Below are 124,155 nucleotides of genomic sequence, written 5' to 3'. Positions count from 1 at the left end.
TTTTTTTTTTTGAGAGTGCATGCAAGCAGAGGAGAGGGGCAGAGAGAGACAGACAGAGAGAATACCAAGCAGGCTCCAGGCTCAGCACAGAGGCAGAAGCAGGACTCGATCCCACATCCCTGGGATCATGACCTGAGCTGAAATCAAGAGTTGGACGCTCAACTGATCGAGTCACCCAGGTCCCCTAGATTACTTTATAAAATAAACTTAAATGAATGAACAAATAAATAAATGTTAAAAAACAAGGGGTGCCTGAGTGCCTCAGTCAGTTAAGTGTCCAACTTCAGCTCAGGTAATGATCTCGCAGTTCATGAGTTTGAGCCCTGCATGGGGCTCTGTGCTGACAGCTCAGAGCCTGGAGCCTGCTTCAGATTCTGTGCCTCCCTCTCTCTGCCCCTTCACTGCTCATGCTCTGTCTTGGTCTCTCAAAAAGGAATAAACGTGAAAACAAACAAACAAACCAAATAGTAAGAATGGTTGGAAGGAGAGCATACAAGCTTCTGTAGATATATATTATAAAGCTCTAATAATTTAACAGGTTATTGGCAAGGAAGGATGTATAAAGTCATTCTTTGTGCATTACTGCAAGTGGTGGTGTGAACCGGTATATGAAGAATGTACATACCTTTTGAATGCTAATTCTCAATGTTTAGCTAACAAATAACACTCATAGACATACAAAATAATGTACAAGAATATTCACTGCAGCATTGCTGACAATGTGCTAGAAAGAATGTAAAAGTCTATCGGGAAGGGAGTGGGTAAAGAAATTACAGCACAGCTGGTAGTCAAAAAGTATGAGACAGCTCCACCTCTAAGGATATGAAACAAACAGATATATTAACAAACAGTGCAGGCTAAAGAACAGTAGTTCTTTACCATTTCTTTACCTACCTAACAGTAGGCTACCATTTACGTATGTTTGTAGGGATGTACTGAATGTATGGATACCTCTAGAAGAATTCACAAAAAAAGGGTAAATACTAACTGCTTCAGCAGAAAAAAAAATGAGTGACTCAGTACGAAGAGAAGACTTACTTTTCACCGCAAATCTTTTTGATATCTTTCAGATTTTATACTACATAATACATTACCTACTCCGAAAGGTAATTTTTAAAAAGTCAATCAAGTAAAATACTCAAGTATAAAACAGTCGACACTGGCCTTAATGGAGAACTGTCCTAGTTTCTTGGGACATTAATTAAACTGACCCTTGGCCCAGCAAATAGGAAGAAATGAAAATCAGACCTAGGTATAGGATGTCAAAGAGAAAAACTAATCTTCAAGTTCTTTATTACATCTGACAGTCTGCCTAAACCGGTTAGAATTATTTTCCGGGGAGGCAAGAGTTCCCTTTGTGTATACTATACCATTGGTAACCACTGTTATTTTTGGTCCATTAAAACTGCTGAATGATTTGACAAATTATATTAATAAATAAATAAATGATTAAATAAATAAATAAATAAATAAATAAATAAAAACTGCTGAAGATTGCTCAGGCCGTGGCTATTAGTAAGTTTACAACAGTAGGTTTTACCAAGGAATTAGCACTGTATTGGCCTATTAGACTAACAATGCAAAAAAAGAACATACATTAATGAGGCTTCTAATTAGAAGAATAAGAACTGTGTTAGAAGTTACTTTACTACAATCAGCAACTATAATTAAAAAAGAAATCAGTAAGCACTCAAATAACTGGTGAATACAGAAATGAACTATAGCGAGGTGCTGTGATACTGGGCTACCCAAGACAGCTATTACTTCTGATTTTATGGAATGTACAGAACAATCTAATGGTGAAATAGACATTATACAAATAAGTAATTAAAGTTGTGATAAATCCTATAAAAGAGACGTGTAGAGTATGTTGAGTTCCCTACACAAATCTAGGATGATCGGAAGAGATTTCTCCACAAAAGTGATATTTAAGCATATTCTGAAGAATTCAGGAGCTGCCTTCCCGGCAGAAGAGTTAGCTACAGCATCTACAAAGGCTTTGGGTCAGCTTTGAACCTTTAAGGAATGGGGGGAGGGGGGCGGCAGAGGGGACCAGTAAGCCAGACCATTCTTAACAAAAAACCACAAAGAAACTATGCTGGAGAAGTAGGCAAGGCAAGATCACAACTTGTTAAATGAAGATTGAAGGCCTTAAAGGGAAAACAGAAGTTTTCAGGTAAGTGACTTGACTAAATTTGTTTTATATTTGAATTATCTTTATAATAATATAAAGATAGCTGCTGTGAGAAGATTAGATGAGGATGCACTGCTTAGGTTATATACATACATAGTAAAAGTATAAAGAAATGCAAGGAAACAATAAATTCAACTGGCGATTACCCACAATGGAGGCTGGTAGAAGGAAGATGCAATAGGTAAGGAAACACAAAAGACCCCAACTTTACTGGTAATATTTTATTTCCTAAGCTGCAAGGTGATTAGGCATTTATTGTAGTATTACTTATTACATCTTCTGTATTAAGTATCTCATATTACCAACCCCCTTTAAAAACAAGAGTGAATGAGAAAAGACCATTTAATTGATTCTAACAGTCTTAGGACAAGGTGGCCTGCCTACACTAGGATGGGGAGACTAAAGGTAGAGAGAAATCGAAAGGGCTTAGCCTCAGTAAGTTGTTGATAGAGCCATTTAATGAAATTGTACAGTGAAGAAGGTCTAGGTTTGGAGCCAAGATCAAGAGGTCAGTCTGGGCAACTCAATTCAAAGTACCTCTGAGATGGGGCGCCTGGGTGGCTCAGTGGGTTGGGCCTCTGACTTCCGCTCAGGTCATGATCTCACAGTTTGTGGGTTCGAGCCCCGCGTTGGACTCTGTGCTGACAGCTAGCTCAGAGCCTGGAGCCTGTCTTCGGATTCTGTGTCTCCCTCTCTTTCTGTCCCTCTCCTGCTCACGCTGTCTCTCTCTCTCTCTCTCTCTCAAAAATAAATAAAACATAAAAAAATTCAAAGTACCTCTGAGAGTGGTTAAGTGGAGACATTGAATAGGCAGCCGGGATCAGAAAATAAGTTTGAACTACAGACAAAAATTTGGGAGTGTTCAAAATATATACAGTAACTGAAGCCACAGAATGGATTAGATTAGAGGATCAAGATTTGAGAGACACCACAATTAAAGATCTGGTAAAAGAGGATGGGGGGGGGCGGAACCTGAATAGCCCGAGAGCAAGGAGGGAAAATTAGAACCCAGGAGAAAAGAGTACTTCAGGAAGGACGTTTCTAAATCCAAATAAACACCTATTCTGAAATGGGCAATTAGGAATCTGACGTCCAAGAACGAGTCAAAGGGAATTAACTTCTTAAAAATAGAAGTCCAGATCTACGTATTCTGAACATTCCCAAAAGGAATGTTATTACGATGTTAAGTAATAATAAATTCAGTCAAAACGGATATATCATACAAAGATGTAGGTGAAAACAATCTTTGTAACTAGCTTTGTAAGCTTGAATAGAGTTTAGAGATTTGAGGGTAATGAGGATATGTTAAGTTTATTTCATTTCTATAGAAGAAAAAAATTAAAAACTTACTCCAAAATCCTATGCATTTCTTTTGTCTCAAAGATTTTAGATAATTTCCAAATTGCTAAACCTTTCAGTACGTTAAACTCAAAATGCTCAAAATGTAAACATTTGGAGAGCAAAACCCACACAGTATTTACCTTCAGCACCTACTTCAGTGCCTAACATAAATACCTGAATGAAAAAAAAAAAGTTCATTAAATGAATGAGTGGCCACTTCTGTCCAAATTGTGCTGGTGCTTCATGCAATGCAGTTTCAAAAAAATAAGCTTTAACTGAGGGATCTACTCATTCCACACAACACTTCTTTTCTTCAGAAATAAAATGCTGTCTGCAAAGAGATCTCATCCTTGTCTTGGGGGGAAAGAACCCTCTTTGGGCAACACATTACACATACAGGTCTAAATATCAAACTTGAGGGCTGTCAACTCCTGCGGTGTTTGCAAAACTCAAGAATGTACTACCACCATATGCCAGCCAGTACTGCCTATCTGGTCATTCATTCTAAGAGCTGTAGAAAACAGCAATGCTCAGACTTACAATAGATCCTTACTTCCACAAAAACTAAACTCCTCAGTTGCAGTAGTATGTCTAAAAACTGTTGGCACTTAGCTTATATTGACAGTTCAGAAGTGTTTTTGGAGTGTTAAGTTTCAGGTTAACGATATTAGCTTATATGTATTCTCAAAGAAATGGTCTACAAAAAAAATGTAATCCCATTTTTCTTTGCCTAAATTTTTAAAATTTTTAACATGTTTATTTACTTTTGACAGAGTCAGGTGAGAATGAGCGTCAGGAGGAGAGGGGAAGAGAGAGAGGGAGACACAGAACCCGAAGCAGGCTCCAGGCTCGGAGCTGTCAGCACAGATCCCAACGTGGGGCTCAAACCCATGAACTGTGAGATTATAACCTGAGCCAAAGTAGGACACTCAAAACAACTGAGCCATCCAGGAGCCCCTCTTTGCCTAAATTACTATCAGATAGATATTTCTGACAGGAACCACACATTTCTATGCTACAAGAAAACCATCAATTAATAAAAATAAATACATTTGCAAGTTAAAAAAGAAAGCACCCATTCAGAAATAAGTGTACTCCCAGTGGCACTAACTATTCAAACTAATAATAATTTTAAAAAGGGGGGAACACCTCTTATTTATTTTGAAATGTGAACAAACTTCAAATCAAAAATCCCAGCTTTTTGGAACTCATCTCTTTGTATTGAATTAGGCATGGAACAAACGATGCATTTATTAAAAGAATGATACTCTGGATTTTAATGGTGTATTTTGTATTCTAGGATCCTAATTACTGAGCTGACAGGGGAGCCTGGAGCTAAAGAGGGTGTGTGGCAAATCAGAGGCAGACCCTCTAACCCTTCCCTTTAGCTAATTTATACAAATAATTAAAAGAAGAACAAAAAAAATCATTAAGGGAGAACAGTATTTAAGTCAAATTGTTATGATGAAGATATGCTAACTTCTTAAACCCTTTGGACTGAAGGCTAAAAGTCAATTCTACCTTCGCGAACTGAACAGAAAGGTACTGGGTCCTCTGCTCCTTTTTCAGAGAACTGTGGTCTAGCACAGGTGGAAAAATCAATTCTGAAGTCACACATCTAAAGAAGCTAAAAACGTTGACTTTTAGAAAGGATGTTTGTGATGCTTTGGAAAACAGCAGAACAGTTTAAGACAAGTAGTATATCATATTAAACCACTACAAATCAGGACAAATGAAAAAGAGAGAACTTCCATATAGCTCCTATGTATTCTCTTCAAAACGTCCTTTGCTTACAACAGTCTGCTCAGAAAGATCTGGCCAACACAAAGATGCAGATTTGTTTACCACAGCTTATTACATTTTACCCAGAAGAGTCAGTTCATGTTTCTTTAATTCTCCCATTATACAGCACTTAGGAAACCTAAAGCAACTGTAATATACTATGCTAAATTCCAAAAAATAAAACCAACAAAACTCCAGGAAATGTAACCACAATTCACGGTGTATTCAGTCAGGAGCTCTAAAATTGAATTTATTTTTCTGCATTCTTTTTCAAAAATGTTTTATTTACTTATTTTTAATTTTTCTGCATTCTTAATCTAAATAATACCTAAACTCTCTTTAGGGGGTAAAGGATTTGATCCCTAAAATACCCGATTAGTCCCCTTTTCTACAGATATGTGATGCATTGGAGATACACTATTCTCCATTTATTAGGAATTAAAATCCCTTTCATTTATACAGCTCGACTTTTATAGCGCTTTCACATATACTCACTTGAAAGTATACACAACACGAACGTATAATAATTTTAGACTACTCGAGCACAAGATAACGCTAATCCAGAACTTATTCTAACTCGATTCCACAAATTACAGCCTTCAGGCTAACAAAATAAAGTGGGAGCACAATGAAATCTGTACCACCGCAGGTTCTCAATCAACAAATACTCCTTCAAAAGATAATCCAAACTCGCCCGTTTCGCAAAGAAAAAGTAATCCCACTCTTTGAAACAATCGCAGGGGAAGGGGGAGAAAAACGCAAATTCTAAACCACACATTCAAGTAAATCCTTTCAACTCAAAGCTCCAAACGCAGCCACCAACCAACCACACAATTGGCCACAATCACAGCTTTAGCGCCTTCTCTTAATTTTGAATCTGGAGATCGAAGGGAAAACAAAACAGTCGTCCAAACTTGCTCGAAGTGGACAACAATCATTTTAAGCAAAGGAAACACGTTAATCAAGGGGCGACCGAGCCATTTCCCCCCGCCCCCCGTTTCCCTCCTTCCAGCCCTCGAACTAAATCCTGTCTGAAACACTCACTGATGGGAAGCAGGAGTCCCGGCAGCGGTGTTAGCGGAAAGAGTCAAACGAACCGCACGCCGCCCGGGGAGATGTCAGGCACCGAGCGTCGGGAGACAAAGACCAGCCCGCGGAGCGTCCGGGCGGCGAGGGGCGGCCCCGGCGCGGCCCTGCGCCCCTAACCGCCCCGAGGAGTTGCGAGCACCGCCGAGCGCCGCCCAAGTGCGCGCCCGGGGTCCTCCGGGCTCCCAGCCCGCCCGACGCGGCCGCCGCCGCCCAGACCCATCCCCGGGCAGTTTCCCTCCCAATTTGGGAACCGCGCGCCCAGGGACAAAGAGGGAGGGCGCGACGGGGGCAGCGGCGGGCGCGGGGCGGCCGCCCCTCCGGGATCGGCGGGAAGTCTTGGCACCACCCTCTCCCGCCGCCCCCCACCCGCCGCGCTCTTCCCGGGACCCCTGTCCCCCGCGTCCCCCCGCCCCTTCTCCGGCCTCCCCGTAAGTTCTCCCGCCCTCCCCGGGCCCCGCCCCTTGCCCGCTTCTCAGCCGGCCCTGCGGCTGCCCCTCACCGGGCGGCGTGTTCCTCCGGGGCCGCCTCCTCCGCCGGGCCTCGGCCCGTCCCGCCGGCCGCCGCCTCATGTGCCCCGCGTCGCCATCGTCTTCGCCGCCACCCGCGCCTCTCCTCCAACTCTCGCCGCCGCCGCTGCCGCCGCCCTCGCCCTCGCCTCTGTCTCCAGCCGAGGCCGAACCCGCTCCCGCCGCCGCCGCCCGGACCCGCGGGGAGGCGCCTGCGCACTACGCGCCGCGGTGGGGGCGGGGGCGTCCCGCCGGCCTGGGAGCAGGGGGCGCGCGGCACGTGGCGCTCGGGTGGGAGGGGGCTGCCCGAAGCGCGCGGGCGGCGGCGCGAGCGTCCCAACTTTCTGCGGTCGGGGCCCTCGCGCGCTCCCGGGCGGTCCCGGAGGTGCAGAGCGTGTGGGTGCCACCCGCGTGGAGTGTGGACGCGGGTGGACGCAGACCTCGCCTCCCGCACAATTCATTCCTCCCACTTGGTTCTCGGGACGGCAGTGTCCCGCGCGCAGTGCCTCTCTTTGGGCGGGCCGCGAACCGCGCGGTGCGGACACGCCTTACCAGGGCATCTTAGGTTGGTCCTGCGAGCCGGAGAGTTGTCTTGCGTGCGCTCCGCCGAGGCCTGGGTCCAGTGTGACACTTCAGGATGCTGATGCCCTGTTCTAGGTTCTGCTCCTCTGGGCCCTCGTCGGGTTAACCGTCCTAGCTCTGCGTCGTGGCTTTTACTGGCGCTCTAGATGCTTTTGAAGTCCTGGGCTTCTCGAATTAGCAAGACTCTAATAGGCCATTTCCTCTTAACCCCTTGCATCCCAGCAGGATCCCATTCAAAGGACTTTCGGAAGATTTGCTTGGCAATCTCCAATCTTCAACTATCTCGAAGGAATCTGGAAATTCACATACCTTAAGCACAGCGTGAGTCCATCCGTGACCACAGAGGCGTACTAAGGAGATGGGATAGTACTTAACTTTGTACAGTGTTTGACAACTCCTGTACGCCTGAATTATCTCCTTTGACCATCACTATGCAAAGGGATAGGCTTCCATTTTACCCTTTCAGCCGGAGAGGGAATTAAGCTCTAACAAATGAGGTGACTTGTTACAGGTCATCCCTCAAGCCAAGCTGGAACTAATGGCTAGTCCAGAGGGCCGGGCATCAGGCCCACTGATAAAAGTTTTGTTTGGCCAGCACGTTTTCTGGAAGTATGAATTCATTGCCAAAATTTTTAAATCCAGATTTTTGGCTTCCCTCTAAATATTGGGGTGGGGGGGACGTATGCTTCCTTTGAGCCTCTAGGTGCATCCGGCTGCTACTTCTGAGTAATATTTGTTTATTCCAACTTAACTGCTTGAGTCCATTTCATTACCTACTTGGCCTCTGTATTTAAGTTCTCCTCCCCACCCCGCCCTCCACCACCACTTGCCATGCCCCTTCATTACCGCATTACCTCTACAAATGTATTTAAAACGACAAGTGTAGGGGCGCCTGGGTGGCTTAGTCGGTTAAGCGTCCGACTTTCACTTAGGTCATGATCTCGCGGTTCGTGGGTTCGAGTCCCGCGTCTGGCTCTGTGCTGACTGCCTTCTCAGAGCCTGGAGCCTGTTTCAATCTGTGACTCCCTCTCTCTCTGACCCTCCCCTGCTCACGCTGTCTCTCTCTCTCTCCTGGAAATAAAACATTAAAAAAAATAAAAATAAAAAAATAAAACGACAAGTGTAAAGACCCTGTAAATATATGAAAATATGATCAAAGAACATGTCAAACCGAACGCAAGAGACATCACTGTATAAGATGATTGAAATATTAAAACTAACATCCTGCTAGTGCAACCTATACATTAGTACAGATCGCTTTGGAAAATGGCAATTATCTGCTAAAGCTGAACATAAGAATACACTATGATTTTGCAATTCCATGGAGTTCCCACATTGGATACAAATGTTTGCCAAGATGCATGTATTAAAGTATTCATAGCACTGTTTGTAATAGCCAAAACCTGGAAACCACCCCAAATGTCCGCCAACTGTACAAAGGATGGATAAAATGTTATATTCACACAATGATCCCTTATGCGGCGATAAGAATGAACATCTACAATCACACACAAGACAGAGGAATCCCATAAAACTTTTCACTTATATAAAGTTCAAAAACAGCCAAAAGCATTCTGTGCTGTTAGGAGTAAGGATAGTGGTTACCTTGGTGGAAGGATAGGCACTGGGAGCATGAGAAGGCTTCTGGGGGACTGGTCTTGTTCTATTCTTGATCAGGATGTTGAATATACAAAAGTGTTCAGTTGCCACATCTGAGCGGTACACATTTGATCGTGCACTTCTGTGTGGCATATTAAGATTTCAATAAAAACCTTTAAAGTGGTATTGAAACATGGGGCCCCTGGGTGGCTCAGTCAGTTAAACGTCCAACTCTTGATTTTGGATGAGATCATGATCTCACCTTTTGTGAGACTGAGCCTCAAGTCAGGCTCTGGGCCTACAGCCTGGAACCTGCTTGGGATTCTCTCTCTCCCTCTCTCTTCACTCCTTCCTCCCTCTCTCCCTCTCCCCTCACCTCTCTCTCTCTCTCTCTCTCTCTCTCTCTCAAATAAATAAACATAAAAAACATTTATACATTTATAAAGTGTGTTAAAACATTTGATTACAGGGGCACCTTGGTGGCTCAGCCAGTTAAGTATCCAACTCTTGATTTTGGCTCAGATCACAACCTCTTGGTTTGTGAGTTTGAGCCCTGCGTCAGGCTCTCTGCTGGCAGTGCAGAGCCTGTGTGAAATTCTGTCCACTTCTCCCCTCCTCGCTCTCTCTCTCAAAATAAATGAATGAACATTTTTTAAAAATGTGTATATGTATATAGTGTATATAAAATAATGTATAAATAATATATACTAAGTGTTCATTAGGTATCATTATCCTATAAATTAGTGGATGAAACTGCTGAGGAAGGCTTCCCATCTTTTACCATTGCCCATTCTTCGTGGAGATGTGGAGCAATACACTTTCTATATTTGTCACCTTACTACCAAGCCTGTAGCCCTGTGTCTTCTGGTAGAGAAACCTTTTTTTTTTTTTAATGTTTATTTTTGAGAGAGACAGAGGGAGGGAGAGGGGCAGAGAGAGAGACACACACACAGAATCTGAAGCAGGCTCCAGGCTCTGAGCTGTCAGCACAGAGCCCGACTCAGGGCTCAAACCCACAAACTGTGAGATCATGACCTGAACTGAAGTCAGACACCCAACCAACTGAGACACCCAGGTGCCCTGAGAAACCTTTTAAAGATGGGAATAATGAGACCTAAGGAAGCTAAGCTGTTTTACCTCTGGATAGTTAGGAAAAAAACATAAAATAAAATTCTTTCTTTTCTGTTCCATCATGTTGCCAACTAGTAACATCTTTTTTTTTTTTTTAAATGTTTTTTTATTTATTTCTAGGAGAGAGAGAGCGTGAGCAGGGGAGGGTCAGAGAGAGAGGGAGTCGTAGACTGAAACAGGCTCCAGGCTCTGAGCTGGCAGTCAGCACAGAGCCCGACGCGGGGCTCGAACCCACGAACCGCGAGTACATGACCTAAGCGAAAGTCGGACGCTTAACCGACTAAGCCACCCAGGCGCCCCACTAGTAACATCTTTTAATTCAGTTACAGGTGGGAAACTGAGGCCAGAAGCCTAAGCCAAAGTGATGTGGTTTGAAGTGTTGGGATTTGGAGCTGATGGCCAAGAAAGAATTCTTGAGAGGTCCTTGGTGCAAACAGGTGGTTGTATTAAAGCACAGGACAGGACCCTGAGCAGAAAGAGCTGCACTGGGGTTGTGACGGGTAACTGATTAATTCCCTTCAGGTTGGGAGGCAGTTATGGACAGAGTAACTCTCTAAGGTATTCTGGAAACAAGGTTTCCAGGACCTTGAGGTGCTAGCTGCTGTTAGGAAAAGGTCATTTATGATTATTTCTTAAAACCTGTCATGAGCCCTTTCAGATATATATCAGCGGGGGCGCCTGGGTGGCTCAGTGGTTGGGTGTCAGACTTCAGCTCAGGTCATGATCTTGCGGTTCATGGGTTCAGGCCCCGCGTTGGGCTCTGTGCTGACAGCTAGCTCAGAGCCTGGAGCCTGCTTAAGATACTGTGTCTCCCTCTCTCTCTGACCCTCCCCTGCTCACGCTGTCTCTCTCTCTCTCTGAAATAAATAAAACATTTAAAAAATTAAAAAAAGATGTATATCACTGGTCCATAAGGTTGGAGTATAATTGCCAACATGTATTTTGGTGACAGGAGTGGAGGAGTAGAGATGAAGGAAGTTTCCAAAAGAATTTTTAATTTCTTTTTTAATGTTTAATTATTTTTCAGACACACATACACACAGTGAGAGCAGGGGAGGGGCAGAGAGAGAGGGAGACACAGAATCTGAAGCAGGCTCCTGGCTCGGAGCTGTCAGCCCAGAGCCCGAGGTGGGGCTGGAACTCATAAAACCAAGATCATGACCTGAACCAAAGTGGGGTGCTTAACTGACTGAGCCACCCGGTTACCCAGTTACCCGCCGAAGGAATTTTATACATTAAACTAGATCTACAGGGTCCTGGGAGGGTCAGGACAATGTTAAGCTAAGATTCCCTTTTGCCCTTAGCAAAATGTCATCATCGAGGCAGCTGAGCTCCTAGAGGAAGGTCACTGACTGTTTCAAGGACTTGCCAAAGGTCTGTAGGCAGTAAGGAAATTTAATTTTTCATTTGTCTTTGTTTCCCACATCAAGAGGATCTCTGATCCAGAGAGTCACCAGGGTCTAGAGCAAACCAGGACAGCTTTTAGAATGTGAGTTTCCTGAGGGCAGGACGACTGCCTCTCAGTTTCTGGAGCTGAGCTCAGCACATAGTAGGTGCTTAGCAAGTATATGCAGAGTGAAGGGTGAGTGATTGAAAGCTTGCAATGGCTAGCACAAAAAGACAGGCTACTGGAAGGAAGGGGAAAAAAGCCTCAAGCTTCAAACAGGGAAATGGGTCTGTTTTCCAAGCCTCTGGCAGAGAGGAATGGAGCAGAGTGCTGTGAGAACCGCATCATTTTTTATTCACATGGGGCCCAGGCAGGAAAGGATCAAAACCCAGTCTGAGAACTTGAGAGTCACCCTGGGGCTCTGTGGTTTGGGAACTGCGGGGTCAACTTGAAGACTGCAGTGTGTCACTATTTCCATTACACATTTTTCAGGGTCCCCACTTGGCCAGTGAACTCAGAGTAGATTCTTGTGTCCTGGGGGGTGGGAGCAAAGGCTCAGAGAGGTAGGATTTTGTTAAGCTTAAGGTTGTTTTTCTCTCAAGCAAAGCATTAAGACCTAGGGAGTTCCTGGAGAAATGTTTTACCCTGCCAGCCTCAAGCGATTTGTCAATGGGCTGCGGTTATAAGGAAATTTAATTTTATCTGCAGTTTCTTTCTGCCTTTGTGACTCCCACCACCAGTTCCCTGAGCCCAGTTAGCAGTTCCTGTGTATTAATGCAGAATTTTAAAGTAAGGTCAATTTACTTGCAAATGAATGAAGGATAAGTGAAATGTGTGCCGAGTTGGGGAAGGGGGAGGGGGCAGGTGGGAGAAGTCCAGTTCTGGGACCATCCACCAGGCAAGGACTTTTGGATGCACCTCAAATGCAGTGTGCTGGCTCAGGAACTAGTCTGTCAGTGACAAGCAGTGGGGTAGGTGCACAGTCTTTGAATTTCTGGAAGTTCGCTCTGCTCAGCTGTTTGCACTTGTTTACTCGTGTTTCTAAGATGGTGTGAGAATATGATGGTGAAATGTACATGGGGGGACACCTGGGTGGCACAGTAGTTTGAGTGTCCGACTTCGGCTCAGATCATAGTCTCTCTGTTCGTCAGTTCAAGGCCCGCATTGGGCTTGCTGCTGTCAGTGCAGAGCACATCTTGGATTCTCTGTCGCCCTCTCTCTCAAAAATAAACATTAAAAAAAGAGAGAGAAATGGGGGTGCCTGGGTAGCTCAGTCCGTTAGGCGTCCGACTTCAGCTCAGGTCATGATCCCGCGCAGTCTGTGAGTTCAAGCCCTGCATCGGGCTCTGTGCTGACAGCTCAAGCCAGGAGCCTGTTTCGGATTCTGTGCCTCCTTCTCTCTCTGCCCCTGCCCCACTCACGCTCTTTCTCTTTCTGTCTCTCAAAAATGAATAAATGTTAAAAAAAATTAAAAGAGAAATGTACATGAAGTCACATTATTCCTTGATATGTTAGTTTTCCACTGTAAAGTGGTCTATAGTGGCTATAAGGAAATTTATAACATTATTGGTTGTATGGCTCAGTTATTTACTTGCTCTCTGAGCCATGGTTTCTTGGTCTGTTAAATGAAGATGAGATCCATCTGTTGGGTTATTGTGAGGATTAAGTGAAACATGTAAAATGCCTAAATCTTGTAGGCTCCAAAAGGCATTAGTTCCTTCCCATAGTGTTCTTTAGAGGAAGCCAGGTAATTTGGGTATTCAAAAGCACACAACATAAGGATTTTAGCAAAACGTTTCACTCTCTGGGGCATCCATTTGTCATCTGAGACAGGTGTGTATTCATACACAGCTCAAAATTGGTCCTTCACAGGATGTGATTCTATGTTAGCCTCACTACAGTCAGATGCAGGCTTCCAATCGCTATCGCCACCCTCTTGGAAGCTTGTTAAGATTTTTTTAAAAAATATTTTTATTTATTTCTAGGAGAGAGAGAGAGAGAGACAGCATGAGCAGGGGAGGGTCAGAGAGAGAGGGAGATACAGACTCTGAAATAGGCTCCAGGCTCTGAGCTGGCAGTCAGCACAGAGCCTAATGCGGGGCTCGAACCCACGAACCGCGAGATCATGACCTAAGCAAAAGCTGGACGCTTAACCAACTAAGCCACCCAGGTGCCCCAAGATTTTATTTTACCTTTCTAAGAAAACATTTTATTTATTTATTTATTTATTTATTTATTTATTTATTTATTTAGAGAAGAGAGCACACATGCAGGTGAGGGGCAGAAAGAGAATCCCAAGCAGGCTCTAGGTTCAGCGTGTGGAGCCTGATCCGGGCTCCATCTCAGGACCGTGAGATCATAACCTGAGCGGAAATCAAGTTGGAGGCTTAACGGACTGAGCCACCCAGATGCCCCTATTTTACCTTTTTAAGTAGGCTCCACGCCCAACATGGGGATTGAACCCAAGACCCTGACCCAGCCACCCAGGAGCTCCCCAGAGCTTTTAAATATGGACATAGTCTCCCCAGGAAGATAAGTGATACCAATGGCACTTTCCTGGCCCCAGGCCTGTGACTCTTGGGGTCCTTGGAATCTAGTGCCTGCCTTCAGTGAGGGGATGTCCTACCCTCCCTACCCCGGGCACTTTCTAGAGGCTGCGTCAGTCTAGCCATGTTGTCTGGAAACTTCCACTGCTCCAGCCTGTTCCTGTTCCCCCCAGTCTTTGCACCTCAAGTCCCTGAGACACTACTATATATGGCCTAGTGTTTTCTCTCCTGTGATTCCTCCAGCCCTTCAGCCTGGGTCCTCCCCATTCCAAGCCCAACTCAGATCTTCCATTCCTTGTCCAGTTCCTTCTTAAGCATCCCCTCCCTCACAGCACTCCTTAGCTCAAGGCAAAAGAGCTGCTGGCCCTCTTTTCCCTGTCGGGTCCCTCAGCTCCCTGAGGCTATATATAGCACAGCTGTGCCTCAGACTGTATAGCGCTTCAAGTCCTAGCCACCTCTCCTCCTAACAGGATAGGGAGACCGAGCCCAAAGCTTCTCGTTAGGGTGAGGAAGCCAGAGAAAGGAGACTGGAGAGGGACAGGGGTGTGCTGAATTTGGACCACCCAGAACGTGGTAACCTTTCCATCTGTTGTCAGAGACTTTCCACTTCTCCCCCAGCCTCTACCCCTCTACCTGCTTCTTGACACTTGCTCATTTTGGAGGAGAGGGGCAGGCAGTATGGAGGAAAATTCTAACAATTATCTTATTTAACTCTTACACTGATCCTATGCGTAGATGGTACCTCTGTTTTACAGACTCAAAAGAGGTTGAGTGGTATAAGACCAAGTATTGAGAGAATGCTCATGCAGCTAAGTGACCCCACGTCTGACTCTGTCCTACACTCCAGATCCATAAAGTCTGTCTGCATCACTCAGAGACCCCTCTAAATTATTATGTCTAGGGGTGTGATGTGACCTGGAAGGGAAAAAAAAAGGTTTACTAGGTAAATTACTATGTAGAAATGCTTAAATAGAAATAATTATTGAAGACTTGGCCCACTGACAAAAATGTTATCTTAATTTATCTTATCTGTTTACTGAAGCAGGGCTCTACAGAAATCTCTTCCTTGAAGTTTCAGTTACTGTGTGTTCTCAGAAGTAAAAAGCAATTTTATTTCTTTTATTTCAAGACTTTGCCTCCACTTTATAGTCCTCTGATTAGTCCAGAGCAGTGAGATTTGATTTTAGGAACAGTTACAATCTGGTTCTTTTTTTTCTGTCACTTATTGTAACCTGGAACAAGACATTTAACCCAAGCCTCAGTTTTTCACCTGCGAAATGGGAATAATACCTTACAGAGTTGTGAGGATGAAATAAAATAACCTCTTAAAGCAATTAGCACACTTCTTGCCCCATAGGTGCTCAGAAAACCATAGCAACTATGTGTATTATTATTGTCTCAATTCTGGGCTGAGATGCTGTAGAAGGATCAACAGAATCCCAACAAGGGAGAACTTTTCAATGAAATTGAACTTTGCCCTCTACAGCTTGGCCCCTGTTCTACAAAGGGCTTAGAGTCGATCCTGATCCTTGCTCTGTGTCATCCAGGCATTTCCAACCGCCTGCCTCTGGCCTACACCATCCATCTCTTGAGAATTCAGGCCACCGCTGGGACCAGGAGAGGCAGCCCGGGAGAGTGCGTGTGAATGACTGGGAGGAGAGTTCCCATGGACGCTGGGGATACATGAAGGCCCTGGGGAGCTGCTGTGACCCTGGGTCTCTCCCTAGAGCAGTGAGTGCTGGAGAGAGAAAGGAAAGACAGCAGCTGCTGGACAGACTTCCAGTGCTGTAAAGCCCCTTTAGGAGAGGCACATGGGGCTGAGTATCTGGGGAAGGAACAAAGCCCTGAGATGGAGTGGGACTCTCCACAGAGTACTCCAACTTTTTGCTCGTGCTTAGCAAGAAGGTACTTTCCTCCTCCTCTCCGAACCCAGGATGCTGAGGTTGTTTGGCGTTCCTAAGCTTCAGACTCAATGGAGAGGGCTTCTGCTTGGCCACCCCCTGGGAAATAGACCAGAAGTACAAACTCTGGAGCCAGTGAGACCTAGATTGAGATGCCGACGCTGCCACTTCCCAGCTGTGCACCCTGGATCTCATTTAGCCTTTCTGAAGTTCCATTCCTTCCTTACTGTATGGAATAGTTGAAAGGTCCAAAATGCAAATACCTCAAACAGAATAGGTGATTATTCTGGCCACTTGTCACCTCTGTCCCTAGTGAACATCACCCCCCTCCCCACACCCCTCCCTTACCGCCTGCAGTACAAAGATCCCTGGAGATGCAAGGTAGTCCTAGTGGTTACAAACTGGATGAATCTCCCTGGTCGAGAAAGCATCCTTGAAAAGGATCAAGACCAAGACCAGAGGGCCCGCTTCCCACAATTGGGCATTTTATTTACAGGCGACCAGGCGACATTGTTCAGGAGTGTTTGAAGCAGTAGAGCTTGGGGGAGAAGCCAGGGTCTCTACCCTTCCTTGCCTGGGTGTTTCGATCTCAGGTCTCTGTATCAAGTCCCTGTCTGATCCAGCCCCTTACATCCACAGACTGAATCTAGTTAAGGGCTCCCGCCGTGTGATCTTTCCTTACTTTCCAGCGCTTGGAGCTCTGGCCTGCAACTCAGCAAATGGGGGGTTAAGGCTGATGCCCTGGCCTATCTCCTCCCCTCTCCATTCTGGACTTCAAAGTCCACAGAAAGCTTGCTTCCCTGACCCCACAGTGGCAGCTCCATCATCATCAGCTCCTGGCCAGTTCAACACAGCACATGCTGAACTCTGGCCGGGCTGCTCGCACTCTACTTCCTAGCCATCTCCTAGGGTAAGCACCAGCATGCTGAGAAAGTGTGCGGCCAACAGTCCTTGCTCCTCCAGAAGAGAGGCACCTAGAGGTCGCTGCATGCAGGGGGTCTGTCTCACAGGTTAGACCTAGAAGGTGCCCTGCAGGGAGGAGCCCTGGTCTAAGGACCAGGACTCTGGGACTCTGTCTAGTTTGTATTAGAGCAGATGTTTACTAGGGTTTAGCAAGTAGAGCAATAGGGGTCACAAGCCCAGGGAGGGAGCCAGGGGCTTGGCAATCGGAGAAACCTGGCAAGAGATGGAAACGGGAGCAGTTCAGGGACCAGAATTAGTTCTCTTAGTATTAATGTCCACAATCTATGCTAAATTATTCACAAATCAATGTCCAATTATTTCAGTTTTTGGCTCTGGTGACTCGGTAACCAGTGCCTGAACAGTCTGGGATGATTTGGCCTTCTGGGGCCAGACCTGCTCTGTGGGATCTGTAGCTCCCTGAGGAGCAACCATCACAAATTCAAGGCCAAGGCCACTGGGGGTCCCAAGGCTCAAGGTCTGTTCCTCTCACCCTCATCTGTGGACTTTTCCAGCTGCTTTTCTTGACCCAAGGATCACATTGGGATACAGATGGAAGGAGTGGGAAGCAGGGAAAACAGTGAAGTCAGAATGAGCGGGGGAAGAGGCAAACATCAGGAAGAAGAGATGGAGAAATGGTGGTAGCGGTCCAGCCATAGGAGACAGGACACTCGGGACATCTTCTCAAGTAGGGGCTGTGTTGGGCATGGTAAGAGAGGTTCTTAGCAGGCAACTCCCTCATTTCTCCCCCAGACTGCAGAGAATTGGGAGTTCTTATTGTGGGGTGCCTCCTTCTAGGACTGGGCTGAAGCCTCAGAGCCCCAGCTACTAACATCTGGGGCCAGGATCATGTCTGCTAACAAAGGCTGGTGGGTGCCACCTGAAGGCGAGGACAGTGTGTCTGAGAAGTTCCTGAGGAAGACCAGGGAATCTCCGCTGGTGCCTATAGGTGAGTGGGAGCAGGGAACGAGGGGCCTTCTCTCAGGGAAGGTCCCCAGTCCTTTCAAATGAAAGGACCTGAAGCAGAGGACTCAAGTGTCCTGCCCATGGAACAGTCAACAGCTAGGAGAGGAGCGAACCGGCCGCAAAGGTGCCAAGGGAAGAAGGGCCACGCCTGACAAGGAGTCTGGACGGGTGGAGGTGGTGGCCAACTGACAGCCTGGGGTGCGGGGACACGTGGGGCATCAACACCTACATCACGACGGGAGAGAGCAGTTCGGGGGCGCCCAGGGCTTCCTTTCTCAAGGCTCTGGGAGAAGAGAAAAGTAGCTGCAGGAGCCAGCAGTCGTTGGAGGAGGGTCCGGAGCAGAGCAAATGGGGGTGGGGGCGGGGGCCCATGTCGGGCTGTTCGCATGGAGAGGGCTCGCTGGAGGTAGGCAGCCACTCTGAAAACGCCGTTGAGAGGAAGCAACTCCGTACTCTGTCAGTAGTCCCCCATCTCCCACCATGAAGCGGCACAGAAGTAGGGGTTCGTCCAGATGCCCAGCCTGCCCAGCCTGAGGAGGGTCTCACCAGGGGAGCCAACTGATCGGTGACTGAGGCCCAAAGGTCCTGTTCTCTGCCTACAGGTGTGGGGGGCTGCCTGGCAGTGGCAGCATACCGGATTTATCGGCTGAAGGCTCGTGGTTCCACCAAGATGTCCATACACCTGATTCACACCCGAGTGGCAGCGCAGGCCTGTGCCGTGGGTGCGGTCATGCTAGGTGAGGGGCTGGTGGGGACCGCAGAACGAGAACACAGCTAACGAGGCAAAGTCCGGCTGTGACCCTTGACAGTTAAGGGACCACAATTTTAGTCCCCGTTGCCTATGCCGGGCTCCACAGCAAGCCCTGGGTGAAGCCCTCAAACCAAGCCATTTTCAGGGTTCCCTGCTTAGCCTCCTGTCCCCGGCCTGCAGGGATGGGGCACAGTTGGTTTCGTGGCAGCTTGTCCTAGAGAGGAGAGAACATGTGCTGAATTTCCCCTCCTCTCTGGGCCAAGGGGCAGACAGCTACTTACTAGCTGTGTGACCGTGGACAGGCCCCTTTCTCTGAGCTTCGGTTTCCCCGTGTGCAACACGACGGTAAGCACCCTGGCTTGGCGACCTCGCGGGCTGCTGTGGGGTTTCTCAGAGAGGGAATCCTCGCGGAAGGGCTCCGCGGGGAAACCGGACCCTTAGGGGAACGGCTGCAGTCAGACTCCCAGGAGGGCCAGACGCTGGGGGCAGGGATCAGTGTGACAGGCTGTCTTCCCTTCTCCTTCCTGCAGGTGCTGTGTACACGATGTACAGAGACTATATCAAGAGAACGGCACAGGATGCTGGGGAGAAGTAGGATTCCTGCCGGGCCCGGGGGCAGCGAGAGCCTCTTCCGTCAATCCCTGGTACGTTCCTAATAAAGCCATTTTGAGGAAAATGAAGTCTCTTCTTCACACAGGGGAGAGCAGAGTTAGGGACCGGTAGTGGTGTGTGTGTGTGTGTGTGTGTGTGTGTATGCTTGTGTGGGCACGTGCACATGTGTGCACAGGCTTAGAGAAAGGGCTGGAAATCAGAGTTCTGGCCCCCCAGCTCCAGGGGCAATGGCCTCCAATCCCAGAAGCCCAACACTTCCCAAGCCACCCCAGGTGGTACCCACCCAGGGGCAGCAAGGTAGAGAGGACCGGGTGGCAGGTGCAGGGTACGGCCGGCGAGAAGGTGGCCTTGATGGTCACAGAGGACTGGACTAAGAGGCAGGCGTCCCTCCCACCACAGGCCGCTGCCCTGGGGACCCAGGCAGGAAGACTGCAGCTGGGAGAAGAGAGCGGGAAGCCTCACGGGAGACGACATATATTCATTCAGAACCCAAGTGCCAGGACCAGACTGTGCTGGAGGAAAGGGGGCGACGGGTAGGGATGAAAGGAACAGAGCAAGGCAGAGGTCAGAATGTTCTGTTCACTAAAAATCCGTGTCTAAGGTCAAACTTGTAAAAAAAAAAAAAAAAAAATCCATGTAAATCCTGAAGACAGGGCCCCTTGGGGTTAAACACTTTGTCCCCTTCTTCTTCTCTGAGCCCGAGCTCCTCTCTGTTCCCTGGGAATGGAGCCAGGCAGAGGCCGCAGAGGAACCAGGAGGCCAAATACTCCTCCCTCACTGGGACTCTGGGTTGGAGGCTCTGGGGTTGTTAAAAATGGTCACGGCAGCTCCCAGAAGCTCTCTGGCAACACGGAGTCCAGGTCGCACCAGGTCCCAGCTTCCAAGTCCACGGTACGGCCCACTGCAGGGAGCGGGGGCTGCCGGGAGTCCCGACACTCACATAGGGTAATTGAGCACAACATCCTGCTTGGCGAGTTCCAGCAACATGGGGTCATCGAAGAACTTGCTGATGCTCACATCCTCACTCAATCCCTGCAGAGAGTGGGGACAGATGCAAGAAACAGCCCTATGTGGTAGCCGACTGAGCTAGAGGCCGCCCGACGCCTGTGCTGGGGTGGGAGGCTGGTGGGGTGAAGCTGTGGACCAGCTATTTCAGGGGTCAGCGCTGGGAAAAGAAGCTGCTTCCTTCCTGGGTCCCGGGTTTGGTGGCCCGAGGCCTGGACAGACTGCCCCTCTCTACACTGTACGGTAAACTATTCTCAGTCTTTGGGAGAAAGGTCCCAAAGGAAGAAATGAAGAGAGATCTAACTCCTGCCAAGAGCCCTGGGAACTGAGGGCTGGCAATGGGCCACAGGGACACATACCTTCCTGCGACGGGTTTTGATCATGAATTCCCGGGCCAGGTGAGGAGCTGGCTGTGGCTCCAGGGGGCGGATGACTATGCTCTTGTCCAGAGGATCACCGGGTACAATCTGAAAGGCAAAGTGGTTTCCAATGGTCCAGAATTTTTCTCTAGGATGTTGGAAATCTCACTTGGGATCAGGACGGGGAACAGACCAGAGAAGACTGGCCTTGAACAGGCGGGAGGCCACACTGGCCAGCCTGCACCATTTTCTCACCTGCCAATGGTGGAAGACAGACAAGGAAAAGGCCTGCCCCTGGGTGTGAGTCCGTAGATCGGTCTCAAAGCCAAAAGAGTCAATGGCGGGGATGAAAGCCTTGATGGTATAGAGAGGGGAGCCTGGGATGGGTGCATCCTGAGTCACATGCCCCCTGCGACAGAAAAACAAAGGGTGAGTCCCTCGTCCTACATAGACCAAAAGCGGAGAAGGAATCTGGCCCCAAATATACCACAACACAGAGCTACCATCAAAGAAATAACCACAATCGTGCTACAGTGGGCAGAAAAGGCTTACAGGCCTCAGTGTCATTTCCTACGGCAATCAAAGGGGTAGTGACCGCTACACAGAGAGTGGAAACACTGGAGGGACAAGGTCCTACAGACATCCCCCCCACGGACACACTTCAGTACCTTCCCTGGAGAGTTCTCCAAGGAGAGGGGGCCCAGAAGAAATTTCAAATTTGTATCTGCAGTGAACCAGGGGTCTGCCTCGGTCCTTTCCTACCTCCTTCTAAAAACCCAGCTCATCAGGTTCTAGGAGCAGAGACCGTATAGGAGGCCCGCCCCCTCCCCCACGGAGACCCCGTGCTTCTTGCTGTGCTCCTGCTCTCTGTGCCCTCCCTAACGTGCCCACGGCTCACCTGCGCCTGGCCAGGACGGTGTACACAGCAGAGACACAATCCGCAGGGGCCTGGACCTCCACGAAGTAGTAAGGCTCCATCAGACGAGGAGTGGCCTGCAACAGGGCAAGAAGAAAGGCTTCCTTAGCTTGGGCGAGGCTGAGGCCTGAGGACCTGGATGGAGAAAAAGGCTGCAAGGACTGCAGTCTTGAGGCCCGCGAAGCTGGAGTCTCCCTGTAATGCCCAGGAACAAGTCAGCCCCGCTCACGTACCATGAGGAAGGCAGAATAGACGACTCTCCTGGCCGTAGGGATGATCTGGCCGCCGCCCCGGTGCAAGGGTTCCTGGGCAACCACTGCATCCAGGATCTTAAACTTGACATTTCGAATCACTGAAAAGGAGATGGATCTGGTGATCAAGGAGTGGCGCCGGTGCTAGTCAAGGGCCCAGGGGCAGGGCAGCACAGAGCCTCTAGCAGCATGGTGGCTGTCTTGAGGCCACACCCACAGAAGATGTGGAATGAAATCACCCTGCAGATGGGTATCCTATCTCATAGGATACCAAGCCTGCAGCAGAGGACACAGTTAGGCACCCCATTCCTTGTGTTTGTTCCAGGCCCGTGCTCAGGCATCATAAAGCTTCCCCAGAAGTTTATGTGCTTATTTTTTTTTTTGGTAAATTTTAATTGGAGGTAAATTCTAGGAATTGCACCTCCCTTCCCACTAAATCCAATCTGGTCTACAAATCACTCCGATCCCATCTTCCTCTTTATACCTCTCCTCAAGCACATTCCTTCTCAGGACTGAGAAGCAAAGGTCAGCCTAGAAATGACTTCACTTCTGGGATGTCCCAGGCAATAGCACTCGGTGGGGGAGGGAGGAGAGGAGAGGAAAGGAGAGAGAAAAGGAAGCTGACTTAGGACACGGAATGGCCCCATGTGGCCCAAACTGCTTGTCCTGGTGGGTCCCTTACGTGAGCCCGCCCCACCTTGTGTGTCTGGGCACAGGGACCCTAGAGGGCTGAAGAGGGGCAGGCTGAGGCACTGGCAGAACTTACACTCATCGCAGAGGGGGCCCTCCCTGGTTCCCCACTGGAAACCTTGAACGATGCTGTCCTTCACTGAGCCGAGAAGAGCCTTGTCCACCTGCACAAAACATGAGGGCCCGTGAGGAGTGACCCTGGCCAACAACCAGAGTTTAGAGGGCAGAGAAGGTAGGTACACTGGTAAGAAGATTCACCAGCAGACACAAAATATTTCTGGGAAAAGAAGTCCCCCTTGTAGTTTCTCCCACTCCACAGCAGGGAAACCACCGCGCGGCCCATTAGGTCTGCTGTACCTCAGAGGGCAGGGTATCGTCTACCAGGATGTTGGGGCCGGTGGCATCGGGGCCAAAAGCCCAGATAGAACGTGCAGCCAGCAGATCCCAATCGTACTTGGTCTGGAAGAATTCTCCCAGTTTCTTCCTAGGGGAAGGAGGAGGAAATGGGAGTTATCTGGCAGCCCTGCAATTTCTGCCTCCTGGGGTCACAGGTCCTGCCTTCCCGGGGGACAGTTCGCCTCCCAGAAGGATACGTGGTAACAGAGATGGGGGAGGTGAGCCATGGCGCCTCATCTCCCTTCAGGCTTGAAACCAGAGCCACATTCTCACCTGTTCCACGTGATCTGGACTACCTCATTCTCTATGTCCTCGGCGAGGCCCTTCTCAAGAGGCTCAGCAATCATGGTGATCTTATTCCTAGTCAGAAAGGAAATGAGTAATGAGGAGGACCAGCAGGACTCGGAGAAGGGTCATTCCTGAAAAAAGTGAGGAGGCAGTAACATCAGTAAAAGCCAGAGCGGCAAACTAGAGAGAAAGGGTTCATCTTCTGTCTTCCTTCATTTGAATCTACCACTCTGTAAAAAAGTAAGGTCTCGGGGCACCTGGCTGGCTCAGTCAGAGAGTATACAGATCTTGATTTTAGGGTTGTGAGTTCGAGCCCCACGTTGGGTGCAGAGAATACTTAAAAATAAAATCTTTAAGAAACCTCCACAACAATAGTGGAGCTCCTGGTAGGGCAAAACTGTAAGATAATCATATTATATGGAGAGAAGCGGCAATCAGGATACTCATCCTTGGGGAACCAATGGCAAAGAATTTCACACCATCAAGTCTACAGGTATGAGATGAGGGATGAGAGCACTGGATAAAAGTCAAGCACCCAGGGGCGCCTGGGTGGCTCAGTCAGTTAAGTGTCTGACTCTTGGTTTCAGCTCAAGTCATGATCTCCCAGTTTGTGAGTTCGAGCCCCGCGTCAGGCTCTGTGCTGACAGCTCAGAGCCTGGAGCCTGCTTCAGATTCTGTGTCTCCCTCTCTCTGCCCCACCCCTGCTCACACTCTGACTCTCTCTCTCTGGCAAAAGTAAATAAACATTAAAAAAACAAAAACAACACTGTAGCATCCAAAGCCCCCGTCCTGAGACTTAAGGAGTCTCTATTTCCACAGTGTTTGCGGTTGGGGTGGTGTTGGGGGGAGGAGAGAGTGTCCCCTGTCAGTCCCAGGGTCACTCTGACACCCAGCTCACTTCTTATTGGGTGTTTCAGCAAAGCACTTGAGGGAAGATGTCTCCACCACCGTCTCACAAAACGTGACCACAGGATCAGCCACCTGGGAAACAGGATGAATTGTTAGGTAGGGTCTAATTTTGTTGGAAGGACAACCTTCTGCCCGAGGGAATTCTGAGGTTCCCTTGGCACTACCTCTGAGACAACCCTGTCTTAATCCGCATCAGCAACGAGTACAACAGTGGGCAAAAAGTCCATACCCAGCACAAAGGAGCCTGAGAAAACTTAGTGGAGCATGGGGTTTCCGTTCCCAAGCCAAGATTAAGTGGGAGCCAAACCTGGGCCTAAATTTTTGTCCCCCAAGGTAGCTTTCAAGGTCCGTTCAGCCATCCCACAATCCCTCACTAAGCACCTCTCGTGGCTCTGTCTTGTCACAGCAAGCATTAGGGACTGGCGGGGTCCTATTCTGCACTCAACGCCTGGCTCTGGGGAGCAGAGCTCCTCCCTGAAGCTCCCACATGGCCGGCCACCAGGAACTCGGTATCTTCTAGAACACCAGTCCTGGTCGCATCAGGAGGAGGGTCTAAGAAGGGTACTTGAAGGCGCTCTCTCCCCCCACCACAGGGGCTGGGAGAAAACATGTACCAGCTAGGAGGCTGTGTCCATGCACTGGGCACTTTAATCGAGGCCACATCACAACCTGATGACAAATCCAGGGGAACCTGTCCTCACTCTCTCCCTGAAACCACCTGCTGAGCCTTGATCACCAAAGATGGGTTAACTGTGTAACTGTTTTCGTAACAAAAGACCAAGAATTGCTTTGGTTTGGGAGTCTGGACTCTAACATATGACACTGAGAATAACCCTGCAGAAAGGGGCAGACCAGATCTCAAATACCTTCCCAGATAGGGAGCAACAGGCCATGCTTTTCCCAAACAAGCCTCCTCCCTGTAGGGCCCCCCTCTTCCTTTAGGCTTTCCAGGGGAATCAAGGGTTTGGCTGCTTATAAAATCAGTCTGGAGCCGTTGAGTCTAGCTCCTGGCCAGGCAGGTGCTCAAGAAAGAGGATGCTGATTTACCTTGATATCGATCTCTGAGTACATCTTCCGTAAATCGTGCATCACGCAGTCTAGGTAGAGCTCGCCAGTCCCTAGAATCACATGCTCCCCGGACTCTTCCACCTGAAACACAACAGGCCTGGTGCTCACAGCCTGGACCTCTTGTGCCAGCAACAACAGCTAAAGACAGAATCAATGCTAGAGCCCAGGAGGAGGTGCCCAAACCCACGAGTAGAATCAGCCACTCCTCGGTATCAGTCCCAGCCCCTTCAAGAAGGATCAGTGGGGAACGGCGACCTACGGGTAAATTCTCAGGACATCTGGCCCATTCAGCACAGTACTGCTGGGCATAAGGTCACCAATTTAATTCCCGGCATAGCTGTTTAGAGAAAACCCTGCCCTAAGTCTATGGACATAAGCTGACCCTTTAGCCCTGGCCAGCTACTCAAAAAAGCATGCTAGCAGGCTCAAGAATGTAGAAGGATCGGAATGATCACTTTTCCTTCTACATGTTCTGGAAAATCACTTCAAAGTATACTGTCTAAGACACATCTCTTTCCCATCTAAAAATAGTGTGGAATATGAACACAGGCGTGTCCACTCACACACCCCCTCCTGCCCAAAACATGTCTTGCTTTCAAATGACAGTAACAGACAGAGAATACTTGCTTCTGACATAGGCTGCTGGAAGCAGCAGATCAGAGACACCTGGTGGACGCAAAGCAGTGGGCAGCACAGACTTGTCACGGAGGGCACAAAGGGCCTGGCAGCCATTGGGAGACCTTGAGCATACCTTGGTGGTGAGGGATGGATAGCTCTTGTTGACCTTGCGCAGACCGTCCAGCATCTTGGGCAGTTCTGAGGGGTTGACTGGTTCCACAGCAATCTTGATAACAGATGTGGTGTTGAACTTCAAGGGCCGGAAGATCTGAGCCTGAGATTCAAAATGCAGAGAAGTGAGGGCACATGGCCTGAGTTGGCACGAAGGTGCAGCGGTCAGAGAGGACGAGACCATTCCCCAACCAGGAGCCAGGGTGCTGCTTGGAGGCAGCCTGAAGGGCCATTTATTCCCATGTGATTGGCAGAACAAAGAGTGGGGAAGAGATAAAGCAACGGCTCCTAATTCCTAGCAACTGAGTGGTGCACAGGGAGAATCGAGTTGAGTCGGATCTAGAAGTTTCAGCCTGTGTTCAGGTCCGAACCAGGAAGTGACAATGACTCCGGGTTAGTACCCTCTGAGTTCCTGTGTGGCGTGGTTCCGTGGGACCCTCTAGCTTAGACTAATCCAGCTGCCTTTTCAGAAACTCTACCTCTTCATTGCCTCGGGGTTCAGTTATAGTAGCTGTCTTCACAATTGGCTGATCAACACCTTCAATCAGAACCCAGTTGCCAGCAGGAACACGGTTCACCTCAATGTGGTACCTGCGGCAACAGATAAGTGAAATGAGAAGGGGTGCCAGGCACTGAGCAGGGGCGGGGGTGAACCAAACATACATTCCATCAGGGGAGGTGTACAACAATCAACCATGTTACCTCACACCTCTGAATAATGAGGTGCCCCAACAGTGGGGGCCCAATGCCCCATGCAGTTGAAACTCCACATATATGTTCTGACTCCCCCCAAAACTTAACTACTAAAAACCTACTGTGGGCTGGGGGCCCTACCGATAACACAGACAATTAACACACTTTGTGTGTTATGTGTATTCTATACTGCACTCTTACAAAAAAAAATAAGCCAAAGGAAAGAAAGTGTTAAGAAAGTCATAAAGAAGAGAAAATACATTAACAGAACAATAGTATTTTTATTGGGGAAAAAAAACCCACATTAAAGTGGACTCATGTAGTTCAAACCTGTGTTGTTCAAGAGTCAACCGGAGTTACAAATGGATTAGTGCATGGAAGAAAGCACATGGTATTTTAGGAGGACAAAACAGGAAAACCTAATTCCAGGTGGATACCACTGGTAAGCAAGGCCCTGCCCAAGAGGTAGAAAGTAAGGAGATGCCAAGATGCCACAGAAGACACTGCAACTCTCCTAGACCATTCATCTTCCACCTTCTAGGAAATGGGTGGATTTGGAGATAGAAAGGGGCCATCAGCAAGTTACAACAGGCACGTCAGAACAGGACTGCCTTACCTCTGCTTGCTAGCTAAGCAGCTGAACTTAAGAATCCACAAGCAACCCAGAGGCCCAAGCTAAGTCTGATTTTGCAGATAAGGCAGCTACAAGGGATCTAGCAAAACCTATCTTGGTCAAAGTATATAGTCTATGGAGGATGGGAGACAATTTCTTTTGGGAAGAAACATAAAGGTTATGACTTAGGAACATAGAAGAGGAAGAGTGTATTAAAAAGAGTAAAAATAGAAATCTTGCTACAGAAGTTTATAAAAGCCGTTCAAAATACGAAAGCAAGGCTCTTGGCATTATCCCAACAGTAGCTGCCTTTTGGCCCTAGCAACTCCGGATAGTTAGAGAAGTACACAGACACGAGGGAGGGTCAGCTGATGCCCTGTGACAATGGGCCATGTAGCTGCTGTGACAAGGCCGAGGCATGCCTCTAGAGGCTACTGTAGATGGTACCTGGCCACAGAGATCCAAAGACGGCCCACGGTGCATATCTGGGAGTCCTCCTCATCCTCCAGGGTATAGTTCTCCCCCAGCACCTTCACAGGCTGCCCGGCATGGATGGTGCCACTCAGCACCCGGCCAAAGGCATGAAACTGAACTCCATCGTCTGTGCTGTACATCTTGGTGGTGTGGCACATCAGGGGACCCTGGAGGTGGAGACAGAGGGCAGGCTAAACCACACATATTCCCAGGCTAAATACCCCTGTCTCTACCTCCCTGGACAGAGACATGGGCTCTGTGAAGAGGCTGCCCATACCTAGAGGAAGATGTGTCAATCTCCTGGGAAAATTCCAAACCATGTCCCACCCCGATTAGTTAGTTGATGTCATAGGCACACCAAAGCAAACCAGGTTTGGGATGGCAGATTGGCACTGTTAACTTGCAAGATTACAAGAAGACTTGTTTGCCCCACATTCCCTCCAAAGATGTCACACAATTCTCAGATGGTCGTTCATGCTGAGAAATTAGACTAAGAACAGCTGGGAAAGACTGATTTCTTTTTAATTAATTAATTATTTTAAAAGGAAGTTGCGGAGGCCCAACAGGGAGCCTGAACTCATGACCTTGAGATCGACAGTCACATGCTCTACTGACTGATGGCCAGGCATCCCTGGGAAAAGTTTTTTTAAAAAATACATTTAAAAAAATTTTAGTTATATTTGAGAGAGAGAGAGAGAGAGGGAGGGAGGGAGGGAGGGAGGGAAACTGAAGCAGGCTCTGAGGCCCAAACCCACAAACCATGAGATCATGTCCTGAGCCAAAGCGGGATGCTTAACCGACTGGACCACCCAGGTGCCCCTGGTAAAGACTTTTGTAAGGCCCCCAGCTGACAAGGTCAGCTACCTTTTGTTGAGTGTTTACTATCTATCAGACACCGTGTTGAACACAACCGTAATACTTCCTTACTCTTATTTAATTCTTATAACAGTTGCATACATACTATTATCCTCATTTCATCGACCAAGACTCTTGGAAAGGTAGGATAATTTTCCCAAGATCAGACCACCAGAAGTGGTAACCCCAGGTTTTGAATTCAGGCCTGACTTTGCTCATGGGGAGTGGCAAGCAAGGATGGAAAGAAGGCATTATTCCTATGACCAGAAAACAGCATTCTCAACAGGAGGGGGGAAAACCCAGAGAAATAGGGGCTTTCCCTTACGTCAGGATCACAGTCGCTCATGGCCTCGCCGAGATCAGAATCTACCCCACCGGTGTAGGTGTGCTCAATCTTGGGCTTGGCGCCCACCTTTGGAGAGGGGATGTGCTGCACACACATGTCCACAAAGCCTGTTGAGGGAGAAGAGGAAGCCATTACACTCTCATGGGGGGAAGTGACGGTGAGTTATGGATCCACTGGTGATGGCCAGAAAGCTAAAAGCAAGGGGACTGATTTTCAGCTCTTTAGCTAGGGCACCATGAGCCCAGCGGGAAATATCATCTTGTTTTCTGGGAGTATGCTCTAAAAGCAAGCAAGAAGCAGGGCTCAATGGTTCCTTGAACTCAGGTGACAAAAATTTTCAAGCGTCTGTATCAATCCATTATCTTTCATTGAATATAAGTAAGATATATTCACTAAGTAAGTACCCCAGCTCTTTTGATCTCCTCAGAACAATCCGTGAGTTGACTCTTTCCCTTTGGGAAATACTGCATAAGTTTCTGTTCAATATACTACCCATCCGTTGTTTTTTGTTTATTTTTGAGAGAGAGAGAAAGAGAGAGACAGCAAGCAGGGGAGAGGCAGAGAGAAAGGGAGCCATAAAATCTGAAGCAGGCTCCAGGTTCCGAGCTATCAGTACAGAGGACAATGAAGGGCTCAAGCCCATGAACCACGAGATCATGACCTGAGCCGAAGTCAGACGCTCAACTGACTGAGCCACCCCAGTGCCCACGTCATCCTGTTTTTCTAACAGCCAATAAGCCATGATAGAGGAAACATCTATTAGCACCTTGGGGAGGGCAGATCTGTTTTCAGTTGGTATCTCCTTGGTCAGACTGATGGCCAATCCATAATGAACTACTAGAATCATGCACTTTGTGGATTCAGGCACCTAGTAACTACCAGACTCAGAATAAAGAGATTGCTGGGGTGCCTGGGTGGCTCAGTTGGTTAAAGTGTCCGACATTGACTCAGGTCATGATCTCACAGCTCATGAGTTTGAGCGCTGTGTCGGGCTCTGTGCTGACAGCTCAGAGCCTGGAGCCTGTTTCAGATTCTGTGTCCCTCTACCCACCCCACCCCCCACGCCCCTCTCCTGCTCATGCTCTGTCTCTCTCTCAAGAATAAACAAACATTTAAAAAATTATAAAAAAAAAAAGAGAAAAAGAAATTGCTCAGGGGGCCTTCAGCCATTCACCTTTACCACCTCCCTTATTTTAGAGATGAGAAATTCGAGTCACAGAAGAATCAGGTGGCTGGCCCACGGTTTCACCACATCGAAGGGCCAGGGCTGCAACAGGAACAAGACTCAGGTCTTTCTCAATAGGTCCAGGGCTCATTCTACTATATCACCTGCCTTTTGTGCCACTCAAACAGAGGACCTAGGAGCTCAGGAGAAGAGAAATCTGAAGCTGGTGCTTTTCCCAGTATTTCCCATCACTTATGAGTCTACCTTCCTGCCTGCCCCCTGGTGAAAATACTAGAACCTCAGAATCTGCTTCAACACCTCCTCTATTTGCATGCTCCTCCTGGTAGGGAAATATAATTGTTTTTGTTTCCCAAGATAGAGTTCTTGGTACCATCCACTAAAGAAAACCCCAGGAAGAAAATGCAGGGGCTGTACATCCTGGCTTGCAGTTTATTCAAAAAAGCCTCACCTCTCTGAACATCACCGTGGAATGAGGAGAAGGCCCTCACAATACGTGTGGCCGAACATGATGACAGTGACGGGAAGGGGGGCATGAGCTCTTCTGTTACCTGTGAACTCGCCAAAGAATTTTTTGCAGACCAGCCTGAGCAGGGGGCGGATATTCAGCTTAAGCTCTTCTTTGGTTAGGTGAATGCCAAGCTCGTCCAGGGTCCTGGGGAGGCTGGTGTCCACATCACCCACAACCTGTGTCGGCACCAAATACCACATCAGCTGTAATGACGGCCCCAGCGTGCTACCTGCTATAGAGGGCAAGGGAAGGCCAAAGGGCAATTTGAAGGGTCACTGCACCAAGTTCTCTTCTACAGGGAGAGCTCTTGGCAAGGACGGCCATTTGGTTCGAGAGAAATCTTTGGTACAAACTCTTCAAACCAACCCTGGGGGAAAAGGGCTTGTTGATTAAATAAACCCGGCCCTCTCAGACGGACCTTCAGTGCTGCCCCCTGGTGTCTGAAAAGCAGCATCTCATCCCACCCAGAAACTCCCTTACTCTTCCCTATTTAGAGACTTCTCAGATTCAGAGGATCACTGACTGTGCTGGAAGGAACCAAAAAAGGTCACCTAGCAGTCCATCTGCTGGTAGGGCAGGGCCAAGCTACATCATTCTCAGCAGACTCAAGGTCTCTAATGAGACAGATTCTATAAATTTCTTTTATTAATCCATTCCAGGCTGACACAAGATACGAAATATTTTTCAGCACTAATAAATTTTAATCATGTTATTTTGTCTTGTGGCTATGTTTTAGTCTTTTGTCAGCTGGAATGGCCACACACATTTTGTGTATATGTGTGTGTTCACTGTGCACAGTGCTTACTAAACACTTGAATGTTTTATAACCATCTTGAAAAAAAAAGGTCTGTGAAAACTCCTGCACAATGTTACCCCTTTACTTCTGCCTTTTAAGCAGCAAAAATTCATGCAAACTCAATGTTATACTCTTTTCTTTGGAGAATCCCACATGTTTAACTCATCCTTACCACTGTCTGATACGTCCTTTTTTTTTTTTTCACCAAATAAGTTATATGCCCAACATGGGGCTTGAACTCATGACCTGGAGATTGAGAGGGGCATGCTCTGCTGACTGAGCCAGCCAGGTACCCCATGATGCATCCTTTTTGACTGACAAACATCACATATATACACACACCCAGAAAAGTCATTAAAAAACTCATACAGCCATTCTTTTTAATGGCTGCAAAATACTTCATTTGAGATGTACCATAATTCATTTAATGAGATTTAATCAGATTCTCACTGATAAACATTTAACTTATTTCCAGTTTGTTTCCTCTGTTATAAATTATGTTTACGCATATTACACATAATATACATAAACCTGGAGGACTTTCCCAATTATATCGGGAAATCAAATCTCCACAACTGAAATTATTAGTTCTCAAGTATCACATTTTAATAGTCAAAATCTTCACACAAAATTTCTCCACCGCCTTTTCCTTCTTATCTTCCCTTCCTTCACTCTGGATTCAACAGCATTTGCAGGACCAGAGATCTAGAAGACTGGTGAACAACTAGAGTAACACAACACTGAGCAGGTTTAGGGGCAGAGGGGAAGCCTGAGTTCACCAACTTTTCCCTCTGTGTTTAGAAGGGCAGACCTGAACCAGGCGCCTGACATTTCTCACCTGAGCGAGGATCTTATACAGAGGCTCCAAGATAAACTCCACAAAGCTCCTCTGGGAGCTGCTGGTTGGGGCCTTTTTTGTGAACTTTCGTCTAAAGAGGGGGGAAAAAAAAAGTTATGGGTGACCCAGCAGGGGAAGGCTGTGTCCCTGACCCCAAGAGTGAATTTCCTCAGTTCTGAATCTGAGCAGGATCAAGAGGAAGGAATGTGTATGCGATCACAACATTTCCAAAGAGAGATTCCCAAGAGGGCATATGGTTATGACTTGTGCGTGCCTGAGCTGAGCTGTGAAGGCCTCAAGAGAAACAGGCTCATCCTGTTAAGAGTTCATGAAGCCAAACCACATAGAGGAGGAAAGGTGATCATTCACGTTTAATAAAAAAGTAGGCTTTGGGGCACCTGCGTGGCTGTGTCAGATGAGTGTCTGACTTCGGCTCAGGTCATGATCTCACGGTTTTTGAGTTTGAGCCCCGCGTCGGGCCCCCTGCTGTCGGCCTGTCAGCGCAGAGCCCACTTGGGATCTTCTGTCCCCCTCTCTCTGCTCCTCCCCTGCTTGCACTACACCCCATCCTTCCCAAAAAGTAGGTTTTCATCTTAGGAACTCTTTCTCTGTCCTCACTTCCTGGGAAAATGGATGCCCCTCTAGAGAGTCATTTCCCCACTCTACTCACGTTTTGGGGTTGAAGTAGATGTCACCCCAGAGTCTTTTAGCAAACTCCTGGTAATTAATGTCACCTGTAAGAGAAGCCATATAATTATAATCTACCTAACAAAGTATTGTTTGAAAGTCTGTTCCAGATGTCTAAGTGGTTTATAGCTGAGGAATTCTAGCACATTCCTTCCAAAGTTCCAGACATTTCCTTGTACCCAGGCAGGCAGACAAGGATACTGAGGCAGAGACGAGGACAGGACTGGCCCGGATTTGACATGCTACGCTGGAGCCAAAATGAGGACCCAGGTAGCTCCACGTCTAGCAAGCAAAGAACCAAGCTAGGAACAGGGATATGGTTTAGACTCTTCCCTTCGATAAAACAGGACCAACCACCCATTCGCTATGTTGTCTGCACCGAAACACCGTTCCTTCCAGAGGAAGCTTAATGGCTCCCTCGTTCTTCCCTGACCCACAGAAGCCCTCCGCTGCCAGCGTGGGCAGTCCCCCAGCTGCAATGCCATGCTACAGCTGCGACTAGCCCCTCTGGAAGGCAGACATCTAGTCGTCTGGAGAGAACACTCCAAAGCCAACCTTTGTCGCATCTTTTACCAATTAATATCTTTAGTTTGACTGTAACCCTTAATCCTGGTCAGGCTGAGCCAAGCAGTGGTGGCTTTTAGAATTCAAGATCTTCTCAATCTTCTCAAGAGCTCCTGTTACAGTCAATTTGATCACGTTACCAACTATCTCATGAGTATTTCTATCTCGACGTCAGACTGTTCTCTCACTCAAGATGGCATAAAGGATATTCATCACTTTCCCCCTAAAGCCATGTTCTCCCTTCAGACCATCCTCTCTTTTACTGAGGCTACTGCTGGCATTTCATACAAGCTCAAAACCTTTTTCTTTCCTACTTTGTTAATTACCAAAGTCTTCCCTTCTTTCCCTCATTAGTTAGTGACACTCTCTCCTCTGAACCACTGTGTCTTTTACACGCCTCTATTACTTTACTTAATATATGGTACAGCATACCCACTGGATTATTGTCTGAGTGCTCATAAGAACTAGGCCTAGATTGCCAAAGAAGTTTAATAAACGCTCAGTGGAAGAAAGGGTGAACATCTCTCTAATCCATCTCCTTTTCAATCTCACAGCTAACAGGAACCCAATATTAACAATCCTGTAAGGAATGCTGGTGAAAATGTCTAACCAGGTGTTCCTTCCTGCACCCTCTCTTCTCTCTGGCCTAAATTCCATCAGCTTTGCACATGTCAGCCTACCCCAATCTTCAACAGCTCCCACCTGCCCACAGGATGAAGTAAAAATTCCTTAACCTGGCATTCCAAACCTTCCTCAATGTGGTCCCAACCCAGCTTGGCCACAGTTTTACTTCAATTCTCCCCTTTGGTGAAACAGTCCACCAGCATGAAATAGGCCAGGGGTCCGAACCACCTGCCTCTGTGCCTCCTCTTTCAATGCTGCAAATCTAGAATTCCCAGCTCTCTACTCTCCTCCTGCCCACCAAGTCCCATCTCCTCCTGCTCAAACTGATGCCATACATTGTTGTTCAGCACTGTACGTTTCTGTCTACCCCCCGGACAGAGTTCCTGGAAGTCAGAGATTGTTCCCCATGCGTTGTCGGATTCTTAGTCAAGAGAACGTGGCACCAACTGTGCCAGTATGGGTTCTGTAACCCTTGGCATAGTTTCCCCATATGTGAAACGAAGGGGAAGGACTCAATGATCTCTGATATTCTTTTCAGAGATGACTTTCTTCTAAAAGTCCCATGCGTGGCTTTTCTCCCCTCCCCTCCTTTTTAAAAATATAAATATATAGAGAGAATGCAAGTGGAGGAGATGGGGACAGGGAGAGAGAACCCTAAACAGGCTCCATGCTCAGTGCAGAGCCAGATGCAGGGCTTGATCCCATGACCCTGGGATCATGACCTGAGTCAGACACTCAACCACCTGAGCCACCCAGGTGCCCCCATACATGGTTTTTCAGGAGGAGGATGTTGGGAGCCTAGAGCTGGCTCCTCTGTAAATCACAGTGGGTTCCAAGGGTAGGTAATACTTCTTCCTGAGGCTCAGGGCCATTTTCAATCAGAAACTGAATCATTAATATACTGTAATTACAGAAATGGTCTTGGATTTTGCTTTACCTGCTGATACAAAGAATACTCAGAGACCTATAAACCAGAACTCTGCTGGGGCGCCTGGGTGGCTCAGTCAGTTGGGCGGCCGACTTCGGCTCAGGTCATGATCTTGTGTCCGTAGGTTCAAGCCCCGCGTCAGGCTCTTTGCTGACAGCTCAGAGCCTGGAGCCTGCTTCGGATTCTGTGATTCCCTCTCTCTCTGCCCCTCCCCTGCTCAAGCTCTATCTCAAAAATAAACATTAAAAAAAAAAAAAAAAACACCAAAAAACCAGAACCCTGCTAAGTTTTGTTATCTATCTACTTCCCCCTTTTCAAAAGAGCCATCTAGAAACAACGAAATGTATGTCTAATGATAAGAAAGTAGGTAAATTACAGTACATCTATACAGTGGAGCAAAGTTACAGAAATAATTTGTAGAAATAAATTTTAATGAAATAATTTGGTAAATTCTTGTGATCCAATGCTGAGTAAAAATTTATCTTATTATTTATCTTATTATTTGTTTTACACATTATGACTCTATAAAATGTGATCTCATTTATGCAGAACACTAAACACAGAAAGAACTATAAAATGTTTGCAGTGATTATGGTAATCAGGTTATCGGTGAGTTTTGCTTTCTTGATGAGATTTTACTGTACTTTCCACTTCTCTACAATGAGGATGTGGTAGATATGTATGTAGTTAAAAACCAAACAAGTTGTATTTGCCCATTTCTTTCATGAGAGCGGGACCGCTGAGTGGTGAGAACAGAAACACTGGCGCTCCAGCGCCTATCAGCTGTGAGACGCTAACAGGGCCTCTCCTCAGCTCTCAAAACAGGGTGATAATGACCCCCTCAAAAGGACGCTCAGGACATGGTTGTTACTGGAATCTGAGGGATCTGGGAGGCGCAGAGGTGGAGAGTGCCTGAGACAGCTGGCCCCAGGGCTCTGTAGCAAGGCTCCGGGGACATGCAAAACCACGCAGCTGGGCATCCCGGCCAACTGCAAATCCAACACGAGCTGTCGAGTAGGCCCACAAAATACCCAGGGGCCTGCATACGGCTGGGAAGACAGCTGGAAGCACCACTAGGGAGCGAGATTCTATCTCTGAGGAAGACGTCTGAAAGGGCTTTGTGGGCACAGAGAATTACTTTTGGGCTCTATCTGTCTCATGCTAGGAAAGATTCTTATTCCTAAAATGGGATCCCTCTTCACCCGTTTCTTCCACAGTCACCTTATTCTTCTATTCTTTAGAGGCCACTTGGCCCAAAGAAAGGGTTTAGGGGCCAAAAAGAGCCCCAAATGTGAAAATAATAGGTGATGAAATGCTCCCCCAAAACAGGGGACTCTGGCACGAAGCCAATTCTGAACCCTGCAGCAGGAAAGGCACCCGCGACTCTGGGGAAGCTGGGAGACAGCCCACCAGCCAGAGCTTACCGAAGGTGTCAGCATAGATCTTGGCAAAGGAGCCCAGCGTGAAGCAGATGCTGTACTGGGAGCTGGAGAAGCAGACGTTGCCCAGGAGCGGGGACAGGATCAGGTTCTCGTCAGTGGAATACATGCTGCAACAGAAACAGCCGTGAGCGCAGAGCCGGGCTGTGCAGCAACACCCACATAATGATCAGGGTGAAGGGAGGGTGCAGGCCCATCGCCCTTCCCCAGCCCTTGTTCTCAGAAGGGGCTTGCATAACACACTCAACCCTGCCAGCGGCCTGGCCCAAGAAAGTGACACGACGGAGCTGTCCCCTAACGTCCAGTAACAAGCTGATTTCCTGGTGCGGGGAACTTCATGCACGATCCTGGAGAAGTTAACTGCACCAGACAGACGGGGAAACTTGGAGGTCAGAGACTGAAGCTCTTGAAGTACAGGAAAGAAATCGAATGTGAAAGTGGAGTACATTTTAAAGAGATCTCAATTTCAAAAACAGACATAAATACCAGAAGTGGATAAAAAACAAAAGAAAAAAATAAGGACAACTTTGCTCCCCACTCTCATCCCCAGGTCCTCTTTGTTTTGTTTTGCTTGGCTTTGTTATACAAATTCATGTTAAAACGTTGTCTTAAAGGCCATGTGGAAGCCACAGCATCCCGAGTTCACTAAAGTTTCACAGGAAACCAGCTGTACACAGGAATCCGATCCATAATCCTTGCCTCACTGACAGCTTGTTTTATGTAATTTCTTAATTCAGAGGTGAAAGCACTGGCTCATACAGAGCAGCCTCCACCTCAGTCCACCTGTTCCCCAGAGGCAACTGCTTTCAACTCTGTTAAAGCTGCTTTCAGAGCAACATTCTCATATTCCTTTTTTTTTTATTTCTAGGAGAGAGAGAGAGAGAGAGAGAGAGACAGTGTGAGCAGGGGAGGGTCAGAGAGAGAGGGAGTCACAGACTGAAACAGGCTCCAGGCTCTGAGCTGGCAGTCAGCACAGAGCCCGACGCGGGGCTCGAACCCACGAACCGCGAGATCATGACCTAAGCGAAAGTCAGACGCTTAACCGACTAAGCCACCCAGGCGCCCCCAACATCCTCATATTCCTGAATAGTATGTTCCTGTTGCTGTTTCTTGTTTAGAGGTGGAGATCAGACTTCCTAGTTTGGTGATGAGGATTTAGCCCCACCCTCCACTGTTAAGGGAATACACACAGAAGTTTATCATTTCATCTTTCGGGCTCCTGATGTGATATTAGTTTCCCGCCATTCCCTGCCCTTCTGGAGCCAGGGAGAAGAGATCACTCTCTCATTAGGACAGCCTCGTCCTGGGCCCTTAGCGGGGCGACAATAAGTCACCCAGTCCTTCTGTCAGCCTGCAGATACGATTATCTTTATGATATATTTAACCGATTCCTCAAAGTCACCTTGATACTGTATGTGAGGTCTCCCAGTCATCACTCATTAATATAAGCCTGGAATCTATCTTGCTGAAAAGCAACTATGTCCACAAAAACAACAGCCAATAGTTCCTTCACTTACTGAATCTGTGTTAATAAGCTAACACCAACTAACTTCATTCACCGGACAGGTACCATATGCTGAGCACTATGCTAAGCGTGTTATATCAAATATCTATCTGCTTTCTTCTTCTTTTTTTTAATGTTTATTTATTTTTGGGAGACAGAGAAACAGAGCATGAGCAGGGAAGGGGCAGAGAGAGAGAGAGAGAGAGACTAAGAGAGAGACACACACACACAGAATCTGAAAGCAGGCTCTGAGCTGTCAGCACAGAGCCTAATGCTGGGCTCAAACTCACAACCTGTGAGATCATGACCTGAGCCAAAGTCAGACACTCAACCAACTGAGCCACCCAGGCGCCCTAAGTATCTATCTCATTTCTTATAATATCCCATTAGGTAAACGTTATTATCATTCCCTTTTTACAGCGGCAGAAGCTGAGGCTCTCCAAGTATCACTTCCCCAGGTTCACACACTTGGTATGGGGTGAAGGTGAGACCAATTCTAAGTCCCAGGTACTAAGCACAACACAGAAGTGAAGGGGTGTCTTAGGCTGTACAGCCGGTGAAGGCACAGGGTCAGTGAGGTTGAGGCTGCGGGGTTAAACCCTATAGAGCCCTGGAATGTGCCCCTAGTTTTGTCCAAAAAGCTTATTACGTACTCTGAGAAATCAGGGTTGTCCCCCAGAGGTGTTCAAGGCTAAGATTTATCAGAAACAGAGTTCCTGAGAACAGCAAGTCCACACCTGGGGACCTATAACTTATTTTTTTTTAAGTTTATTTATTTATTTTGAGAAAAACAGAGAGTGCGAGTGGGAGAGGTGCAGAGAGAGGGGGAGACAGAGAATCCCAAGAGGGCTCCGAGCTGTCAGTGTGGAGCCTGACATGGGGCTCAAACTCATGGAACTGTGGGATCATGACCTGAGCTGAACCCGGGAGTGGGACGCTGAACTGAGCGCCCCACACGCCCGGGGCCTGTACCTTATTAGTCCGTTGACCTCATCTACGATGTGGCGCAGCTTATAATAAGCATCAGTCGGGGGCAGCTTCAGCTCCAGGATCAGCCGGTCAATCTTGTTGATGCACACGGTGACCGCCAGCCTCTCCTGTACCGCGTGCTTGATCAGCCGCTCTGTATTCAGCATCACCTGCGAGACACAAGACCCAGAAAGTAGTGGTAAGAGCAAAAAGGGCAGAGAAGTCCAGAGTAAAGCCAAAGAAAGTACTATTTGAAAATACAAAGTATGTGGAAAAGAGGACCTGGGGAAATAGACTCTTGGGTGTAGGCAGAGGGTGTCTTGCCCAAAGGCTGATTCAGGAACTTAAAGAGGGCAACCGGCAGGACTGAGGAACGATTAGACACCCTGATGATGCCGGGAACCAGGTTCCTCAGGGCTGGAGAAGGAACAGGAGCAGGCTTAGGAAGCAGCTGTGGTGCTGAATGGAATGGTGGGCATTGGGATGAACGTACAATTTCTTTTTTTTTTTTTATCGTTAATCACATTTAATATATATACGTAGACATAGTTGCGGCACCTGGGTGGCTCAGTCAGTTGAGCGTCTGACTCGATTTCGGCTCAGGTCATGATCTAACTTTGTGAGATCGAGACCCTGGATTTCTCACTTTCCCTCTCTGCCCCTCCCCTGCTCATACATGTGCTCTTTCTCTCAAAATAAACAAATAAAAACGGAAAAAAAGAAAGAAAGAAAGAGAGAGAGAGAGAGAGAGAGAGAGAGAGAAAGAAAGAAAGAAAGAAAGAAAGAAAGAAAGAAAGAAAGAAAGAAAAAAAGAAAAGAAAAGAAAGAGTTATAGATGTGTGTGGGTATGTATGATCTGTGTTCACTGAAAAGATTTAGAAGTAATAGGCCCCAGGAGCAGTGAACACACCATGACGTTTGTTTCTTTCTTTCTTGTTTTCTTTTTAATGTTTTATTTATTTCTGAGAGAGAGAGAGAGACAGCATGAGCGGGGGGGTGGGGGGGTGGTCAGAGAGAGAGGGAGACACAGAATCCGAAACAAGCTCCAGGCTCTGAGCTAGCTGTCAGCACAGAGCCCGACACGGGGCTTGAACCCACGAACCGTGAGATCATGACCTGAGCCAAAGTCGGGCGCTTAACCGACTGAGCCACCCAGGTGCCCTAAATCTGTATTTATTTTTGAGAGAGAGAGAGAGAGCAAGTGGAAGAGGGACAGAGAGAGGGAGACACAGAATCTGAAGCAGACTCCAGGCTCTGAGCTGTTAGCACAGAGCCCGATGTGGGGCTCAAACTTGTAAACCGTGAGATCATGACCTGAGCCAAAGTTGGACACTCAACCATCTGAGCTACCCAGGCACCCCTCTATTGTATTTTTTGGTTGGAATTTCATTGTCAAAAAGGGCTTTCCTTTCTCCCCCATTTGCTTATTTATTGTCAGTATGGATACATGGATTTTTATCTCATTCAGTGGGTTATAATTCATTATTATCCTTATATATTTTGATGCTCTATCCCAGATTTGGTTAGGTAGAGCTCCTTTGCTCTTTTGATATGTCCCATCTTCTTTGAAGTACTTTCTTACTTTCAGGAACAAAAAGACCTTCTGGACTCATTTTGTGCTTTACCTGCTCCAATCCTGGAATCAGCTATTTCTTCAAGGAGCTCTGGCTCCTTGTAGTGGGAACTGGTATTTAGAAACAAACGTCAAAGGGGCACCTGGGTGGCTCAGTCGGTTAAGCGTCCAACTTTGGCTCAGGTCATGATCTCACGGTTTACAAGTTTGAGCCCCACATCGGGCTCTGTGCTAACAGCTCAGAGTCTGGAGTCTGCTTCAGATTCCGTGTCTCCCTCTCTCTCTGTCCCTCTTCCACTTGCATTCTCTCTCTCTCTCAAAAATAAATACAGATTTAGGGCACCTGGGTGGCTCAGTCGGTTAAGCGCCCGACTTTGGCTCAGGTCATGATCTCACGGTTCGTGGGTTCAAGCCCCGTGTCGGGCTCTGTGCTGACAGCTAGCTCAGAGCCTGGAGCCTGTTTTGGATTCTGTGTCTCTCTCTCTCTCTCTCTGACCCTCCCCTGTTCATACTGTCTCTCTCTCTCAGAAATAAATAAAACATTAAAAAACATGTAAATAAATAAATAAATGCAGATTAAAAAAACACACACAATAGGAATAGTAAGAGTTAGAAAATCGCCATTTGCAACTACTGTGAAAATAAATTAGAAACGATCAATGGAGGATAAAACTTGGGGTGCCTGGCTGGCTCAGTCAGTAGAGCACGCAACTCTTGATCTCAGGATCATGACTTTGAGTTCCACGTTGGGCACAGAGCTTACATTAAAAAAACAAAAAGGGAAAAATAATAGATTATAAAACTAGTAGGCTAGTTTGAAAAGGAGCAGAACGTATATAGACACTCAAGGTATCTCTCCAAAAATTATTTATTACCAAAGGGGAAAACAGTAACTTTACACAGGAGAAAACCGGTGAACCCACCTTAACCAAGCGATCAAAGTTAGCATCACCAATAAGGGGATAAGGTAACACCACGGGCTTCCTAACGTGATGGACTAAGAACACAACTATGTTTGCACTCTGGCCACAGAAAACCCGAATGCGATCATGAGCAAATATTTAACGAACCCAAATGGAGAGACACACTACCAAACAAGTATAATTTATACTCTTCAAAAATGCCGTTATAGGGGTGCCTGGGTGGCTCGGTCGGTTAAGCGTCCGACTTCAGCTCCGGTCATGATCTCACGGTTCATGGGTTCGAGCCCTGCGTCAGGTTCTGTGCTAACAGCTCAGAGCCTGGAGCCTGCTTCAGATTCTGTGTCTCCCCCTCTCTCTGTCCCTCCCCTGCTCACACTGTCTCTCTCTCTCAGAAATAAATACGACATTAAAAAAAATTAAGAAATCAAAAACGCCGTTATGAAAAGCCAAGAAAGCCTATCAAACAGTTCCAGTCGAATGATTCCAATTAAGAGACTAAAGAGATGTGAGGACTGAATGAATGCTAGGCAGCACCCCAGGAGAGAAAAATTGGGCCATTTAGTAAAATTCAGTAAAGGCCTGGAGAAAAAGATCTGTAAAACAATATTATATCAGTATTACATTCCCTGATTTGGGCAACTGTATTTTGGTCATGTAAGTGAATGTTCTTGTTCTTAGGTAACATGCTGAAATATTGTACTTTCAAATAATTCAAAGGGAAATACACACACGTGTGTATCCATCTACAGAGAAAGAATTACAAAGCAAATGAAGGTGCACTCCTTGTACTGTTCTTCCAAATTTCAATAAATCTGAAAGTACATATTCCAAAATGAAGTCAAATAGAAAAAGAAAAAAAAAATCAACTCTGGCTCCCTCTGCTTGGCAACCTCACCAATGACGACATGAAGAAGGTTAGTTAGCCAACTTACCTAATCTCTCAATTTAGAAATCTACAAAATGCCTTGGGTCTTTTAATTCCAAATTCTATCTTAGAAAAACTCATCAGGGCGCCTAGGGGGCTCAGTCAGCTAAGCGTCCAACTTTGGCGCGGGTCATGATCGCCCCACACTGGGTTCTGTGCTGACAGGTCAGCGCCTGCAGCTGGGTCGGATCCTGTGTCTGCATCTCTCTGACCCTCCCCCACTCATGCTTACATGCTCTCTTTCTCTCTCTCTCAAAAATAAACGTAAAAATTGTTTTAAAAACCTCATCAATATTTAAAATCCATTTATGTGAATATACTCTCCACCCTCTTTTAATTACATTTGTCATTTTATTTTGGATCCTATCACTTTGACCTTCACTGGACAGGGAGTGAGGGACTCGTACTGAGAAGTAATCGTGACCTTCATAGGCTGCCTTAATTTCAGAGCAAATGTGAGCCTTAATCCTGCAGACTTTCATCTTCTCTGGCTCCCAGCTCACTCAGCGCACAAGGCACTGTGTGGGGCAAACCTAACAGGGAAGAGGGATAAGAGGAAAGAGGCAGACTCACCCCTTCAGCAGCATCGATGAAGAGGACAACTCCATCTGAGATGCGCAAGCCAGCCGTGACCTCATCAGAGAAATTCACGTGTCCTGAAAGGCAAATACCAGTAAGTCACTTGCATGGTGACAGGATGGGGCAAATTAACTTGTAGGTGGTCTAAGGGAACACTGCAAAGCATGTGAACCTCCAAACATCCCTTTCCCTTCTCCCCACAGCCCCTGCAGTGCATAAAATTCTACCATAGTCACATGCTTGCATTACACTTTTATAGAGGAGGCCCCCAAACACAAAAAGCAGGAAGTGTTTTTCCTAGGAGGGCGGCAACCTTGACGGCCACACACCAGCTAGGTCTCATCAGCAGTCAGCAGAGCTCTGGGAGGCACAAGATAATTCAGAGGCCGGAGAAGAGGGCCTGGTGCCCAGGAGACAAGCCAAGGTGCTGCTGGTCGGGGACAGGGACAGGGGCTGAGAGGTATCAGGGTACTGGGCATCCGAGGGTGAGAAGAAGGTCAACTTGTCAAAACTCCAATTTTTTATTTAAACCTCTGCCTCGAGTTGGTCCTTTCCATAAGATAAAGACAGAGTCTGCCACAGGGCAAGGTACGCTGCCCCTACGGTGACCTATATGTCCACCACCACTTGGTGCACTGACCCCACAGTTTCCTTCAAAAGACTGAGTGTCCAAGGCCAGAGCCACATCTGACTCACCTTCATTATCAAGCATCTAGCACGGGGCCTGACACAGGCTGGAATGAGTCAATGAATGAGATTCCCTAATATTTAAATATTTTAGAGCAGAGCAAAGAGAGGAGCGAAATAGAAGGCCTGGTGCACAGTGTCTGCTAATTAACCAGTCAGAAGCAGAGGAGACAGTGAAAAGGAAATCATCTCAATGAAAGGAGAAGAGAAGGGAAAGTAAACACGAAGATGAAAGGCACTGTTCTGTTCTATTCTGGAAGGAGTGAGAGCACAAAAAACAAGGAGAGCAAGGTTCTGATAGTAAAAGGAATGTCCCACCTGGAGTGTCCATGATATTGAAGAGGTAAGATTTTCCTTTGGTATCTGGCAAGACCACCGTCACTGGAGTGCTTTTGATGCCAACACCTCTCTGAAATCACGAGGAAGAGAGGTCACCGGGATTTCTTCGTATGCAAGAGGGGTTCCTTCTGCTCCAGAGCTTTGCTGGTTGCTAATAAGTTACACTGATGTCTCTCCTTGAGTGTGATTTTTATTTAGGCCTCTAATCAGAATGACCCTGAAGATGAACTATCTTCGTGTTGAACATTATTTTGGCAAGGATTTGGTTCAAATACAAAAAAATTAAAAATAGGCATGCATTTTTTAAGCACCCTAGTCTTGATCTCGACTCAGGTCACGACCTCACAGTTTGTGCGTTTGAGGCCCATGTGCGGCTCTGCGCTGACAAACCGCTTGGGTTCCTGTCTCTATCTCTGTCTCTCCCCCTTCCCCCATTTTCTGTTTTTTGGTCTCTCTCTCAAAATAAACTTAAAAAAAAAGAACAAGAATTAAATCTTTTTTTTTTTTTAATATTTTTATTTATTTCTAGGAGAGAGAGAGAGAGAGAGAGAGAGAGAGAGAGAGACAGCGTGAGCAGGGGAGGATCAGAGAGAGAGGGAGACACAGCCTATGAAATAGGCTCCAGGCTCTGAGCTGGCAGTCAGCACAGAGCCCGACGCGGCGCTCAAACCCACGAACCGCGAGATCATGACCTAAGCGAAAGTCGGACACTTAACCGACTAAGCCACCTAGGCGCCCCGAATTAAATCTTTAAAAAAAAATTTTTTTTAACATTTATTCATTTTTGAGAGACAGAGTGTAAGTGGGGAAGAGGCAGAGAGAGAGGGAGACAAAGATCTGAAGCAGGCTCCAGGCTCCAAGCTGTCAGCAGAGCCCAACACGGGGCTTGAACTCAAGAACCATGAGATCATGACCTGAGCTGAAGTTGGACACTTAACTGACTGAGCCACCCAGGTACCTTTAAATCTTAACAGAGAATCCAGCTTACTATGATCTGATTTTTATACACTGTTAACAAAAATAATAACTAAAGCATTACATAAGTAAAAAGAAACATCCTGCCGCATTTTAGGGTTTTAAAAAAATCAGACCCTCGCTGCCCCCATGCCACATGTGTAAAAGCCTGTGACAAAGAGGGGGGGAGGTGGGCAAAAAAAGAAGTTCTGAAGTTTAATCTTGACTGCAGCCACCCTGAAGGAGCTGAAGTCACGGGTGCTGCCAATCCGGAGCAGTTTCTTCAAGAGAACCAAAGTGAATGGCAGAGCTGGGAATCCTGGGGGAGGGGTTGTAACTGTTGAAAGGAGGAAGAGCAAGGTTACTGTCATTTCTGTGGTGCCTTTTCCAAAGGGTATTTGAAATATCTCAGCAAAAAATACTTGAAGAAAGTGGGGCGCCAGGGTGGCTCAGTTGGCTGAGCGTCGGACTTCAGCTCAGGTCAGGGTCTCTCAGTTTGTGGGTTTGAGCCCCACATCCAGCTCGTTGATGTTGGCACAGAGCCCGTTTCAGATCCTCTGCCTTCCTCTCTCTGCCGCTCCCCAGCTTGTGCTCTCATGCACACTCTCTCAAAAGTAAACAGTAAACAAATTTTTTTTAATTCGAAGAATAATCTATGTGATTGTGTGTAGTTACTCACAGGAAAGAGAGTTATGAACTGTGTTACTTCTGGATCAACCAGGATTAAAAAGAGGAAGATTAAAATGCGTTTATCTGGAATATTTTCTTTAAGTTTGTGAATAAAGCTTGGGAATCAAAAAAATATATATAAGTTATAACAAGAAACAAATATTTAAAAAGCTCTAATCATACATGTTAAAAAAACAACACAAGCTAACATCTGTTAATTACCTATCATAAACCTGCACTGTTCAAAGTTCCTTTAGTAAACCACACTTAGTCACTTGAGCTCTCCATGTGGTCATTTAAGAAAGAGAAACCAAAATGAAGGAGAGGAAGGAGAGGGGTCAGAGAGCAGAGGAAAGATCCAGATAGAAAAAAGAAAGAACTACCAGCTGGAATGGGAAAGCCAGCAATGTATACTCGCTGCTTTACACAGACCGGAAGCATAAACACAGAGGTACCCACTCTCAACGGGAAGCCACTCCTAGAAAGAGACCATCCTATGGACAGAATTTTCTTAAGGATTTTGAGGATGATGTCATTTACAAAATCCCATTGCGTTTCTATAGAACTTATTGTAGAGATGTAGGTATCACCTCTTAGGATTTGCCCTACTAGGCCAAATTAAAAGGAAGGGTCGGAAGGTCCCCCCACCGACCCTAAAGCCTGCCTGTCCAGCTCTTTTTCAAGTAATAGATCAGGAGACGACTGACTGGGAGAAGCAGTAAGATGAAGAGGTGTGAGGTGGGAGTGAGAGAAACGGTACAGTACAGAGCTGAGAGTCAGCATAAAGGCTCCCCCGCAGAACTCCTGAAGGGTGTGGTGTGGGCACCATCTGATTTCCCCAGGAACACTTACCTCCTGCTCTGTGAAGAGGATGTCAGTGTAGCACAGCTGAAAACAAACGAAGCACCGTTACCACCTGACTTCAGACTCCTCTCCCACCCAAGCCATCCATCACTTTCCCCTACCAGCTCCCAACTCAAGGATGCATCAGAAGGATGCATGGAAGACAGATGCAGATCTTACAGAAATTCCAAACAATGAGACCAGTGCCCTTTCAGATGGAAGATGCTCCTGAATGGATTTTTCTGGGGGGGGGGGGGTTAGGGTGGTCACCAAGGACCAGGTATGACTGGAGAGTTAAATTTTATCAAATACACTGAATTCTAAAGTGGTGAAGGGAGACACATCCGGCCCTTATGAAACCCCTCGCACGTCAAAACACTCAATCTAGCAGACGCAGAACATTTATTGCACTGAGACTTGCAGCCACACTTGGCCTCGTTCACAGGCATTTAAATTTATCATGAAAACAACAAGGTCCAATTGTATTATATTTATAGAGTAGACTATTTATACTATGACAGGAAAGAACAGGCTATAAAAGTCAGGATATATCAGAACACAGAAAAGATCCCAAGTGCAGAACAGATCATCCAAAAATACTGCAGGTTAATATTCTCTATGCTCTTGAGAAAGTTAAAATTACTTTCTTAAAGGCTATGAATAGAGATTACAATTATAAAGCAGCACTTTGTAGGTGTCATTATTTATAACAAGAGCGGGAAAGTGGAAGGAAGGGGAAAGAGAGAGACACCCCTGTATATTGTGAATGGTTCATCCTAAACCCTCCACAGAATTTCTACTCACATCTTGGTCATAGCGCTTCCTGATTTCCGGGTGAGTCTGCTCTATTAAACAATCTACAAAACACGTCTGAAAGGGAAGAGGTTAAGATCTGTCAAGCACAAAGGAAAATCTACTGTACCCCCCGCCCCCCTTCAGTGTCCAATACACCACATAATTTAGGGATAAGGAGAGGAAGAGAAGAGCAAGGAGGATTATGGGACAGCAAGGGATTAACACTGAAGCCACAGGATTATTTTCAAATGAAAGATGAAATCTTTCTTGGACAAGCGTTCCCCCAGGAAATGAAAACTTATAAAATCAGAGTAAGACTCAATTGCCCTCTTCTGTCCAGATGTAGACACAAGGCTGTAAGTGGCTCAGAAACAGTCTCCGCCTGCCGCTCAGGAAAAGCTAGAATTTCGCTGAATGGATTCACATGAGGCATGGAGGTCCCCCAGAATCAGGAGGCCCAGCGTTATAGCTTCAAACCCCCAACCTGTGAATCTGAGGGCTGAAAACACGAGCGGGAACTAAGAGAAATTCTGTTCCAAGCAGCTGAAAGTTCTCTCACCTTGCCATGGTGGAGATGGCCACAGAGGGTCACATTTCTGATGAGCTCCGAGTTATCCATCAGATCTGCCAAGAAGCTGAAAAGAGAAAGGGAAAGAGAAAAGGGACTTTGGCAAAAGCTTCCAAATGGGGAGTGGTACAGAGCTGTTTCAGGTATTCTGTCAGGAACAAGTCTCAGACCAACTGGAGAGCACTCAGAGGCACATGTGAATTTCTACATCCACGCGGTTCTGGCTCCGGTAACAGAAGAGACTTATCCACGAGGTGAACTGACCTCTGAAATGGGGATTTCACCAGTAAAATCATGACACTTCAAAAGCAAGCAAGAAGATGGGGCGCCTGGGTGGCTTAGTCGGTTAAGCGTCCGACTTTCGCTTAGGTCATGATCTCACGGTTCGTGGGTTCGAGCCCCGCGTCGGGCTCTGTGCTGACTGCCAGCTCAGAGCCTGGAGCCTGTTTCAGTTTTTGTTTCCCTCTCTCTCTGACCCTCCCCTGCTCACGCTGTCTCTCTCTCTCCTAGAAATAAATAAAAATATTAAAAAAAAAAAAAAAAAAAAGCGAGCAAGAAGAAAAGCAAAACCAAATACGAGCACAGACACGGACACGGACACACGGACACACGGACACACACGGACACACACACACACACACACGGACACACACACACACAGGCTGCCCGGTTTAAAATCTCCGGGTTAGATACTATACAGGTTTAATGCAAATGGGACTTAAAATCACTGAGAGCTTCTCTTTGGAAACTGTTAACAAAACTAGTTAACAGAGCTAGTTAACAAAACTTCTAAGAAACCCCCATCTCGTTAATGACGTCGGGGAATTTGCTTGATCAAAACCAGCACTGTTTTTCTTGCTAATCACCCATGTTACTCATGGCAAGTAGCTTTCGGAGGACTTTGGCTCTTAGAAACCTCAAGCCCGCTTCCAAAGACTGGAGATTTTGGGGGCGCCTGGGTGGCTCTGTCGGTTCAGTATCTGACTCTTGGTTTTGGTTCAGGTTATGATCCCAGAGTCAGGAGATCAAGCCCTGTGTTGGGCTCCACGTTAAGGGTGGAATCTGCTTAAAATTCATTCTCTCTCTCTCTCTCCTTCCCCCTCTGCTCCTTCCCCAGCTCACGCTCTCTTTAAGATAACATAAACAAAATAACATAAATTAAAATAATAAAATAAAATAAACAGTTTAAGAAACAAAGGTGGGAGATTTTTAAAAATCACCAGTGAGAACACAAGAGAACATGAAGCGAGTTTGGAAGACAATTGAAAGTTGTTTCCAAAATGGCTGAATGATCGCTTCTCGGCCTTTTGGCTAAGATCAAGTGCAAAATGGCTGAATGATGATAGGTGAGCTGACCATTCCAGAAGGGACCCTACTCTTTTGGATGTTGCCACTAGTTGCCAACATTTTTCTTTTTTAAGTTTCATTATCTAATAATGAGTCACAAGCACTACAATATAATGATGACCTTACAAATGCATTTCATCAATGAAAATATTTTCAGAAAATCTGCTGTATGAAGAGGCTAAAGTACTCTACACACGTATCCACCTACCTGTGCCCTCCTTTTCCAAATATAGAGTTGTTTTATTCCCCAAACACTGAGCAATCTTACCAAGTCACAATAGGCTCTGGTAGTCCCAACACTGACCATTATGATACCCAGTTCTGTCTCCAAGGGTGGCTTCTAATACCAAACTAAGGGGTTGGAAGAGAAAAGGCTGAGGTCTGAATGAGAGCCAGGAGAAAAGTTAACGTGTACTCTACATGGTCCAGCAGCCGTGTAGGCTCAAGGAAAATTCTGGCAAATTGTAGAGCAGAAGTTTTGCTTTTATGATTCACTGGCTACTTCAACCACAGACTTACCTCCTACCTCCACAGAAAAATGAACCCACGCTATTCGTGCAGAAAGGCCGAGAAACTTTGTAACTTACTCCATTTCATACACCGTGACAGGCAATGTCTGCTCCATCAGAGTGAATTTCTTGGTTTTCACTGGCTTAATTATAGGTTCTAGAGAGGGGAAACAAAAGTTGTGACATTCAGGGTGGCATAAAACATAAAAATACAGAGCCCCATTTAAGTAGACCGAGCTTTCAGAATGCAGTATACGTGACATCAATTTATGTTATTCTCAAGGATTGTTCATACGTTGACAAGTTTGGGAATGCAGTATGGCACAAGACGGTGAAGGCTCTCGAACTGTGGACTGAGGAGGGGTTTGGACTTCATTTTGTGGAAGGAAGGAAAAGGACTAGATATAGGCTGAGGTCAATGTCAGTTCAAAATCTCTCCTTGCATTTATGAAATCCAATCACTTCCCAGAAGATCAATGAAAATGATTAAAGAAGTGGAAGGCCAGCACTGTGAGGACTGGTTAAAGGAGTTGGGATTCTTTGGATGGAAAAACAGCTCACACCAGACAAAGAACTTAAAATAGAGTCTGTGCACCTAAACCAAAATTCAGTAAATAAAGAAGTGATTCTTATTTGCTTAGTAACAACTACAAGTTGTACTGCATATTAAAAGAGTTAGACAAATCTCAATCTGGAAGCAATACCTGAACGTAGTAAAGAAAAACGAATGAATCCACTCACCGAACTTTTCACATAGCCACCAGCTACGAACGGATCTCCCGATTTCACCCCCCATCCCCCGGTGCCTGCTTACTCACCGGTGAGGGGCTGGGTGTCTTCCTCCTGCACGATGGTCTCCACCTCAGGCCCGTACACCTCCTCAGCTGTGGGGTAGTACTTCTTGTCCTCGTGCAGCACCACCTCCATCCCAGGGTGGTCCTCATCGTGATCCCCAACATCGTCGTCGTCATCGTCATCATCCATCTAAGAGCAAGAGAGGGGAAGAGGTCGTGAGAGGCACATACCTTTCCTTCTCGGTGACTGTCTCCATCATGGTGAGTCAAGAGCAATGACTTCATAGGCTTGACAGCTTCTTATTTTGAGTTCAGTGCAGAGAGTCTTTGGGGCAGGCTCTACTCTCACGGGATCCTTCCCAAAGACAAGTCCGTGAGCCACAGCTACGGATGGCTCTTCTGCTTCAAGCTAGTCCCTGCCTACCTGTGGGTCACAAATGCATGGAGACTGGAAAAAACAAATCACTTATCATAACACATCCTTTTAAGGGAAAAAAAATCACTTCCTTCAAGGGCAGAAGTCAGAAATAAGAGGTAGAAGCGGGAAACAAGTCCATACCTTAAAATTTTTCACTTATATTCACAGAGCTGGTATTGAAAAATACCTTTGTAACAGATGTTGGTGAGGGTATGGAGGCACTGGAACCCTCAGACCCTGCTGATGGGAATGTGAAGTGGTGCGGCCACTTTGGAAAACAGTGTGGTAGTTCCTCAAAATGTTAACCACATTTAACCATTATCATACGGCCCAGCAATTCTGTTAATAGATACATCCCCAAAATAATCGAAAATCTATGTTACACAAAAAGTTATAAACACACGTTCATAGTAGCATTACATATAATGGTCAAAATGTGGAAACAATCCAAATGTCAATCAACTGATGACTGGATGAATAAAATGTGGTATATTTATACAATGGAATATTTGACAACGAAAAAATGAAATATTTACACCTGCTACAACAAAGACAAACCCTGAAAACATGCTAAGTTAAAGAAGCCAGACACAAAGGCCACATATTATAGGATTCTGTTTATATGAAATGCCCAGAATCAGCAAATCTGTAGAGACAGAAGGTAGACTGGTGGTTGCCTAGGGCTGGGAGAATTGCAGGGCAATGGTTAAGGGGCACGGGGTTTCTTTCTGGGATGATGAAAGTATTTTACAATTGTCTGTGACAGATAGATAAATAATTTAAAACGGGGCGCCTGGGCGGCTTCGTCGATTGAACATCTGGCTCGATTTTGGCTCAGGTCATGATCCCAGAGGGACTGAGCCCCGTGTCAGGCTCTGTACTGAGTGTGGAGCCTGCTTAGGGTTCTCTCTCTCCCTCCCCACCCTCTGCCTCTCCCCAGCTTGTGCGTGTGCTTTCTAAAATAAAACTTAATAAACGATTTAAAATAATTGTTTGTGATGATGGTTGCCAGCAAGAAGAAAAACCAGAAGTTCCAGGGAAGCCAACGGAAGAGGGGATTTTGAGGAGGGAGTGATCAGCCGGGTCAAATGCTGCAGACAGGTCTAGTGAGACGAGGACTGGGTCTGGGGCAGAGGCCCCTAGTGACTTTGACAAGAGCAGGCTCTGTGGAATGGAAGAAGCAGAGGACAGAAATGGGTCTGATAGAAGAAGGAAGGAGAGGATTTGGAGACAAGTATCAGTAACTGCTCTGAGATATGCTGCAGTGGGAAGCGGGGTGACGGGAAGGGGAGTATGATCAGTTACAAGAGGACTTTAAGCTGAATTATCAGCATGTCTGTATGCTGATGGGAACAATCTAGCAGAGGAAAAATACGGGACGGAGAACTGGCACAGGATGGGAAGAACTCACAGGTAGGTGAGAAGGGATGGGACCGAGTTTCCAGTAGATGAAAACACAAACAGATCATCCATCAGAACAGGAGGGAAGGCATATGGCACAGAGGTAGGGAGGTGAGTGGATGCACTGGTGGGAGCCTATTTTCCTTCACACAAATTCCAGCATGTCAACTTTTTTTTTTTTTTTTTTTTTACATTTATTACTGAGAGACAGAGAGAGACAGAGTGAGAACAGGGGAGGGGCAGAGAGAGAAGGAGACACAGAATCCGAAGTGGGCTCCAGGCTCTGAGCAAGCTGTCAGCACAGAGCCCAACGTGGGGCTTGAACCCGCGAACTGTGAGATCATGACATGCGCTGAAGTCGGACACTCAATCGACTGAGCCACCGAGGCGCCCCTCAACTTCTTTCTTAAAAAGAACAAGAAACCCTCCCGTGGTGCACTGACTGGCTACCTCCTCCCACCTTTACGCTCTGCTTCTATTAACGTGGCCTGATGTTACATTAGCTCTCTGGGTAGCTGTACATACCCTACTGGTGGTGGCTCTAAAACAGCTATTAAGCCAGTTCCCTCCAGCCCCATACTGCTGACTGCTTTTTGAATCTAATTGTAGGATTTTATGTAATAATTTCCAACTACCTGTAATTAATTCTAGCTGGGTGTCCTGTTGGAAGCTCAAACTTGACAAGTCTAAAATAAAACTATACAAGCGCCTTTTTCTTATTTCTCAGTGTTCTGCCCGTCATCTCACTGCCCCCAATTTCTCCGCCCCCTCCAACTTCACACCTGTGCACCCTTCCACTGTGATGAGCTCCTGGCTAATCCTGACCCTCCCTTCACTAAAGGAAGGGTCCCAGCATCATGCTTTGATCATATCACCCCTTTCTCCCAGTTCTCCACTCAAGGCCTTCCAGAGTCTGGTCCCTCCTCCTCTGTGCTTCACGCCTGCGGCCGTCCTCCAAGGACTGTGCTGTGGCAACTGGGAGAGAAATCATTTCCTCCTAACATGCAACCTCTGGGCCCCTGCTCATTGCACTCTTGCCTAGAATGTTCTTCCTTCTTTCCTGCCTCCATTATCAAAATCTTACACATGTCATTACTGTTACATCAAAACAAAAACTTTTTTTAAGAATCTGTGCATCCCGGAAAAAAAAAAAAAAAAAAAAAGAATCTGTGCATCCCGTGTGGACCAGAAGGTTGGAAGGAGGATGGACTAGGGCAGGCAGGCTGAGGAGCGATCTGACCGTACTTTGTGAAAACCCCTGAACTAAGTGTACCTGATCCTGAGACCCGCAACTCTGCTTTGGGGAATATAACCCGAAGGCATGTTCACGTGGTACAGACAGGGACATATCTGAGGATACCCCGCAGCTTTATTTGTGGTGAGGGAAGCAACTCCCACCAAGGATTACTGAGCAGCAACCAGACCCGATGGACACACGGCACCAGAGGATGGATCCAAAAGCACATCACTCACCACAGTGCCGGGTGGCAGAAGTGAAAAGCATGATGACACAGGTTACCCGATGCCACTGGCGGTACCTACGTTAACAATGCAACCACTCACATTTTATAATCATACAAACAGAAAGCCACGTGCACGTTCTAGAATGATTACTATGGTAACAGGTACGAGAAAGAGATAAAAAGGAATAAGTTAATTAAACAAGAGGAGAGCCCTGCACAAGCGACAGGACCAAAAAGCATGAACCAGAGTAGGAGGAACTCAACACTAGCGACTGAGGGGAGAACGTTCACACTTCGCCGAAGCGATCCCGTCTTTTCTTTAAAGTACTTCTTTGTTAGCAGAGTTAGTGAAATAGAATTCACATTCCACACAATTCACCCATTTTAAATGCACATTGGTGGTTTTTAATATATTCAGAGCTGTGCAACCACCACCCCACAAAGGATGTTAGTTTTTTGTTACCCCCGAAAGAAATCCTGTACCCTTTGGTCATCACTCCCCGATTCCACGGCCCCGACTGAAGGCAACCACTAATCACTCCATTTTCTATCCCTACAGATGCCTACCTGGTGGTCTTTGGCTCCACTTTGAACGTCACTTCCTCAGATACCTTTCTTGGTCATCCCGGCCAGAAATTGATCCCTCCTTATAAACTATTACTAAGGTACTAAGATAAAATTATTTAAATGGCACTCATCCCTCCCTGCTCCATGCTATACATATTTTCGTACTTCATCTCTCCTGGTGGACAGTAGGTTCCTGGAGGGCAGAGACAGTGCCTTGGCTCTCCCTGTATCCTGATCTCCCGCATATAGTCAGTGATTATAAATACTTAGTGAATGAATTCCTGTGTTTATTTAGCTCAGTATTCAAGTTTGTTGAGATCACTTTGAATTAAGAGTCTGCTATCCAGTGTGTTAGCCTAAGTCATATGTGAATTTTATAAACCTCCCTCGTCTATTTTTAACTAAGTCATTGATAAATAGGTTGAAAAGGATGAGACCAAGCGTGGATGCCTGGGGCATGTCACCTCTGGTGGTGATCCATTAATCGACAGTCTTTGGGTCCCACTGTTTCATCAGCTGTCACCTCTCCTAACTGTATTATATATAACCCAGCCCATATTCTTTGCACAAGGCCATCATGAGTTACAATGACTGCCTTATAAAGAGTGAAATAAAATAAGGACTAAGAAGACTTCCTATCTATTTGATCTGAATGAGAATATATTCACAAATTGCTTATAAAATGAAAACTATCTCTTTAAAATATTTTTAAAAACAAAAACTTGGATGGAGCCCCTGGGTGACTCGATTGAGCATCTGGCTCTTGATTTCAGCTCAGGTCATGGTCCCAAGGTCATGGGATTGAGCCCCGTGTCAGGCTCTGTGCTAAGGGTGGAACCTGCTTGGAATTCTTTCTCTCTCTCTCTCTCTCAAAATAAACACTTAAAAAAGAAAGAAAAAAAAAAACCTTGGCTTATAAAAAAAATAAAAAACTTAAAAATGCCTTGTCCAAATCAAGATACATAATACCCACAGCATACCCCTGATCCATATCTCAAGTTAGTAATCGTATCAAGAAAATCATTTTTATAAAACTCATAGGAGCTTCCTAAAAGTTCAACAATTGTTTGTTTTAAAATTCCATCATTTTTACCACGGATACACATCACACTTACTAACTGGTAGTTTCTGAAATGCAGTGCCTTACTTGCATCTTTGAAAAGTAGAAAAGTTGCCTGATTCACTTTCTAGCACCTCAGCCATTCCTCAGTTCTTTAAAGAGGACAACAAAAGCTCTTGGCTTACCTCTGCCAGGTCTCCTCTACCACCCCAACCCCAGAAATAATGCATCTGGGCCTGGAGACTTGAACAGAGCTAAGGCTGCAAGATGCTCTCCTTTCACCTCATTTAGACGCCTTCAATTTTCTTCTTCCAGTGTTTTAGTACCATCACATCTCCACTGATAAGCGGTGGTCCTATCCACTTCCTGTTCATCTTGTCCTGAACATTGCCAAAACCTAAAAGCCACCTCTGATGTCTTTTGCAAGCCTCAGACCATTCTGGACTTTATCCTCCATACTATCCTCTCTGAAGGGAGTCACAGGAATCTGTACTTTCCCCTTTCTATTGCTTTTACTAATCTTTCAAAACTTAAGCTCATGAGGAAGTTCCCCGTGCAGCTGCACTTGGAAAAACTGACTACTACCTAATAATACTAATACTAAGGGTCAATAATACAATACTAAGTATTCCTAATAATACAATACTAAGTTGGTATTACTCAGGTAATGAACTTCAAAAAGAACTTCAGATAAATCGAAGAAGAGCTACTACCAGATGAACTAGAGCTCAGATTACGAAACCACCCCACCAATAAACTACCTTATATTCCTTTTTGGAACCTCAGTAGTTAAGCTTTCTTAGGGGCAGCATTCGGCCCTGATAAGTCATATTTTGAAAACAAGCAATGTGAGGGTGCCTGGGTGGCTCAGGTGGTTAAACATCTGACTCTTGATCTCAGCTCAGGTCATGATCTCACAGTATCATGGGTTTGAGCCCCGCACTGGGCTCTGCGGAGCCTGCCGGCTCACACTCTGTCTCTCTTAGAATATATAAACATAAAATAATTACTTTTTTAAAAAAGGAGCAATGTGAGAGATGTACACAGGATATTATGGGATCACAGAGGATCCAGTATTTTTTTTCTTTTAAGAGAAACATGAAAATAGCAATAAATTTGTTTTACCTCATCAAGATCTTTGGTCTCTCTGCCCAATTCATCATCATCTTCATCAGAATCAAGCTCTGGTCCAATATAATTCCCAAACTCGTCATATAAGTCAGTATCCATGATGCTAAAATTCAAGGAAAAGAGGAGTTAGAGTCTGGCAAGGTAGCCAAGGCCTCCCCAAAACGACCCCTTATTTCTAACCCTACGGTTGACCATATCCCTTCCAACATTTCCTCTCTAGTTACACCAGCCCACTGACTGGTCCTCCCAAAGCCCTGGACTTCCCCTCCTCGCTCTTCCATTTGCTCTCCCTGTTTTCATTCTCTTCTCCTACTCTTGTAATACTAAAAAGATTTCAACTTGAAAATAATTTAATACCAGGGGCGCCTGGGTGGCTCAGTCAGTTAAGCGTCCGACTTCGGCTCAGGTCATGATCTCATGGTTTGTGGGTTCGAGCCCTGCATCAGGCTCTATGCTGACTGCCAGCTCAGAGCCTGGAGCCTGTTTCAGATTCTGTATCTCCCTCTCTCTCTGACCCTCTCCTGCTCACACTCTCTCTCTCAGAAATAAACATTAAAAAAAAAAAGAAAGAAAATAATTTAATACCAGAAAGTTGCAAAAGTAGCACAAATATTTTTTTTCCCCTAAATTACTTGAGAAGAAGTTGCTGACACAGTGCCTACTCGTCCCCGAACACTCGAGTGTAGGAGTTTAGCAAACTATGCCCTGTGGCCAATCTGGCCTGCTGCTGGTTTTCATACAGTCCCCAAGCTAAAAATGCCTTTTATTTTTTAAGCTGAAAAAAAAAATCAAAAGAATATTTCATGGTATGTGCAAATCAATTACATAAAATTCAAATTTCAGTGTCTATAAAAAACAGCTTTATTAGAACACAGCCATGCTCATTCATTTATAATGTCTGTGGTTGCTTTTATACTGTTAACAGCAAAGTTGAGCAGTTGCAACTGAGACCATATGGCCCACACAGCCTATAATGTTTACTATCTGACTCTTGATAGAAAAAGTTTTCCAACCTTTGCCTTAGTGTGTGATTCCTACAAACAAGGACATTTTCCTCTGTAACCAAAATACAACAATCAAAATCAGAAAATTAATAGTGACACATTGCTACCACCTAATCCAAAGACTTCCATTCAACCTTCACAAATTGTTTTTTTTAAGTTTGTTTGCTTATTTATTTATTTAGAGCGATCACAAGCAGGGGAGGGGCAGAAAGAGAGGGAGAGTGAGAATTCCAAGCAGGCTCTGCATTGCCAGTGTAGAGCCCATGCAGGGCTCAAACCCACAAACCGCGAGATCATGACGTGAGCCGAAACCAACAGTAGGATGCTTAACCTGACTGAGCCCCCCAGGCGCCCCCACAAACTGTTCTAATAACGTCCTGCACAGCAAAAAAGCGAACCCAGGATCCCATGTTTGCACTCAATGGCCATGTGCTTAGTCTCTTTCACTCAGGAACAGCTCTCTAGTCTCCCCTTGACTTTTATGACTCTATACTTTTGAAGGTTACAGACTACTGATTTTTGTAAAATGTCCCTTACTTTGGGTTTGTCTGATGTTTCCTCAGGACTAGATTCAGGTTTTGCATTTTGGGCAGGAATATCTCAGTAGTTATGCAGTGTTCCTTTCAGTGCAGCTCTTTTCAGGTGGTATGTGATTTTAATTCGTCCCATTAGTGGTTAATTAAATGTTAAATCACTCAATTATGGTGATATCCCCCAGGCTTTTCTAACGTAAAGTTACTAGATTTCTCGTTGTAATCAATAAGTATTTTGTGGGTTTTTTCTACTTCAACTGCTGATATTCTATTCAAAGGAACAATTCAAATGTCACCTCCTTCCAGCTTTTCTAAATTCTCAATTTCTCACTCCTCTACATTGCTCTAGCCTTTTATACATTAATCAGCATCTAATTCTTGAATTGTCATTAACTACTAATTAACCTCTCCAACAACCCTACAGTTTATAAATAATAAACAACTGACCAGAGGTGGGTTAAGGGTTAAAAGAACTTAAAGACCTAGATTTGAATCCTAACTTTGTCACTTAATAACTATGTACTTTCAAGTAAGCTACTGCACTTCTCCAAATCTATTTCTTCAACTGGAAAATAGAGTGAGTAATCCCCACTGCCTAAAAAGGTATGAGACTTAGGGGAGCCTGGGTGGCTCAGTCAGTTGAGCATCTAACTCTTGATTCTGGCTCAGGTCATGATCCCAGGGTTGTGGAATCAAGTCCTGTGTTGGGCTTCATGCTGAGCGTGGAGCCTCCTTGGGAATGATTCTCTCTCTCTCTCTCTCTCTCTCTCTCTCTCAAGCTCTCAAAAAAAAAAAAGTATGAGACTTAAACAAACTAGTCTGTGTAAACAACGTACCACAGTCCCAGGCTCAAAAAATGTTAGCAAGCATTTAATTTTGGCCATTCTTTTTTATTTTAATGTTTATTTTCGAGAGAGAGAGAGAGAAAGACACAGCATCTGAAGCAGTCTCCAGGCTCTGAGCTAGCTGTCAGCACAGAGCCCGAGGCAGCGCTCAAACCCACAAACCATGGGATCAGGACCTGAGCCTAAGTCGGATACTCAACTGACAGCAACCCAGGCGGCCCTGGCCATTCTTGAATACAGAAACCTGTATTCCTTATGCCTAGCCGCAATGTCCAAGATAGCACCTAGCATAAGTAGGAAGTAGATAAATGTTTCGAATATTTAATTCTGAGATAGTGATATTTATCAAGTACAGGCCTAGCTCTAAAACTTGTAACTAAATGTAAATTATTATAGTAACTTTCATACTCATATAGAGATTCTTTCTACTTCCAAAGAGCTATCACATCTGTGCTCATTTCATTCTCCCAAGATCCATGAAATGATCGCACACATTTTTATCAAAGGCTGCCAATGCAACAAACCAAGCTGATATCTGCTCCAGGGTCACTGCACTTACTCTCTTCTGAAACGCTCTTCCCTAGGATATTATACTAACAATGTCACTCTAAAAAAGTCCTCCCTGGGTAGCTTAGTAGGTTTAGTGTCTGCTCTTGATTTCGGTTCAAGTCACTATCTCACAATTTACGAGATCAGGGCCCCTCATCCGGCTCTGTGCTGGCAGCAGGTAGCCTGCTTAGGCTCTCTCTCCCTCTCTGCCCCTCCCCCGCTCTCTTTCTCTTAAAATAAACAAACGTTTAAAAAAAAAAGTCCCACACACACTCTCCAACCCCCAACTTTCACTGTTTTATTATTTTTAGCACTAGTCCCTCCTTCACATATATCTGTCCACGTCATTTTCACTATCATCCCCTCAACTGTAATTTAAGCAAAGCCGTTTGTTTCACACTTAGCACTGTGTTGGCACCAAACAAGACCACGGCAAGTATCTGCTGAATGAATGAATGCCTCCTGAAAGGTACAGAGAAGACGGCTGACTTGCCCACAGTGGCACAAAACTAGTGACCAAACCTCACTGCAGCGTCCCGCTATAAAGCAGCCTCTCAAAAGGAATACAGAACAAGGACGGAGAATGTTGGTAGAGAAGAGGTGAAGAAGGCAGAGACAGCAGAGGGAGTGAAATGGGACTGGACAGTAAGACGACGACGTCTGCCCAGGGAAGGGATTGTATGGACGGTCGACAGGGAGGGAAGCCCGGAATCGACGTGCGGGCTTCGGGAGGAATGAGGGGGTGGGGGTGGGGGAGACTTTCTTTCCCTTTCTTGCTCCACGCTTGTTTACCCACCTGTAAAACGAAAGGGGCAGAAAGCCTACAACGTCCCTTCCAGATCTGACATTATTTAATTTCTCACCCCACCCGGAATAACTTGGCCCCGTCGCTGACCCGCGCCAGCTCACCTGCCGCCCGCTCAGCCGAACGCTTCAAGTCGGCCGCGGGTCACCGCGCTTCCGCCCCACGCCGCCGCACCGCTGCGCCCGCCGTTCGGAAGGACCCCGCAGACGCCGCCGTCGCGTTTCTGCCCCGGGGACAGCCCTCTGCCTGAGGACCGGCTGGGAGGAATGCCGGCCGCGGACCCAGGAAGCGACGAGGTGGAGTCGTGGGCCCCCACACCAAGGCGTGGGCTGCTCCAAAGAGACTGAGGCCTGAGGAGGCACGAATCTGATCAGGCGCCTCGAAGACACCCTGAAAGGGGGGGGGCCTTCGGGTTGATCACGTGACCAGGCTGTTGGCGCAGTTGCTGGGCAACTACAGCTGCTGGGCGTGGTCCACGCTGGGCTGTGCTGTTCTGGTGTATCTGGGGATTCCCAAAGAAAGCGAAGAAACCGAGGCCAGAGCTACTGGGGTGGTGGGTAGGGGCGGGGGAGCGGAAGGGTTAGATGTTCTCTTTATTCATGATTGAGGAGGGTTCAGAACTGGACAGGAGCCAGGACACCTGAGTTCAGTTTCTGGCCTGCGCAGACCCCTTCTAGGTGTTCAGCTCACCCACGCTAGGGTGGAGGGGAAGGGCTAAGCGGGTTGGTCCAGTCCTCCTGGTACCCTGCCTTAGGGTTGTTGGTGATGACTCTGCCACAAAATCTAGCACAATGCAGCAGAAGTCTGAGGCTAAGAGAGGTCTCAGCAAGTAAATGCCAGAGCCAGGACTAGAACCCATATAGAGGATATCTCTGTAGAACGGATCAATCCTCACATAAACAGAGGTTGCAGAAGTACAGTGGCAGAACCAAAGAGGTTGCTCAAGTATCTAGGGACCTGTGCTCCAGCCCTGTTCTGGACGGAGAGATGTGGGAACAGGGATCATAGAGCCCCTTCCTCTGCCACTTCTGCTTGATTTCCTGCTCAGTCATTGCATCTGGTTTGTGTGGAAAGTATCGTTCACCATTAAAAACATTTAATGATGGGTGAAAATTTATCCCTGAGCTCAGTAGTATAGTTAACAATAGTTATGCTTCTGTGGGAGGTCCTCTGTCATAGCACCTCACTATGGAGTGAGCCCATATGGAGTAGTGAAGGGACTGAATCCTGAGATCCAAATGCCTCCTCAGCAGAAGCACCAAAATTAAAATATTTTTAGAGGCAGAGAACAAAAGTAAGACAGGGCTCCAGACTGAGAGTTAGTACTCTGTATTTTCCATGACAATGTTAAGCAAGTTCTCACTGCAACTCTGCTCCCCCTATAGAGAATCAGATTTTTTTTTGAGAGAGAGAGCGTGCATGTGCGAGGGGGAGAGGGGCAGAGAGAAAGAGAGAGAGAGAATCCCAGAGAGAGAGAGAGAGAATCCCAAGCAGGCTTCATGCTCAGCGAAGAGCCAGACTCCGGGCTCAAACCCATGACTGTGGGATCATGACTTGAGCCGAAATCAAGAGTCAGACACTCAAGTGACTCAGCCACTCAGGGGCCCTTGAGAACTAGACTTTTGTAACAGCATCCAACAAAATAAGTGGAAAGATATCCAGAGTGCTTTGGGATCATTTCGTAGGCTGGCAAAGAATGCAGATGCAGCCTCCTCCCTGATATTGACCCTCCACGATGTCCATTTCCTCTGCCTTCTTAGAAACAGACCATGGAAAGGAACAACATCATTGACTTCAAGGCTTTGGAGAAAGAGCTGCAGGCTGCCCTCGCTGCTGATGAGAAATACAAACGGGAGAACGCTGCCAAGTTGCGGGCAGTGGAACAGAAGGTGGCTTCCTATGAGGAGTTCAGGTTGGCTTTCTGCTGTTTTTCTCAGTTCCTGTTACCATGTGGACAACAGTGGATAAGAGCATGTGTTTTTGAAGTCAGACAATTCTGGGCTCCGTCCTGGCCCTACCTTCTGCTACCTGTATGATCTCGTGCAAGTTATTTAACCTCTCTGAGCTTCCATTCCTCCTCAGTGAAAGAGAGTAACTATTGTTACGGTTAAATAAATGTATATGTGTAAGATTTTGAGCACAGTGCCTGGCACATGGGAGGTGCTCAAAAGTTGTCAGCTATTGTTGCTGCTGTTATTATGGTCATTTTGGCTTGCTGTCTCCATCATGCAGAGTCTAGCCACCTCAAGGGGTGCCTGGGTGGCTTAGTCGGTTAAGCGTCCGACTTTCGCTTAGGTCATGATCTCGCGGTTCGTGGGTTCGAGCCCCGCGCCGGGCTCTGTGCTGACTGCCAGCTCAGAGCCTGGAGCCTGTTTCAGAGTCTGTATCTCCCTCTCTCTCTGACCCTTCCCTGCTCACACTGTCTCTCTCTCTCTCTCTCTCCTAGAAATAAATAAAAATATTAAAAAAAAAAAAAAAAAGAGTCTAGCCACCTCAGAGAGAGCATTAAGTCCGTACTCCAGTCTCTGTCCTTTGCCCACAGGGGTATTGTCCTTGCATCACATCTGAAGCCACTGGAGCGGAAGGACAAGATAGGAGGAGAGAGGACTGTGCCCTGGAACTGTCACACTACTCGGAGAGGGACCTCCCAAGACGAGGCCACTGAAATCTCCCAGGTGGGTGATACCCAGCCTCTTTGGCCCAGTAGGATTCTCTGCCCAAACCTCTAAGCCTGTCTTCTTACTACACATACTTCTTCTTTATTTCTCATGTTAAGCCAACAGAGGCAGGTTTCTGCTCTCCGATCCCAGAAAGAAAAGCAACCAGCAGAGGGTGAGGGTGAGTTAAACTGGGCGGGACAAGTCAGAAAGGTGGGCCAGGCTAGGTCTCCTCCGCTATTAGTCCTTTGACTTGCACTCCCAGGTCAGATTGGAGTTGCTCCCAGGCTGTATGGTAGGTAGTATCACGATCCTGTGGCACTGCTGAGAGAGAGGCCCAGCCTGTCAGATTCTTAACACTCACCTTGAATTCCTGTCTCTCTCTCTGGTTTCCCATCCTCCCTTCTGCCCTGCTCAGAGTAAAGCCTGACTTTCTCTCATAGAGCAGGGCTGTGTCCACGTTCATCATCACCAGGATGTGGGGACATCCTGGTACAACTGACATTCTCACATCATGGCCCGGGTTCCTTGGGACCCTCCCTCTGTGTCCCATTCCCAGTTCCCTTAGCTGAAAACCAGGCCCCCAGGGACCACAGCCTACCCAGTGCTGAGGGTAACACCAGAACTAAGATGAAATCGCACGGTCTCCCCTCACTGTGACTGTCTCGCTGGCGCAGAGCAGCCGGAAGAGCTCTGGGCTTCCTTTGCTTCCTTGTGATCCAGGAGCAAACGCTCCTCCAGCCTGAGACCTCGGCAGAGTTCTACCGCGCCTGGCGGCGGCACCTGCACAGCGGACCAGCGCGCTACCAGACCCTGCTGCGGCTTGGAGGCCCAAAGTTGGGTCACCTCTTCCGGACGGACGTGGGGTTTGGGCTTCTAGGGGAGCTGCTGGTGGCACTGGCCGAACACGTGAGGCCGGCCGACCGGTCAGCGGTGCTGGGGATCCTACACAGCCTGGCCAGCACCGGGCGCTTCGCCCTGAACCTGAGCCTGCTGAGCCAGGCGGAGAGAGAGGGCTGCAGAGGCCTGTTTCAGAAGCTGCAGGCCACGGGTCCTCTCAGGCCCACAGAGGAGGGGCCCGGCCAGGAGGAAGAGCGGCCTGGTGGGTTCCAGGAGGAGGAAAGGCTCTTGCAAGAGTTGCTAGCAGTGTACCGGGTGGATTGACAGGGTCAGTGACCCGCTGAGGCCCCCAATGGTCCCTGGAGGCTTCTTTTGCTTGTTGTCCCGGGGGGGGGGCACCCCGCAGGACTGCGAGGAGAAGCCCACGCCCAATTTCCTTCTCAGCTTGGGATTTTCAGAGCAAATAAAGGAATCGAACCTTCCCAACTTCTCCAGCCTCTTGGTGGCTTGGTATTCTGAACTACGTAGATCAGCAGAGTGGTCAAGGGCCTAAGAACTTGAATGAGTTTGGCTTCCCACCCTTAGAGTCAGCCAGACCTCTAGCCCATGGCGGGGAGAGATGAGTGTGCACCCAACTGAATGCTGGCTATACCAGTTAAAGCCTCCACTCAAAATAAGAGGAGGGGGGAGGGGAGCCTTTGTGGCTCAGTTGGTTAAGCAGCCAACTTCGGCTCAGGTCATGATCTCACTGTTCTTGAGTTCGCTCCCCATTTTGGGCTCTGTGCTGACGGCTCAGAAGCCTGCTTCGGATTCTGCGTCTCCCTCCCTCTCTGTCCCTTCCCCACTCGTAATTTCTCTCTCTCACTCTCTCTCTCAAAAATAAATTAAAAACATTAAAAAAGTTTAAAAAAAAAAACAAAACCAAAATCCTTAATCTTCCATGGTAGACAAATACTGATGTCCATACCTCTTAACAAGAATACCCCAAACAAATGAATGGACATTTAATAGACAAATAATCAGAGGCTACCTCCTTTGAGGTGAGGTATTTTCCTCAGGAGCTGAATTCCTGTACAGGCTGGGCCTGGGAAAGCCGCAGGCAACCAGCTTAGGTCTGGCCAGCCTCCCAGGCTTCAAATGGCCAGATGTGCAGGCGGGTGGCTTTTCCTCAACTCCTGGATTAACCAAAGAGAAAACCTTTCCACCAAGCAGGCAGGCAGGGCCTGAAGCAGGAAGGCAGAGATTTTCCTCTTCTAGCACTTGGGCCCCTGCCTCTCGTTCCGGTTTCCCCTGACCCATTCTTGAGCGAGTGCCAGTGTTCTAGAAAGGGGAGAGGGCCAGGTTCTAGAATCGTTTCCCTTCAAGATCCAGTCTGGAACATGAGAAGGGCATCCTGTCCATGAACTAGGAATAAATCGCCTTGCCTTTGGCCACTCTCTCTGTAGACTCTTGCTCCTCTTCCTGGCTGCCTAATCCTTTCTCCTCCTGGCGGCGATTTCTAGAAACCCAGACGGGTAGCGCCTCGGTCTTGCCCTGCCCCCTCTGACCGTTGCGTCCCGCAGGCATGAACCTGGCCCACGCCACGGTGCTCCTGTGGGTGTGGGGGAGCCTCCGGGCCTTTGAAATTGTGGAGAAGGAGGACATCTTTCACAGGACCCCCTGCCCCGCTTTTCTGCTGTTTGACAACGCGGCCTACCTGGCGGACATGAGCTTTGAGCTGCCCTGCGGCTGCAAGCCTGAGGAGGTGTCCGCTGTCGTCTGGTACTATCAGAAGCGCCTAGGGAGCAGCCACACCAGGGTGCTGACGGACTTCGACGGGCGGGTGCTGACCGAGGAAGCGCAGGTGCGCGTGGGCAGCGACATGCTGGTGCGCTTCAGCATCCGCATGTTCAGCCTGCTGGTTTTCCGGGCCCAGCCCGAGGACTCGGGCTTGTACTTCTGCGGCACCCGCAAGGGGGACTACTTCTACGCCTACGATGTGGACATCCAGAGCAGCGAGGGGATGGTGGCCACCTTCAAGGACCTGGGCCAGGAGCCCTTTGCAGACGAGCACCTCGGGAGCCTCCACATCTTCACCACCTTCTGGGAGTGGACCCCCTGCGACCGCTGTGGCGTCCGTGGGGAGCGGTGGCGCATTGGCCTCTGCTACTTGCAGAGCCCGGATCTCTCTCCACGCTACCAGAAGACACTGCCCGATGTGGTGTCCTGTGGGTCGCAGGCCGTGCCGCAGAAGCTTCGGGCCACGGCCATGGAGCACACGCCCGAGCTACTGGTTCAGAGCTGCGTGGTGCCCTGCAAGAAGACGACAGCGTCCCGGCAGGGCGTGATGGCCATCTTCAGCTACGTGTCCAAAGTGGGCAGCCGGCCCTGGGTGCCTCAGGTACCCATTCAGTTCCACCAGCAGAGGCTGGGCCACAGCCTCGTTATCTCCTGTCCTGGGGCCCGGCCGGAGCACGCCGTGGCCTGGGACAAGGACCGCCAGTACCTCTACCGAACACAGTACCTGAAGGGCGTCAACAGGTCCATGAGGGTGTTCATCGACCATGGCAACCACCTGCACATCCGCTTCACCCAGCTCAGTGACCGGGGCATCTACTACTGCTGGCGGCAGGGGGTGCGGGTCGCTGGGTTCCGGCTGAGTGTCACCTCTCGAGGCCGCTACCGGCCCTCATTCTCGGACCCTGAGACTCGCTCGGCTGTGGAACTCACCCTGATAGGCTACCTGCTCATCACGGCAGTCTTTGTCACCATTCACCTCTGTCGTTGCTGCCGATACTTATTTCGCTGTTGTCCCTACTTGTCCCCCTAGGCCTCCCCCTTCCCCAGATCTGAAGACCGGTTGTGCTCAGATGTGTCTGTTAAATGATACCGGATGCCTCCGGGTGGGCACCCTGGGCTGGGACGTGTGGCAGCGGGGTGCGGGCGGGGGTGGACACAAATCTGTTAGTTGCAGCCTGCTCCTTGGCAAGTGGGGAAGCCTGAGGCAGGTAGGAGACGGGGACTGAGGGAGACTGAGGGGGACTGAGGCCGGTAAGAAGTAGCCAGAAGGCACTTCTTCTGACTTCACTCTCAGAGAAGGAAGAAGTGAACCTAATATTTATCAAACGGCCTTTTTGATATCGGCACGGTGTTTGAGGTGCTTTCTTTTCTTGCCTTTCGAGGATTGCCAACTGGATGCTGGTTGGATTGGGGGCAGCAGGGAAGAGGGAGTGGGGGAGCCTAGTGCCTGTTCTCTTTCCCTTCCTCCTCAACCTTGACCCCCGACTGGCAGGTAAAAAGGTCAAGTTTGGGAATAAAGGTAAAAACTAGAACAGGGAAAAACGGGTGAGGAAAGTGGAGGTCAAAGTCAGGGCTGTTCCCAGGACTGGGGACTGGGTGAGAAGGGGAGGGAGGTGGGTACCAGGGCTGCCACGTGGAGCAGGATTGGAGGTGGGATTCATCATGTGGTTGCTGCTGTGGGGTTTGGGGTCTCCAGATGAGCAGTGATAAGAAACAAGTTGAATCTTGTCCAAGGCTACTTCCTGCCCCCTCTCCCAGCCCCAGCCTCTCCTGAACAGATCAGAGTTCCACTCCAGGAAAGGTCACAGCAACTGTCTTTATTTACTTCAGTGGCTAAAGGCTGCATGGTGCCCTGAAAGTTAGCAATGATGGGTGGCAGGAGGGAGGAGGAAAGGGCACCTTTTTCTTAGAAAAAGGGAGGGACTCTCACTTCTCTGGCCTTAGTTGGGGGGGAGGTGAGTGGGCCCTCTCAGCCCTACTTCTGGACACAGAGACTCCTGCGTCCACCCACCCCATCCCCAATCTTCCCACGGAGCAGTCCAGGTGCTCTGGGTGGAAATGTCTGCCCCGAGGGGCCCCACCTCCAGACTGCAGGAACACAAACCAGAGCCTTCACCCTGCTCATGCCTCCCATTTTCCAAATTATAAAATAGGGTGCTACCTACCATATGGGGATACATTTTGTATTTGAGTAAAGGGCCCTTGGGTCAGGGGAAAGCAGCAGATCACCAGAGGGTGGACAGTGTCAGATATGTGGCGGCAGCGTCACTCAGCAGCGTTCGCTGGGGTTGGGAGTCAGCAGCAGCAGCAGAGGCTCAGAGGCAGCAAAGAAGGAGCCTTTAGAACTGGGACAAGGTGTGCCCTGCCCCCGGGGCCAGCAGCCCCTCTCTCTCTCTCTCTCATTTCAGCATTTTCAAGAGGATGAGTCACTTCCTTGATTCCCACAACCCAGAGGCCAAGTGTAACTGGTCACCCACAACCCCCATCTCTGATGTCTGGCATCATCCCAACAGCCTCCACCATCTCCACCTGCCTCCCCTCCAGCATTACGGAGGGAGGACTCCTGGGCTTGACCTCTCTGTACCCCACCTAGAGGCCAGGCAGTCCCCTCTACTCCTTCTCAGCACCCCTTCCCTCTCCACTTACACTACAGATCCCCCAAGTCCTGAGAATCAAGCTCCCACATGCCCACGGCATGCCCACGGTGTGCCCACATGGCCGTTCGGTGGGACTGAGACACTTGAATCGTCACTCAGGAGGCCCTTCTGGGCCTGGGATCTGGGCAGGCCAGGCATTCTGTTTGGTGACTACCACGCCAGCTAGCAGGGTGGCCCCACCCACTCTCAGACAGCTCAGGGTCAGTCTAGAAGAAACCTCTGGCCAGGGCTACCTTGCCTTGGGGGGGGTTTCCCTTTCCTGTCCCAGAGTCTCAGTTTTCCTCCAGCAGCCTGAGGACACTCACTCAAAGGCCCACTTCCCAGATACCCCCAGGGACCTCCGGCTCTGGCAATGGTTGCCATGACAATGGGGAGGAGGGCTATCCAGGGTGTTTTATTGGGGCCCCTACCTTCCCCAGCTTCTTCCTTCTGGTTCTAACCCATGCCTCTCACCCTTTGGGGTGAGTGCCTTGTTAGTTACTGGGTGCGGGGGGCCGGGTGCAGGCCAAGTACTGACGGAACTTAGGGCAGCAAGGTGGCATAGAGATGCAGGGAGGGATGAGGGGAGCAGCTGGGGTGGGTGGGAACTCGGGTCTGGGGAAACCAGCTATCAGAGGCGGGGGCACCAATCCCATCTCCTGCTCAAGCCTCTCACACCGGGGGGCAGGGGTCCCCGGGGGGTCCTGCCTCACATCACGTCCTTGTGCTCTTGCTTGGACTCCTTGATGACCTGCAGGGGACAGAGGAGCGCACAGCACAATAGTTAGGGGCCCATCCAGACATCAGGTCCGCCACTGCCAGGCTATGTGACCTTAGACAAGTCCCCAGCTTTCCTAGGACTTTCTTTTCTATGATAGAGACCAGAATTCCCCCCATGCAGCTGTCAGGAAATGAGGTAGTGCCTGTAAGCACTTAGCACCGCGCCTGGCACATGGCAAGCTGGTGTGGTGAGATTAGCCAGCACTGTTGCTGGTGTGATAGGGAGGGGGTTATGCCAAATCCCCTCCTCCCATTCCTTCGGCAGGTGCCTTTTATCAAGCTGGAAACTGAAAGATGGAAGTGAAAGCTGCTAACTTGAATTTTCTTTCTCCCCCAGGCCTGGTGCTGGGGGGCATCTGCCCTAAGTTCCATCACTAATTCCGTCTGACGGTGAGACGGGGCAAGTCCGAATCAGGACTCCGTCAGTGGCCTAGGCACCCAGGCCCCCTAGAACTGCCAGTGGAGAGCACAGAGAATTGAATTACATCCAGGTTCCCTCCCCTCTTTCAGAGCCTCCCTGGGAAGCTCTTCCGAGTGACTGAGAACCTTCTATGTGCCAGTTCAGGCTTTTTTCGAAAGCCTGGCTTCAAAAATTCCTGGAGGCAGCCGGAGCCTGAGGGGCCAGGATCTCAGGTCTGCCCTCCTTACCTCACCATCCCGCATCTCCACGGTCTTCACAACAATGTTCCTTTTAAGGTGGCCTTCTGACACAGACTTGGTGTCCAGGCTGGTCTCTGCAGACATGGGGACAAAGAGGCCTATGGGCGCTTGGGCCACTAGACCTCTTCCCTCACCCCCAGCTTCTCTATAACACCCGCGATCATGAGGATGGAGTATGAAAGCCTATCCCAACCAGGCAGAGAGGGCCTAGGCTCCTTCACTATTTTTATTCTTTTTTTATTTTAGAGAGAGAAGGAGAGAGTGCAAGCCAGAGAAAGGGGCTGGGCAGGGGGAGAGAATTGCAAGCAGGCTTCACACTCAGTGTGGAGCCTGACGTGGGGGTTGATCCCATGACCCTGGCATCATGACCTGAGCTGAAATCAAGAGTTGGACACTCAACTGATGGAACCACCCAGGCACCCCAGGGCCTAGGCTCTTCCAAAGGGGATGGGGACCCCGCCTCCACCAAGTCCCCATGGTGCTAAGCAAGACCTGGCTGTTCCCAGCCAGTGCTTGGCTCACTTTCCTGGCCTGGCTGCATTTCAGTCCCTTTGCAAGCTCTCACCCGGCACCTGGCTTTCTGACAACCCAGCACTGTGCCAAGGAAGGAGCCCATGAGCTTTGAAACCAGGCAGGCAAGAGCTCCAAGTCCCAGCACAGCCACAAGCCTGAGGGCAAGTTAATTTACTTCTTCCAGCCTCACTTTCCTAATCTGCAAAATGGGCATGATGGTGCCTACTTCTCCAGGTGGGAGTGAGGAGTCAGTTAACTGAAATAATATATGTTAAGTGACTAGCACGTTATTAGTGCTCAATACTCGTGGGTCCCTTTCCCATTCCCTGTCCCCTCTTCTACTTCCCTCTGCCAGTTCTCTGGGCCCTCCTGACCCTTTACTGTTTGGCACTTGGCAACATTACCTCGACCCGCTCTGCCTGGTTAAACTTCTGATACTGAACTAAGCCCTGCGGGACGTGCATATCTAGGGTTCCTAAATTTCTGGAGCAGAAGATTTTTTTCCTCCTGCGACAAGAATCATTTGAGGGCCACATACAAGTGAGAAGTAATTTAGTTCCCCCTCCCCGCCCAGAGCGAAAAATGTAACATGTCACACTCATTAATGTTTAAAATTAAGAGCAGGGAGCATAAAACTTTGTTCACTACAAGAGCAGCAGTCCAGGGGGAAATGAGCCTGTGGGCTGAATCAGCACTGAGCTGGGCCACGGAGCCTTGGGGACAGACGAATCACGCAGAGAACCTGCCCACTGGGCCCGGCCAGACCCTGAGGGCCTCCCAGGGATGGGGAAGAGGTAACACCGAGGCTGGAGTGTGTTCAGAGGCCCCAGAGCATCTCATCTGAGCACCCGAGGACATATCACTTTGAACACCAGCCAGCTCTGCTAGTTTAACCTACATTTACTCTGTGCCAGGTCCTGCGCTGGGCACTGAGGTTGCTGGGAAAATGACACAAGCTTGGCCCTTTAGGGAAACCTGGGGGAGGGAGCCCGAGAGGGCAGGGGAAAAAATGGGCTCGGGTGAGGCTCGTTCCCTGTCAAGCTGAGAAAAGCACTGTGTCTGAGAGGCAGGCTGCTAACCGAGAGCCGGCGGGGCTCCATTTACAACCTGGTGAGCCTGTATTGGTATAACTTGTATTGTGAGGCTTTTGAGATGTCTCGTGACCTTGTGACTTTCCCCGGCTTTGGTGCTTTTGCCCCCTGTAGTGACAAGCAGTTAAAAAACAAAAAAACAAAAAAACGTAAAAACACCGAGATGGGCAGAGCTTGCTCAGGGATCTGCGGGCAGGACAGAGGTTGAGACCTTCACCCAGTTCTGCTGTCGGATGGGGTGCGGGGTTAGGGAGCGGGGCACAGGGCAGAGCAGGACAGGAGCAGCTGCAGGCCCCACCTGGAATGCCCTGGGATGCTGGGTTCTGGCTGAAAGCTCTGCGGTGCATTATGAAGGCCCCCCGGACCCCTTTGCCCTGGTCCTCGGCCCCACGCCAGAGCAGCGGCCCACATGGGGGAGGAGGCGGGAGTCCAACACCCTGCCCACAGGGCCCTGCTCTACTGACCTCGGATCTGCAGGTTGGAGAAGGTCTGCACAGGGATAGTGATGCTGAAAGACAGCAAAGGGAGAAGAGTGACAGGGCTGCCCAGGCAGGTCCCGGTCCAGGGCTATCGTGACAGCCTCGAGGCCCTTCTCCATGCCAGGAAAGGCTGAGCCCATCCCCTGGCTTTCCCCAGCAGCCAACAGACTCCCTGGGGCTCCAATAGTCTGCAGGGGGCTGGGGTATTGTCTGGGAAGGGAACGTGTGTTTTGGAAGGAGGGTGGAGACCCAGGAGAAGGCAGAGGGGAGGAGGAAGTGGTGAAGAAATTTCCGAGGAGGCAAAAGAGGTGGGTCAAGGGAAAAGAAGTTCAGTCTTCGTTGGGAGGGTGGGGAGTGAGCCTTTCAGTTTGGAGGGGTGACCCCAAGTCCTTGCCCTGGGATCTCATCCATATTGACTGGATTGAATCGATCCATTCCTCGTTCACCAAACATGTATTGAATACCGTGTGTTAAGGGAGCACTGTGCTGGGCCCTGGGTTGGAGGGGGAGGTGCTGGACACAGGCTGATTAAGACAGTCCCTGAAGGGAGCAAGGAGAGACCAGGGAGGAGCACAGCAGGGAGGACTCCCCAGGGCTCACCGGTCCTCCTCGCCCTCCAGCAGCTTCCGGTAGGTGGCGATCTCGATGTCCAGGGCCAGCTTGACGTTCAGGAGGTCCTGGTACTCCTGCAGATGGCGGGCCATCTCGTCTTTGAGGCTCTGCCCCTCCTCCTCCAGCCGGGTCAGTGCCTCCTGGTAACTGGCCGCCTCCCGTGCGTGGCGCTCATCTTGCTCCCGCATCTGCCTCTCCAGGGACTCGTTCTGTGGGTGGAGCCAGCCGGTGCCTTGGGGCCCCTACCACCCCAGCCCAGACCCCTGCCCTGCCTCTGGCCCCCCAGTAACTTTTCAGAGCCCCGGTCCTCAGTCCTGGTGCTCGCCCCCGGCCCTCCTCTTGAGGCTGCATGCAGGGGTTGCAGCGGGTCCCCCCTCCGGCCTGGCCGCCCTCCCCTCCCCCCACGGGAGGCGCTCACTGTGCCGCGCAAGGACTCCAGGTCGCAGGTCAAGGCCTGCAGCTGGCGCCGGTAGTCGTTGGCCTCATGCTTGGCCTGGCGGAGCAGCTCAGCGTTACGGGCCGCGGCGTCCGTCAGGTCTGCAAACTAGCGAGGAGAGGACTCTAAGCTGAGGGGCGACTGGGCTGCACGTCTGGGGAGTCCTGGGGGCCGGTGGGAAGGCACGGTGTCCGGGAAATCAGGGAGATGGACAGGACCCCAGGCTTGGGGTCCAGGTCTCCTCGGACTTGGCCCTGGGTGGGATTATTCCCCGAGACTGGGACCCACGGAAGGAGGGCACAGAATGCCCCTGCTACATCTCCATCACCCAGCACAGTGCCTGGGCAGGGAATGATCGAACAAATGGTGTTTGCTACAGAATCCAGAGTCTCCTGGGCTGGCAGCTCTGGCCAGCAGCCTGAACCCTGTCCTCCCCCACCGCCGACAAGGGGTTCTGGTGAGCAGAACGCCAGGGTCTAATAGCCCTCTCTCCCCCCAGCTTGGAGCTTGAAGCTCTCATGGCTCTATCAGGCTTTGACCTGCCCAGAACCATCTGGGTGACTGCCACTCCCACTCCTCAGCTCAGACCCTGGGCTAGCATCCCTGGGCCACTGCCTCCCCATGCTTTCTTGTGCTCAGAGTGCCCCTTTCCTCTTCTCTTCAGGTCCTTTGGCCGCCAGTCTTGCCGAGCCCAAATGCCCTCCCTTCGACAACACCCACCCCACATATAAACTCTGCCCAGCCGTGTTCTCTCCAGACACCATATTTGGGTGCGCATCACATCCCCCTGGTAGAGCATGTCTCTGTGTCCTGGGCCGTGCTGGCAGGCAGTGGATGCTCAGGAGCCCAGGGCACAGACAGCAGAGGCATCAAGAATGAAGGCTCCCAAGGGCAATGGCCGTGGTTAGACATGTAACATTTAGGAACATGTACATTTAGGAACTGTGTGACCGCAGGCAAATTAGTTAACCTCTCCGGACTTCAAGTCTCTCAGCTGTCAAAGAATACTACCTTCTTCATAGTGAGGCAGGTAATGCCTGCAAAGCACACAACAATGTTGGCTAGTGATAATAGTAACAGTAACGATAATAATGATAATAACGGTAATGATAAGTACTTATTGGAAGTAATGATGTCTGTGTGACCCTGGGCAAGCCACCTCATTTCTCTGGTGAAGGTCAATCACCCGGAGAGGATCCCATCCCAGCCTCCTCCACCCCGTTCCCCAGTTCCCTTGTCTGGAGCCAGTAGGGCTGCCTGGAGGAGGCAGGCTGGCCCACAGTCAGGGCTACCTTGGACCGATACCACTCCTCTGCCTCATGCATGTTGCTGGACGCCATTGCCTCGTACTGCGTGCGGATCTCTCTCAGGGCCGCCGTGAGGTCGGGCTTGGCCACGTCCAGCGCCACGTGGACCTGCTGCCGGGCCAGCTGCTCTTGAAGCTCTTGCACCTCCTGGCCAGGATGAGAGAGGGGATGCCAGGGCTTGGTGCCCAGGCCGCAGCTGGGGTTTCCCCGCAGTACTAGGCCCTTGTCTGCCTGCCCCTTGGGCACTGACATTGGCTGAGGGAAATGGGCAGATCTAGCTAGAAGTAGTGGCATGGCACAGCTAGGCGAGGCAGAGGGCCGTGTGGGGGCCACATGGTGCCCTCCTCCCAGGGTTGACCAGGCAGGGGCACTGAAAGTGTTCCTGTAGGTCCCGAATCCACAATCTGAAGTGGAGCCCAGCGGTCTTTTGAAATGTTTTTGGTTTTGTTTTTAAATTTATTTCTAGGCTAGAGAACATGAGCAGGGAAGGGTCAGAGAGAGAGGGAGACACAGACTCCGAAACAGGCTTCAGGCCCTGAGCTGGCAGTCAGCACAGAGCCCGACGCGGGGCTCGAACCCACAAACCGCGAGATCATGACCTGAGCGAAAGTCGGACGCTTAACCGACTAAGCCACCCAGGCGCCCCATCCCAGCGGTCTTTTTAAAACGAATAGCTCTCACTTAAATGGAGACAGGTGGCAGTAGGATGATGTCAGAGAGACTGAGTGTGTGACCTCAGCAAGTTCTTTAACCTTTCTGGGCTTCGGCGTCCTCCTCTGTGAAAAGGAGGTAGTGCTGGAAGGTAGTACTATCTCATGGGGCTGTCGTGAAATAAAAAATGAGATGCCGAGGCCTGTTATAATTGTCAGGAAGTGGGGTGAGCGTGTGAGAGTCTCACCAGGGGCTAAGGATGCTCTCTTGTCTGTCTCTGTCTCTCTCTCGCTCTCAGTTTTGTTCTGTCTTTGCATATTTCTCAATCTGTCTCTGTCTCCGTCAGTTTCCATCTCTGTGTTGGCCTTACCTCCTCGTGGATCTTCCTCAAAAACCGGATTTCCTCCTCCAGAGATTCAATCTTCCTCTCCAGATCCAAACGCGCGAGGGTGGCTTCATCTGCCTCCTGGAGTGGGGAGGGGCCACGAGGCTGCTCTGACCCCAGACTCCTCTTCCCCACTCCCTAGCCTTGTCTGATCCCCCCTTCTGTGGCTGGGGAGAATGGCACATTGCTCTGGAGGGCTGGGCTTGGGGGTGGGGGGCTGTGTTTGGATGACCTGCCCTCGACCCCTTACCTCCCCTCCATTGTCTCCCCCAGCCCCCCCTGACCTGTCGATAGGTGGCCAGGTTGTTTTCGGCCTCCAGCCTCAGGTTGGTTTCATCCTGGAGCCTGGGGTAAGGGGACACATTCCTGGGTCCAGGCTCTTCTGAGGACCTTGGACCCCTGCCCCAGGCTCTCTGGAGGTGGCTGCCGGAGAGACCGCCCCCCAGGACCAGTGGAATTGCAAGAGAAGTGAGGGACAGACAGTCCTGGATGGAGCCTTGGCCAGGAGGGTGAGCAGACAAGGGCCTTTGCGTTAACTCATTACCGAGGTGCCTTATCAAGGTTGGCGCACCTGCTCCTGCTTACGCAGGCGCCCCTGCCCGCGTCACACACTGCTGCACACACAGACACACTTGTCCTTCTGCACCTGAGGGCACGCACGCGTGCCCTGCCGGCTCAGCAAAACACCATGTCCCTGGGGTTTCCTCTGACCCTTGGCAATGAGTTTTATTAGACTCTCTGCTTCACCGCTCTGCAAGCTGTAGTGGCCTGACCAGAGTCAAGCTGGGGACAGGCAGCGTCACCTGTGTTCCGAAGCCAGGCCCGCCTGCTCTTTCCCTCCCTTCCTTCCCCCCCGCCCCCGAGCCCAGCCTCCCTCCCCACCCAGGGCACACCAGTCTTCCCTTCCCATTCCTCCTCTATACGGACCTGGGCTCCACAGGCCACCAGGCCTGGCCGTGAGTGAAAGGCGGAGACCCTGGCCTGCGGGGTCCCTACTGTTCCCACAGAGCTTGCCCCAGGGGATGCTGCTGAGAGTACCCCCCCGGCTCCTTGGCAAGAGGTCTTTGGGAATCAGATCCCTGAGACTCTAGGCCTCCTCCCAGGGCCCTCCCGCCATCTTGGGGAGCAAGGACAGCCCTCCCCTCCCAGAGGTGGGGCAACAGAGGGGCCGAGGAGCAAGGAGGCAGAGCCCCCTGCCCGCAGTCACTCCTGTTGGAGCCGGGGTGGGGGGGGCATCTTCCCTGTTCATGTGGTCCCTCTCCCTGGACCCCTTCCTCACTTCTGCCTCAGGGTGCCCAGATCCTGCGCCAGGTTGTCCCTCTCGACCTCGAGCCGGGCGCTGTTGGCGGTGAGCTGGTCGAGCCGAAACCGTAGCTCCCGCAGCTCAGCCTGGTACACGTCGGCCAGCTTGGTGGGCTCCTTGGCCCGCAGCTGGTTCAGCTCCGCAGCCAGCGCCTTGTTCTGCTGCTCCAGGAAGCGCACCTTCTCGATGTAGCTGGCGAAGCGGTCATTGAGCTCCATCATCTCTGCCCGCTCGCTGGCCCGGGTCTCCTTGAAGCCGGTGTTGAGGGCCCCGGCCAGGGAGAAGTCCACCCGGGCCGGGAGCGGAAGCGGCATCCGAGCCAGGGAGAGGCGGGTGCCCGGCCCCAGACGGCGGCCAGAGGCCAGGCTTCCCCCCGCCATCTCCGAGGAGGAGACATAGGAGCGGCGAGCAGCTGAGGTGACCCGTCTCCTCTCCATGCTGGCCTGGCTCTGCCTGCTCCTGGGAAGTGAGGGCTTTATGAAGCCGTGGGCCGGCCTGGCACCGCCCAAGCTGCCCCCTGGCGACACCCCCTGGCATAGCCTGAGGGGGAGGGGCCGGGCGATAGCTTGGCCATGAAGAGAGCTCTTCTCACCCCACCGAGGTCACTGGGCCCAGAGGCAGGGCCTCCTGGGCACATCAGCCCCAGCCTGGCCACAGACAGAGGTACTAGGGGGCAGTGCCAGGGGCCGGATACTGGCTCTGGGACCCTGACCACTGGGCGAGGAGGCCCTTTCTCTGGGAAAGTGGGCCAAGAAAGGCTGGACCAGATGACCCCTGACCTGCTTTCCGCTTCTGAGACCCCATAACCCAGGCCTTCCCTACTCAGCACTCCTGCTTCGAGTGGCTGCTAGGTGCTGAGACTTTGGCAAAGAACAAACCCAGTTCCAGAGCCTCCAGAAGCAGTCGGCAGCCGGTTTCCTGCCTAGCCCGGCTCCTAGCTGACCGTTGGACTCCTCCCCTCTGAACACAGGCATCCCGCATTCCTGTCTTCTCCCCCTTCCCTGGAAGTCTGGGGCGATGGGCCAGAATTGGACACCAGCCTTTTGTCTAGAAGGTCAGTGAAAGTCCCTGTCTAGCAGTGGGAGGCGGGAGGTGATGGAAGGAACGTGGAAGCCCCGAGGGGGCAAGAGGGACAGGGGCGGCACTCCCTGGCCTTCTCCCTGGGCCACACTTAAGCCCCTGCCTCAGTCCCAGCGGGCTCCTGCCCCCCTTGCCCGGCCTCTCTGCACCCCTGCCCGGAGCCAGCCTTGACAGCGTCACAAAGCAATTATGGATGTGCTGGCTGTCCCGGCTTCTGTCTTTGTGCCTGCGTCACCCTGTTTCTCTGGCCACCCCTCACCTCACTTTCTCACTGGAGATTTGTCTCCTTTGAGTTCCCACACATCAGGCCGAGAGGACAGGAAAGGTCTCTGGGGATGGGTCAGTTTGGGAACCCAGGAGCCACTGGGTCCATGGTCCATACGAGACAGCCCAGGGCCTGTGCCCTATAGCCTGATCCACCCACCTCAGATCCACCCACCCTTCTGTTCTCCGTCCCACAGGGCCAGAGCCTCACCCAGGCCCCTCACTCATCTGTGTCCTTGGACTTCTGGGAAGCGGGCAGCCTTCCTCTCTCCGCCCCCCCACCCCCGCCCATGCCCATGCCTGGGCCTCTGATCCCTTCTCCTGGGCACTTGCTGAATAGAGCCTTGTTTTCCACCACTGGTTAGGGCGCCACACCGAGAGGGCAGCCCCCGGGGGGCTGTGCTGTCTTTATTCCAAGATGCCAGGCTGTCAGGCAGAGTCCAGCCCAAGCCCCCAGCTCAAAGAGCTTCTCGGAAGCATCTGGGGGGCTGGGGGGCAGCGGGGAGCAGGCTCTGTGCCCACCCCCAACCATCGTGTCTGTGCCAAGGTGAGTCATTCAGTGGGTACAAGGGGAAGGCCCTGGGGTGGGGGTGGGAGGGGCGGCCAGCCCAGCTCTGCCAGGTCTCCAGTCCTGAAGACAAGGCCTGGCCGCTTGCCCCCCCCCCCTCCCCCGCCCCCGCTCCCAGAGCCAGCTCATATCCCTGAGCTCCAGTCAGGGCAACGCCTCCTACCCCACTCTGGGGAGATGCTCTCTCCATTCAGCATGTCGTGGGCAGCTCGCTAAGATTTACCCCTGTGAGTCCCGGCACAGAGAGGGGGAGGTGGGGGTCCCCAAGCCTTCAGCCACACTTGACCCTGGACCTGAGCAGTAACATGGGGAGGGAAATCTCAAGGAGGGAACGCCCCATGACTTTTGATCCTATTGTGGGCTGGGGAGCTGGGAAAGGTCAGGGGGCCTTCCAAGAAGAAAGCAAGGCCAAGGACAGACCCTCGTTCCCAGTCGTCTCTGCGTCTAGGAGTGGCTGTCCTTCCAGTTTGCCGGGCAAGTCACAATGTGTGCACTTCTCTCTTCGTTCCAGGGAAATCTAGTCGAAAGGAGCACAAAGCCATCTTGGAGGGAAGGATAGAACAAGAGCAGGAAGGGCTTGCCAGTGAGGCTCACTGAATCGCACCTGTTGGGGGGCGGCACTTGGGCAGCAGCAGAGAGAGGCCCCCCGTTCACCCGCTTCGGCCACCTGCCCTGGCCCTGTGTCACTCAGGGCTTCTTGCTCCAGCTTTAACCTCCATCCCACCCTAGACCCATCCCCCACACCCAGCCCTTCACTACCCAGAGATGCCCACACAAGAACCAGGTTGGCTGTGGTTGTTTGTCAAACTTTCATTATTTTATACCACACACTCACTGTGGAAAACTCAGAAAATATAGATAAGCAAAACGAAAAAGTTTAATTAGCCATGATTTTGCCACCTGGAGATAATAAACACTCCCAGATTTCCCCCCACATCTATAAATTCTTTTGTTTTTTTCAAGTGGGCTCATGCTGTACAAATGATTTTGTAATTTGGCTTTTTTTTTCCACTCGGCAATATGTTGTGAACATCTTTCCATATCAATAAATATTTATCTACATCATCATCTTAACAGCTGCATGGCTCTCCACTGGATGCGTTAATTCACCCAAGCCCTATTGTTGGACACACACTCGTCCCCTGCCCCGCCTCTCTCTCTCTCTCTCCCTCTCTCTGTTCTAGATCCCACGATGCCGCCCAGTTGCTCCAGACAGGTGCAGCTCCCAGCCTCCCCCACTACTCCCATCATCGTGGCCTGGCTGAGGCCCCATCTCGGTGGCCCCTCCTCTCCTCCCTCCCTAATCTAAGGGGCTCAACATCCGAAGCCTCAAGCCGATCCCTAGACTGACAGAAAGCTGCAGGCCTTGGAGAGAGGGTGCCTGGATGCCCTTCTGGGCCTTCAGCCGAAATGTGCCCCCACTTCAAGCCAAGGTGGGGACAAGGTGGTCTCCCACCCCCTCTGGCCCTCCCCTGTGTCAGACTCTGCCAGGCTGCCCTCCTGCCTACGGGGCCCAAGTGCCTCCTGGGACAGATCAATAGTACACCTGTACACCTGGCCTCAACCTACACACCAGATGCCTAGCGTTTTCTAAATTTGCCAGCCTCTAATTCAAGTCACTAGACTGCTGCCCACTGGCTCCCCCGGTGCCCCTGTCCCATCCTCAGTGTTTGGCACAGCAGGGTAGTCAGCAAACGCGGGTGGGATGAAGAGAACTTGGGTCTCTCTGGTGGTGGACTCCTTGGCCATCCCGAGTCCAGTCATCCCACGCGGGCCCCAACCCTGAGGAAGGGAACTAGGGCTTGGCAGCCACTAGATGGCGCTGCTCAGCTGCCCAGGTTCCAGCAGCAGCAAGGCGCCGCAAAGGGGAGAACGCGGGTCTCACCGTCCTAGGAAGGGTTCCTAAAACCCAAATCTGTATCGCCCAGAGGGATCACTCCATTTATCCTCTAGAAGTCGCTTCTAACTGCTATGAAAGTGCCCTCTAGAGGAGAGCACGGCCATGGCCGTTCAACAGCTGTGTGATCTTGGATGAGTTCATGAACTTTCTCTGAGGCTCCATTTCCACACCTGTAAAATGGGGACTCACAACACTTACTCCCGAGGTAGCTGTGAGGGTAAAATCAGTGAAAGGCGGACACAGCAGTTGCTCCACAAAGCAAAGCTTGCATTTAATAACACCTACCAGCTGCTTTACCTATTTACATGTCAGCGATGGGTGGGCCCAGAGGGGCCGGAGCTGGGTCTTCCAGGGGGCGCTGCCATGTCTTGTTAATTCCCCTGGGGGCGGGAAAGGGACCGTGTATAGGTACCTCCCCAGGACAGTTACCTGGGGGTATGGAGAGAACACAGGGCGCAGCAGCCAGTGAGGAGAACGTAGGAGGCAACACCCTTTGCCCCCAAACCACTGGTTGGGTATGGCTTTGTATCCGCCAGGAGACAGCTGTGAGTTATCTCTGCCCCAGAGGAGCTACTTTCCAGCCTGCTTTGCTACCTCCCTGACTCCCCCCAGGGACTCTGTCCTTCCAACCTTGACCTTCCCCAGCCAGAGACGAGGCCCACAGCTCCACTGGCTTGAGAAGCTCTTGTGTTTTCCTATTTTATTTTATTTTTCTCAAGTAGGCTCCACACCCAACGTGGGGCTCGAACTCACAACCCCAAGATCAAGAGTCACACGCTCCATTGCGAGAAGATCTTGGTGTGTCAACATGTCCCATTGGAGTGGGTCTCTCCCACACCTCAGCCTGAGGCTTCCCAGGGAGAGGGGCCCCATCGATAGGGACTTCCTGATGTTAGGACCTATATCTTCCCATCAGAATGGAGTCTCCCTAATACGGTCCCTTAGGACACCCTCTCTTCTTGGACGGGAGCTCCCTGATGTGAGCGCTCAAGGCCGCCGTCTCCCCGCTATCAACCGGAGGAGGGCTACCTCAGGCAACCACTGGTTCCTTCTCCTGTCATCTGTCAGCCTGTGCCAAGCCAGCTCCATGGGTGAGACGTGCCCAACCCCTGCAGCTATAGAAGGGCTCCTGGATGGACACCCCCCCACCCCCACCCCTCCAGACTCCTGCGCCTTCCTCTTTCATGGCCGCTGTCCGCTCATGGTTGGAGGCATCAGCTCACTCACCTTCACAGACCTAGGGGCCAGACTACTGCACTGGGGTTAATAAACTTGGACCCTTTCTCTCCCCGCCTCTCCCCACCCTCCCGGGTCCTTCAGCCTGCCCCCCACTTTCCAGCCTCTAACCCCGAGACCTGCTTTTTAATTGCTTTCCTCGATCTGTTCTGCTCCCTGCTCCCCTGCGCCTCCCTGCCTGACTGAGTCCCTCTGGGAGGGTGAGAGGTGGGGGCCAGATGTGTCCCTAGTGGGAGGAGAGGGCTGGCAGGCGGCCTGTTATTTCTAATCCAGTGGTCCTTCAAGTGGACAGGATGAGCCAGGGAACGGGGTTGGAGGGCAGCAGGCGGGCTGCAGGGAACACTCAGGGAGAGCTGGAAAATACAGCCATGGCCTCCAGGCCCCTGGGGGCGGCCCTGGCCACCTCCTCCCCCCACAACCTCCATCTCAAGCCCTCCGAGGTCCCTCTTCACAAAAGAACCACGGAGGAGAAGACAACCATGAACTAGATTCTGTCTGCGCACCAGGATCTTCCAAGCTTAGCTAAGAGCCAGAGAGGGACACTCCTGGGAAAACCTAAGACAGATGTGCAGGGATCTGAGAGGGAGGGCTCCTAAGCTAGCAGCATGCCACACCCCATGTGGTGACAAAGTCCCCTGTGGGGGCCGAGCTGATGGCTGGGGGTGGGAGGATCCAGAGGGAAAAGCGAGGTCCCTCCCATTGACAGGTCTCAACACTAAAGATTTGGGCCTTACGCTCAGGTGAAAGGGACAGGCACCATCCTGACTCTCTGAGTGAAGGGACAATGTCTTGTTCTCTGTGTCCGCAGCTCCTGGCACTGAGCCCGTTTCTTTGAACCGGGCAGGACTTGGTACCCCAGTGTGGGGTCCGGACACCAGCTTCGGGGCCTCAGGTGGGCAAGGAGATGGGTGCCAAGGGCCTGGGAAGAGACTATTCTAAACTCCCAGTTGTGGAGTGAGAGGCTCTGCCCAAAACCCCAAGGGGAGAGAGGCCGGTTGGAGCAGGAAGTGGGCCCTGACTTAGATCAGGCTGGGCCTGCCGTGGATGGGGGCGCCATCGATTGCCGCGTCTCCAGGAAGACTCTCTTTATGTAAGAACAATCCAATCTCAGAGCCTCATCGCCGCCCATGGAGGTCAGCTGGGACCAGCCAGGTTGCCTCCCAGCCAGCAGGACACCATGCAGCGAGCACCCTCAGCCCGACCTCCTATGATTGAGGGCAGGAGCCACACGTGCTTAACTCCATCGGCAGAGTCTTTGTACATTTAATGGGTCACCCGAGAGCGCATCTTGCACCGCGGAGCCACCAATGTTTGCTGAGCCAATGGCCGGTTGCAGAACATCCTTGTCAAGCGTGACCCCTTCCACTCGCTGGCTGCCCCCAGCCTAGGCAAATTCCGCCTCGTGCAATGGACCCTGTTGTGCGAGGCTTGCCCTTCTGGCCCTCGTTACCGGCTGCCATGTCCTGTGTCTGCTGCCCCCGTGCTTGCAGGGGTGATGGTGACTATCAAGTGAGATAATATATGTGAGGGCCCCAGGAAATGGGCAAGCTATTCAATTTGAATCCAACCAGCACTCGGCGAGGTCTCCTAAGGTCAAGGCACCATGCCAGGCGGCTGGGGGCTACAGAAGGGAAGCTGTGACTGCTTCCGTGGGAATCATGGAGCACAGGGGGGAAAACCTCATTAAGACTAATTGGAGAGGCGGGAACCCCAGGCACGCAGAAAGAAACGATGCCTGTTCACTTCTAAAGGCAAGCAGCTTGGTGCGATGCAGAGAACCAGACCCTGGTCGGGACCCTGGTCCAGCCCCTTGCTGTCTAACCCTGGGCACGTTTTGTTAACCTTCTCGAGTCTCTTTTCTCATTATACCTCATCAGGTCGCGAAGTTTTGTGGGATGCCTGCAGCTGGCAGGACCCAGGGCGCCTCTTCCGTGTTCTTCTCCCTATTCCTCCAAACAGGAGTCCAAACTGAGTAGAGCAGGGCTCGCCAAGTAGAAGGGGGGGCTGCTCCCCCAGAACAGCGAGGACTCATTGGAAATTAGCAGCATTGTTTACACGCTACTCGCAATGTGCTAAATACCTTTAACATGTTTGTTTTGAGAAGCAAGTTAAACACAGACTCCTGTAATTTTGTTTACACTATCAATTCATTCAGCCAGCCGCATCTTCCTGGAGACAGAGGCGAACCTGTGTTGAACCATCGCAACCCAAATGAGTGGAGAGGAAGACCGAGGCGTGGGTGTAGGGCGTGGGGCTTTCTGGGTGTGGGGTGTGGGCTTTCGGAGCTGGAGGAAGATGGCACTGGGTTCAAGAGGTCGGGGCTTAGCCTTGAGCCTCACCTGAGGCCTTGTGGCAGCTAAACATCTCCCTGACCGCAGGACTCTTAGCAAGCTCTGCCCAAGGGCACAGAAGCACGGTGCAGGCCTGCAGGTGTGGCGGGATTCTTCACCCGCTCAGGGGCAGAGAGTGGGCGATGGGGCCGCAGAGCAAGCAGGAGAGCTCACCCCCAGGCCCAGACCTAAGGCTGCCGGAAGGAGGCAGTGGGGAACGTTTTCTATACTCAGAAGCGTCTTGGGAAGGTGTTCCTATCCCGTGCATATGTATAGAAACACACACCAAGGATAGAGATGGTTTATTAATCATTATGATAAAAAAATAGATCTATATCTACATGTACATATATATGTATATATGCAGAAATAAAGGATCAGAGGATATAAAGCCGAGTATTAACAGCTCTTACATCTAGGTGGTAGCATGAAGGCTGAATTTCCCTTTCTTCTTTACGCTTCTTTTTATACTGAGTGTGCATCCTGTTTGCAACAGGGTACAACACAATAAAGCTATCTTCATTTAGAAATCAAAACACTACTATCATCTGCATCATCGCTAGGATGGCACCCTGGGCTGGGGCTTCTGCTCCGGGCTGCAGGGAGGAGGCTGACGGTGCCTCCCTCTCTCACACACCAGGGAGAGACAGGCTGGGAGCCCCCACCACTACCCACCCCATCCCATCCCATTCCATCCTCGCCCCTTCTTCATTGCACAGCGGCCGTGACTGCACAGAGCTCTCTGTTGGGGGGGGGGTGGGGGCAAGTCCCCCAAGGCCACCTGGTCGCATGGAGAGTGTTATGAACTAGAGGAGGTAAGGTGGTTGCACCTTTAAAATAGCAACATGTTAACACTCAAGATGAATATATGCAAGCTGAGAAAATGAGTATAACAAGAGATTGATAAAGAGGGCAGGTAGCAAAATGAATGGCTGGTGAGGAGTGTTAATAAAGGAAGAGGGTGTTGCCATTAATTGCTACGAGGTGAGGAAGGCAGGTCAGGACTCTCGGCGCAGGCGGTTCCGGAGACCACGAGGGGCCGGCGGGTCAGGACACCTTGGCCACAGAGCTCCCAGATGACAGGGCTCCCCCAATCCCCATCAGTTCCTGCTGGCTCCTCTGGTTACCCGGGCAGCGGGGGCTGGAGGGGGGTTCTGCCGGCCAGTTGGATGGGGACAGGCAGGGAGGAAGAAAGTGAGGCTCTGTCCCACTGCTCCCCACCCCCCTTCTCCCACTTCTCTCGTCAGTGTCCCTAAAATGCTGGGAAATACACCAGGCCTTCCTTTCACCTGGGTGGTGGCCCTCCTGTCCCCTCCTACTTCCTGCCTGCCTCTCCCATGGTGGCCCAGACCATCCCTGTCCCTAGTGCCAGTCACCTGGGATTGCGAGGGGCCCAGATGGCCTCTTCAAGGTACTGCTGGGAAGGCGGGCGATGCGGCTGCGGCCTCGGGCCGCTCCCAGGGAGTGGGAGACTGAGGAACTGAGGGAGGAAGGGAAGGAAGGTAGGAAGGTCACAGCCACGCCTTGGGACTGCAGGGTAGGGTTGGAGGGGCAGAGCTAGACACTAAACCTTGAGAGCAGGGGTAGGGGCCAAGCACCAGCATGAGTTTCCAAGGCCAGATCTGAAGGCAGGAAAAGGCAGTGCAGAGGAGAGCTTTGTGGAGTGTGGGAGGGAAGTAGAGGTGAGCGGTGGGTGATCTGTTCCCCAGATTAACCAGTGAACACTGAACGTCTCCCTCATGGAGAGGAGCCTGTAGCCTTTCGATAAAGATGGAAGATACCCTTCCCTTCTGGCACAATCCTGTACCCTGCATACCAACCGCACCCCCCCCCCCCCCCCCCCCCCCCCCCCCCCCCCCCCCCCCGCCCAGCCTCACCTCACAATGCGCCTCCTCTTGCGGGCTGAGCTCCCAGGGAAGGAAGATGTTGGTTTGGGGCCTTTCATGGTGAACAGGGGCACAGGGCCGCTGCGGGAGGGAGGGAGGTAAAGGAAGGCAGGTCAGAGGGAACCAGAAAAGGGTGCCAGCGCCTCCTCCCCCCAGCCCCCTGCTTGGCGGGTGGGGAGGTTGGCTAAGATGACCTCTGAGGTTTCTTCCTACTTCGAGGTGGATTCCTCTCCCTGCCTCACTCGGCCTGGGCTGACAGCTGAGTGACAGGCCTGCTCTGGGAGAACATCCAGATGTCAGTTTCTGGCACGTTCAGGGAGCTGCAGTTCAGACAATTTGACCCTTCCACCTGCCCGGCTCTGAGCTTGTTACTGAGAGGTAACTGTAGGAGGGGCAGGGGGTGCAGCGGACAGCCCACCGCCCTTGGCCCCACAAGTACAAGGTCAGTCTGCCATTTGTTCTTGGCTTTGGACTGTCCCGAGCTGGTCACTCTTCCCCTTTCCTGTGGGTGGAAGGTGAAGGGGAGAGCTTCATCTTCTCACTGAGAAAGGGCTGAGTAGAATTTTCTGAGGATTCGCCTTCCCAGTTCCAGATGCCGGGCTGGAGGGTGAAATCCAGGTGGAAATGGCAGGAGCACGGATTTCTCAGCAGGACTTGGAACTGAGACCGAGCCAGAGAGTACCAGTGATGCAAAGGAAGAGAGGGCTAGGCCCCCTCCTTATTCCTGCTCCCTGGCGGCCGGGCCCGAGAGGGGGGTCCCGTTAGCTCCTGGTGGGCCTGCCACAAACCAGCACAGAGCCGGCGGCTTTGAAGTACGGACAGACAAGTTAGGGAGGAGTGGCCCTCCCGGGCCTGGGGAGCAACACTGGTCAGACCAAAGGGAGAGAGATGGCAAATGTCCCAGCTCTGAGAGTCGGGTTGGCTTCCACTCTGGGCAGCACGTCTGTCCCTTGCCGACCCCCAGACCCTTGCCCGGAAGGATGGGAGGGAGGCTGGAGGGGTGACCCACCTGGGGATGAAAGGCTGATCCAACCTGCTCGGCTCCTGGGGGACATTCTCCCAGCCAGCGCATTCAAGGAAACCCAGTTTTGAGGGGGGCTCCTCGGAGAGGTCAAAGGTGGCGTTGAGGTCCCGAGAGGGCAGGGCCAGAGGGGTGGAGCAGTTCTGCACAGCAGAAGGGCCCAGGGGCACCCGGCTTTTGATGACGGTGGCTGGGCAGATGCGAGGGGAGTGGCAGGAAGAGGGGGCCTTTCCCCCTTTGGGGGTGGTGGGCCCGAGTGAAGGCTGAGCCTCAGGCAGGGACCCCCTCCTCAGGCAGGGCAGGAAGGACTGGCGCTGGCGTTTGGTCCCCGGCTTAGGGGCTGGGGGGCTGTCTGGCTTGGAGGGGCTCGGTCTCCTCCTCCTCTTCTTCTCTGTGGGCCGCTGGGCTGGGGTGCGGTCGGGCCCTGGGAGGACCCCCAGAGTGTGCATGAGGCCACTCAGTTGCCTTGCCATGGTCCGGGTCACGGGGCCAGAGTATCCTGGAGACCCTGAACACAGAGAAGGCAGGTGCTCAGGGGAGATTGGGGACCAGCCAGAAGGAGGGAGAATTTGTAGGACTGGGGGAGAGAGACACAGGAGCCCCTAACTCCACAGGTCTGCAGGGGCTCCTGTCTACCACTGCGTGACCCAGCAGCTGAGGCCCCGGCCACCCCTCTGCACCAGCTGGGCCGTAGAGAGGGCGCTGATAGAGGCAGAGCAGGGGCAACGCTCACCTGACTCTGAGCACAGCTCCAGAGGTGCCTCCCTGGCTGGGCCAGGTGGGCCCGAGGCCTCGGCTCCGGGCTCAGCTTTCTCCTCTTGCACCAGCCGCTGCAGGGTCTCGAACTCTGTGATCATGTCAGGGGTCAGCAGGTGGGCTGCTTGGAGCAGGGAGTATTGCCGCCGCGCCAGGCACAGCACCTTCAGGGCCAACCTGGAAGGGAGGGAAGGGGATCCCGCCCTTCCTCAGACCTGGCCCCACTGCCCCAGTGGTGAGGGGCACACGAGGGAGGACCCCCTGGCTCCCTCCTGCCCTGCCCCCACACTGTCGCGCTGGCCTCCCCGCCCTCCCAGCTGTGGCCCTTGCCCTGCTACCCCCTTGCTGGAGATGATCTGGTGGTGACAGTCACAAGGACAATGACCTGGGAGGTAAAGGAAGGGCACTAAACGGCCTTGGACCGGAAGGTCTGAGTTTCCTCTCAGCTCTGCCCCTTACTAGCACTTGACCTTGAGTAAGTTCATCGACCCAAGCTCCTGCACTTGACGCTGTGTGATCTCAGAGGCACTACTAAACCTCAGTCTCCGCATCCTTAAAATGGGAATAATAACACATACACCTGGCTCTTAGGGTTGTTGGGAAGATGAATAGAATTATTTTATATATAAAGTATTTAAAGAGTGCCTGGCTCATACTAAGCACTGTAAAGTTAATGGTTACTTGTAAAATAAAAACATCTAGCTTCTTAGAACAAGAGGAGATGAAATTAGATACGCTGTGTTGGCTTTGGTTCTGAGAAGACTCTCAAAAATGCATTCAGTCTACTTAATGGTGGGGATCCTGAAAGAGCACGTGTGAATCAATGCGCACTTCACATGCACTGAGGGGCTATTTAGAGGGAATTATGAGGGTAATGCGATTATTGATGTTGTAAATTTAGATTCTAATAAAGCAGATTTCCTTTCTGTGAGGCACACCTCTGATAAAAGAATGAACACAGTTATCTCGGTGGGGCTTACTCATGGCCAATAATTTATCCTCAGGTAGCTCTACCTGCCTGGCCATCTCTGAGCCCCCTCCTCTGCCTTCGGTGTGTGCTCAGGGAATCCAAACTCATTTTGTAAAGCAGCCTCCAGGCCTTTTTGAAAGAAGGCCGGATATAAATTAAAAAGGACACAGCAGAAACTCATTCTACATCTGCCTGAGCCACACATTATAAGATTAGACCGCTGAGAAAACTGCGTATCTAGGGAGAAATGCATAGGCCTGGATGTCAGGTGACCGGGGTCTCGCCCTGTCCCTTTGGTTGTGTGGCCCTGAGCAGATGCCTGAGTACCTCGTCTGGCAAATGGGGATCTGATCTATACCACAGGTTCCCAACTTAGGTTTCGAGAAACCCATCAGAGGACATTTAAAATGGAGCTCTGCTTTATCTGTTCTACATATTAAACTTCAGCCTAAGATTTCATTTGAAGAAAGGACTTTGTAGCTAAAAAAAATTCTGAAGAGCCACTGAACCGGAAAATCGAAGATCCACTCAGTGCCCTGGTGGTCTAAGATTCTAAAGTCTAAAGCCAAAGAGAAATGATTTCCCATGATCTGGTTGTTAGGGTGTTTCCAAGTATGGAGATGATCTAGCACGCTCTGCAGCCCCTGAAACATGGGGTCTTCTGTCACATTTTATTAGTGTCTGTTATCGGCTCCACGAAGTAGGGAGAACGAAGACTGTGATTCCCCAAATCATAGCTAAGAGTGACGCACCTTGCTGGGGACCACAAAACCAGAGGCAAAGAAGCAGAAACGAGAGCCCCAGTGTTCTCCCTCCTCACAGCGGGGGACACCGGGCACAGAGACCCTGACTCATCAGGGGGAGCCTTGGGGGCCAAGGGGACATCCTGCCAGTGCATCCTGGCCCCCGCCAGGGCCCCGGGGAGTCAGCAGCAGGAGACAGATAATGAGCCGCTGATTATTCAAGCTGCAGCATTTTTGCTGAGTCGGGAACAGACACTCCCCAACAAGAAATAAAATTAAACAGGCCCTTCTGTCCGGAAGCTTTAAATATACTGCCTAGCGTGAAGCATGGTGGGGAGGCAGGAGCAGGGTTGGCAGAAGCAAAGCTAAGTGGCACGGGATTTATGGTCTAGGGGCCAAGGAAAACCATACTAGCAGCACCTCTCTATTAAGCACAGAAAGAAGGGTCCAGAATCCATTTCCCTTTGGCTTTGGGTGGTGGTCTGTATTTACTTCTGAGAAGAAATAGCCACCGTCTGTTGACTCAAGAAAGCTGTCCCTTTCTCAGCCCGCCACCCAACTTCTCTTGGCTGCTTGGTTCCTCCTCGAAGAGGACAGACGGGCAGCTCAGCCCCCAGGCTGGGGAGCACAGCACCAGCCAGGCAGCCGTGTCCTAACTGGGCGCTTGCCAGCCAAGTTCCGCATGAAATTTGGTGTTTGGCTCGCCAGTTATGTGGAAGAAGAGAGATGACGGGTGAGTACACAGAGTAGGTGATAATCTTAAGTCGCTGAAAGCAGATCAGGGACGATGTTGAGGAAAAAAGACTCGATTCTTAACTAGAGTGGAACCCAGAGCTTTGGCGATGTGCTGAACGCTGGCTCCCCAACCCCTCCCGCCCCACCCCGGCCCCATCCCAGAAGGCCGGAACCCACCGCCTCCCACCTTGGGCCCCGGAGAAGAGCAAGAAGACACCTACTGCTTAGAAGGGTCCCTGCCCAAGTTCTGTGGTGAGAAGCAGCCCGTGTCTGGCTTGGGCTGCAGGGTCAGATCAGGGGACCTTGGTAGCGGGTGTCTGAGGGTCTGCTCTGGTACCTGGATTGCAACCTAAGGAGGAAGGGAGTCACAGGTAGAGGGTCCAGGATGGCCACCCTCCCCTACATAAGCAGATCTTAAAATCTTTCACTCCTCCAAGGTGGGGGGGGGAGGGAAGAAAGAGGGGATATCTTGGGCTGACCAGGTCCCAATTGAGACTCTCTGTCTTGGGCCCCTCCTCCCTCCCTGGTCCCCTTCTGGTTACATGCATGCTCCTCACTTCCAGACACAGGCTCTGACAGAGGAATGCCCCTTCCTGCACAGGATCTGAAAGACCCTTAATGACCAAAAGGTAAGACATCCAGGTAGGGAACCCAGAACTGCAGAGACCCCGTGAGCTGAGGAGGGACCTTGCTTCCAACCTTCTACTAGCTCCAGGTCCTACCTCCTCAGCTGGGTCTGCGTCCTGGTCCTCTGGGGGCAGCTCCCAGTCTGGAGAGTTCCTTTCCCTGGTCCTCCCCACCTGGGCCTCCTCTAGCCGCAGGCTCTCCTCTGGAAGCACTGCAGACCCTCGGTGGAGCTCTGGGTTGCAGGGCTGGCTGGGAAGGCGGGATGGTGAGGGGCAACTGGGAAGGCTGAGGGGGAAAGGAGGGGGCTTGAAAGGTGGGAAACAGGGCCAGGTGGGGAAAACAGGGAGGGGCGGAGTCTCTGTGGCCCCAGGTGGTAGAATAAGGGATGGATGCCTGGGGAACAAGTGGGCAGTGGCAGAGGGTGAGAGAGGGAGTCGGTGCTTTTCTGCTTTAGGAAACAATAACACCTGTCTGTTAATTTCACCTTCTTTTAAATAGTATACGCTCCTTATATGGGCTGGGGGAGTCACTAACTCACCTGACACAAGAATTGCTTCCATTCTTGTTTTACTTAGAGGTGCTATTAGGGCTGTCTAGAATGTGCTGTGTCAAATGAGAGAGAGCCCTGGAGGTGACAATCCATGTCTTGTCACCCAGAGTGTCACCTAGAGTGACAATCAGGGTGGTGGGCACTGGCTAGGAGGCCCCAACCCTAGGTGGCAGCACGGAAGCGGGGCAAGGGGGGTTTTCCCTGCTGAGCCGAAGAGCGTAAGTGTGGCAGCAGGACTCACGCATGCTGGGGAGGGCCGGATCTGGGGGACTTCGGGGGGCCTTGGGGTGGTGCCTGGGCTCCTGCCTCGTACATTTGGAGCTTCTCCCTCAGGGTAGCCACCTGCAGTCAGAGCAACGCAGCCGCTCAGAGCCCCAGGTGAGCACAGGAGCTGAGGGGTGGCCACACCCCACTGCTCCTCTCTGGCACCCTGCCTCCCAGCCAAGGTCCCCAGGCGGGCTCCTCACCTCAGCCTGCAGCTGCTGGCAGATGGTGGCATACTGGCTGATGTGACAGTCCAGGCTGATCACATTACTCTTCAGCTGAGACCAGGCGGGGGGGAGGGGAGAGGCACAAGAGAGAGATTTGTGTGTTCATTCAGAGCAGCTTTTAACGACCCCCTCCGATGGCCATGCCCTGTGCTAGGCGCCTCACTCACATTCCCGAGAAGCATCCTCCCTACTGGGGAAACAGATCGAGGAAGGGCAGCGGCTTGCCTGAGACCACAAGAGGTACAAGGATGCTTCTGAGGGGCGCCTGGGTGGCTTAGTCGGTTAAGCGTCCGACTTTCGCTTAGGTCATGATCTCGCGGTTCGTGGGTTCGAGCCCCGCGTCAGGCTCTGTGCTGACTGCCAGCTCAGAGCCTGGAGCCTGTTTCAGTCTGTGACTCCCTCTCTCTGACCCTCCTCTGCTCACACTGTCTCTCTCTCTCTCCTAGAAATAAATAAAAATAAAAAAAAAAAAAAAAAGGATGCTTTTGAACCCAAGACCCCTGACTGCCTGACCAATACACTCTCACCAGGCCAGGGGCTTCCCAGCAACAGCTCCAGGAGCATCAAGGCTCCTTGGAGGAGGCAGGGACAGCTCTGCTTTTATCTGTGTTACATGTTGCTGTTTATGTTGTTTGGCTGAAAATACTGTCCTGCTGCTAAAAACAAGTCTGAAAAAGATCACTGGCCAGCACTTGGCCACCCCCTTCTGTTGTCTCCCTCTCCCTCTTTTTTTTTTTTTTTAATTTTAAAATGTTTTTAATTTATTTTTGGACAGAGAGAGACAGAGCGTGAGCGGGGGAGGGGCAGAGAGGGAGGGAGACACAGAATCCGAAACAGGCTCCAGGCTCTGAGCTGTCAGCACAGAGCTGGATGTGGGGCTCGCACCCACGAACCACGAGATCATGACCTGAGCTGAAACCAAGAGCCAGATGCTTAACTGACTGAGCCACCTGGCTGCCCCTTATTATTTTTTTCAAGTCTGGGGACTGTCCTGACTCTCCCCCAACCGGAGTCTTCCTAAGGACGGGTACTGCATGGCTTCTATCACAGATCTGCCCTGAAGACAGAGGCTGGGGGACGTCTTCCCTCTGTCTCGTCAGATAGAGGAGAGAGAGCTGTGTGGGGCCCATCCCTCCCTCCTCCTGCACCCCTACACCAGGTTGGCCATCTCTGGCTGCCACACACCGAGAGCTTGATCTCTTTGGCCCGGTCGGCATACTTGAGGGTGTTGTATGTGTCCTCGTAGGCCAGACTGGAGGGGCTGACGGTAGCGATCATCACTGTGCGACAGTTGCCCCCGATGGAGTCCTTGAGCAGACGGGTCAGTTTGCTGTCCCGGTAGGGCACATGAGACTTACGGCCCTGGGAAGACAGCAAGAGGGTACGGGGTGTGGTGGCCAGACTGGACGGACCCAGGCTGAGACCCAGGGCTGGAGGGAAGGACCTTGGGCCCAGGGCCCTCGGACCCCGCCCCGAGGAGGACCCCGGGGTGGTGAGGTTTTACCTTTGCGTCGGCCAGGGCGTTGAGGACGTTGATGAGGGCCAGGAGAGAACGGTTGATGTTGGCACCCTCCCGGAGCCGCTCCCCCTTCGCGTGGGTGCTAGACGCCCGCTCCGAACCAGCCAGGTCAATCAGGCTCATTTTGGCCACTTGAAGGGCCTGAGTCAGACCTGGAACCCGGTCCTGCTGCTTTACGAAGATCTGGGGGGCAGATGGCAGGGGTGAGGGAGTGCTGGGCCTCAGGAGCCCCAGCTTCAGGCTCCCACGCCTGAGGCCCTCTCACCTGGAAGATGGCATGGGAGCGGGAGGAGGTAGCATTGGCATCAGTCGGGTGCTGCGTGCGGTTGCGGTTTCCCCGGGTCAGCATGTCCAGCAGCTGCTCGGCTGAGGTTGGCTACGGAGGAGATGCCCAGGAAGGGGGCTGCGGTCTCCCGGAAGGGGGCTTTTCCCCCCAACAGGAAGAGCCGCTCTTCAGAACCAGTCAGCCCCTTGCTCCCCCCACCCCGCCCCGATCCAGGGCATCTCCAAACTGTCCAGTGAGAGAACCCAGGGGCCTCTCCTGCCACCTGAGCCCAACCCCACACCTGGTGGAAGGAAAGTCCTTGCACCACCACGCCCTTGTCGGGGTCCTCGCGGATGGCAAGGGGCCCCTTGGGCTCCAGGAGGTCGTGGATCTGCTCATTGTACACCTGCGGAGAAAGGAAGCAAGGGAGAGGCCTGAGGGGCAGGGCAGGGGCCGCACGCAGGACACCATGCCAGGAGTGGCGCTTTGCAGGGCAGTGGTAAATGGCAAGAGAGCAGGACAGGCAGGTTTAATTCCAACGCGGTCTCTCTCAGAGCTGCATCGACAGCCCTCTGGGCTCTCAGCGGGCCCCCATCTGCCCACTTCCTACTGCCTTGTCTCCCCACTCTCCCTCCCCACCCCCCATCTTTAGGGGTTGCAAGAACGAGGGGTGAGGCAGCAGGGGCCTGTGGGGGAACGGCCCTACCTCCTGGTAGCTGATGAGCACCTCGAATCGCTTCTCCTCCTGGTGGGCCTCAAGCCGCCTGTACAGCTCCATGGTGGTCAAGTACATGATGCCGGGGTCCCCCTCTCTTCCCAGCATGGTGTGTGTCTTCCCTGCCCCAGTGGCTCCATAGGCAAACACTGTAGGGGACAGGGTGGGGGTGGGGTGGGGGTGGGGCCGGATCCGCCTTCCCTGGGGGTCACCTGTGCATTTCCACCCAGCCCAGCCCTCCCCTTCTCCCCCAGCCCCTCCCTCTGCCTCCCTGTGCGCAATTCCACTGCTGATGCATGCAGGCGCCCCGCCTAGTTCACACTGCAGCCCGTGGCCCCTGTGGGCCCATGGCTTCTGGGGCAGAGAGGTCTCCACTCTGAGTGGGAGCTCCTTCCTTCCTCAGTTCAGGCAGCTTCCTCTGCTGCAGGCCTGCTCTTCTTCCCCTCACATAACTACCCTCAGTTTACAATCACATATTTGTGGGGGTGATGGGTGATGCCTCTCTTCTCCCCCTGCCCCCCACTTCTCAGAATGCAAGCATCAAGGGGACAGGAAGCGTGTCTGTCTGATCTGCTTCTGGAGCCCAGTAGAGTATTTCACAAAGGAGAACGAATAGGGAACCCGCAGGAGATGAAAAGGCCCAGAACCCTCCACAGCAAGTGCCTAGCTGAGGGGAAGGTGGGCACATGTCAGAGGACACATGAAACGCTTCGAAGCAGGGGGGCAAGGCCACCACCAGCCAGGCCTGGTCCTCCTTGCCGCCAGGAAGGTCCTCACCTGAGCAGTTGTAGCCCTGGAGGAAGCTGTCCAGAACGCTGCAGGTGGTGTGCTGGAACACGTCCTGTTGGGTGGCCGTCTCACCAAAGACCCGGTCAAAGACAAATGTCAGGTCTTTGCCCTTCTTCTTGGGGCCATCATGGGTACTGCCCCACTTCAGGCCCAGGAAGCCCCCATCGGGCTCCTCAGGGTCAAACACCAACACCCGCTCGTCCACCACCTGAACGACAGGCCGCCGCTGACTCTCCAGTTCCCGCGGGGTGGGGGGCCGGACCCGCACCACGACCCGCACCTTGCTGTCCTCCACCGCCATCACCATGGCAACACCTGAGTGGGCACACAATGGAGAGGAGGACCAGTCTGACCCGAGGCCTGACAAGGCGCCCCCTCAGCCGGGCTGGCGTTCGAGGGCTTTCTCCAGCTCCCTCCCCAGCAACTGAGCTTCACTTGATACCTAAGAGGATAGGAGTTGCCAGCACCAACCGGTAAATATCTCTTTCTCACTTGAAATGCCACCTATCCAAATGACCTGAGTGCTTTCAGAGACCTATGATGGGGTTACTATGTTCCACAAACCTGGGCCAGTGCTGCACTGTTTCCACTCCATTCCTTTACAGTATGCTTTTTATCCAGTAATGCAAGAAGCACCTCCTGCCCCCATTAGTCTTTCTTTTTCATAAATGTCTTGAAACTTTTTTTAATGTTTATTTTTGAGAGACAGAGAGACAGAGTGTGAGCAGGAGAGGGGCAGACAGAGAGGGAAACACAGAATCCGAAGCAGGCTCCAGGCTCTGAGCTGTCAGCACAGAGCCAGACGCAGGGCTCGAACCCACGAACTGTGAGATTATGATGTGAGCTAAAGTTGGATGCTCAACTGACTGAGCCACCCAGGCCCCCTTCATAAATTTCTTAACTATTATCCATGCATTTATTGTTCTACTTGACTTTAAGAAAATGTTATTCATTCCACCCCCACCCCAGAACACACCCCCCAAACAATACTGGGATTACAAATTGGAATAGTATTAAAATTTTCCATGCAAGAACATGGCTATTGCCTTTCTATTTATTCAGATATTTATGTCCCTCAGTAAGATTTTATAGTTTTCATCTCTTCAGATAGGTTCTGTAATTGTCTTTGTAATATAATTCCCAAGTACTTTAATTGCTCTCATGAATGGAGCACCTTCCCACATCTCCATCTCCAGGTGGTAACTGCTAGTGTGGAAGAAACACATTGTCAATTATACATTTGCCTTCTACCCACTACCCTTAAACTCTTACTGATCCCAATTGTTTTTATTACAACTTACTGGGTTTTCTGAGTACAGAGTTATATATCAGAAAAAATATTTTTTTTACCTTTTCTTCTCCGTGGTTATGCCAAATATTTTATTTCTTATCTATTACATTCCCTAGAACTTACAAAACAATGTTGAATAATAATGATGATAATGGGCATCCTTGTCTTGCTCTTGATCTTTTTTCAAAATGTTTTTTTAGCATTTATTCATTTTTGAGAGAGAGAGAGAGAGAGAGAGGGCATGAGTAGGGGAGGGGAAGAGAGAGAGGGAGACACAGAATCCGAAACAGGCTCCAGGCTCGGAGCTGTCAGCACAGAGCCTAACATGGGGCTTTGGTATCAAACCAACCATGCATTCTTGGTTAAATTAAAAAAAAAAAAATCCTACCCTGGCCATACTGAAGTTTTCCTTTTTTTCTTTGAGAGAGAGAGAGAGAGAGGGCGCAAGTGAGCAAAGTGTAGAGAAAAAGGGAGAGAAAGAGAATCCTAGGAGGGGCAGACAGGGAGACAGAGAGAGGGAGGGAGGGAGGGAGGGAGGGAGAGAAGTGGGGCTCACTGAAGCAGGGTTTGTACTCACCCAAAGCAGGGCTTGAGCTCATGAACCATGAGATCATGACCTGAGTCAAAGTCAGATGCTTAATGGACTGAGCCACCCAGGCACACCAGAAGTTTTCCATTTTTTATTTTTTTTATTTTATTTTTTTTTAAATTTTTTTTAATGTTTTATTTATTTCTAGGAGAGAGAGAGACAGCGTGAGCAGGGGAGGGCCAGAGAGAGAGGGAGTCACAGACTGAAACAGGCTCCAGGCTCTGAGCTGGCAGTCAGCACAGAGCCCGACGCAGGGCCCGAACCCACGAACCACGAGATCATGACCCAAGCGAAAGTCGGACGCTCAACCGACTAAGCCACCCAGGCGCCCTCCATTTTTTAAATTAATTAATTAATTAATTTTTGAGAGAGAGACATACAGAGAGAGAGAGAGAGAGAGAATGAGTGGGAAAAAGGCAAAGAGAGAGGGAGAAAGAGAATCTTAAACAGGCTCCATGTCAGACATGGAACCCAACACAGGGCTCAATCTCACCACCATGAGATCATGACCTGAGCTGAAATTAAGAGCTGGACACCAAACCAACTGAGTCACCCAGGTGCCCCTGAGGCTTTCCGTTTTTAAATGGCTAAATGTGTCAACCTTCTTTTTTATGGTTTTATATTTAAGAATACGTTCCTTCCCCAAGGTAATTTTCTTATATTTCCGTCTCATACTTTTTTATTCTTCCATTTAGGTCTTTATCCAGATAATTAATTTTTTGGTGAATGAGATTTCTAAATATCTTTTCTTTCTTTCAATGTTTATCTATTTTGAGAGAGAAAGAGCATGCACGTGCATGAGCAGGAGAGGGGCAGAGAGAGAAAATCCCAAGCAGGCCCCACACTGTCAGTGAAGAGCCCAACATGGGGCTTGATCTTACAAATCGTGGGATCATGACCTGAGCTGAAATCGAGAATCAGACACTTAACTGACTGAACCATCCAGGAGCCCCTCTAAATATCTTTTCTTTCCAAATGGTAAGCAATTGTATCAAGACCATTTATTCAATAGTGCATTCTTTCTCTACCAATTTGAAATGCCACATTTAACAGCACTATATTCTCATAGGAACATGAGTTTATTTCTGGGCTCTTCATTCTCCTCTACTGATATGCTCCTTTTGCAGTAACTTGTTGTGATTGTGGTGGTTCTATTATACGTGCCTTTTACTCCTTTTCTCAGCTCTTCTTGGGCATCTTGTCTCGCAGATGATTTTGGAATCAGCTTACCGAGTTCCATGAAAAACGCGGCTAAGATTTTATTTGGGATTACTTTGAATTTATAAATTAGGGGGCGCCTGAGTGGCTCAGTCGGTTAAGTGTCCAATTTCAGCTCAGGTCATGATCTCACAGTTCATGGGTTCGAGCCCCGCATCAGGTTCTGTGCTGACAGCTGACCCCCTCACTTGCTCTTTCTCTCAAAAATAAATAAACATTAAAAAAAATTTTATAAGTTAACATGAAGATAACTAACGTTTTTATAGTGTCAAGTCTTCCCATCTAGGAACATAGTTCTCTCTTTTCATTGTTCACAACTTTATAATCCTCAGTAAAATTTCATAGTTTGCCTCACATGAGTTTTGTTTATGTCTTGATAGGTTTATTGCTGGTTATTGTATAGTCTTTATTAGGCCCTTTTTATTTATTTATTTTTATTTTTTAATTTTGTTAATGTTTATTTATTGAAAGAGAGACAGAACATGAGCAGGGGAGAGGGGCAGAGGGAGACTCTGAGAGGGAGACAGAATCTGAAACAGGCTCTAGACTCTGTGGTGACAGCAGAGAGCCCAAGGAGGGACTCGAACTCACCAACCAGGAGATCATGACCTGAGCTGAGGTTGGAGGCTTAATCGCCTGAGCCATCCAGGCGCCCCTGGACCCTTTTTAAAATTGCATTTTCAGGGAAGTCTGGCTGGCTCCAGTGGTGGAGTATCTGACTCTTGATCTTGGGGTTGTAGAGATTAGGTAAAAATAAAATCTTTGGGGCACCTGGCTGGCTTAGTCAGTAGAGCATGACTCTTGATCTCAGGCTTGTGGAGTTTGAGCTCCACACGCTGGGTGTGGAGCCTACTTAAAATATAAATACATAATTAATAAAATCTTTAAAAATAAATATATCAAAATATAAAATAAATAAAATTGCATTCTCTAATTCTTTTTTCCCCCCCAGAACATAGGAAAGCAACTGCTTTTGGATGCAGATCTCGTATCTGGCCACATTACTGATTTCTCTATAAACTGTCATTGATTCTCTTAGGTTTTTCCAATAAAATGATAATATTGTTTGCAAATAATGAAAGTTACTTTCTATTTTTAGCTCTGCTATATTTAGTTCCCTACCCTCCACTACCCATTGGGAATGGACATTACAGGGGTGCCTGGGTGGCTCAGTCAGTTAAGCGTCTGACTTCGAATCAGGTCATGATCTCGCAGTCAGTGGGTTCGAGCCCCACATCGGGCTCTATGCTGACACCTAGCTCAGAGCCTGGAGCCTCTCTTCAGATTCTGTGTCTCCTCTCTCTGACCCTCCCCTGCTTGCACTCTCTCTCTCTCTCTGTGTCAGAAATGAATAAAACATTAAATATAAAAGGGAATGGACATTACATTTTATCAAATGCTTTTTTGGCACAGCCTGAGATGATAACAGTGTTTCTTTCTTTTTTTTTTGGTAAGCTCTATACCCAACATGGGGCTCGAACTCGCAACCCCCAGATGAAGAGTCACATGCTCCACTGACTGAGCCAGCCAGACGCCCCATCCTTTAATCTGTTAATACAGGGGATGACATAGATAGATTTCCTCATGTTGACCTGGTAATAATTCCAATCACTTATTTGTCTATTCCTTCTTGATTTCCCCTCAATCTTTCTCTCTCTCTCTGCTTTTTTCATTCTCCTTCAAGCCAGTCTACCAAGGGTAGAGATGGAATTTCTGGAATGCAGGAGTCATGGATATCCTGGAAAAGTTCAGCCTACTTCTAGAGATATATTAACAGGGCTTAGGAACAGGGGCTGTTTCTGGGGGGCGTGAATAGTTGAATGCTTTCCCAGGAAAGACTAGGTCCTAGTAACAGGAAAGAAGAGTGAGATTTCTCCCTAATACTACAGTAAATTACTCAGTTTTTCCTTTGGGAATGAGGCAGACTTGAGGTGATTTGAAACTCTTGGCCCCTACCCCCATACTTCGTAATTTCTTCCCAGCACAAAACAAGGGAAAGATGTCAGCCAATAATAATCTTGTTACATTGTATAGTTCTCTTCCTGTCCCAGCAATCAGACTCTCATAATAAACATAAGAGCTAAGTGCTCACTCTGCAGGGGCTGTTTTATAAAAACACCTTATGGATACCATCTCCTTTCATCTCCATTGCAATCCCACAAGATAGATACTATTATTACACTCATTTTTCAGTGAGAAAACTGAGACAGAGAGGGTTAAGCAACTTGCCCAAGATCCCAAGGCTAGTAAGTGATGGAGCTTGGTTCCAGCCCTGGCAGTCTGACTACACTGCCTTATAATGATATTATATATTATGCTCTCATGATCACGTTGTTGTAATTGTCCCATATGTTTGCATAATAATTATAATAATCCCTTTTATGTAACCAGCATTATGTATTCTGCAAACACTTTCAGATATATGGACTGGACCTAATTTTTAACGCTCGGAGAGAGAGTTCCTGTCTCCCATCCTTGCATTCCTGCCCCCAGGGAGCCCTACTCTTATACCCTGCGGAAGTGAAGGCAGAGGGTGCCTGGTCCTACCATCTCGGTCTACACTGGCTGCCTTAATGGCAGTCCCAGCCCCCCACCGGGAGGGTTTTAGCTGAGGAGGAGCCACAAAGCAGCCTAACATTCTAAGCAGGAAATTAAAAAGGGCACTGGCAACGGAGTGCACATAACCTTTACAGTTCTCTCCTCTCCGCCTCCTGAGGGCCAGTGAGGCAGACGGTTTGCCTAATGAGATGTTTTCTTTCTTCTCGAGACTGTGCTGGGAGCACTGGCTACGGGGCAGGCAGGGTGACACTGGCATGGCTGCAGCTAGGACGCCTGGGTCCTGGTCTCCGCTCTGCATCTGACTGGCGGGAAGGTCTTCCCAGCCATGCCACGTCAATGTCGCATCAGCCTCCCCCTTTGAGAGCCGGAGAGAGAACAGCTACCGATCTGCTCCCACCCCAGGGGGATGGGGAGATTAATGAGACAACGTTTGTCAAGTTTGCTTTGATCCTCGGTTGGAAAGAGCATTTCAGCCCAAAGTACAAGGGAGATGATTCTTTAATAAGATCTTCAGGGTTCTGAGCCAGCCACAGTCACGTCCTGTTTCTAACCCAGGGCAGCTCATTAAAAACCCAGAGGCTAGTTCGCTGCCGAGCTGGGGGTGGGAAGCCAAGATTCAGTTGTTTTCAGGGTAGGTTCCTCTGCCCACCCTCATAGGGACAGGCGGAACAAGACCAAGCTCCTTAGAAGCCCCTGAATTTCTGAGGACTTGAGGGGATCTGCATGCAGACATGGGGAGCTGGGAAGGCAGAGAAGGTTCTATTTTCTTGGGGTTGCTGTAATTCTCATCACTCCCTTACATCTCTCACATATGTCTGTCTTTCTTTCCTTCTATCTCTGTCTTCCTTCCTTCCTTTCTCTTTTACTTGTTTATTTTGAGAGAGTGAGAGAGCACACATGCATAAATGGGAGAGGGGTGGAGAGAGAGAGAATCCCAAGCAGGAGCCTGATGTGCGGCTCGATCTCACAAACCAGAGATCGTTACCTGAGCTGAGATCAAGAGTTAGACACTTAACCAATTGAGCCACCCAGGGGCCCAATCACACGTTTCTTGTCCTCAAGCTTCAAGAGAGCAGGGCCCCGTTCTGATGTGGTCTGTGCACCAGGTCTGGCATGCAGTGGATGCTGTATGGTATTTGTTGTATGAATGAAAAAGAGCCAGAGAAGTGTAAGCTCTGAATCCAAAAGTTTAAAAATAATTACTATTATAGCTAACATTTATTGAGCACATAACTATGTATCAGTTACTGTGCTAAGCCCTTTTCAAATGGTGTCATTAACATTCATAACAATCTCATTGGGTGGCTGTTGATACAATTGTTATAATCCTACTCTACAAGGGAAACTGAACAAGGGAGCTGAAACTTGAAACTACAAGGGAAGGAACTAATCACACAAATGGTAAGTGGCAAGGCCAGAACTTGACCTTGTTCTGAGTGTCACCAGAGGCATTACTAGGCTATTCGGTCCTGTAGCCGAGCTTTTGCAATTCTTACCTCCCCTTACTTTAGTACCCACAGGGCCTAACATCTGAAGACCACTGGTGCTTTCTGTGGGTGGTTGATCAGAGGAAGGAGCTGTTTTATTTTGCTTTTTAAATAGATAATCCTAAAGCTGTAACTGACGGACTTTGTTTATTTCTTTCTAATTGTGATTCTTTCTCTTGTCTTGTAGTTTGGCTTACAACCTCCTCTACACTCTTAAATGGAGGCAACAATAGCCAACAATCTTATCTTTTTCCTAATTGTATAGGAGATGCTCCTATTATTTCACTTTTTGCTGGTTTGAGGAAATTTACCTCTACCTTACCAAATTTTTTAAAAATCAAGGATGGGTGTTGAATTTTATTGAATTCTATTTCTGTGCCTAATGGGATATGTTTTCTCTTTTAATCTGTAAATGTGTAAATTGTATTAGATTTTCTGATGTTAAACCATTTTCACATTCCTGGGATAAACCCCATTTGGTCATGATGTATTTTTTTTAATATACATTTCTGGCTTCTGATTGCTAATATTTTATTTGAGATTTTAACAACTACATTTATAAAAGAGATTGGCTGGTAATTTTCTTTGTCTCATTTTTGGTATCACAAAATAGACTGGAAATGTTTTCTCTTTTTTTAAGGGAGAGTTTGTAGAAGATTAGAATTTTTCTTCCAATTGCTCATAAATTTATGGAGTTTGGTGTTTGGTTTTTTTTAATGGGTAGATTTTAAACTAATCCAATTCCTCAATGGTCCTAAGTGTGTTAAAAACCATAACTTCTTGAAAAATAAAAATAAAACATTAAGAACTGTTTTAAGTGGCACCTGGATGGCTCAGTCAGTTAAGCATCTGACTTGGGCTCAGATCATCCCCCTCACCGTTCATGAGTTCGAGCCCCCAGTCTGGCTCTGTGCTGACAGCTTGGAGCCTGGAGCCTGGAGCCTGCTTCAGATTCTGTGTCTCCCTCTCTCTCTGCCCTTCCCCTACTTGCTCTCTCTCAATCAAAATAAAAATAAAACATTATAAAAAATTTTTCCATAATTTCTTGAGTCAGTTTTGCTAAGTTGGTTTTTTTTCCTAGAAAATTGTCCAAAAGCGTTGTTAAAAGGGTGTTCCATTGAAGTCTCTCTCTAATTTCTCAGTAACTGAAGTTTTGCTCCTATTTTCATTCCTAAGATCGTTTCTCTTTTTTAAGTTTTATTTCAGTAATCTCTACACCCAACGTGAGGCTTGAACTCACCACCCTGAGATCAAGAGTCGTATACACTTCTGACTGAGCAAGCCAGTTGCCCTCCCCCACATCATTTTTCTATTTTTCTATGTTTCTCTTCCTTATATCTTAATCAATATTGCCAAAAGTTTGGCTTTTTTACTAGTCTTTCCCAAGATACAGCTTTTGGTTAAGTTAATCTCTATTACATAGTAAAATGCTATTTCATTAATTTCTGCTAACTCCTTTAAAAAATTTTTCTCTACACGTGTATTCTGTTGTCCTGTTCTATCTTAAAAGGGTCAAAAGTGCCAAAGCTAAGAGAGGCATCCTAGGAGCAGTGGCAGAAGGCATGGTTTTCTGTCATACGCATAGTCTTTCATTCCTTGCTTTAGTCAATCAAATATTTACTGAGCGCCCCAGTAACTAATTTAGGCCGCTGGCACAGCTCTGCAATCAGTTCTTCCGTATATAGGTGCGGAGAGGGTCTTAGCTACTTCACACGGATGTGCAAGGGTCCCAGGTCTCCAAGTTTGGGGAGCAGGGCGACCTTTCACAGAGCGGAGGTACAGGGGGCCGGGCCCCAGGGCGGCTGTGCCGACGCAGTCGGATCCTGTACAAATGAGCAGAGGGATCCCGATCTCCATGAAGTTGTGGAAGGAAGCGCTCTGCTCCCCGCACCGCGCCCCGTCCCGTTCAGAGGGAGCCATCCGGAGCCGACTCGGTCCCCACGCTGCACCTTTGGGTCTGGCACAAAAGCCGCTTCCGCCCTGAGCGGCCGGGTCCGCCTGAGCGCCAGAGCCCGCGGGGCCGACCCCGTCGTGGGCCACAGCTTACCCTTCCTCGGTCCCCCGCCGCCGGTGTCGCCGCTCACAGTCGGGTCCGCTGCAGCCGGAAGCCCCCGACCACCGGAGAGCTCGCCCCACGCTCTCCCCACCCGCGCCACCCGCGCCGCGCGTTCAAATCAGCCGGGTCGGCTCGTCGGCGCTTCCCATTGGTCACCGTCCCGGTCGTTGATTGGCTGTTTCCTAAGTAACAAAGTACAGCTCCGAGGTGGCGGGCGCGGTCAACTGTGCGCTTGCGCACTTCCCACTACTGCTTGCTGGTTTTGAGACCGTGCCTCCGAGGCCGGTCGCACCAGACCTGCAGGAACCTGGATGGGTCTGGGGCACCGGGAAACCGCGGCCTTCTCTGCCGTCCCTGGGGCTGGGTTCTTCACCAACTGCAACAACCAGATCTCAAGCACGTTTTCAAGCCTTTTTCTGTGGGCTAAGACGGCATCTACTGATCCAGGAGGGGCTTTGTAGCCACTGTCTAGGGTCTCTTCCCATTCCGCGACCATCCCAGGAATGAATTTCGAGAACAGCGTTCAGGTGGGAAAACCGGCCGAGACAGAGAATGGCAATTCCACCCTTTTGACTTCGACGGCGTCAGGAATATCATGGACTGGTTGTTGAATACGAAGCTCGGCCCCTTCGGGCACCGCTGGGCAGCACTGTCTCCATCCTTCATAACTGCCGGCTGCTTGGCTTCTGGTGGGCCAACCTCATGCCGATCCTCAATACTGGAGGTTGTGGAGGTCAGAGAGAGGCGCCTGCACTGAAATCAGGAAGCCCGATTCCAATCACTAGTGGCCGAATCACCAATTACTACTGAGACTTCCGAAGTCACTGCTGCTCTCCGAGTGTCAGTTTCTTCACCTATAAAATGGGGTAAATAGGGGCGCCAGGGTGGCTCAGTAGGTTAGGCATCCGACTTCTGCTCAGGTCATGATCTCACGGTTCGTGGGTTCAAGCCCCACGTAGGGCTCTGTGCTGACACAGAGCTAGCTCAGAGCCTGGAGCCTGCTTTGGATTCTGGGTCTCCCTCTCTCTCTGACCGTCCCCTGCTCACTCTCTCTCTCTCAGAAATAAATAAAGTTTAAAAAAAAATAAAATGGGGTAAATATCCTGTCCTTCCTCCTCACCCAACACAGCCTGGATGTGAAAGCCCTCCAAACCCCTAGCATTTGTAAGGGGCTAGCTTTGTATGGATCTGATTAGGATGAAACGTGATGGCTGCCAGGAGCCAGTTGCCTACCAGTTTCATTAACCTGATCTATCCCCACACAGGGACAATGAGCAGGTCTGAGGCATCCAAGAAAGCAGGAGGCAAAATTCCCTCAGTGGACCTGACATTAAGATGGTAGAGTCACTATTTAATAGCTGGTTGATTTGACCCAAACTCTTCATTCACCTACCTGGACCTCCAATTGTCCACACTGCAATGGGATAGCGTTGTTGGTTTGGTAAGAATAACAGGAGAAAACTATGCAAAGTGCAGTCACTGCAAAGTTACAAGAAAACCAGGGTGTTCTTGCCAGCTGCACTATCCAGGAGAAATACAACTCCAAAACATGGCAGCCAGCTTAGGGGTCTCCTCCCCTGTCACTGAGACATGCATTGTAACAGTGGCTTGGGGGTGTAGCTGAGGGTTTGAGGTTCCCAGGAGCCACCAGGGAAACAGATTCCTCTGTGTCCTTCCTTGTCAGCCCGGTCTTGCCTTGGTCCGGTTCTGGTTTGGACAACTAACTGGAGAAGGTGAGGTAAGACAGGGAGCAGAGCTGTCCTGGCTGTGGGCAATGGAAGGGGACACCTAGCTTGTTACTTACAAGGATCAGAAATAATGTAAGTGCACCATATTGCTGACATTCAATGAGATGATAATAGGTATTCTTGTGTTCATTCATCCATTAAGTATTTATTGGTGGGCCCGGAAGGTGACGTCCTGAGGGATAAACACCATCTCCTACCTTCATGGAGGTTGCAGCCCATGAGAGAAAATAAACAATTAAGCTAGTGCTGAAAATGATGTGATATATGGGCTATAATGAGAACTAAAAAGGGGGTCGGGGGAAGGGGCATGCAAATTGGAGCCAAAGGAGCTGTTCTTTGGATCTCAGAATCCAAAGGAAAGGAATTTTGCAGGTAAGAGAGTCATCGGAGCCCATGATGCTGAGAAGCTTTGGTGGGGCCTGGCCAGGACCACCTTAGTGGACACAAATGGACCCTATACTACCGATGCTGATAAAGGGAGATTAGCCTAGCACTGGCCTAACCAGTATTTTGAGGCCTAAAACTCAGATGTGAGGCTTAGATGAGGAATTTTGCATTGTGTGGTGGCAGATGTTTCTGGGCTGATTTAGCCAATATGTTGTGAGAGGCAACAGGATCTCAGCTCTTGTAAGATGTTTGTGTGTGGGTATCTCACAATCTTCAACTGGCAAGATCACTAAGGCTAGGTGCTCAAAGGAGGCTGAGGGGAGGTGCATCATTCCCGAACTATCACTAACCTCCCTGCACCTATGTGCAGCATTAGCTGCTCCAGATATAGGTCAATCTTCAAAGGTCCAAGACCTCACTCTTGCCATCCTTAAACCCCAGCCAGAGGGGCGCCCGGGGGGCTCAGTGAAGCATCCAACTTCAGCTCAGGCCATGATCCCACAGTCCGTGAGCTCGAGCCCCGCGTCGGGCCCTGTGCTGACAGCTCGGAGCCTGGAGCCTGCTTCAGGTTCTGTGTCTCCCTCTCTCTCTGCCCCTGCCTGTCTCTCAAAACTGAATAAATGTTAAAAAAAAAAAAAATCTGAGGGGAAAAAACACCAGCCAGACCTCAAGGTCTGGCCTCGCACAGAGGTCAAGCACAATGAAGACTGAAAAAGTGTCCACTCGGTTTATCAGCAAGGAGGTCATAGGTGGCCTTGGTAGGAGCCGTTCCAGAGGAATGGCAGCAGCCAGATCACAGTGGGAGGTGAGAAAGTAGTGATTACTCTTTTAAGTCATCTGGCTGTCAAACGGAGCAGAGAAAGGAGGCAGAGGCTGAAGGGAGATGCAGGGTCAAGGGAGGATTTTTAAGGGTAGGAGAGCTTTAAAGGATGATGGGAAGGAGCTGATACAGAGTGCCGCTGAAGAATAAAGGGAGGTGATCATCAATCACGTAAAGTCCCCAAACAAAGTGGGAAATACAGTGATCGACCACTCCAGTTAGGCCAGCTGGACGGAGGGGTTTAACAGGATACATAACTTCCAGTTTGAAAACCAGGACAGTCTTGGACAAACAAGGGCAGATTTGGTCACCCTGGTGGGAAGGCCTTGGATACAGAGCCTAGCGGCAGGCTAGGCCCAGAAGGAGGGGGGACAGCTCTTCCGTGGAGGCAAAAAGAGGAGAGGAGGGGCTCAGATGCAGAGAAGTTTGTGGATTTTATGGCAGACATTGGTAGAGTCTCCCTCCTGACTTCTGCCTTCTCTGGCAGGTAGGAGATGTGATCACCCATTGGAGAGTTAGTTTCACATTCCATCTCCTGCCTTTGCTACCAGGCCTGTCACATCATGAGTCCTTAATAAAAATGGCTGAAGGGGCGGGGGGTGCCTGGGTGGCTCAGTTGGTTAAGCGTCTGACTTCAGCTCACGTCATGATCTCACAGTTTGTGGGTTCAACGTTCAAGCCTCGCGTCGGGCTGTGCTGACAGGTAGCTCAGAGCCTGGAGCCTGTTTCAGATTCTGTATCTCCCTCTCTCTCTGACCCTCACCTACTCATGCTTTTTTTTTTTCTCTCTCTCTCTCTCTCTCAGAAAGAAATAAAACATTTTAAAAAATTAAAAACAAACAAACAAACAAATAATAAAATTGGCTGAAGGAATTTAGTGGATGGATGCCATCTGGGGTAGGTGTCACAGGGTGGGTACTCCATGGAGCAGACTCTGAGGCAGAGATCAGCATACCCGAAGTTTACGGGGATGTGCTCTTGGAATGAACATGCGCCGGAGAGCCTTTCAGAATTGTTCTGAGGGTAAAGGCCCTGCTAGGGGACCAGACCTTCAAACCCTCCTGTTAATCTATCATTGGGAACAGTCTGCCCTAAGAAGTGGGCGGGACCTTGGACAAGGCAGCCTCCATCAGCAGAGGCCGTCCCTGAAGGGAGCTGCTAGCCCGGAGCCACCTGGTGCCAGCACTCTCAGCAGCTGGGGAGTAGATCTTTTGGTCCTGAAGGAGACCTGGGCAGTGCGTCACAGCATCCATCATCAAGATGTAAGTTTAGGAGAGTGACAGATGTTTGAGGAGCCGCTATTATGGTAGAGTGGTTATCATGGAGCAGGCACAGCGTTCTGTACTGAGTCAGCCATTGTTATGTGGAAGGTGCTCTCAGTGTGGCCTTAGAGACCCGCAGAGGACTGCTGGGGGGTTCAGGAAGCCTTCATGGAAGAGTAGGCAATGCACCTGGAATGTGAATAATGAGCAGGTGTTCTGCAGGCAGTGGAAGTAGCCCAGGGCCTGGCGGACCCATCCTTGGCTCTAAGCAGACAGGAGAGGTCTGGCTCTTACCTGGCCCTATGCAGTTGTCCTGATCCATGCCAGGGTCCTCACTCAGGGAGCAAAGGGCCCTGTGCCCTGCGGACCTGGGAAGGAACCCTCAAATTTTCCCTTAACCCTCTGGGGAAAGGCAGGATCCCTGCCCCTGTGCAAGCTGGCCGGGCAGCAAGCATTGTGGGAAGGCGTGCCAGGTGACCTGGTTGGAAAGACTGTTCTGGCTGGAAGACAGCGAGATTCAACCCCCTCTCCTGCTCCTGAGAACGGCCAGGCAAAAGGGCTGTTCCCAGAAAGGGTAAGCCATATGATCTTGGGTGAATTAATTCACTGCGCTGTGCCTCAGTTTTCACATCCAAAAAATGGGTGTGTTCATAGTAACTATCTTGTGGGATCATTGTGAGGTTTAAATGAATGAATGTGTTTGAAATTCTTAGAATAGTTTGTAAGGCACTCTTATAATTGGGTGTTGATACAGAGATGAGAATATATGTTCTTCATCCAGTCCATTATTTCCCAAGCCCTTGAGCAAAGGACAAGAAAACCCTCAGCTCCCTGGGTTCTACCCGTACCACCCCTGTTCCCAAGAAGGCAGCTTCAGAAACAAATCCTAGGGGCAGGGGAGGGGGGGAGCTCAAATTTCCAAGTGGGTAGACACTTGTAAAATGTTTCCAAACAGTGTGTAAATAAAACTATAAGCCTCCACTTAGTCCAGCTCCGTGAGAGTTACCCCTCCTGACAGTTTGGGAAGCATCCCTCCCTCTTACAGCGCTGTGTCTCCCCTCTCCCTCCCCATGTCTCTGTATACCCGCCCTGTGGGTATCTTGAAGCTCTGGATGTTTGAGGTTTTTTAACATGTTTTTTTTTAACCTTTTTTTTATGTTTATTTATTTTTGAAACAGACTGAGAGAGAGTGCTCAAGTTGGGGAGCAGGAGAGAGAGAGGGAGACAGAAGATCCAAAGCAGGCTCTGGGCTGACAGCAGAGATGCGGGGCACAAACTCACGAACCATGAAATAATGAAATAATGATCTGAGCCGAAGTCAGACACTTAACCGACTGAGCCCCCCAGGAGCCCCCCTCTTTCTTATGTGTCTCTGGAGCCCACACCAAGCTAGGGCCTGGCCCATTGAAGATGTTCAGTAATTGAACAAGCAGATCAGGGAACCACAGCCTCGGGGTAGCCCTTCTCTCACCCCAAATTGGAGGCCATAAAACAGAATGGTGGGTGAGTCCTCACTGGACGGCGGAGGACTCAGGCCACCCATTGTCAACACTTAGCTCCACACTTTTTGTACCCCAAACCCACCCCTTCCCCATATTCACTTTGGGGTTACTGGCGTGGGAGAACAACTCGAGAGTCTTCATTTTCTTCAGTGATCATCATCACCCTCCCAGGCACTGAAGTACAACCAAATCGGTTTAAATCATGGGGATCAGAAAAAAAAAATCAAGGGACTCAGGAGACCCGGGTTGTAATAATAATCATACATTTGCATTTTGCTTTCTAACTTACAAAACAGGCTCTCACCCACTACCTCACAGCAGCCCTTCAAGTTGTTATTTTTATTGCCCCCATCTTATAGATGACGGAACTGAGGCTCTGAGAAGTCAGGTGTCTTTTCCTGAAACACTGAGCATGGCCAGGACTTGAACCCAGTCCCGTGTCTCTACTTGCCGCACATCTACTGGGTTCTGCCGTCTCTGGTTCTACCTCTGCCCTGAGCCAATGTGAGCAACTTTGGCTTTCTCTCGGGGTCTCAGTTTTTCTAGCTGTGTAATAGGGGTTACCCATTCCATGGTTTTGATTCTCAGTTTCAGTGGATGCAACAAATAGGGCGTAAATAATGTCCCTGCCAGGGGGTATTAGGATGAAGGAGCCCCTGGAGCCCATGGAAGCATGGGGGTCGCTCCTCCTTGTTCCCTCCAGCCCCCAGCTGCCCCCTCTCAGTGACCCCGCCACCCCCTTGCAGTTCCAAACATGTGTAGACTCTTCACTTCCACTTTATTATCACCTCATTTGTAGGATTTTAAGGTTTGTTACCTGGAAGGGGGCGAGGAGCTCACACCTCCAGTTCCGCTTTTCAAATATACCTTCATTGCCTGTGAAAATAACCTTATTAACAGCATCTAACCTGTTACAGCTTATGGGAGCACTCAGAAAAATAAATGCAGAAGGAACCAGGGCAGGGGAAGCAGCACAGCTAGCTGGGGTTGTGCAGCCTTTGTCCCCCTGGGATTTTCTCTGAGCGCTTGGGGGTCCTGTCTGGGTGGGCAGCACGCAGGTGAGGTCCTGTCCCCCATCCTGAGCAGCCTGGAGCAATCGGCCGCCTTCTCTGGGTCCTTGCCTTCTGCCTCCTCCTCTGGTGTTCAGAGATCCTCCGGGAAATAGTTCCGTGCCTCCGCAGCTCCCCTGTCTCCTGGATGCTTGTCCAGGATTGATTCTCTGGGCAGCTCCCCCTCCGAGCAGTAAATGAAATATCGGTTACCAGGAGTGAGGCGGGAGGCAATTAACCCCTAGACCTCACCGTGGCAGATGTGTTTGTAGCAAGCTGAAGCAGAGGGCTGAGCACACCTGCCTGGCCGGCCTGCAAAGTCATCCAATTAGGACAGTCCCCAGCGGTGGGCTCCTGCTGTCCCCTCTGGTCCCCATGACCCCAGAAAGCAGGGCAGCCCCCGCCCCTAGGGCTAGCAGCTGCCTGGGCACAGGATGGTCCACCTTTCCTTGTGTGGGTGAGCTCCGGGGGCGACTTCATCCTCGCACCCCCTGGCAGGGACATTATTCATTAATTAATCACACATCTTCCTAAAGGGGAGGCCGCCTAGGCAGCTTCTGTCCTTCCTTCCTCCAGAGTGGACCGCCATTCTCCCTGCCCAGCCTCCTTTCTAGCACCCAGACAGCCCTGCTCCCTGGAATGTTCTTGTACCAGAAAGCTCTTGACTGAGGAGGAGAGACACATGCCCTGCTTTCAGGGAGCCCCCAGTCTGAGGAGAGCTATAGCTCCTGCTCTTGGGGATCCTCCAGCTGAAGAGACAGAGTCTGTCCCTCAGGGAACTCCCAGTCCCAGGGGCTGGTCTTAGAAAGCCCCAGTTCAATAGAAGAGGCAGTGCCTACCCTCAGAGCCACTGAGGGGAAAGCCACAATCTCGATTGGATACACACCTTACCCTCAACTTGCTCAAAACACTGTCTTGCTGAAAACACCCCCAGTCTGATGGAGGAGACAGAGATCTTGCCTGCAGGAAGCTTCCCATTCTGATCAGTCCTTGCCCACAGGTATCCCAAGTCTGAGGGGCAAAAAAACCCAGACTTTGCCCTTGGGGATCCCCTGTCTAATGGAGGAGACACTTTCCTAACAGTTTCCCCTGCTGCCAGGATGCCACCTGAGTGACTGCAGCGTGCCCTAAGTGCCCTGCAAAGGAAGAAAAAGCCTTTGGCTTCAGTCCATCTCAGATATGCCACACACTTGCTGCATGACCATGGTCAAGTCACGAATTTTCTTCAGACTGTGATTTCCCCATCTGCAAAATGGAGATATTAGGCCCATCCCTCAAAGTGACGTGAGGATGGTCCGGCCACCAGAAAGAAAAGCAAACGAGCCAGCTGGGCCCTCCTTACAGAAATGATTAACATGCTTTTCTGTTGTAGCAGAGGTCCCAGCCCAGCCCAGTCCCCTTGGTCTCTGGGGATGGGGCGGGGGAAGCCCTCCCCATCCCCAGGTATGTGGCTGGGTACCTCTGGGCCAATGTGACCATTAAAGAACCACAGGAGGCTGTGGGTGGCACTGGGGGCTGGGGGGAAGCGCCTTCTAATCTAATCGCTCTCTGCGAGGAAACTCTCATTCCAGCCAGAACTGCCAGGGGTTTTATTGGGTTTGTGGGGACCCGCGGATTTCAATCTCCAGACCCCACAGGGAAGAAACAAGCATTAAGCTAATTTTATTAAATGGCCACAGCTGGCAGTAAGGGGAAGTAGGGGAGAGAAGGGAGGATAAAGAAAGTCATTCAAGGCTGCCAGCCACGACAAGGGGCCATACATGGGGCCTGACTGGGATGGAGGCCACCCCTCCTTCCTGTCTCTCCAGCTGAGCCAGCTGGGGGAGGGGAGGCCAGATGGGACTTTTCCCCGGTATAGAGCCTCAGGATTCTCCAAGAGGCTCGCCCGATGGCTGCTGCCCAGTGCAGATGCTTGTACGTACATGATGCCCCTGCAGGGCAGGGGTGGGAGTGGACAGGCAGGCCACAGCAAGGACGGAGCTGCCCCAGAGCTGTTCTTCCTCCGTTCAGCCTTGGCGATGCCAGAGCTTCATGAAATACGGCGTATTGGCTGAGAGTGTGGTCCTCCGTTCGAATACTGGCATTTGCCTTTTCCTAGCTCTGTGACCCTGGCAAGTTATCGAACCTCTCTGAACCTCAGTTTCCTCATCTGAAATGGATCAAATAGCAGCACCCAGGCTAACTGGCACGTGAGTGTTTCCTGACAGCCTACCCCCTCCCCACACATATATATCATATAGTAGTTATCATATGCGGTGTCTGACACAGAGTAGGTGCTCCCTAAATATGCCCTCACTACGACTGTCATGGTCCCTTACTTTACAGGAAGTAAGGGAGGGAGACAGAGCCAGGAGACTCAGTGTGCTGTCTCCAAGGAGCAGCGCTTCTTGGATTCAAGTGCAATCACAGAACTTAGCGACCATGTCACATTCAGCAGGATCTTTAATCTCCCTGGAAGAAGAGCAAAATCTACTCACCCAACCTCTCAGGGCTCTCGGGAGGCTCCTTACCTGAACGTGTGGTGCAAACTTTCGGCGATGTATACATACTATGTATGTTTTTCGGCCACATACACGTACCTCTTTAATCCTTAGTCAAGTGAGGTAGGGTTTGTCACCTACATTTTACAGGGGAGGAAACCGAGGCCCAGACCTGAAGTGCTTGGGCCAAAGCCAACCAGATTTTAGTGCCAAGCGTGTTCCTATCATTGCTGACACTAACCCAGAACTGAAAGAGGAGTGACTTGCCCAAGATCACACACAGCGGTACCAGACTGAGAGCCCAGGTGGCCCAGTTTAAACCTTGCTGATGCCACTCTCCAGGTCAAACAAATAGAACTTTTGCACCATGGAAGAGGATCATGTGACTGGGCTGCTTCCGGTTTCTGCTGCCCAGGCCCGCTTGGGCCCAGCTGGGACCTGGCTGCCCCCAGCTCCATGCGAAACTTCCAGCAGACCCCTTCCCTTTCTGGAAGAAGGCAGGGTTCATAATCCCCTCCTGCAGCTTCTCTCCAGGGCACAGACCCAAAGCCAGTGGGGTGGAAGTGTTTTTATTAGAGCTTTGGTCACACGGGGCGCAGCCGGGCTGGGGCTGTAGCAGGTGCTGGGACGCTATCCAGCCCCAACCCACCCCTCTCCCAAGAGGCGCTACCCCGGAGCGGGAGGGCAGCGCATCCGAGCACAGGAAGGGACCCCGCCAAGGCCTGTCCCCAGTCTGGGACGGGCTGACGAGCAGGGTGGGCAATCAACAGTCCTATTGTACAAATATACAGCGCGGGCCAGGGCGGGGGCGGCCGACACCGCCTCCGGGGAAACCGGGACTGTGCGCTCTGGACCCGGCTCCGGCGGCGAGCGGGCAGGAGAGCCTAGCCTGCGGCCCGGGGAGGTGATGAGGGCGTGCCGGGGGGCGTCAGAGCCAGGGAGGGCCGGCAGCCAAGGCTGGGGCAGCGAGGGGCTGGGTCGTCCTAAGCCCGCCGGGAGGGGAGCCCCGGTGGAGGGGGGAGCTGGATAGGGGATGGAGGGGGACGTAGGGAGCTCAGTCGGAGTAGATGATGAAGCCGGAGAATGTGCTGTACTTGTTGCTATTGCCGCCGTGCGCCTTGCCTCCGTCGAGCTTGATGAAGACCTCATCGCCCGCGTCCAGATGCAGGATCACGCTGTTGCTGGCGTAGTCGTAGTTCTGATCTGCGTCCTGGGCGATGGCGCTGGCGCGCACCTGCGGGAGCGGGGGTGGGGGAAGGAGGGGGGAAGGGATGGTGTGTGTGAGGGGGTAGAGGGGAGGAGGGAGAGAAGTAGGGCCGGGGAGGGAGGGGGACTGTCAGAGGTAAGGCAGCCACGTGGGTAGGATCTGGAGGCCCTAAAAACCCCCGCCTTCAGCTCTCTGCCTGCTTCTCTCGCATCATCCCCCACCCCTTCCGATTATAACTATGTTTGATTATAACTATGTTTTGGGACCGGGTTATAGAGGAGCCCTGGATTTCTAGGGCGGGTGTAATCTGGGTCTGAATTAGGAATCAAGGTGGAGTTGGCCTCCCTAACTCCTCTAGGTCTTACCGTCAGGCCTGCCCAGGACTCAGCAATGCCTCTGGGGATGGAACTCCCTCCTTGCAGAGGAATTCTCTGGAACACCCGGATGGGGGGGTGGAGAACAGGGGACAGGACGGAGGGCCATCCCTTCTCTCCTTATCATTCCTTCCTCTCTGCTCTAATTGTAACAATAATGCCTTACCTCTCAGCCACACCCACCTGTTCTTATGTCAGTGAATGGACACAAGGCTGGACACTTTGGCCCCATAGGTCAGGTGGCTAGACTAATGCCACGTGGCTACTAAGCAACCACCCTAGTACCAGAGCCCAATCTTTCATCGACTCCTTGTCGGTAGTTCATTCTGGAGTCTTTCACACTGGAGCGGTGAGATAGAAGGCCTGGTAATGATTTCCCCTCCCAAGGCTTACACTGAGCCTGCATACTGGCCTCCAAAGAGCCATAGCTATCCCTGTGACTATTATTCCACCCACAGAGGACTTCTGGCTCCCCCATCCCACCCCAGGCTGGTAGAAAGGAAGTGGGTGGGAAAGAGGGAATCCAGGCTTGACATCTTTGTGTGATCCTCAGTCTGATCTATTTCCCTTGCTGGTCCTTGTTTTGATGGGAGAGGGGAGGGATGGGCAGTTTAATGAAGCAAGATGGCACCAGGATTTGCGTGTGAAGCCTGCTGTCATTTCTGGGGTATATTCCGACTGTAATCCTAAGATATTGAGGGTGAGTGATGATGAACAAATTCCCTCTGGGGATTCCTCTCTAACAACTGAGGCAACACGGGGCCTGAGCCATAGGATCTGAGGGCTCTCCCAGATGGCCTGGGTGGAGAATGGGTAGAGAGGGGCCACCTCCTAGGTGCAGACTTGTGTTGGGGGGAGACTGCATTGAGTGAGGTACTCCCAGTGGGGCTTGTCAATAGCCCCTCTCCACCCAGCCCCTTCCCTGAAGGCAGCTCTCCCAAGGCCTACCGGACTGGGCTGGATCAAACCAAATTAGGGGAAGGGCCCATTCCCCTTCCTGGGCCTAAGACAGAACTACAGGTCAGCTGTGCCAAAGCTGCTGACTCAGCAGCAATGCTTTCACAGGGGCACCCAACGTATTTGCATGCTGTCTGCCATTTAAAGCCCAGATTCTTCCAGCCCCTTCTCTTACCTCAACTTCCTCTTCCCCGACCGGGCAAGAACTGTCTGGGGGGCACTTAGCTGGGAAAACTCCCAGTTCAGCTAAAGATGGGGAAAGTCAAATGGGGGGAAGATGCTGTCTTTCAAGAAGCTCAGTTTCTCTGTTCAGAAAAAAGGATGAGAAGATCCTGCCTCACCAATGCAACCTTTATAAAAGCCTTCGGATGGTGGGGAAAAATTTTTTTAATCTCGATGGGGCTTTGTGCCACTAGGAAAGAGCTCAAAGCAAGCAGCCAACTTCTATATTGTTCCCTGGGCCCTAATCCTCGTAGTATTTATTATTACGCATGCATTTCATTATCTTTGCTAATAAATTACTACTAATAACAATTATTTTTATTACCCAGATTAATTGAGCCTTAACTCATTAAAACAGTGTGCTTCTTAATAGCCAAATCCATTAGAACACAGTCATCTGTCATCAGGAATCTCCTGGTGATGTGACAGGCATCAGAACTGTTCTGCTTATGTTTATTATTTATTCATCACCATGATTGTTGCTGTGATTATCCTAATTATCCATGGAGGCAGGGAGAATTTATGCCCTTCCATCCGTAGACAGTGGGGGACCCAGGAACAGAACCCAGGGGTCCTGATTCGCTGCCCGAGACTGGAAACAGTTGAGGTATTCAGCTGCTCCAGGGGGCCAAGGGGAAATTTGGAGAATTGAGGCTGCCATGGAAGGAGGAAAGCAAGCCTGGGACTTGTCACGAGGGGGCGCTGTAGAATCACTTCCTCAAGGGCTGCCAGGGGAAGGGAAACTGAGGCAGTGGTCTGGCCAGGGCCCTGGAGGGAGGAGTGGGGAGTACCCAAGATACACGCCCCTGCCCCCGGATCAGTGCTGGCGTGTTGGAGGTACAGGAGTGGCTCCCACAGGCAGCCAGCCTGGCCCACAGAGGTTTCACACATTTACTGGGTCCCTGCTGTGCTAGACGCTGTGCTCTATGCTGTGAAAGGCATTCGGGGCTAGAAAAGGACAGTGGGTAGCCCCTCTCCCACTGTCAGGCATCAGACTGAGCTCCAGGGAGGCCTTGCTGGAGTCCTCAATGTATCTACTACGCCATCTCTCACCTCACTCAGGCTCTGTTGTCCAAGCCCCTCCCCAGTTGTAATACTCACCTCCCCAAAGCCCCTGCCCTGGACAAGTGGCACCCTGGCCAGAGGCCCTGGTCCATCCCCACACAGCCTCCTCTCTCCTGGCCCAGTTGATTAATGTCATATCTTCCCTGACATCTGAACAGTGGGTCTTTGAGCTTCCTTCCCTCAGGGCACCACCCCCAACCTAGAGCCCCTTCCTCAGGCTCCTCAGATCCCCATGTCCTAACGACCAGGCCCCGGTGCATCAGGCTACACAGTGGTGACTCAAGGCTCCCCATGGGGAGAGGGGCGGGTGGGCCTCGGGCAATAACAGAGTGGGGGACTCAGCACCTCAGTGACTCCCTGTCCCCCCTCCCCCCATCTTGCCCAGGAAAAGGCCAGGGACCAGTTTCAGCTCTGCCTTCCTGAAGAAATTCTGGAAGCATTTCTGCAGGCAGGAAGCCAGAAAGGAAAAGCATAGAGACCAGCATTGCCCCTGATCTTGAAGGTATGGGAGGAGGAAGCCCCTCTTTTCTGTTTCTGTCCATTGCCCAGAGCCATCATTTGGTCTCTGCTCACTTGAATGTCCTCTTCTACCTCTGAGACAGCCTTTCCCTGCACTTGACCTTTTTATTTCCTCCCTAGTCATGTCTCCTCATCTTGGGGACTGACCCAGATTACCCATCCTCTCCCCTGACCAGGTTGGTCTGAGTGGGGGTAGGTGCCAGTGAATCATTCCCTCCTTGGGGATGGGAGTTGCCAGCTGGGCCCCCAACCCCCCTCTAACACACTAATCACTGGGTGTGTTATTGTGTGGTTACTACAGTCTTCCCTGCACAGACCATGAGGTCCCGTAGGGCAAGTGGATCAAACCCCTGCTACCTAGCTCCAAACCTGCCTCTTAGTCAGGGCTCAGAGTGAGTATGTGGGATGACTAGTGAGATTTAATGAATCTCGAGCAATCTGGAAGCACATGTCGCAAAGGATGTAGGGGAGAGGGGTGTAGGCCCCAGGTTTTTGGTGGAGGGAATGGTCTGAATAACTATTAAAATGCTGGGTCTGTCGACCCCTAGTTAAAGCCACCTCCTATTTCCTACTAGCCTGTGGTCCCACCTCCAGTGAGTAGCAATGCCCTGCCCATACTGAAGGGGAAAGAGGCTTCGCGATGGTTTCACCTCCCAGTGACTGAAGCAGGTGCTCCTGTCCAGGCACACATCACCTTTGGGGCCTCCTTGTGCCTCAGCTCTGGGGCCCTGCTGTAACTCGCTGTGGTGGTGCAAGGCCTAGGTCCCACTGGTGGTCTGGTGGCCAGCTCCCTATCCAGACGAAATGGGGCCCCGGCCCCCTTAGACCTCAGCTCGGTGCCAGCCCAAACTTCCTTTGGGAAAGGAAGAAATTCCATTGATGAAGGTGACATTGCTGCATCCTTTATTGGTGATTAATAAGGGGAATCGTGGGGCTGTCTGCAGAGTGAGCCCTCACTGGATACTGAGGCCTCTCATTTGGTCAGGAACCAAGGACAAAGAGGTGAGACACTCAAGGAATAAAGAGGGGTGTTAAGCCCAGGGGAGAGAGGCCAGACACCTAGGAGAGACAGATAGGACTGGTAGACACAGGAGAGATGGAGACGAGAGAGAGAGAGAGAGAGAGAGAGAGAGAGAGAGAGTAGGAGAAAGAGGCAGGCAGGAGAGAAAGAAGAGGGGGCAGATTTACAAGTCCCTGGTAGTCTGTGCTGACTCCCAGCCCTGTCTTTTCCCCCACCCCCAAGCCAGGGTCTCCTAACCCTTAGGTAGTGAGTACTGCAGTGGGAAGGATTCCAACAGGGTCTTGGGTCCCAGGCGCAGGAGATGTCCTCACCCCATCCTAGCTCTAGTTCTGACCCATGCCCATCCCCTTTCACAGGAAAGCTCTGCCTCACCACCCCCAGGGGCCCTAGGCCATCTGTGGTCTGGAAGCTCTGGAAAGGGAGGGGTTATCCAAAGGGGAGTGAGCTGGGCAAAACTGTCCCCCAGGGCAGGGTTAGGTCGAGGTTGTTTCTGGGGCAGCAGATGCAGGAAGAGCACCTTGTACCACCCTCATAGCACCCACCAGCTTCGGGTCTTTGGGATGGGGAAAGGGAACGCAGAGGATCCTCTGACACTCCCGGAGTCAGGAGCTGCCGCTGCAAGATCAAGGGAGGGGGAGTTTCCACCTCTTTGCCCCGCCTCAGGAGGAAAAACTTTCCCCCCCCAGGTTGCTTTCCTGCGCCTGGAGCTCTGACACAGTGGGAAGCGGCGGGCAGCCCCGAGTTCTGCAAAGGATGTCAGATCGGCGCAGCGGTCCCTTCTCAAGGGCGGAGAATGTATTGCAGCTAAGGCTTTGCGCCCCGGGCTCTCTTTGCCTCTGCCCAAAACATCTCCTACAGCTCTCCTTCCTGGCTTGCGCGCCTAGCGGTGCGCCTGGACGCCCGCGGGGCACGGAAGCTGCCTCTCCCTAGAGCCCAGCAGTGCCCTCCCCTAATTGCCCGCTGGTATCAACCAGAATTCCAGCTCTCAGATATCGCTTCCCAGGGGCCAAGCCCCCAAGGACCAGTCCGCGCGCCTGGAAGTCCTGCGCTCTGATTATTTGCACTTATCTCCCGCATTTCCACGCCGCGCGCTGGTGCCCAGCGGCGTCTGCCGTGCAGCCAGTGCCCAGGAACCGAAGAGTTAGTGCCAACCGGCCCACCATCCCCGCATTCTGATGCCTAAGCGGGGCCGCTGTAGGGTCTCCACCTGTGCTCGCCGGTACCCTATGCCCTGGGCTCCCTGGGTGCCCTGCCCCCAGGCCAGCCCCATGCCCCCGCCGGGCCCACCTGGCCGTTCTTGCAGAGGTCCGCCCACATACTGGTGCCGTCGCCGCCTCGCATGAGGACGTGGTAGGTGAAAAAGTAGGTGCCGGGAATGTTGCACGTAAACTTGCCGCTGGTCGCGTCGTAGTTGTTGCCTAGGTTGGTGACCACGTCGTCGAACTTGAGCACCTCGTAACCCTCGTGAGGGTTCTTGAGGCCGGCGTAGAAGGCCACGCGTGGCACCGTGGTGTAGGTGGCCGTGCTGATTGCGCCGCTGCCCCCCGCACCTGGCAGCCCGGGAGGGCCGGTCTTGCCCGGCTCACCCTTCTCCCCGGGTGGCCCCACAGGACCCGGAGGACCTGGATCCCCGGGGGGTCCGGGGGGGCCCGGCTTGCCTGTGCGGCCAGGCTTCCCCTGGGGGCCCTGCACCAGCGTGGAAGGCGGGGGCGCGCCGCTCTGCTCGCTCAGGGCGTCGCCGCCGTCGGGCCGCGCGCCGGCGCCGGGGCCCCGCGCGGGGTAGGGGTCGCATACCATGCGGCAGGTGCCCAACATCTCATAGTGGCCATCCGGGCCGCCCGAGCTCACCAGCACGGGGATGAGCACCACCAGCACCAGCAGCATCACCACGCCCGCAGCGGCCGCCAGCAGCGTTTTCCGGCCGGCGCGGAGCCTGGGGAGCGCCGGGCCGCCGGGCCGCGCCGTCGGGGCAATGGTGCCGGCGGGCGGGGGGCGCGGGCAGGGCGCCCGCGGCTCAAGGGCGGTCCGGCGGGGCTGCGGGCATGGGGCCGGGCCCGGAGCGCCGCGCTGCGCTGGATGCGCTGCCGAGCCCAGCCGCCGGCTCCTGCCTCACGCCTCCCTCCCGCTGAGCGGCCGGACTGAGAGCCGCGGCAGCCGCGTCCTGCCCCGCTCCTCCCGCCTCCTCGCGCTCGGGCCACCGCCCCCTCTGCCCCGCCCCGCCCCGCCAGCTTCGCGCCGCTCGGCGCCCGCGAGGGGTGGGGCTGCGGGCGGGGCCGACACCTAATTGGGCTGCTGGCGGTAGGGCTCCGCCCACCCAGGGGCGGGGCCGAGGGCGGGGCAGCGGAGAGGAAGGCCAGAGCCGGGAGAGGAACCCGGAGACTCCGCGAGCTAGGGACTGAGATTCGGAAATGGGGAGGATGCCAGAGTCTGAGAAACAGAGTCTCCTATGGGGAAGGGGGGAGTGGAGACCAAAAGCGGAGTGAAAAAGAGGGCCACAGGGAGAGCTAGAGAGCGCCGAGGGAGACAGAGAGGAGTGGCCTCGAGGGTCTGTTTCGAAGAAAACCGAGAGGGAGGCTCCGGGGGGCACGACACGGAGGGAGTGGTGGCCGAGTCGCGGGTTCCCCAGTCTACTGCGGATAGAGAACAATTGAGGGGAGTACGGAGTGGGGAGCAAAAAGGGGAAAGGAAGAAGATGAGAGGGAAGAAGAGAGGAAGGCAGAAGGAAGATGGGGACGGGGGCCATTCTGCATTCAGGCCTTGCAGACCGCCCATCCAGGATGGGGATCATGTGCCTGTCAGGGTGCCCGGCGAGATCTGCAAGCACTGACAGCAGCTGCCCCTCGTCTTTTCTGGCTCCCGGCTGACTGTTCCCTGGACCCATCTTCCTCCAGGATGGGCAGGATCTTCTTACTTCCCCACAGAGCTCCAGGCCAGACAAGGCTGATTTTTCCTGGGCGTTGGGTCGTTCATTTTCCTCCGATAACTCCTCTTATCCCTGCTTTCAGACAAGGGAGAAGTGGGGGCCCTAAATAAAAAAGTGGGCACCCCACCTCATTGCTACATTCTGACCAATGCAAACAATCCCTGGGTGGTAGCTCCCTTTTCAAGACTCCAAGAAGGGGGATAGGTCTCTTCCAGCCTCTTAGCTCCTCCTCCACCCTAGCTTCCTCAGCAGCCCCCTAAATCTTCTCCCCATCAGGTTGCACGAGGCAATCCTCTTCTTCAAGTGCAGTAAAGTGTTTAGGTTGCATAAACGGAAATGTGTCTGCTTCCATCAAAATATTTGTCACACGATTTGAGACCCCGCTCTTGCTGCTCCACTGCCCCTCCTTCACCCTCCTTTATCCAGCCCACCAGGGAGGGCTCTGCCATTGGGAGGGCTTTGGCCGCTGCTAATGGATGCTGCTCCAGCCTCTTCCTTTTCTCCTGAGAGGCCCCCTCCCACCTCACACTCTCCCCTGCTGACCGTTCACAACTGCCCTATGATTTTCCATAACTGCCCTATGATTCTCCGACTTTCTCTACCCTAGGTTGAGACTGCTTACCCCCACCCAGAGCTGGGAGGAGGAAAGGGACACGAGAATATGAAGTGAGGGGCTATGAAAGGATCTTCCAAGCACTGATGGCAGCGTGAGGTTGAGTGACCCCCATCACCAAAGAGGAGCTACATAAACTCAATACATAGCATTTGTCCTGGGCTTACTGCGTGCAGGGCCCTGTATTGAATGCTTTACATACAGGATCACACTCGATCTTCACACCAATCCCTCGAGGTAAAACCCATCATTATTCTCATTTTACAGATGGAGAACCGAGGCTCTGACAAGTTAAGAGATTTGCCCAAAGTCACACGACTATTAAGTGGTGGAGTCGGCATTCAAACCCGCAGCCTCACTCCAGGCTCTTGCAGCCTGGGCGGGATTGGGTCTCTAGGTAATGTTCACTGTCCAAAAAGAGGAAGGTGTTAAGTCCGGCAGGAGGGGGGTGCTGGGCTGTACAGCTAGACCTCCCAGACTCAGGAAGACTAGTCCTCAGCTGTCAGTCAGCCTCCTGCCCCCCCCCTTTGATCTCCCCCAATATGACTCCTCGAAGAGCGACAGGGTTGGTGACCTGAGGGACAAGTGCGTGGTCTTAAGCGTGCGATTTGCACAGTCCTCCTCCCCCAGGTCCGCAAGCACACGCGTCTCCCCCCTGCTGTGCAGCCTGGGCTCGTCTGCCGCCGCCCCCCACCCCACCCCCAGGACCCGCCAGGGAAGTGCGGCGGGCGCCCCAGGTCCGGGACCAGGCGCGAGCACCTCCCCTCCATCCCCCCCGCCCCGCGCTCTCCCCGCGCCCGAGGGGCGAGCTCAGCGCGGCGAGGCGGCCTGCCCCCCGCCCCCCGAAAGAGCGCCCGCTCCCTGGCGCGGTGTGGCGTCTCTGTCAGCCCAGCCGGATTCTCCCCGCTTCGCTGGAGTGGAAAATAACGGCTTCAAACTTTGCAGAGAGGAGCTGGTGCCAGCACTTTAATTAACAGCCATCTTGGCCTGTGAGCCTGGGCCACCGGCTCCCGCCTCCGCCTCCCGCGGACTCGAGGGGCCCCGCCTCGGCCCCGCCCAGGTCCCCGAGGGACGCGAACCCCCACCTCGGCGTCGGGCGCCCCTTTTCGGCCCGACGTGAGGGCCTGGCCGATTGGGGGGGGACGGGCGCTGCCCTGGGGGGCGTCCCCCAGCTTAATGACTGAGGACCCCCAGTCCTCCCACACCCCCCACGCCGAATTCTCTAGAGCTTGGCGGTTGAAGAATTAGAGATCTTCGTGCCAGTCCTAGCTGGTGATTTTAGGATAGCCTAACCTGCAGCGCCTCAAGTGTCCTCCTCTGGAAAAAGGGTTGTTGCGAGAATGAACCGAGCTACAATGTATGTAAGCACTGGGCTCTGCATCTGACCCTTGTTATGCACCCAGTAAATGGCGGCTAATATAATTCTTTCACCTCCGGGCTGAGAAGGCCTTTCCAGGCCTTGGGGCTCCTTCTCCTGCCTTCTTCCTACACGTTGCTGTGCTTAGCGCTAGGACCAGAGGCCGATGGCCTTCCGCTTCTAGATTCAAAGACCAGATGAGTAATGATGGGCCCCTGGAGTTCTGGCTTTCTGGCCTCTCCCTCAACCTCCTGCCAAGGCCAGGGACCCTGGTTTACAGAAGGGGAAAGACATGAGCAGCAGTGGAAAGAGAGCTGGGGGCTGAAGATCCAGCTTTGTTTTCCCTCCTGTGAGTGGAAGCCCCCTCACTCCTAACCCCCCCTCCATTTCAGGGGTGGGGAGGGCGTGCTGGCCATGGCGGTGGTGTGTGGAAGGTACAGTGAGACTCTTCGTTTATACAGGGCTGACTTTAGGAAACCGGGTGGCTGTTCCGTGGTATTTTGGGGTTTTTTTTGAATGAATGTGAGTGGGTGTGAACGTGTAAGAGACAGT

The 124,155-nt window shown here is 50.7% G+C and overlaps 8 protein-coding genes and 1 long non-coding RNA gene across 21 annotated transcripts in view; 4 read left to right on the top strand and 5 right to left on the bottom strand.

The window, feature by feature from the left end:
- GJC1 (gap junction protein gamma 1) overlaps window positions 1-7,650 on the bottom strand; it is a 42,782-nt gene extending 35,132 nt beyond the window's left edge. For 2 of the 4 annotated variants that reach the window (XM_039220052.1, XM_039220056.1), the window contains exon 1: window positions 7,465-7,650. The gene's annotated coding sequence lies outside the window, so the exon portion shown is untranslated. Of the gene's footprint in view, window positions 1-6,905; window positions 6,997-7,464 lie in introns of those variants that run through there. The other 2 variants (XM_039220055.1, XM_039220057.1) reach the window with 1 other exon arrangement.
- Window positions 7,651-16,758: 9,108 nt separating this feature from the next.
- Window positions 16,759-19,397, top strand: HIGD1B (HIG1 hypoxia inducible domain family member 1B). 3 transcript variants are annotated; one of them, XM_039220092.1, is made up of 4 exons: window positions 16,759-16,968; window positions 17,817-17,967; window positions 18,587-18,721; window positions 19,266-19,397. In XM_039220092.1, the coding sequence occupies exons 2-4, from the start codon at window positions 17,868-17,870 to the stop codon at window positions 19,328-19,330; spliced, it is 300 nt and encodes a 99-aa protein (XP_039076023.1). In that variant the 5' UTR covers window positions 16,759-16,968; window positions 17,817-17,867; the 3' UTR covers window positions 19,331-19,397. The 3 variants fall into 3 exon arrangements, with proteins under 3 accessions (XP_039076023.1, XP_039076024.1, XP_039076022.1); XM_039220093.1 differs by lacking the exon at window positions 16,759-16,968 and adding an exon at window positions 17,460-17,496; XM_039220091.1 differs by lacking the exon at window positions 16,759-16,968 and adding an exon at window positions 17,531-17,727.
- A 408-nt stretch (window positions 19,398-19,805) lies between these two features.
- Window positions 19,806-60,612, bottom strand: EFTUD2 (elongation factor Tu GTP binding domain containing 2). Of its 3 annotated transcripts, none has more exons than XM_039220034.1 (28): window positions 60,428-60,612; window positions 56,582-56,690; window positions 50,572-50,737; window positions 49,832-49,910; window positions 47,889-47,964; window positions 47,339-47,404; window positions 46,544-46,579; window positions 44,048-44,138; window positions 43,037-43,119; window positions 39,046-39,212; window positions 36,555-36,679; window positions 32,998-33,061; window positions 32,328-32,418; window positions 30,734-30,869; window positions 28,979-29,106; window positions 27,772-27,965; window positions 26,498-26,609; window positions 25,981-26,121; window positions 25,209-25,310; window positions 24,151-24,233; window positions 23,238-23,324; window positions 22,926-23,052; window positions 22,645-22,732; window positions 21,861-21,979; window positions 21,610-21,704; window positions 20,967-21,120; window positions 20,712-20,819; window positions 19,806-20,379 (listed from the first exon to the last, which is right to left on the bottom strand). In XM_039220034.1, the coding sequence occupies exons 2-28, from the start codon at window positions 56,684-56,686 to the stop codon at window positions 20,284-20,286; spliced, it is 2,919 nt and encodes a 972-aa protein (XP_039075965.1). In that variant the 5' UTR covers window positions 56,687-56,690; window positions 60,428-60,612; the 3' UTR covers window positions 19,806-20,283. The 3 variants fall into 3 exon arrangements, with proteins under 3 accessions (XP_039075965.1, XP_039075966.1, XP_039075968.1); XM_039220035.1 differs by lacking the exon at window positions 60,428-60,612 and adding an exon at window positions 60,315-60,394; XM_039220037.1 differs by lacking the exons at window positions 56,582-56,690; window positions 60,428-60,612 and adding an exon at window positions 53,840-53,854.
- Window positions 54,014-60,213, top strand: LOC120222276. Its single transcript, XR_005526002.1, has 3 exons — window positions 54,014-54,153; window positions 54,389-54,494; window positions 59,923-60,213. It is a non-coding gene; the product is annotated as an uncharacterized LOC120222276 (long non-coding RNA).
- CCDC103 (coiled-coil domain containing 103) lies at window positions 60,563-64,306 on the top strand. Of its 4 annotated transcripts, XM_039220041.1 has the most exons (5): window positions 60,563-60,619; window positions 62,084-62,235; window positions 62,866-62,998; window positions 63,100-63,161; window positions 63,704-63,765. In XM_039220041.1, the coding sequence occupies exons 1-4, from the start codon at window positions 60,590-60,592 to the stop codon at window positions 63,157-63,159; spliced, it is 375 nt and encodes a 124-aa protein (XP_039075972.1). In that variant the 5' UTR covers window positions 60,563-60,589; the 3' UTR covers window positions 63,160-63,161; window positions 63,704-63,765. The 4 variants fall into 4 exon arrangements, with proteins under 4 accessions (XP_039075972.1, XP_039075969.1, XP_039075971.1 ...); XM_039220038.1 differs by lacking the exon at window positions 63,100-63,161 and having other exon boundaries at window positions 63,704-64,306; XM_039220040.1 differs by lacking the exons at window positions 60,563-60,619; window positions 63,100-63,161 and adding an exon at window positions 60,774-60,819 and having other exon boundaries at window positions 63,704-64,306.
- An 894-nt stretch (window positions 64,307-65,200) lies between these two features.
- On the top strand, window positions 65,201-66,653 carry FAM187A (family with sequence similarity 187 member A). The gene has a single exon (XM_039220094.1). The coding sequence runs from the start codon at window positions 65,385-65,387 to the stop codon at window positions 66,627-66,629; it is 1,245 nt and encodes a 414-aa protein (XP_039076025.1). The 5' UTR covers window positions 65,201-65,384; the 3' UTR covers window positions 66,630-66,653.
- A 743-nt stretch (window positions 66,654-67,396) lies between these two features.
- On the bottom strand, window positions 67,397-76,911 carry LOC120222303 (glial fibrillary acidic protein). 2 transcript variants are annotated; one of them, XM_039220098.1, is made up of 10 exons: window positions 76,429-76,911; window positions 75,434-75,494; window positions 75,135-75,230; window positions 74,099-74,260; window positions 72,789-72,914; window positions 72,359-72,579; window positions 71,744-71,787; window positions 71,268-71,387; window positions 69,664-69,749; window positions 67,397-68,986 (listed from the first exon to the last, which is right to left on the bottom strand). In XM_039220098.1, exons 1-10 carry the CDS (start codon window positions 76,887-76,889, stop codon window positions 68,945-68,947), a joined length of 1,419 nt encoding a protein of 472 aa, XP_039076029.1. In that variant the 5' UTR covers window positions 76,890-76,911; the 3' UTR covers window positions 67,397-68,944. The 2 variants fall into 2 exon arrangements, with proteins under 2 accessions (XP_039076029.1, XP_039076030.1); XM_039220099.1 differs by lacking the exon at window positions 71,268-71,387.
- A 7,225-nt stretch (window positions 76,912-84,136) lies between these two features.
- KIF18B (kinesin family member 18B) lies at window positions 84,137-104,166 on the bottom strand. 2 transcript variants are annotated; one of them, XM_039220021.1, is made up of 16 exons: window positions 104,089-104,166; window positions 94,886-95,212; window positions 94,100-94,257; window positions 93,695-93,799; window positions 93,394-93,504; window positions 93,114-93,311; window positions 92,795-92,971; window positions 91,586-91,660; window positions 91,360-91,460; window positions 90,664-90,853; window positions 90,163-90,290; window positions 87,471-87,670; window positions 86,726-87,245; window positions 85,708-85,993; window positions 85,207-85,310; window positions 84,137-84,984 (listed from the first exon to the last, which is right to left on the bottom strand). In XM_039220021.1, the coding sequence occupies exons 2-16, from the start codon at window positions 95,202-95,204 to the stop codon at window positions 84,954-84,956; spliced, it is 2,703 nt and encodes a 900-aa protein (XP_039075952.1). In that variant the 5' UTR covers window positions 95,205-95,212; window positions 104,089-104,166; the 3' UTR covers window positions 84,137-84,953. The 2 variants fall into 2 exon arrangements, with proteins under 2 accessions (XP_039075952.1, XP_039075953.1); XM_039220022.1 differs by having other exon boundaries at window positions 85,708-85,797.
- Window positions 104,167-113,897: 9,731 nt separating this feature from the next.
- Window positions 113,898-120,897, bottom strand: C1QL1 (complement C1q like 1). Its single transcript, XM_039220050.1, has 2 exons — window positions 119,998-120,897; window positions 113,898-114,579 (listed from the first exon to the last, which is right to left on the bottom strand). Exons 1-2 carry the CDS (start codon window positions 120,592-120,594, stop codon window positions 114,400-114,402), a joined length of 777 nt encoding a protein of 258 aa, XP_039075981.1. The 5' UTR covers window positions 120,595-120,897; the 3' UTR covers window positions 113,898-114,399.
- Window positions 120,898-124,155: the final 3,258 nt, after the last annotated feature.

The sequence above is a fragment of the Hyaena hyaena genome, unplaced genomic scaffold (assembly GCF_003009895.1).
Source record: "Hyaena hyaena isolate Hyena2069 unplaced genomic scaffold, ASM300989v1 scaffold_856, whole genome shotgun sequence".
Taxonomy (NCBI): Eukaryota; Metazoa; Chordata; class Mammalia; order Carnivora; family Hyaenidae; genus Hyaena; species Hyaena hyaena.
Note: the sequence above shows the minus strand (reverse complement) of the source record. Positions and strands in the feature narration are given on the sequence as shown.

What these genes read in the sequence shown, in the direction of transcription:
- FAM187A (XM_039220094.1), top strand. Translation starts at nt 65,385, where the DNA reads ATGAACCTGGCCCACGCCACGGTGCTCCTGTGGGTGTGGGGGAGCCTC.
- C1QL1 (XM_039220050.1), bottom strand. Translation starts at nt 120,594, where the DNA reads ATGCTGCTGGTGCTGGTGGTGCTCATCCCCGTGCTGGTGAGCTCGGGC. An exon ending in ACCTCTGCAAGAACGGCCAG is followed by an intron (nt 114,580 to 119,997) that starts GTGGGCCCGGCG and finishes CCGCTCCCGCAG; the next exon opens with GTGCGCGCCAGCGCCATCGC.
- LOC120222303 (XM_039220098.1), bottom strand. Translation starts at nt 76,889, where the DNA reads ATGGAGAGGAGACGGGTCACCTCAGCTGCTCGCCGCTCCTATGTCTCC. An exon ending in AGGAGTGGTATCGGTCCAAG is followed by an intron (nt 72,915 to 74,098) that starts GTAGCCCTGACT and finishes TCTCCTCGCTAG; the next exon opens with TTTGCAGACCTGACGGACGC. An exon ending in CTCCAACCTGCAGATCCGAG is followed by an intron (nt 71,388 to 71,743) that starts GTCAGTAGAGCA and finishes TTGTCACTACAG; the next exon opens with GGGGCAAAAGCACCAAAGCC.
- EFTUD2 (XM_039220034.1), bottom strand. Translation starts at nt 56,686, where the DNA reads ATGGATACTGACTTATATGACGAGTTTGGGAATTATATTGGACCAGAG. An exon ending in AGACACCCAGCCCCTCACCG is followed by an intron (nt 49,911 to 50,571) that starts GTGAGTAAGCAG and finishes TCCCCTCTCTAG; the next exon opens with AACCTATAATTAAGCCAGTG. An exon ending in ACTCAGAGATCGATATCAAG is followed by an intron (nt 24,234 to 25,208) that starts GTAAATCAGCAT and finishes CCTGTTTCCCAG; the next exon opens with GTGGCTGATCCTGTGGTCAC.
- KIF18B (XM_039220021.1), bottom strand. Translation starts at nt 95,204, where the DNA reads ATGGTGATGGCGGTGGAGGACAGCAAGGTGCGGGTCGTGGTGCGGGTC. An exon ending in AAGGACTTTCCTTCCACCAG is followed by an intron (nt 93,505 to 93,694) that starts GTGTGGGGTTGG and finishes TCTCCTCCGTAG; the next exon opens with CCAACCTCAGCCGAGCAGCT. An exon ending in GGAGCTGTGCTCAGAGTCAG is followed by an intron (nt 87,246 to 87,470) that starts GTGAGCGTTGCC and finishes CTCTGTGTTCAG; the next exon opens with GGTCTCCAGGATACTCTGGC.
- HIGD1B (XM_039220091.1), top strand. An exon ending in ATCTCCGCTGGTGCCTATAG is followed by an intron (nt 17,968 to 18,586) that starts GTGAGTGGGAGC and finishes CTCTGCCTACAG; the next exon opens with GTGTGGGGGGCTGCCTGGCA. An exon ending in CGTGGGTGCGGTCATGCTAG is followed by an intron (nt 18,722 to 19,265) that starts GTGAGGGGCTGG and finishes TCCTTCCTGCAG; the next exon opens with GTGCTGTGTACACGATGTAC.
- CCDC103 (XM_039220038.1), top strand. Translation starts at nt 60,590, where the DNA reads ATGCCGGCCGCGGACCCAGGAAGCGACGAG. An exon ending in CGGACCCAGGAAGCGACGAG is followed by an intron (nt 60,620 to 62,083) that starts GTGGAGTCGTGG and finishes CTGCCTTCTTAG; the next exon opens with AAACAGACCATGGAAAGGAA. An exon ending in AGGCCACTGAAATCTCCCAG is followed by an intron (nt 62,999 to 63,703) that starts GTGGGTGATACC and finishes CTTGTGATCCAG; the next exon opens with GAGCAAACGCTCCTCCAGCC.